The 144179-nt window shown below is 38.8% G+C and overlaps 6 protein-coding genes across 8 annotated transcripts; 4 read left to right on the top strand and 2 right to left on the bottom strand.

Annotated features, from left to right (window-relative positions):
• Positions 1–74999: 74999 nt before the first annotated feature.
• gnl2 (G protein nucleolar 2) lies at positions 75000–100156 on the top strand. Its single transcript, XM_088603145.1, has 16 exons — positions 75000–75204; positions 76029–76113; positions 80392–80486; positions 81267–81406; positions 85448–85632; positions 90510–90576; positions 91384–91542; positions 92598–92711; positions 93596–93724; positions 95332–95436; positions 95705–95863; positions 96543–96650; positions 98327–98766; positions 99090–99166; positions 99787–99863; positions 99972–100156. The coding sequence occupies exons 1-16, from the start codon at positions 75141–75143 to the stop codon at positions 100116–100118; spliced, it is 2151 nt and encodes a 716-aa protein (XP_088459271.1). The 5' UTR covers positions 75000–75140; the 3' UTR covers positions 100119–100156.
• Positions 100157–100623: 467 nt separating this feature from the next.
• Positions 100624–105665, bottom strand: dnali1 (dynein, axonemal, light intermediate chain 1). Its single transcript, XM_088603150.1, has 6 exons — positions 105438–105665; positions 104268–104404; positions 102869–103038; positions 101576–101754; positions 101215–101379; positions 100624–100727 (listed from the first exon to the last, which is right to left on the bottom strand). Exons 1-6 carry the CDS (start codon positions 105516–105518, stop codon positions 100692–100694), a joined length of 768 nt encoding a protein of 255 aa, XP_088459276.1. The 5' UTR covers positions 105519–105665; the 3' UTR covers positions 100624–100691.
• Positions 105666–106470: 805 nt separating this feature from the next.
• Positions 106471–122670, bottom strand: LOC148649924 (caspase-1-like). Of its 2 annotated transcripts, none has more exons than XM_088603148.1 (8): positions 122341–122670; positions 113233–113567; positions 112962–113083; positions 111242–111415; positions 110284–110527; positions 108918–109052; positions 108402–108511; positions 106471–107126 (listed from the first exon to the last, which is right to left on the bottom strand). In XM_088603148.1, exons 2-8 carry the CDS (start codon positions 113363–113365, stop codon positions 107034–107036), a joined length of 1011 nt encoding a protein of 336 aa, XP_088459274.1. In that variant the 5' UTR covers positions 113366–113567; positions 122341–122670; the 3' UTR covers positions 106471–107033. The 2 variants fall into 2 exon arrangements, with proteins under 2 accessions (XP_088459274.1, XP_088459273.1); XM_088603147.1 differs by lacking the exon at positions 122341–122670 and adding an exon at positions 113758–114658.
• Positions 116472–120988, top strand: snip1 (Smad nuclear interacting protein). The gene is made up of 4 exons (XM_088603149.1): positions 116472–116795; positions 117743–117848; positions 118693–119258; positions 120088–120988. Exons 1-4 carry the CDS (start codon positions 116620–116622, stop codon positions 120338–120340), a joined length of 1101 nt encoding a protein of 366 aa, XP_088459275.1. The 5' UTR covers positions 116472–116619; the 3' UTR covers positions 120341–120988.
• A 1521-nt stretch (positions 122671–124191) lies between the features above and the next one.
• On the top strand, positions 124192–131698 carry LOC148649923 (uncharacterized). The gene is made up of 10 exons (XM_088603142.1): positions 124192–124547; positions 125334–125460; positions 125614–125714; positions 126124–126193; positions 126399–126507; positions 126767–126800; positions 127332–128415; positions 128879–130617; positions 130979–131045; positions 131303–131698. The coding sequence occupies exons 1-10, from the start codon at positions 124473–124475 to the stop codon at positions 131419–131421; spliced, it is 3525 nt and encodes a 1174-aa protein (XP_088459268.1). The 5' UTR covers positions 124192–124472; the 3' UTR covers positions 131422–131698.
• Positions 131699–135032: 3334 nt separating this feature from the next.
• Positions 135033–141114, top strand: meaf6 (MYST/Esa1-associated factor 6). 2 transcript variants are annotated; one of them, XM_088603143.1, is made up of 8 exons: positions 135033–135199; positions 136163–136278; positions 136371–136458; positions 136641–136686; positions 136988–137177; positions 138146–138175; positions 140198–140231; positions 140554–141114. In XM_088603143.1, the coding sequence occupies exons 1-8, from the start codon at positions 135110–135112 to the stop codon at positions 140560–140562; spliced, it is 603 nt and encodes a 200-aa protein (XP_088459269.1). In that variant the 5' UTR covers positions 135033–135109; the 3' UTR covers positions 140563–141114. The 2 variants fall into 2 exon arrangements, with proteins under 2 accessions (XP_088459269.1, XP_088459270.1); XM_088603144.1 differs by lacking the exon at positions 138146–138175 and having other exon boundaries at positions 135035–135199.
• Positions 141115–144179: the final 3065 nt, after the last annotated feature.

Genomic DNA, 144179 nt, shown 5'->3' with positions numbered 1-144179 from the left:
AGATCTTGCTTAATTAACTTGTTTCTTTGATCAAACAATTGCAATAAAACATTTGATATGGCATACTTACAGTAAGTGCTCTACATCACAAAGAATGAAATAAGCTGCCAGTGATGCACGGGCAGGCTCCAGGATATCCATTTTCCTCTTTACCAGCAAAGAGGAAGAATAAAGGAAACCAAGGTGGGTAAGAGAGCTGAGTTATTTTAATCTGAGAGGAAGTAAGTACAGGTTAAGTTCAACCCTGCCCTAACTGCTGGTATTGGCAGGATAAACAATGGTTTTGGTAAAAGCTTAGTAGGAAACATGAACTTGTACAGCCACACAGAAGACTCAGCATTGATTGTTCAAATATGGCAGCTCTTGCTGATAACACAACAAAGTCACTGGCACTACGAGGTTGCAGGAAGTCGACTGCATGTCAGGCTGCATGTCACCCTTTTTCTGAGATTGTGAGCCACTGCTCAGAGTATACTGTACAGGTCACTAGCTAATGACATACCCCAGACTGAAGCCCATAATGTCCCTACTACATGGTTCAACCTGTGGTAGGATTTAAACAGTTTGAAGATTTCTGGATAAACAACCCACTATGGAAATTTAACAGGTGCCGGTACGTTTTGACCCTGGCCTTTACACCTTGTTGTCAAAGATGCAATGATCTTATTACAAGCAGTTCAGCTTCTGGACTCACATACTGTGGAGGAGCCTTTAAGAGGACATGTGTGCCAGATGCTGCAGGTGTTTGTGTTTTCAGAGGCTGGCAAGACAGTTCAGAGGATCCCCCAAGAGCTGGGGGAGCTTTTACATATGGGGGAGCTGTAGATCAGGAAGATGGATGTTTGACTTAATGTTAGGACGAATATTCCTAGGGGTGGTCAAACCAGCGGGAGCATGAAAGTTGCTGGCTCAGTCGTGACTCACAGCAATGGCAAACTGTGTCCTAAAACAACCCCTGTGAGAAAAGCCTGTGCAAGAACTCCCTCTTCCGACTTTCCATATCCTGCTTTGCTCACAAAGAAACCGCTTGAAAGGAATCGGAGAATGTGCAAAGTTCTCCAGCAACCTTCTCCAACAATTTAAGATAGTTAGAGGCCTGGCTGGAGTCCAGCGGGACTTTCCTCATCAATGACTTGGAAACAACATTACTTGCGTTCCGCGCTTTTCCTATCAAATTGTGATAGAAAACATTCGTCTGTGTGTTTCTCGGATCATTACTGTTTCTCTTCCCATAAACCTTAATTGGCTCGTGTTTGGCTCTTGCCGGTCCTCCTCTGAATTTTAGAGCTGTTGCAGTCATCTTTGATATATAGCACCGTCTATATCCACACACACACATATATACAGCCTGCCTGCCAATTATTTTTACACTTATTATATTTTTAAATAATGATAAATAATTGATTATTTTGTCCTGTCACCCAAGGGTAAGTATCATGATTGTAGAACAGCATCACTTCATATCCCTCCCTCCAGCCCATCATCAGCCTTGCAGCAGCTCCCTGGTTTTTCCGTAGTGAAAATGAGGGGGAGGGGATTACAACAGCCCCTACACTATATTAGTATAATGTAATTTTCATGCTTTGAGTCCATTCACTTTTGGATTTGTTTTAATCCAGACTTTTATAACCCAGACTGAAAATAGGATACGTTTTGGACATGAAACGCTATTCTGTTTTTTCTCATTCGAAAAATAATCTTAATCAGTCAGTAAGTACCCACTTACTATCCCTAAAACGTGGGGAAAAAACAAATTAATACTGGTGAGATTTTCAAAACCAGTACAAAGCAGCAACCTTAGATTAATGAGAAAGGTTGTTCTTGTTTCAACTTCTGGCTGACAAGTTCATATTTTTCAAATGCAATGTCCAATTTACATTAAAGCAGAGTGCCTGTGACATGTATGTTTAGTGTCTAATTAGATGTTAGTTTTGAAAAACATTTTTGTGCCACTAAATTTCAAAAGGTTAAATATCTCAATTTATTCACACAGAATAAGTAATGTAAGTTTGGAGAGCAACATAGCCAACTGATAAGCATGGTTTGTCAACGAAATTATTAGATTAGAATGAATGGAGTGAAGAGGATTTCTTTTTCTTTTGCACATCATAAACATGACATAACAGATTAATCCATGTCACACTTTGTTGTTTCAAATGGAAATATGAACACTATGAGCACAAGTTATCACTTATATAAGGATCACGACCAGCGGTATCTAACGTACCTGGCTATTGGACATACTTAACAACTTGTTAGGATTGGAGAGGGCTGCTGAAAAAATAATCCAAAATAAACATATTTTTTGCAAGTTAAGCTTTTTTCCTCTGTCTCAACCAGGAACAGATGTCCATGCTGCCTGATGAATTGAAACCATATGAAACAACTTTTGGAGCTGAACTCTAATAAATACACCTTTCATCACATTCCCTCAAAGTGTTTGTTGAACAAAAAAGAAAGAAATGGCCCTTTTGATGTAACCTGTTTTAGCGCATAACTCACTGCTTCATGTAGATAACAAATAAAACAGAATAAAGAAGAAAAGTAATTAGGGGTCAAAGAAATTCATCGATGATGAAACACCATCCTCAAGTAAGAAAGATAACCAAATTTAGAAGTATTGTATCTATGTTCTAAAATTTGAGTTGTAAAACTGAATACACAAAAAAGCTTTTTAGCATTCAGTTTGTTTTTTATTACCCAGGTTCTGTATAATTTTTGTGCCTTGGCGCAAAATGCAATAAACGAGACAAAATGTTCTTTAGCAATCTAGTGCCAAACTAAGGAACAGCATTGCACAATCCGTGCAGATGTTCATTACTAATGAAGGCAGGCTCTTGCCTTTTCTCTTTCAGATTGAATTTAAATTTAATTTAAGGACAAGTTCAAGAGGATACATTGTCCTTTCTTCTTGTGTGTGGTTGGAGGTTTTACTTGAACAGTCAGCTGTAGAAGCTGGCAGAACTCCACCAACCCAGTGTGATAATTATGAGCTGGTTGAGTGAAGTTCTTCCGCTTTCTAGGTGCTGAATGGGGCTTTCCTCCACCAGATTGTCAGAAGATTATTTTTCCCCACATTCACAGTTCCATGAATATCTCAGCTGTGTGTATAGTAGTCAAATCACCCAGAACTGGTTCACCATCCATACTAGACGACATACATGCCATATTGAGACATAATGGAGATGGGTAGCAGCTGTTAGAGGGTTTTATCCAAACCAACTTGTATTTGCACCCTTTTATATAGCAAGGTGTTTTGCCCGAGCATGCAACAGCAGTGTCTCACTTGGAAATTGTTCCACAAGGTCATTAAAAATAATAATAATAATTTGAATAATAATAATAATAATAATAATAATAATAATAATAATAATCTGTCTTAGTTTATTTTCAATTTTAATTTAATCTTTTAGTTTTTCATCAAGCTTTACAAGAATGGACATAACAACATTGGGCAAAAGAAGAAGAAATGTAAACATATACAGTACAGGTAAGTAAGACAAGAAAATTGAAATTGGTGATGGGCGAGAGGTGTGGCATATAAATGTGCTTGTGTTCCCCTCAACCAGAACCAGAAAGAAATCCTGACTGCTGCTTCACACTGCTGTTCACGGTACAGTAATTATCATTCCTGTTTTGTCAGTCATCAGATTAAAAGAAAGCCTAGCCACTGCCATGAAGGGATGTTTGCACCTGAAGTATTGTGCTGGCACTATCTGGAGCATTCTAACACATTGTCTCCCTGTTGTTCAACATACATCTAGTTGAGGGTCATGGGGGAGCCCGAGTCTATCCCGGCAAACAATGAGCTCATGGCAGGATACACCATGGATGGGACACCAGTACATCACAGGTCATAAACCCATAGGGAAATTTAATCAATTTCCCTACGGGATTAATAAAGTATTATTATCTATCTATACACAGATTCAAACACACATACTCATACCAGGGCCAATTTGCCCAGAAACCAATTTACCTACCAGCAGGTTTTTGGACTGTAGGAGAAAAACAGAGCACATGGAGGATGCCAAAGCCAACATGTTTTACTACTATGCCACTTTATTTTCATTGCGACATTATTTTCCTTTTTTTGTTGTTTTTGAACTAATTTCTATATTTTTGGCTGCAAAAAAACTAATATCCATGAAAAAATATTTTTTAATACAGTTTTACATTAAATATTCCAGTAGACATAAACAGTACAGAATGACTGTATTTATTTGGTGAAGAATGACATAAATATGGTCTAAATATATTAATGCAGAGGAAGTGCGAGATTTTGTCATTGAAATAATAATTTTCAGAACCGTAACGAAAATGTTTTTTTAAGAGTAAATGACCTACACTTTGTCTGGATAGTCTGTTGCTAAATGATTGTTTTCAGAGTAGTTCACTTCCAATCTCATTAGACGTGTCATATGAGTGTCCACCAGAAATGTCAAACAAATGAATCCAGGCCTCATGTCCTGACAACCTGAAGTTAGCCTAGAATCACTTTTCTTTGAAACATGTAGTGTAATACTCTATCTGCTTTTGTAACTGGTATACTGCTCTGATAGAAGTATACTTTGTCATGTTAAGTTTCTATGTTTAACTATAAATCGTTCTGAAAAGTTCTTAAAAAAAGGATAAAATCCAAGATTTCTTGTCATTTTCATTTTGTAGCAATGGCCTGTTGATTCTGGATGATTTCAAGAGCAAATGTTCCTCAGTCAGAAACTCGAGGATTATAATTGAGAAAGATCTTTTATTTTTATTTTCCTGTAGCTGATGCCCAAGTGTATGTCTGTTGGTTCAGCTGGATCCTTATTGTGAAGTTCTCTGTGATTCTTGTTTATGGAGAAAGGTGATATGTAAGCTGATGATCCTGAGAATGACTGGTATGTTATTGTTGTGTTTTGTCATGCTTATTTCTGGTCAACTGCATCATATTAAAGCAAGCTATATCAATTTGAATTGACTTATTTAGAACTGAGTTTGTTTATCTATTCACTCATTCATTAGTTCATTCATTCTGGCAAACATTAAACTGTTAAAATCAATTAATCTCCCAGAAGCTATTTGCCACTTTTTTTGTGGAATTCTCCCGAAAGAGACTAGCTTGTTAAGAAAAGAAAATAAAAAAAATGATTTTTGTGGTCAATCAGTAGGAAAAACAATATGTAGTTGCTCACCAGAATTTATGAAGGAATTTACCATGTCTTCAAGTTTATATATAATTCAGATGCCTTTTCGTTAGTTTTGTTTAACTTTTGAATGCCACATTCTCTCTAAGACAAAGAAAGCTTTTCCATTTGCAGTAGCCAATAATGAACTTCCAAAGAAAATGATACTATATTGTAAAAAGAAATGTGAAACACACCATATTGAACAAATAAGTCAATTTTGGAATTTTTTAATTTTTGAAGGAATTTTTAACTCTTAAAATATTTTTCCTGGACTAAATATGGGAATCTGAAGAAAAAAAAGGAGCATACTGTATGTTTGCTTTTAAGCATTTTTGCTCATCATCGATGAAAAATGAATTACCTTTGGCAAAGGCACACACATCAAAGCAGACCTTTGGCAGAATGGCAAAGTGAAAACAGAAATTATTTTGATTACAAAACATTTAATTGCTTAAATGTTTGTTTGATTATTTCTTTTCATCCTTTTGTGAAACTGATTCAGAGAAAAAATCACTAAGTATAAAATGGAAGGGATTACAGTAGGTAAACTAATGACAATATACCAAAGGCACTTCGTTTTAATATACTTGTTCTGACCTTTCACAGTTGAAAAAGCTAGATGTTTGACTGTCTAAAAAAAGACGCAAGGCCCTTTCCAAGCAAATCCACAGCCTAGTCCTGTCTTTTACCAGGGATTTTTAGCTTATTCTGGGGCAGCATTTTTCACTTATGCTGGCATTTCAAAGATATCTATGCAATAAAACACTAGGAAATGGGGCATACATTTTATTCCACAAACAAATAATTGTCCAAGTAAGACCCATATGGACATGCAATTGGCTATGTGTGTTGCAAGCACGCATAGGTTGTGGTGGCAATCTAAAGTGCAAAGCCAAAACAGTAAAAACAGTATCTTAGTGCCCCTTAGCTACCAAATTACTGTGAACTCAGAATACCAAAACTAATATTAACAGCATAGAACTGCCTTTATTAGATAGTTTTGCCTCTGTGTTTAGCTGCTTATAGATGTCAGTTTATGTGTATACTGTCATAGATGACTGTGTGATGCCAAAATCAGTATTTACTTCTATTGGTTATAGACACGCTAATATTTGATGATAGATAGCTGCTATAATTGAACTAGTTTTGAGAGCGATTTCCTAAATCACTCAAGTGTCTCTAACTGGCTTGCCATAGTGAAAGAGTGAGGAATGCAACACTAAGTCAGATGTACCCCTCTAGCTCTGAGGCTTGTCCTTTTCTGCCAGTACACAAGGCACATGTGCTTTGTGCACATACTGTATAAAGCAGTATGATTAATTGTCTCATTAGCTTAGTATACAACAAGCTTCACAATTTCTTTGGTAAAAAATAAAATAAATGTAAAGGCACTTGTTCACACAACACATGCTAAGTCATGTATCAATAAACATGTCTGAAGATGGTTTATTTTCTCATCAATGATCAAAGACATAACAGAAGATCTCTTGAAATACCTAAAGCATCTTTACGTAGTTCTCCCTTTTGAGTGTAATTTAAGGTTAGGAGTACATCTGAGATTACCAAATTTCCCTCCTTAATGATATTCCCTTCAGTCAACAATTTTTGTTTTCTTCTATGGTACATTCCTTTTAAAATATATATATTTAAAGTCAAAATGTTCCTTTGAAAGTACAGTATCACATTTGCAATAATTAAAAGCAGGAGACATCTGGGAAGTTTTAATGTGCTTGTAATTAATCTGTCAGCATATTATAAACACCATGATTCAAAACTCTTTTGACCATTAATAATCATCTCCTCAAAAGAGAGAAAAATGATGGCCTTTTAGAAACCCTCAAAGCATCATGTGTAGTAACCACCATTAATTGCCATGTAAACATTTATAAACTTTTATATCTTTGAATCTTTTTGTTTTCTATCTGTTATACCGAACAGCTTTAGGTGGTCACTTCTGTCAGTCAAACTGCCCAATACTGACATTGAATTGATTGGTTCTTCACATAATACCTTGAAGAATTGTCCAAAGTGTGGTTCAAAACCAACTTTTCTCCTCTGATTCTGTGTCATGAAGGGAAATAAGAAGGAGAGCTATGAGACCATGCATCTACCTTCTAGTCTCAAACACTGTGGCTTCATAAAAAAATTGAATCAGTGTATCGTTTCAATGCAAAAACCACTCCGTTTCCACTGGGAGCGTTAGTTATTGTGTGTACTTGTCAAGATTGAGAGAAGCTGACAGACCAAATAGTTAGTATAGCTTACAGACTAAACCATTGGAGAGCATGCTAAATATTTAAATATTTTCTACACATCTTGAAATTCTGGATTTGAACTAGGTGAGTTATAAGACTGAGGGTAAGCTTAAAGTGAGTTGTGATGTTTATTTTTTTCATTTTCTCTACTTTTTTAAATTAACTTTTTAAACTCCTATTTGTTCACTAGGTTAATGCCTTCACATCTTTTCACTCTAGTACAAAATGCGTTCCTTTTTCTGAACACTTCAGAAAAGTGACCCTGCCTATCCAGGACCCATTCCACTGGATTTTAGTCATAAGACCCAGACTCGTTTTACAGTGAAGCAAAGAGAAAAAAAACAGAGTTCTGTTTTTGTAAGTTCTTTTCCTGACAGTTAGGGAGCAATTAACAGTTAAATCACCTGTCATTATAGATGTAAAGAAATGAAAGACAAATTGGGGATTCAGATTAAAAGTATTGACTATACCTCTTATGCATGTATAACCCAAATTTTATAATTTAAATATGTGAACACTTTGGAAAAAAAATAATTTCAAGGAAACTGAAAAAGTGGACATCCTGTGTATTAACAAGTAATCTGATGTGAAATACACACATGTATAACTTTTAGCTCAACATACTACCCTGTTTTTTGATTTAAGTTATTTTTTCCTTTGTTAGAATACTGTAAGGGCACAGTAGCTTCAGACAAGAAGAAAATCCTTATCTGAACCACATTCCCCAGAAAGCCGTGGGGAATGAACTGCCACTATCAACTGACCAGTTGGGGGAAGACAATTGGTCAGATGATGATTTAAAAACCAGGTAATGGTGGCCTCTAGCTTTTTGTATGTCATCTGCCATCAGGACAGGGGGTTTGTCCTGTGCTGTGTGATTTCACTTGAGAGTGACTGTCTATGGGAATGTGGGACTTTCAGAAGTAGTTTTGGGTCTCACAGAAAAACTTTTTTTTTTAACTTTGGACTTTGCTGGTAAGCAACTTGGCTGCCCAGTTGTCTAGAAAGGGAACAGAAGCCATAGGCAACAAGAATCTGTACAGCCAGAGTGTACAGGGGTTACACTAAATAAAGTTAAGAATGAGGAGCTTAGTTTTATTTCTTGCATTTAAAATATCACTAGTTTTTTTTTTACTTGCGGGTGCATTTATCACAATATATACTTTCTCATGCACCCGAAAAACTTGGTACTTGGTACTTTTTTCTATATTTACCATTTCTCCATTTAAATCTGTATTGATTTGCGTATGAATAAGCCTGTAGGCAGAGATCTGTCTGTAAGTGTAAAGTGTTCTTAGAATGGTGGTGGTGAGGTTCATTTGTCTACAAATGAGATGTTCTGAAATGTTTTTTTTAACTCTTCTGAGGCACTGACTGGCCCTGGGGATGGCCTGTCTCTTGTTTTGTTGAGCATTTAGTTTTAATATTCAACCCTTCTTTGAAATCTCTTGTTTAATTTCTATAGAGTGTATTCCTTAATTCAGTCAAAGCCGCTGTGCAGTAGAAACAAGCTAAACTTGATGACACTAAATAGTAGAATAAACCTGAGAAGAATGTAAAAGTTTTGATTCATAATGTAAACATACAATTGTAGTACCAGTGGGGGATGTAAGAATATACGAGAACAGTTACAAACAAGAGGAAGCCATTAGGCTCATCTAGACCTTTATGTGCAAATGTTTCTTCAGCGTTACATGACATAATTTTACCCTAAAAGTTTTGCTGTACCATTTGGTTGATTTGGTTAGAAATGTATAAGCTAAAGGCAAGGGACATAGCCGCAAACCCTGTATTCACAAAAATATGTTTACATGCAAAGACGTATAAATCTGTGTGGAATATGCTAATGTATGCAAATGTTAAATGTAGAAGTAATAAGGGTAATAAAATGCACATGGAGTTCACCAAATCCTTTTAATTCTATGACATGCCAAACTTGCGTGCACAATGCACTGATGCAAAGCAGGTGGAATGAGCTGATATCCTTCTTCAAAATGTTACCATGCAGCAGGAGTGTTCCAACTCTTCATGGCAGTGCTGTAATCAAAGCAAGGAGGCAGTATATTCTCCAATCAGTTGCTTTTTTGGCTTGACCTCACATACTCCATGTTTTCGTCAGTGGTACCCATTTACAGAGTTAATACGCTGAGATGCCCATTATCTTCACATAAAGAATACATTTTCAAGTATACATACAGTTGTGCAATGGAGATCACTTCCTCTCATTATCGGATGTAATATGGCACCTACTTTTGGGCATGAAATGGAAATCTAATAAGTAAATTGATTCTTAAAATGTAGAGAGCTTTGCAAAAAATATATTGGTGCTTTTAGAAAATAGATTTCAAGGATGTAACTGATGTGCTACAGGCAGAATTTTAGAAAAGTGCATCAACAAAGTACACTGTTTAGGTTACTTTAGGAGACGATGTACCAAAACAATATATGCTGTCTGGGTCATTAAATTAGCCGAAAGTAACTGATAAGCTTTGAAAAACAAATCTAGTGGTGCTTCTTCTTTCGTTTTATGATGTAGTCTGTTTTGTCTTAGGGAAAGGGGAAGTGTTAGAAGGGACAAAGTGCTGAGCTTTCTCTTACAGCACAACATCTTATAAAAACCCTGTACTGCTTGTAACAAATTGAGTCTCTGGTTGCACTTTGCAAAGTGGCAGCAGGGCTCCCAATATTGCAATATTGAAATAAAGACCTTACTCAGGTGAGAACTCTCTCTTGTGGCTTCCTTGATAGTTATATTTCCATGACAGGCATTTCACTTATGATGATTGTGCTGCTTTTGTGGTTTTTGTGTGCTTTAAATACGTTTATTTTAAATGGGGCCCATAAAATCTGCACAGGACAGTACTCTGCCTAATTCACTAAACAGCTAATAGCCTTGGATCTCTCTGCATCAGATTTCACATGTGCACACTGTAACACATCCTTTGGGAAAGAGAACCAATCGTGGTGTGTTAAAATAAATCTTTATGTCAATCACAGGGTGCAGCCTCTATTCGGGCCTGTTGAGATATGCAAATCTCAAGGAAAAGACTCCTTTCATTTGTACTTTAGCACTTTTCAGCTCAAAAGACCCCAAAGGAGGGGTTTCGCATCATCACTCACTGAAGTACTGAATAACCCACCACTTTGGTGACACCTGGCAGCCATTCTTGACCAATAGCCCCTCTACACAGCAGATCAGGTAGAGAAGTGAGAAATTAAGAGATTTCGAAAGTCAAGTCTAAACATGACTGGAGTGGAATTTAGCCATGACACAAGGATTAACACTTCTACTCTAATGAAATGTGCCATGGATTCTTTAAATGACCAAGTAACCAGGACGTGGTTCAATGTCTCATCCAAAGGACAGTCCCTTGTACAGCAAAGTGACACCTCTTGGCTTACTGGACTTCTGGATTGTAATATTCACTTACTGGTCAGCCACAACTACTCCCAAAAGTAACCAGTAATGATCACTGTGCCCTTCATTGGATGATAATTTCACTAAACTTAACTAAGTTTGTTTTTAGTTCATCAACTGTTAGAAACTTAAAAAATAGAACTTTTAGTATCTGAAAATGATTACAAATGGCAGATGAAGTGACTGGGAGCTCAAATTAATTGAGCAGATGCATTTTGGATTTTGACCCTGTCATGGACTGTTAGCTGCATGTCAACAAAGGAATAAGAGCTGTCAGCTTCTATCTAATTAGACCATTTCAAAAGAATTCATTTTTGTAACAGATGTAAGTGCTAGACCAACATAGTATTCAATTAAACTCACATCAAACAATTAGAAAGATCTAAGTTATTTCTTTAAGTCCCCAGGCCCAGGATGAAAAAACAATTAAGGTTGAATTATCTTCCTTACCATGCAGGGAAGCAATGCGGTTATACTGTATACATATAGTAGTAAAAATGTATAGTGATGTTATGTTAAAATTGTACAATGTGTTATGTGTTTATACCTTGGAATATTGTGCATAAGCAATTTATAACAATTATAACAGACTTTTGTCATTTTTTTCTATAGCATCAGTCCCCAAAAGAGTGTTGAGTTAGAAGGAATGACTGTCTTACACGGACTGAAGCACTGAATACAGATGTAGAGTTGAGTCTCTTTAGTCCTCAACAAAGGTGACTATGAGCTGACGTGACTGAAGTAGACTGAAGTGTCATCTCTGAAGACAGGGTCAGCCCAATGGATTTCTTCCATATCAACAGTGAAACACAACCCAGGAGACACGTTGAAACCTACAGGAAGTGCAGACCCTCTGATTAATTACAAACCTAGGGAGCTACAGTAGATGATCCAAATATCCCCTCCTCATTAGTAACATTTCTTAGGTTCTTATATATAATAAGGACAAAAGACCTGGTGACGCATTTGGTTGATAGTTGCTCACTAATCTGTGGGTCTATTCCCACTGGTCGCTTTGACAAATCCCAGGGAATACACTCCAACAATGTGATCAGGCAGTTTGTTCCAGACACTGTCAACCTTTCTGTAAGTAATTGTCCTGTTTTCAGCTCTGAATGCACATCCTCTCAATTTCCATCTGTGTCCTCAGGTCCTGTGTCTTGCAGTTTTCACTGGCAGTTGCTAATCCTGATTTAGGTTTTCCTTCAGTGTAGATCAGATCTCTTTTACAAATCAAGATATTTCCTCCTTTAAAGCTCTGTGTGCAAATGACAATCTTAAAACTCTGAACTAATAAAAAAAACATTTTAATTAACAAAAAATTGTATGCAGCAGAATACAAGTATGTTTCACCTCCTCCTGGTGCACACAGGATAGCGTAGCTGAACTATAGCAAAATAACTCACCCTTGTTTGAGACAACCAACGTTTGCACACAAGGAAAAACAACAAACAGAGCTACAATTTCACCTTCAAATTCATCCCAGCTGTTCCAATTTGCCTGCTTTGTGAAGATGGTGATATTTAATCCACTGTTATTTCTACTATTTTAATAGACTACAAATGGATTCTGACATCCTGAAAATAGATTATCAAACACTTTCCCCTGCAGCTTCTAAATAATGACATCTGTTGGTGCTTGGCTCAGGTCAAGCCTTTAAACTTCTAAAATACCTACTTACTGTCTCCATCAAAGGACTCGCAAAACTCTCAAGGCTCATAAATTAATTGATGGCTATAAAACATTGATTTATTTTGCATTATTACAAGGTGGAGAATAGTGTTCTGTTCCCAGAAGGTCTGGAAATACCAAGACGAAATGTAAGCAAGATGATAGGCTTAGGGAGTATGAGTTATGTCTCTTATGTCCCTAATTCATGAAAGATGGGCCTAACCCTCCGCATGACCTTATCACTGAGATCACGACTGGGATTAACAGACTGGGGCTGAGTTTATCGCTGTCTTTATTATTAAAGTTACATTTACATTTCAAAGTTGTTGCTCAGCTTCTTTGAGCTAAAACCAATTGGACAAAATGAGCAATATTAAAGAAACTCTCCTTGATGATTGAACAAACATATTTCAGTCCAGTCCACATGGTACTTAATGAAGCTCTCGTATTGTAACTACACTGTAGAAAAAGGTGTATACAGTATATAGTAAAATTGTGAACCTTGTATGCCTGAGAGTTAAGCACCCTCCCCTCAGTTTCCTGGATTTCTCCCTTCAAATGTCTTGTCTCCCATCCAGGGAGGTCATTATTATGGACAAGAGAAGGGGTAAGGTTTCTATGGCATCTTAACATAGCAATATTTTTTGTTTCTTGCAGTCTTTATTCCTGGAATTACAATAACACTTGCGAAACTCTGTTATGATATCACGATAGGAACATGTGAACCCTTATGCCTCAAAGTCATACTTCCAGGATTTTTTGTTTTCTTGTTTTCCATATGAAGAAAAACATTCTTTTAAGTTCTTGTTGTATTGAAATTTGCTCCAAATAATCTTGATTATGCTATTTTGTTCTGATTTTTTTTGGGGGGAGTTGTCGTTGCTCACAGAGAGCTGCATTGAGATCATCAGACTGGTCATATGGGCACTAAACAGGATTAGAAAGCCCCTAAGGTGATTCAGATGCATACTGTAGGTTGCGTGAGTACAAACAAATCCTTCTTAAAGGATATTGAGATTAATAAGGCAGTCCTGTCACATACTTGTAGGAATCTGTGAGTACCTGTGAGTTCAGTAGGGTTTTTCTGCGTGTTTCTGGCAGGATTGGTTTGAATGGGCCAGCAACTTCCTTCTGCGCTTTCCTGATATATCAGCTTTAAAGTACAAAATCCTGCCATTTTCAAACTGGTTTAGGTACAGTAGTTTGATTGAAAAACAGCCTGTGTCTAGTTAATTTGACTTCTGCACTGTGCATGATCTGATATACTCTTGTAAAAGACTAATACGTAAGGGACAGGAGTGTTGTGGGAAATCCAGACTGGTTAGAGTAGGTGCTCTGAAGCATTCTGCTGAGGACAGCATGTGTATATTTTGAGTTCATTTTACCTTTCCATTCCTTGACAGTCCTGGTTGCCGCCAACAGGCAGAAGGAAACATAAACCATGTTGTTTTCACAATTTGTCATGCTACAGTATGTCAGTCACTGGCTGCGAAGGCACCTCTTTTGCGCTGCAATTAACTGGAAAGCATCATTACCAATGTTAAGGCACATTCTTTAATTGTTGACATCTGCGATAAAAGGTTGAGGATTTCCAATCACTGAAGTTGTTTTATACCTCGCAATGTGAAGCAATGATGTGGTTTGTTGATGCAAGAATCAAATTCTGTGGCAAAACTCCCTTTCAGTTTATTCCAAAACCTGCCTGCTTTTAAATGTGTTGTACATTAGCAATGTAAATGAGGTACTGATTTATATCTGTTTTGCATGAGATCTTTCCTGAGTATGTTGAAAAAGACTGTATTTTGTGCAGGCTTCAAGCCCTTTAAATGAGAGAATGTAAACCATATTTTAAAAGGACTCAAAACTGTAGATGTCACATGTGGTAAATACTTTGTAAGAGCTCTGATCTTGATTAAGGTCCAACTTAAAGATTTTTGTATTTTGCAAAATTATGCTTAAGCTGTGCTTGTTTGACAAAATTCTGACTGTCCAAAAATGACAGTGAAAGACTTTTAAAGAAAATAATGAAGTAGTTAGCAATTACAACAACTTTCACAGATTCCCCTTCAACATGTTCACAACATACTGCAAAGACACTACTTTGTGTCATGATCGTCATCCCTCCACTTAAGGGGGCTCTTACCCTTTCGTATTTTAGTTGATTACGTGCACCTGCCCCCTGTTTTGCTTGTTATTATTTCAGCCTGCCTCTCCCGCTATTCCTAGCTCAGCATTGGAAGATGGACGCCCGGAAGCCCACCTACCAGCGAGTCCAGATGGGCATAGGCTTTAACACAGCATCCTGAACATTTGAGTCTGGGGCTCGGAGCGCCTGGCCTTGTTATCCTGTTTTTAACTCCCTGTTCCTGTTCTGGATCCCATTCCGGATTTTAACCTTGTCTGTCTTGGATTTGTCTCCCGGTACCTGAACCCTGGACTGCACCCCGGATTTCCCACTTGGACTCTTTGGACTTGTTTGCCTGCGACATGCCCCCTGAGCACCAGATCACCATCGTCACGCCCCCCTGGCTGTCATCCCATCCTGATCCACATCGTGTTTTCCTTGTTGTCCTTCTCCAGTTACTTCCGGATTATACCGTCTGCATAGGGTCCTACGCTTCAGAGGAGCCTGGACTGGCTCCCATTACACTTGAAAAGCAAATTAAGCAACATACTTGTGCAAATAGTGTACACAAAAAAGAAGAGGGAATGTGCATGTTTTCATATCTATTTGTCGATTCTGATTTAATATTGTGTCAATATAAAAAAGTCTGAAGGGCATCTGTTGTCAAAGTTTCAAAAACATCAGCAAAACAATTCAGGCAAAGTTCTTACACTAGCTGCACATGAAAAAAATAGAAGCTATTTCTGTCTTAATTATGTCATTTGCAGTAACAATTCCTTTATGCCACAATATTGTGAATTATGATTATGACTGTGAATAAATGTCAACAAAACTTACTTCTTAACTGTGGATGAAGCCTTATTGTTTGCAATTGTGTACTGTGCTCTCAAACACATCAGACAAGTGATGATCGATGCTACAGAGCTGCAAGCTTTCAAGTTATTTTCAATGCATCAAGTTTTAAGGGAATTTAGAAAAAAACTGTATATACTACTGCTGTTAAAAAAACATTTTGTTGAGATGGACTTAAGAACATATGAACAGTTACAAATGAGAGGAGGCCCGTTTGAACCCATCTCATAAGAAAAATGTCAGAAACATGTACTTGCATCTGTTTACTCTCCTGTAGTGTATGACCCTGCTTTTTCAGTTCAATGTGTATTTTACTACTACACATGTCCAATTTCAAGATAGTGCTCAGTACTGATTGCAACACAGTTATGAACCCCTCTTTGGATCATTCCAGCTCCTCAAATACCGGTGCCTAGTCACATGCAACATGCAACTGCAGACTTAAAACACTGCATATCGGATTTAGATTTAGTTAACCTATTTCAGGTATTCAGTCCTACACCTTGAATAGACTATATTTTTGTATCCAATTCAACGGGTTCTCTTATGCTGTGAAGTACTGCAAAACATGATTTCAGTTTATTCTTGTTTAACCAGCAGATTGATACTAACTGATTCTCCATCTCCTGCCCCCAGATGGTGTTTCAACACATCTCTATTGTATAATACAGATTTTTGTCTGAATTTCAAACAGTAATTCCTTGAATTTATGCTTTCAATAAGGGCTCAGTTAAGGATCCCCCATATATCATGGGATTCACTGAAGGGGCTTGTCAGGAACCCCTCCAATCAATTTGCATCCCATTTCAACAAGAACAAGTTTTTAAAAATTTCAGTCCTGGAAAATCAATTAAAAATACAAGAATGTATCAAACAGTCCAAATTCTCTGACACGAATGCCAAAGAGCTTAATCTAGTTAAGAGTAACTCAATACTCAATCAAAGGATTGAATCCTTAATTAATGCTTAATTAATCCTTAAGTAATTAATGACCAAGTAATCAGGATGGATTATCCCTTACCTAAATGATAGAACATCTTATTTCACAATGACCCAGTCACCATACTGGGGGATTGGATTGGAAATCCTGGTTCAGATGAAAGAGCACCACCTACCAGTCTAGTAATTCCAGTTATACAGTAGAAGCACCCTGGCTATTCGTCCAATTTGGGATAGTTAAAAAAATATGCATGCACATTTTTAAAACTAATACTGTATTTTATTCAAATATTAAATATATTTAATATTGAAACTGAAGACATCCAAGTACAATGTATTTCAGACAAAAAACTGATATATGTTGATAGCACAGTTATTCAGACCTATGAACTTAAAATTTGGCGGAAGCACCTTTTGTAGCAATTACAGCAGTGAGTCTATTTAGGTTAGTCTCTACTGGGTTAAATTACAGAAGTAGAATTTCCTCTAAGATTTGACTGTATGTTGTTCCATTCATTTTCCTTTCAGTCTTGACAAACCTCTTTGTTCCTGCTGATGAGACACACCCCCATAACATGATGTTGCTACCACCATTTGAACACTAATAGAGACAGTTTGTTGTAACAACCTGAACAAGGCAGTGTTTGGATAGTGCAATACACCTTCCTCTTCTGAATGCTTAAAGGCATATCCTGTGTGTTTGAACTTTTTATACCCTTCCTGCAAATTTCAGCAACCTGTTTTGAATGCTTCTATGTCTTTGTGGTTAATTATTTGAAAGCGTTTGAATATTTTTGCAAAGCACTGTAGATGTAGGATATCTATTATCTATTATTAGGTATCTATTGATCCTTTTACGTGTTTTTGTCACGAAGTGTTCTTTCAGGACCCTATGCAGACAACAAGATCCGGGGCGGAGAGAAGAAAACACGGAGAAAAAGGCATGCAAGGGGGATGGAAGGAAAACAGGGGGCGTGTCCATGGTACGCTGGTGTCGGGGGAGGTGTGGCCAAGGCAAACAGTACGAGGGAATCCGAGGCAAATCCGAGGGTGTAGCAACTGTCCAAGACCGGGTAATCCATCCTGACAGTCAAACTGAGTTAAAAGCTGGAGTGGGATCCGGCGGAGGGTCAGGGTAATAAAAAGGGGGTAACAGGACCAGACGCTCCCTAATCCCGGACCCAGATGGTCATGGTCATTGTGAACCCTATGCAGTCGAGTCGCTCCTGGACTCGCGGGTAGGCGGAACCAGAGGCAGGTGTGGGAGATGAGTATCAAACAAGGAAGGGCTGGAGTGTCCTTAAGAGGAGGGGTGAACGATCGTGACAGTTTTCTGTGGCTTTTTGGGGCAAAGGGAAGCTCCACTTTGTATTGTAGTGCCAAATGATTTTCACCCATATTCTCGATGGCATAGATGCCAGAATAAGACACTTTAGTTCACATCTCGCTCTCTGCCTCATGCGGTAACCTGTCAGAATGTTGTGGCCCCATGCTGTAAGACAGAGGAAAGATATTCAGGACAGAATTTGAGTCCTCATCCATAGTTTAAAAACTCCCAATCTAGAACACAAAAAACAAGAAAAAAGATGCTTCTTTCTTTTTAACTAAAAACGGGAATGTATTTTTCAGTGTTAATTAGTTCTTAAACAAATTTTAAAAACACGTGTAGAAGGGAAGAATTCACTGTATCTATTTGGGCATTTCATCCAGATATTCTTAATGCTGGAAAGCTTGTTGCACAGCTCCATTACCCTATACGTAATGACTTCCTATTCTCACTTCTCAGGTCTTTGTTGCACTGTTGGCCCTAAAGTTAACCTGACTTATTCCATGCATCCTTTCTTTGTTAGAAAGTCTCTTATTCCTGATAGAAGTGCAGCAATATGTCTCAGAAGCATAGGGTACCAGGAATGTCTACACTTGGAAGGGTCACCACCCTATCACAGGGCAAAAACGCAAGCACACAGGGATAATGATAATTGACCCAGCCAGTATGTCATTGGAGGTTGGGAGGAAACCCCTGAAAACACAGGAGAAAATACAAACACAAGGTGTCCTGATCCAGACATCAAGAACTACATTAATAGTTCTTTAACTCTGTTTAGTTCAGAGCTAGTTGGCCACAATTAAAAACGTAATGCTTAGAGAACATGTTCGGCTTAAAAAAATGGTATCAAAAACTATGATAGCTGGTGTAAAATATTACTGTTTCAAAAAAATAACACAAAAAATCACAAAGCAAAGAAAAGCATTGCATGTGTCAAACTAACTGGGAGACTTTAAAAGCTTTTTTAATCGAGCATCAACATTTTCTCCTGTTTTTAAAATATCATATTAACTCCAGACAACTTTCCAAAACACTGTTTCAATGGAAGTATTTGCTTTAATTCTTTTTTTTGCGTTCTCTGGCCACGTTTGTGTTACTAAAACTTTGGCAAATTGCTCTTTACAACGTTATGTGTCAGGGGTATCGTAGTTATACCAGTGGGTTACACATAGCTACGGAGCATTCTGTTCACCACTCAGTTCAATTAGAGGTCACTGTTTAGATGGGTCTTGAAAAAGATAGTCTTCACGACATACAGTATCTTGAACGTCTTCCCTTTTTATGATAGGTACACCTAGGCAAAAAAGATACTTGAGTTAAAGAATCCCTGAAACAGTAATGATACTACAAGCTAAGAAGTGAACTAAGAAGTGGTGGATGTTGCACTTTGGTGGTAGTGGAGGGGGGTCCCCAATACCTGTAAAGCACTTTGAGTGGAGTGTCCAGAAAGTGTAAGTAATTATTATTAGGAATTACTATTTAAGAACACCAGCTCAGTATATCAGAGATTCAGCCATTATAACACCTTATCTATGACTCTAGAACTTAAAGGAGGAGTGAAACCCAACAGGTAATGTTACTGTATGTACTGAAGAACAGGAAGTAAATTTAAGGGAAAGGTTTTTTATATTGGAGAATCGTCATTAGTTCCCACCAGAGGGAAACTGGGACATATTATTGGGTATGCAGAAACACTTCTTCCTATTTAGCATTAGGGTTAGAGAGCAGACTGAACTTATGTTGTGTAGAATCCATCTTTCTAAACAGTTGTTTCTCGGTGCATCTGTTTTTGTCAAATTTTTCATGTGTCTTTGAAGGGACTGTGAAAGTATTTCTGATTGGCAGAAGGCATGGATGTATGCTTAATAGTCCTTGTAAATAATTTGAAGATAACAGTTGTGTGTGTTCTGTATTGTGTTTGGCTTTTAATGACTGTAAATAAACTTTTTTTCTCTTTAAGTATCAAGTTTATTACTCTGAAATGAAACAGCCAGAATCAAGGAAACACTAGGTCACACTTGGAATAATTCCTGACCATTTATTATGTTTAACAAACTCTATTATTTGTTTTATTTATTAAAACTGTTAGGATTTATATTTTTTAAGCATTTGCTTCTTTTACGTAATGTCTTCAGAACTCTTATCCTGTACATTAGCACCCAGACCTAAAGCAACTGAAGTCAGAGCAGGATTTTCTGGTTTCAACTATTTGTTGATGGATTACATTTTCAAGGTAAAATTAAAGTATTTTTTATTTCACAGAGGTATAAATATTTTATTTACTTGCTATGCTAATATTCAGGATTTCAAGAAAAAGGGAATCAATATCAGAATACAGTTAGCAAGACACAGGGACATGTAAGAAGAGGATTGATCAACGGGGTAAATGGATGAAAATAGTTGAAAGTGAACAGTTTTCTGATAAAAAAACAGAAGAGACAAACTTTGCTGTGGAGTGCTTATCACGACATGCTCCACAGTTCTGTTTGTGTCCACTAGACAGATACGGTTTCTTTGAGCTCAAATACTTGATCAGACTTTGGTCAGTTCTGCAGATTGCAGAGCCCAAACGATCATACAGCAGACTGTGGATATGCTCACAGGACTAGGTGGTGCAGAAGATGTCAACTTCAGTTACAGACTTTTCCATTTTATGCCAGACAACAAACAATGAAACCACTGACCAATGAAAAAAGTGAATGGTTCACAATTTGAGCTCGTCATAATAAGTGGGACAGTTCACAAAAGGTCTTAGGGAACTAGGTCAAATTGGTCTTTCCATTTGGAAGGAGCTGCTGTACGAATTCTTAACCTGTTAGTCCAAAACTACAGTGGAATTATGAAAGCATTAACTTGGAAATATGGACAGAATCAGACAGAAATACCTAGGCCCAGAGAAATGCATTGAGATCTGAAGCACAATCTATGGAGAGTTTTAAGAATTTCTCCCACTGAAGTTCCAGAATGCTGTAATGACACACTTTTAGTAGAAAGGCTTGTTAATGTAATCATGTAACAGTGCATTAAATTGTAGGTGTGAAAGGAATCCAAAACTACTTTTGCTGGTGTTCTGGAGCGTGTGACAAGACTGGAAACAGTTTTCAGGAAAATATAGAAAGGCCCCTGCAAAGGCAGGGGGAACAATACGATTTTTTTAAAGAAATTAAGAAACACACAAAAATAAAGCCAAAGTAACAGCACAACAGTTGCCCATGTGACACCTGGACTAGTCACCTGAGACATTTCCATTTTCAATGGGGATTGAACAATAGTTTTTTCTCAGACATTATGTCATTCATTGTTAAGCTAAAAATAAATGATAGAATTAATCAGATACTGTTAAGCACCAAATCGAGGCCAAAGAATGTATGCAGAGACCGATTGTGGAAATAAGAGAGAACTAAGAGCACCCTGTGGTTGGCATCATGATAATTGTTTCAATATGTGCAACTACTCCGTCTCAACATTTTTATTTTGTTTGTTCATTGTAATTTGGAGTATCACTGTTACTCTATTGTTTCACTATGTTTTAATTTGAGATAATGTTTCAGTGTGAAAATTATTTCAACATTCTTCCTTTGTAACTACAAGTGTCTTGTTTGTTTAAGAAAAATGCAGTGGATCCACATTAATTTCTATTTACATTGTAATTGCACTGAAACTCTATGTTGTAGGTTTTTTGTATTGTTACTGCAACATTTTTGCAGGTAGCAAAACATAAACTACAAATATAGAATGACAAATACTGAGGCTGAAGTAGCTACTTATGAAAGACTCAGGGGTTTATACTGACATATCATTTCCATCGTTTAGTCAATGTGGTAAAGCAAAATGGGCACAGTGGCGCAGTGGTTAGCATTGCTGCCTGGCAGTGTTAGGGCCCTAGGCTCTGACTCTGCTATGACTCTGTATTGGAAGAAAAAAATGGATAGATGGTAAAACAAGATTAACTTCTCTCAATCTGTAATCTTTCTTATTTTCTTACATTGCAGATACAGTTAGAATATAAACATAAAAACAATAAAAAAAATATCCACCAAATGTATTTTGCTAAAACTTTACTGTTTTGTAATTGTAAATGTTTAAGGAATGTTTTCTTATTTGTTTCTATATTTTAACAACATTAACAACAGTAACATAATAACAACATTTGTATCATTTAACAACAGTAACAGTGAAAAAATGGCAAGTAGTAACTTTCTCACTTTTCATATTGTGATGCCACTGGGGTTGTGATCATTAAACGGGTTGTATCAAAAGTAGGTCTCAAGACAAAACACACCCACAGCCAACATATACAGTATGTGTAATACAGTATACTTTATTTAATAAAGGAAAATAAAATAAATCCTAGCTCATGTGCTGAGGATAATCTCCTAACTAAATGTCGGGGGTAGCTAGTCAGCCCCCAATATGTCAGTAGTATGAAAAAAAATGCATCACTGTTTTTCAAAGAACAAACAAATATATGTATATTTCTTCTAATTCACAATTCCTAGTCTTCATGAAAATAACACCCAGCCTCTATACATCACCTAAAGTCATCACAATGTGAAGCTTTATTGTAATCTTAAATACAGCTACAGTATACATACTCACCTCTACTGTCTCACATATGAAGGATAGGCTTTGGTCTAGTGGGTTCAATTAGTCTCTGAACAGGGTTTGTGAGGCATCAAATAAAAATGAAAAGACACCTGTGCTGTTAATCACCTCTCAGAAACAGATACTAAAGCCTGAATGTATTGTTAAAATGCAAAAATGCAGATGATTTTCACTGTACTTGATGGTTTGGGGCTACCTATTATAGGCGACAAGGTAGTCAAGTATGCGAAGACCATTAACCATACAATCTGCACAGCACATGTGTTGGATACAGGGAGATTTGTCATAGTTTTATTGATTGGGAACCCTCTTGTATTTAAGAGGCTCAAGATGGACAAAACTCAAAGAAATGTGGTTGTTTTATTGTTAAACCAAGGAGTTTTAAATATTAAGTCTTAATAAATAATTTTGGCCATGACCCAGGTAAATATACAAATCTGTGACACTTCTTCTAGCAGGTATGATGATACAGTATATCCTCTTCACAATATGAGCAAGCATACTTACTGTTCAATAATTACTGTATGATCATATGACATTATGTCATAATAATGAAGGCAGAGTAATGCTGTGTGTCAGTCGTTTACAAGTTTTACCAGTAAAACAAAAATATGGTTATCTTTGGGTTACACATCAATGCAAAGCATTCTCTTCTCTTTGTTTAGAGGTCAGTGTTTAGTTAGAGCCTGAAAAAGAAAATGGTGTTTAATGTCCAGAGTAAAGATATCACATACTATAAAAGTGAACGGACAGTCTAGAAGACCTGCTCAGTATATCAGAGGACCAGCCATTATAATACTGTATTTCTGTCTCCATGACTGAAAACCTATAGCCATAAAAACAATTAATCTCTGTCTATAAAGAATTAAAATGGTTGCACACCACTCTGCAAAGCTCTCAAAACTGTGTAACATCACAATAAATCCTTGAAATATACACATCATGATTTTTGTGATTTCCTGCAGCCAAGGCACAGTATGGCACAGTGGTATAGGAAAGTGTGACTGCTTGAATCAGTGAAGCACATGAGATGCATGGTGTAAGCATGGTAAAACCATTGCAAATTCGGGGATGTGTTTCACAGATGTCCCATGGTATCTTTCTTAATGGATTCCTTTAAGTCTTGGATCTTGGATTAAAATATTGTCTTTGGTAAGATGGTCCAACGATGCAAAGAATAAGTTACAAAAGGATAAACTCTAAGTGGAAGAGGTGGATGGAATTCTGAAATTAAGAAGGTGTTACATACTGCCTGCACAAGGGTTGATAGGGGCCCTAGACAGCTTACCCTGGAAAGGGACAGAAGAACAACTTGCACAAGGGTCCTTGTAAATTCATCACTGGTCCTAACTGCCTAAACGTGTTACAACAGATCCCCTACTGCAATTACTGTGAACTAAGTTAAAACAAAAGCTTTCTGGAGCAAGACATGTTGGGGACTCGTTGACGTCATTAACAGATTCAGTTAGAAGCTGATGACTGCAGAAAGCTGTCTTGACAAATGGCTAGACAGAATCCTCAGATCAGTGAAGTTTTAGCAACCAAATGAGCTAGGCAGACCGATTGGCCTTCTCTCATTTGCAACCAGTTATATGTTCATATCTTTATCTACCCCACACAGCTGTAGTCCTTTACTCCCTAACCTGCACCTTATCATGACTCACAATTCCCAGGCCTGTTTCTCTATCCTGACACCCTGGAGCTTTTCCTATCAACGCTTAGACTTACACCCCTGCATATGATTAATTAGTCATAATTTTCTTTACCTCTTAATGTTTATTGTCACTTCAATAACTTATACATGCACCCACAGATCTGTTTATTTTGTCAGTGTGATGAAGAAGCTAGTTGCTGTCCATATTTTGGATACTGTGTTGTAGGTTTGGTGCAGTGTTACGAAGTAAGCCCGCATCACATCTGCTACCAGCAGGAGTGCATTGCTTCCCAAGTAATATTAGCTTTCACTTCATGGATGAAAAAAACCTGTCATTTATATAATGCCTCCAAATCCCTGCCAATAAATCTATGCAACATTAACCTCACACCTCTTTAATACAAGGCATTAAGCAGCACAAGAGACATCTGACATTGCTAAACTGTGTCTAAGCAACACTCAGTCAGTTTATATAGTGTCGGCCTGTATCAGTCCTTTTTCCTCTGAGTTTGAAGAGTTTGTTGCTCACCAAATGTCAGGGAATCGTGAAAGGGCGAGAGGTTTTACAGCACGTGTTGTAAACAACCAAAAGCAGAGTCACATTAAGGTGTCATGTAATTCACATTTACCTTCTGCGGGGGAGAAGGACAAGTAAAAAGATGGTTTTTGAAAGCCTGTGCAAAGTCAGCATGTGCGCTGCAAAGCGCCACATTCCTGAAGTGTAGTGGGGTGGGGGGGGGGTGTAGTTCACACTTCCTATCTGCCTGGTCAATTTAAATATTTGGTGTGTTTAACTGCTTCTTAACTTTTCGCAGTCCTGAGCCTTGCAGCAGATATTTTCCAGATGTGCGCTCAGAGGTGAGCAGGAGAGCATCAGCCACCTCGCCAGCATAACTTGCAGAGACCAGAGAGAATATGGAAACAAAAGGGTTTTTGATAATTCTGTTAATCCTTGAAGAACTAAAGGAGTTTAACGTACTGTATGTACATTATAATAATATTATTTTCTTAAACTCTGCAATTTCTGAGTTTCATGTTGTGATATAGGGTGACATGAGGGCACAGTAATGTACTTAGCATTGCTGCGTCACACCTCTGGGGCACTGGGTTCAGTTCCTGGGGTGGTATCTGTGTGCAGTTTGTATGTTCTCCCCATTCCCATGTGGGTTTTCACTGAGTGTACTGGTTTCTTTAGACAGTCCAAAGACATACTGGTAGGTTAATTGTCTCCTGGGAAAATTGGCTCTGGGAGTGAGCGTGTGTGTTTGTGTCTGTGCGTCTGCCCTGTGATTGACTGGATCACCTTGCACCAGTTGCTGACTGGGACAGGCTCTGGCTCCCTTTCCACCCTGAATTGGATGAAGCAGTTTGAAAATGGTTGGGTGTTATAATATTAGAGAAAGCAAGCTTGCAGATAACACCATAAACATACCCTGCAGGACTACAGCAAATACGAAAAGCAGCAGGAGATTATGTAGCCAAAATCCTTCCACTATCCACCCTGAGACTTTCCCGTGGGACTCTAGAATTAGCTGTTTGCAGGTAGAACGTAATGAAAAGGGATGTATTGTAAAACCTTTTGAGCTAATATTTACATAGTCCGGCTTATTTTCTTCTTAAATAAACTCTCATCTTGTGAGGCAATGGCTAACTATCCTGTGATGTACAAGACAAAATATCTTAGTAGTCTCTAGCAGTGTAGTCTAAATTGGCAATCTGTGCTTCACAGCACATTACATATTTACCATTTTTACATTACAATCTGTGCCTTTAATTAATTGTTTATAACATTAACCAGGACAAAGAGGAGAGAAATAGATGTGGTACATTAGAACATTTTTTTAAGAAGCCAAAGAACTGCTTAGTCTTCCTGGCAAATGGGTGTATTAAAATGACAAAAACCAAGAGCAGTGCTGTTACACAACCAGATTACCAAAGTCCCAGCAGCATGATGCGATGGAAATAACGACAATCAGACAGCATGGAGCTTAAAGAAATCAATCGTGTTTCTGTCAGCACCGTCTGAGTCCATGCCTTTGAAACTGCATTGCTTCTGCTCGAATTAATAATTAAAGCAGTGGCGTTTGGAAACCCAGGAGGTGCCTGCTGTGCCTGAATAAGTTCTTTAAGGAAAGCCCTTTCAAGAATTCCTGGTGCTGGTAAATACAAATGTCAGGTTCCCAGGGAGCAGGTGTTAACCCTTCATCTCCAGCACAGCTGGAGGGGCCTGAGCTCCTCTCACAACATCTCTCCTCATTTTGGAAGAATATGTTTGATCTACATTTTTTTCAATTTTAATTAACCTCTTGCTCTCGATATTTCACATTCCCTTCCTGACCAGATCCTGGGGGCAGAGGAATTATTTTTTTGTCAATAGCCCTAATGGACATTTCATGAGACCGCGCCTTTTCCACTTCTGGCAAATGCTTTTCTGCAGACTACAGACAGCAACATTAAAAACTGAAGACAAAATTCAACAAATCGGTCTGAACTTGTGGATATAAAAAGTTGTTTTTAAAGAAAAGTACAGTATAAGTAGGGAACAGCGTTATTTAATACAGTATGTTGCAAAAATGGATAAATTCTTTAAAAACTGGTTTTAATCATTAAAATGCAAACTTCTTCAACCATTTGAAAATTACCTTAGTGCAGTATTATTTTTCATATGAAAAGATATTAATAAAAAAGTTAATTGAAGAAGAATGCTTTAAATTATATACAGTATAAAATGTATTCATAATTATACCTTTAATATTTCTTAAATATCCATACTGAGAATGCAAAGATTCTCAAAACTTTGATGTACAGTAGCAGCTTTGATTCCAAAATATTTCTAACAGATTTCTGTCACCTTTGTGATACAGATCGCTCACCATTATGTACTTTGTTGTTATATAATCCAGTCTACCTCTTACACTTCTCTCACTACGGGGCCCACAATGATTTGCACGCCAGGACCTGCAGAGAGAGAGATATTGAAAATTCTTCATTGAGCATCTTCAAAATCCAAACAAAATTGCAATCTTTCACCTTTAATACTATTTTCTCTCATGATTCTTGCAGAAAAAACATTCAGAATAGAAGGTAATGGCTGAAGAAAAAGCACATCTTCAGCACTGCTATCTATAGGGTTAGGGTTAGAGTTAGTGAATCACTGATCCCAGGTGTCTATAAATGTCGTTAATGCATTTTAAGTCCAAGTAGAATGAAGAATTTCATAGAAATGTTGAATTTCATTCTCATTTTTAATTTTTTACTTTTTTCACTGATAGTGAGGTTATGTACTGTTATGCTCTGTTACAGAAACACCGTAACAAAATTTTCCTTCGTGTGCATAAATACATTAAAAGTTGATCAATTTGGCCCATTGAAATAGATTATTCAGATTCTTTTCACTCAGATATTGCTATGAATATAAAGTCGACCTAGGTAGACTCTCCCTGTTATACTACTCTCAATACAACGACCTCAATGATTTGCACGCCAGGACCTGCAGAGAGTGAAATCTTGAAAATTCTTCAGTGAGCCTCTGCAAAATCAAAACAAAATGGCAATCTTTCACCTTAATGAATTTATCGAAGAGAATGGCATCGACTGGATAAAATGCATCGGAGTTTCTACAGACGGTGCTAGAGCGATGGCAAGCCGACACAGCGGTGTAGTTGCACGAACTAGAGAGGTTGTTCCAGATATGAAGTGGACACACTGCAACCTCCACCGCAAAGCCTTGGCCATCAAAAAATGCCTGACGATTTAAAATCTGTTTGATTCAGTTTTGAATTGTGTCAAGGCGCGACCAATGAATTAATATCTGCTTTGCTCGACAAAACAGGCTCACCCCTCTCACTGAAATGGTGCTTTTTTATTGTTTATTTTTAATTGTTGTTGTTCCTGTTCCATTCTGTAAAGCGCTTTGAGAAGCCACCTTCAAAGGCATGCGTGTGAGTGTGTGCGCACATGTGTGATCGTGTTGGTCATTGAGATTTTCTGGGGTTTCTATGAGAAGATGGCTTGTAGGTGGTACTTGGATGCTTTGGTTTGATCAGGGGTGGTACTTGGTCCAAAAAGTTTGAGAACCACTGATCTATATAACCTATCCATTGATTTTGTAACTGTTTTATCCAATATAAGGTCTCAGCAAGAGTGGGCTCAAGGTAGGACACACCCTTGATTGGGAGCCAGTTCATCGCATGGCATATAATTTAGATATGAAGCACAATTTCTAGGTCTATACTGTATGCTGTATAGTATATACATTGGTGGTGGTTTATTTTTTAGATCTGTGTAAATTAGTGTAATTATTATTATTATAATTTTTATTATTATTATTATTATTATTATTATTATTATTATTATTATTATTTACTGTATATCTACAGTAAACAATATATATAACAATATATAAGGTGCCAATTTTTACTTCTATTACTAGCCAGCATTTTTTATATTAAATTATAATTAGATTGCCTTTTAAAAGCAAATTGAGTCAGGTCCAGAACAATGCTAGCTGAGTTCCAGACTGTCCTACTTTTCAGAAGCATAATCTGCCCCTTCTTAGTTCAACTAGAGAAGCAAATTCTCACATCTCCTCCTGAGCCGCTGTGTAGCAGGGCTGCAGGTGTGCATATCACCCAGGTACTATATGTAAAGCCCAGTGAGACCCTATGGGAAGGAAAACATTGTCTAAATTCAAAGGAATTACTTACGTACTGTAGACCTCCACTTCTTCACCATGACTCCAACGTGTTTGGGAGCAGAAAATGCTTGAAGTGTTTACATTGATAATATTATTAGATCAATAATCTCAGTTACATAACTGAGAGTTTAGCTGGTACAAAACCCTGAAGGAGTGGAATTCCCAAAGACTAGAATTAGGCCAATCTGAGGCCATTGAATGCTTGATTGGTTCCTGAAATGCAGTGGATTTTCTTTCACTTTTTTCAAACTCCAAATGAAATCCAGTAAATATTCAAAAATTTGAATTGTTTCAAACATCCATGCATAGTTCAACATCTGCACTGAATCTTTAAAGATTTCCATCTTTACCTTTCTACTTTAGAAGTTCCTAATCCCAGCCCTCAGAGCCTAGAACTTAGCGTGATTTCTAGGTCTCTTTAAATCGTCAGCAGCTTATGGTCATGAAGAAGGGGGTGTCATATTAAAACTAAATTGGATCTGTTAAACACTTCTCCCAGGTGAGGAGCTATTTATAAAGAAACACTGCAAGGTTTCTGGACAGTGGGGACCAGAATGTGTTTCCTTACTCTGTGTTTCTATTCAGAAAATAAAAGGCATGTTTTCTCAGGAGTAAAACATTTTAAAATCATGTAGCAATTCCAGAAAGAATTGCTATAAATGGTTAAAACGTAGATCACTTTCTTATATTAGAAAGTACATGAATTGTTGGGATTCTTTCTCTGACTAATAATATATTTAATTCATGTTTGACTCTTTAGACTTTTATGACTTTTCTTTAGAATGTGCAATTATCTTCCCAGCTGATGAATCCCACACTACCCTGAGAGGAGCTCTGCCAGTTATCCACTGCTGCTTCGGAAGGTTCCAGTCACAGTCTGCTAGTGACACTCCAGTCACAGTCCACTAGTGACATGACCTGCACTTGAGCCATTCAGGGGGTCCTTATGTTGTTTAATAATAGAAAATGAATTGAGTCAGAATAAATCATTGGAAGTAGAAATATACATTGATTCTTAGAACCGTCTGTTGCTATATCATACCTATAGGTTTTAATTTTGAAATATATTTTTTATAAGGAACCTTATCAAAAGCTTTCTAGAAATAGAAAATATATTGGCATATGTTTTAGACTAGAAATATCAACCGTCCTTGTAACATGTTTAAATCATTTAGTAAATTAATGAAAAGACACCTTCGTATTCTAAATTCATGTTGATTATCTCTTCAAAATGACACTAGTTTGTAATACTCATCTAGTTTAGCTCTGTTGTGCCCATAACTACATAACAGAAGATGCCTAAGTTCTAGTTTTCTGCTCCTCTTTTTTTTTAAGAAGTTATGTTAAATTTCCAATTCTCAAGTCTACGCATATAGTTTCCATCATTAGGGAGAGATTAAACATTCTAGCTAAGAGCCTATAAATAATTCAGTCAATTAATTTCTTATATGACTGGGAAAGTACCATCAGATCCCAGTATTTTAAGCAACCATAGCCTATTTGAGCCTTTGTGTTAGTTATCCTAACATTTCCCAATGCTGTTGAGGATCCTTTTATATCCTGGAGCATGTTATTGACATTTAGTTTAAAAACATGCTTGAAAAATAGATTTAACAAACTTATTATTCTTTTTCATTTTCTAGGATTGCTCTTGTCAAGGCTATAATCCAAAATACATTTTCAACTTTTTTTAGCCAAACAGGCCCCTAGTAAAGTGCCTTATACCATTTTTATATACACTATATATAAACACCTATCAAGAAAGGCTCGATTGAATTACCAGAGGTCTTTCGTACTGGCTGTTGAAATAACCTAAGTTAAACCAAAGGCGAGTAATTTATGAGGGAAGCCTAGCGAGATGGACTCTGCGGTGCCAGATTTTGCAGATGCAAGATGTGCCGCAAAACACCCTTAATAGGCTTAAACCATTCATCACCAAAGCATGAGGGATCCTAGTTTAATTTACAGGATTTTTATTGCTTTGACGACTGGAACTGAGAGACTGTTGTGGTTGGCTTCAGTAGCTGAAGTTGAAGATGGCACCTGCATAAACTTTGTCATCATAAAGGAGCTGTCTGTTTCAGTGGCGTCCACTCCTTTAAAGCTAGAGAGACAATGTAAGCGAGTCACAGAAAACACATGCCACTTCCTGTGACTCCTTCTTCTACACGTAATACAGTTATCTTATGAAAAAGAATGGTCCTTTGTTTGTGGGCAAATAGCTGCCTGCAAACAGTCAACCTGTTAAATAAAAGTTAGGACTCAAACTGTTTATGATTTACTGTGTAGTGTGGACCTGGAATGAACTTGAAGGTAAGCCTTTGTCTGGCTTGTGAACTTACGATGCTTTGTTCCTGCCAGGAACTCAATCTAAGGTGGTATGTCTGCTGGCACAGTACCCTGCAAAAGGGTTTCTCTCGGTGAGCTGTTGGAAAAGAACACATAAGAGGCGGTAATGCACAGGAATGTTCACAGGCCCTGCAGAGCGGCTCACACTGCTGTCTCCAGTTGTCTGTGCTGATTTCCTCTCCTCTCCTCCTATGCTTGGCCCGTAAGTCATGCAGAACCCCTAAAATTCCAGATAGCCCACTTGGCTTATGAGGGGTTTCCATATAATGATGCAAGGACATTCTGTTTTCTATTTTAATCATAATTTGTCCTTTTTTCTTCCTAATTCATGATAGACTACTATCAAAACAAGTAAGCCAGTTTCTCATCACAATTATGCTGCTGAAACACCCTAATGTGAACAATAACATTGGATAATTGAAAGCAGCAATTATGGCACTGAGGGAAAACATTACAAATTGAACATGAATATGTGTGTACTCAGTGTCTGTAACAGCTGAATCGTACACAGCAGATGAAGCACAGAAGTGGAGGTGGATATAGAATTCACATTTTAGAGACATTCTGCATTTTGGAAGTTGGTAAAGGAACACTCAAAATAAGGTTAATGCTTGCCTGGCAAAATACCAGTGCTGTAGAGCCCTGCGGACATCTTGAATGCTAGCCTCAGAAATGTATTTGTCGTTGACATTCACTGTGGGTTTATGGAGAGAAAGCACTTTTTTCCCTTCGTCTGAAAAAGAAAGGAAAAGATGACAAGGGAGGGCTTTGGCCTCTATGGGGAAAAAAAATAATCCTCTCACAATAGTCTCATAGAGTTTCCTTATCTGCTCTGTGGGCTCTCTGCAGTTCATAACATTCTTGTGGCTTCAGGTTTAATTTCTCTGGGATACAGCAACAGGTTACACCGTTTCCCACTCTCTGCACCCTTCTGCTCTCCTTTGTAATCTTGGTGATTGAACAGCCAGCCTGGTGTTTGCCCTTGAACAATGACATTTGACTGATTTTTCCCTCACTTAATACCTTTGTAATTTAATTTCTGTCTGAAATGCCAGCTTATAACCAGACCAAAGTAACGGTACTCTCCAATGATTTTCACACACTTATAAACTGCAGAACACTTGTTCACGTAGAACATAGACTTTGAAAAATTATAGTTCTAGCTTTGTTCTGTTTTTTGTTTTTTGGCTCACCATTGTCAAGGTGCACCTAGTGATCTCCCTGCTTAAATACAGCAGTTGCTGTGGACTTAACCTTAAACAGCCCGATGTTAGTGTAAAAAATAAGTTTCAGTATAGGTTTCCACAAACTGCTGATTCGCTGCTGTTTTTAAGCACCAACCAAATTACATATTTCCAAAACTTAAAATCCTCGGACCAATTCATTATAATTAGGAGTATAAAGTAAAAAGTGTCTTATCTCACCACCCCACAGTTTAGGAGTGATATATATTGAAATAAGTGCTATTTAATTTCATAATGCTCTGTAAATAAGCAAAACAACAGTAACATTCTGGGCTAGAAAATTGCTATAAAAGAACAGGAGCAGCAGAATTCTCACTGTTTTGTACATGTTAACCAACAAAAACAATAAAATATCAGAAAATCACTTACTATCGTCTGATTCTGTACATCTTAACTACACACAATACATGCTTGTAACAGCAGGCTTTGTTTTTTGGCTTTATTTGACTGAACATATGTTCTTATTTCAAGAATGCACAATCTTTTTTCTAGGAATAATAGCTTTTGGACATTTGGATGCATTCTCCATGGCTTAACTTAAGCGTGCCAAAATCACCCATTTCATAACATTCTGCATTGAAGCCCTCCACATAACTCATTTATTTTGCAGCTCTGCCTTGAGGATCTGAGCTTAAATCATATAGACTTTTGTTCCACTTAATATGTCTGATGACTAATGCTCCTAAGAGACCTCTAGGAGGTATGAATCCTTTACCATTGACATGCACAAAGGATTTATATCATAGCTTCTGTGGACTTATGTGGACATCTCTCTAGCCTTATTCATTATGTCAGACTGACCTTCCAGCTTACTTGGAGCACACAGTGTCAGATGTAGTACTAAGACCTGTACACTTGCATGCTTCATGTAATTTAATCCCAAACCTATACTGTAAATGATTACACAAAGCTTGGCCTTCATTTTTGCTTTTCAATATCGCTGTAAATATTTTCAACATGGCTTTCTTAAAGAGTCATTTCCTTTAGGCTTCACAATATAGTATCAAGTTTCACAGAAAGAATTAGCTTTAATTCTCTATATATTGGCTGCAATGAGTCCTGGAGAAAAGAAGCAGAAATAAACACAGTGACATCTTGTTGACATCTTGCTTATGGATTAGGAAATCATTCTACTCTCCCTTCGTCTTTTTCCAATCTGCAATTTCAGCCCCCAGAGAGCATGATGCACTAAAAAAATCCAGAGATGTATTCAAATATACGCATCCTGCAACAGATCAAAGGAATAGGCAGAGTTTAGCATAGGGTTGTCAAACCCAAACATGTCCACCTCTGTCTGCCAAAGACAAAAAACAGGTTACACATCAAGTGCACCATCACGTCCCACTCTGTTCCTCTCCAGTACCCAAAAACCAGAAATGCTCTTAGAGTACTTTGTCATACAAACATGCAAGAATAAATTCAAGCCCTTTGTGAAAATTTTCAGCAGCTTCATATTTGAACGTTCACTCAGAAAACTGCATTTCCTTTTTTCAGATTATTGATTCAGCAGTTAATTTTCCCCTGACGTACCTGCTAGTTCTTGGTTTTAGATTCCCTACCCCAAGGGTTCAGTATCAGGCAATGGTGGTGATAGTGGCAGAGGAGTGGCACAGGCCTCACCGATTACCACATACAGTACAACACATCACCGGAGACTCAGTCTGCTCCAGCCCTGCCATTGCCAGTGGCTCAGGGACACTTGTACACTGCCCACTGATTTTGTGCGGGTCCTGAACCTCATTACCGTGATTGCACAAGTGACATACGATAGCTCTCAACCTCTAAGGGCCCTTTTAAATTCTTTCCATTTCTTTTTCCATTTTTTTTCCAAGATGGTTACAGACCCCAATTTATTTTTGAAGCAGACATTCATTAATAAATGAATTATTCTGGCAAGCAACGGGCACAAGGGGGGATAAACCCTGACAGGATGCCAGTCCATAAGAGGGCGGACAGACACAGACACACTACACCAGGGCCAACGTTCCCAGAAGCCAATTAACCAGCACTGCAGATTTGGAATGGAAACCAGGGCCCCAGTGCTGTGAGGCATGCCTTTCTCCTGCTACTGTAGCTGTATACGTTTTTCTTCCACAAGAAACCTACCCTTTATGATACTTTGTTGATCACATGGGGTCACTGACCACTCTCAGAAAGCTTCAAACTCAAAGATTAATAAGTTACCCTCCACTTAATTAGGGGCTGCTTATCTGACCAGATAACCCTGTTAACTGTGCAAGCATGTCAGCATATCAATGTGCCTCTCTATCTAACAATTCCAATTACATTGGAGCTGTAGGACAATAAAATCAACAGGATGAATCTCCAAGGTGAACTCAACACCTTACAATCTCATTCAAATATCTGCACTTGGAACATTGCTTCTTAGAATTAAAAAGTAGTACATTTTATAGCGTCACAATCTCTTTGGAAGCACATACAGTACCTTTTTCTGTTATTTGAATAACATAATATGTGATTCAATCAAATGTCAAAGCTGTGAGTTTAAATACAACATTGAGTACGTCAGCTCACATATACTGAAAGAAATGCAAGACATGTTATTTTACTTCAGTAAAATAAGGAATCCTCACGTGGATAGGGGGCTTCTCTATGACAGGAATGCCGACTAACTTCTGGGATGAGAAACGATATTGCAAGTGCATGTTAAACTTTTTGCTGGCTGGTCAATGGAGGGGCAATGGAAGAATAACAGCTTTTCGATAAATCTCATTATTTAACCAGCTGGGCAAAGGAGCAGTGAAACAGCACAATCAGGAAAGGAAAGCAAGAGTTGGGAGACTGTTTATCATCGTCCTGACATCTCTGGTAGGGTCATTAAAGAAGTGTGTGTACTTTTGGAATAAAGATGACAAAAAACACCAGGGTCTCACAGTCACAGCTTCTGCCTGGTTCCTGGATTCGAAGAGCTGCAAAAGTACAACTTCAGAAATCACACTTTAGCATTTTTTCAAGGATCAGCTTTGTGAAAAATGAGTGTGGCAGCAATACAGGTTGCTGAGAAATGACTGTTCAGCTATTCTGAACTCTCCTCTGCATGAGAATGCATACTGTCTCAGGTACTTGCCTGCTGTCAGCTGCTTGGGCTGCAGCCTCCAGCTACAAGGGTCTGAGAGCTGTGGTGTGACTTCTGAACTCAGTGTCTCTGTATTTCTAACACTAAAGACTCAGAGACACCTCTTTTTGCTGTAAAAGACCATTCAATTAATTGCATTTACTCTTGAGCGGATAACAATTAAAACGTTCTAATTGTTGTAAGCACTTAATTAAAGTAGGGGATTTCAGGTTATTTGTATCATTAAGGAACAATAAGTTAAAAGGTTGAAAATATATCATTAAGTTTGCTTATTTTACAAATTTTAGATTTTTGTTGTGCGCAAAATAAAGTATTATAAAAGATTGTCATTTTGATATGAAGCGTTAAGGCTGACTTGCTTGTTTTAAATTGTAAAATTGTTGCAAAAATAACTATGCAATAATAGACATTCATATGTGCTTTTAAGCAAATTGAAAGAGGTAAACACAGCCTCACATAATATGAACATAAACACTGAATTAAGACTAGCAAATTAAATATTTTAAGTAAATAAGAGTAAAAAATGAAAAAATACCCACTCCTTCACTATTTCAGAGTTACATAACATAAATTATGCATTTACATTTTTTAGGATGAACGTATAAATAAGTAAAAAAGATATTTAAAGGACTTAAATTTTAATTATTACTAATAAATAATTTAAATCAGAGATGGTCACTGTGGCAGGCCAAGAAACATTAATACTGTATATAAGTTTCAACTGACCTGCCACTACAGGTCATATGGCCCCGAATCACTTGTATTCATGAGGGGTGAAGTAATTAATTGGCTAATTAATTGGTGCCAATTAGCTAAGGAATGGTATACAAAGAGTTCCACAGGGATAGCTATTGATGGTTTAATTGAAAGGGTTTGTGTGTACTGCACACCCTAATTGGCCTAAATCCTTATTTAATGCTATTTTCTGTCTCATTGTGATTTGTCGAAGTGCTCAGGCCTTACAAGCCACGTGAAGAGAAGAGACTTATATGTCGCTCTCACAAAAAAAGTAAATTCTGAAAGTAAGAAGAATATTTTAAGCATGCTATTAGTCCAATTGGTGTATTGCGTTAACTGTCTTAGAGTTCAAATGGAAGAAATTCTGAAGATATCACCAGGGCTGGGTCATAGATAAATTGTCACTGAAATTGGCATGTATTGGCTGAAATATTGGGGGACTTTCCCTAAATGACTAGTTAAATATCAAGAAGCAAGAGTATGTTCTATATAATTCTAATTGCATGTTAGAAATTAAATAATTGCGTTTACAGTATGTGCACTTTTCATTCTAAAATACGTTTACACACTTCACACTGCAGTAGGGAGGAACCCACTGCATACACCACTGAAACACAGCCCTCCACCCTGGTGAAGACTGGTAGCCATTCTGCACCAGCAGCCCCACTACACAGCAGATCAAGAGGAAGAATGAGAAATTGTTTTGCCCATTAAAATAAAAGGAGCTTCTGAAGGAAGGCTTGAATATAACACCAGGGTTAACACCTCTAATGTTATGAACACCAATCCAGTACTGACTAGCCTTGCTTAGGTTCTAAGATTTGATCAGGTTAGAATGTGTTAACCAGGCTGTGGGACTGATTAGAAATGAAAGAAGGCCTTTATTTGAAGCTGTGATGAGGGCAATGGAGTGAGGGTTTGAAATGCATGTTCAACCAATTCAAACTGCTACATCTCTGTCATGTATTTACCAGTTCTTCTGTTCTGGCAAAACCTATTCAGTTCATCTGAGTCACAGATATCCAGTCCAGCATAACCCCATTTGTCATTTGTCTCAAATTCCAGCTGGGCGTTCAATTACATAACTCATCAAATAGCTATTTATGGGCATGACTGAACTAATTTAGCCATTTTCTGTGGTCTTAACCTATATGTAATTTAATGAGACCTATAAAATCTAGTGTTTTTAGTGTTTAATAGAGTTTGGACAGCTAGAATGGAGTAGATCACATTGCATATTTGTTTTGAAGAAGGCAATGCTATTAAAAGAAATGTTCTTCTATAACCCCAGGATATTTTAGGAAATCCTCATTTATCAAAACAGACTTGATAAAACAAAAGGGAAAAGCAGCCAAGGAGGTATTTTTTTTTCATTGAAAGCTAAGATATGTACTGTTTTCTTGAAACCATTTTTTTGCATTTTTTCCAGCTCTTAATCCATGTGTACTGCGTTTCAGAAGTCTTCCAATTTAAGAAAAGATTAAATGAAAGGTGTGCCAAATAATTTGAAAAGGTGATTTCCAATGCGTGGAAGAACTAAGCCCCTGGCAACGTAAAGGCCATTATCCAAAGCTGGGTTTGTGATTCATTAAGGATGGTTTGGCGTAAATTCTAATGTAATCTGAACCTTCATTTTATTCTTTTAAAGACTGCCCTGGCATTAAGGCCTTGAACAGTCCTGAGAGCACTTTTGGATATGAGTATTAGATTCATCGCAGTTTCCATCTTGGGCTTTACATCATAATTGTCTATTAAGAGTTGTTTATACAGGTATAGGTGTACAATATGAGAAACTAAAAAAGTTTACAAATGATGTTCTGTTGACTAAATTTCCTGACAAATGTGTGCCCCTATCATGTCGTGTCTGAAACCAAAAACCTAGTGTAGAATAAAGAGTTTATGTCAGAGTTTAATAGACCTTAGTCATTAAAGACTTAAATGGGAACAAAAACCAGAAGACTCAAGTGTAGTGCAGGACCCAGGTTTTAAAGCCTTTTGTTTTAACATCCAAACTGCGCTCTAGGGGATGCTGGGTTGTCAGGCCAGAACTTCACAAACATCTTGACACAAAACAAAATGTTGATGACCAGACTATTTGGAACCCTTGGCGGCAAGGCAAGACTTATCACCACTTTCTCTGTTCTTCCAAAGGATGCCAAGATGGTATCTAATGATCTTCCTGGGATTTTGACACACTGCAGAACCCTTAGATTCACCATAAACAGTAAAAATGAACCTCTACCGAGAGCTGTAGACAAAGGGCTCCAAGAGTAGCTCTAATTGAAATACAAGCCAATAAATGCTGTCCTATATCAGGTGCCTGAAATTCCAGACATGGTCTGGGATTGAACCTTATGTTTCTTCAAATAGATTTTGTCTTTAATTCTCTGCTTTTTACAAGCTTTATACTTACTGCTTTAATGTAAAAATGGTACTTCCAAAAATATTTGAGGATTTTTCTAGATATTTTAGATTTTAACTCTATTTCAGCACTAGCTAATGCACATCAGACAAGATTTTTCATGAACAAATTATTTTTAATTTCAAACTTCACCAAACACAAAATAAAAAAAGCAATGCATTGTCCCATCTGCACCAAGAAGGCAGTTTGATCAACTGTAAATTTATATTTACATTACATTTTATATAACCATTATACTGTTTATACATTGCAATTTTTATTGAAAGTATATAGTTTTATCTGTCCATATATAAGAAAAAGGGCTCAGCTGTTGTTAACTGTTTTCTAATTCAAATCATTAGAAGACATTTTTTTCATCATAAGTCATTAGATGTCTAATAAAGGATTATTTTAAAGGTCTACAGTAGCAAAGAACCATGACCCCTTTAAGCACTGTGTTCACGGAAGTTGCTTTTCCTCTGCTCTCTTAAGTGATTCCAGACCTTTGTACAACACAAACACACAAACCTTCCTTGTTCAGTAGAGTGAACATCACAATATTGGGAAATGTTGCCACCTGCTCTGTTTTCTGTTGCTTATGCAGTATATTAGGATAATGTTATTATACAGTATGTGTCTGCAAGTCCTGTTTTTCACATATTGAAGCTAGCAAATTTATTTAAATAATTTTGACCTTTTTTTACAAAGATTTTAATGAGTATTAGGAAACACCAGAAATGTATTGAGGACAGAAAAAATAAAAATGTACAAAGCCCTGTCATATTACAAAAAAAACAGCTCACAGTTGGGGAAAAAATATTTGTGCTTAAGCAGAACACACCATGGAATGGAGAAAAACTCCTCTGTGTCTTATAATTTAACCCGCTGTAAATAGTCACAGAGACGACTAATATTCATACCACAGGTGCAGAAGAACTGCAGACAAATTGAACTGCTATATGTTGTATGGTATTTCTTTTTAATATAGCATCATATAAGGACAATCTAATTTGATTTTAAAACATATTTTTTCTGATGACTACACATATTATTCTGCTTACAATGCAGTAGCACTGCTGTAGTGATGCTTCAAGTTGGGGATGCAAGTGGAGTTGGGGAGTTATTCCTAGAGTTCGCTTATTATCAATCTGCAGTTTTCTACCTCAAATGCCCTGCGTTATATAAACTATAGCACATTTTGAACACAATGTGGCTTCCTGTGTGTAACATGTTGAATGTCCTGTTGGGCTTTGGAAGACATTTCCAGAGTTTCATGCTTTGTTATTAATCAGTGCAATATGGTGTTACTAAGGTTGGTGTGTTGTGTTCCAAATATTCAATGAGCAAATAATAGATAATGTCAGCTGTTAGCTGTGTTAGCTGTGTCAGCATAAGTAGGCTGCAAAGGAACAGGTAAAAGAAAATAAAAGAGACACAACGTTTTGGCTGTGGAACCTTCTTCAGGTGATACACAAGCATACATAAGGACTTTGTGCTAATGGCATTGGTAAGATTCTGTTTTCTTTCTCAGTCTTTTTCTCAGATGAACAATCTCCATTGCTTTATCTGCTGTTCTACTTTGCTGTACTTGAATAAAGACGTTTCCACTCCCCCTTTAAATTGCGTTGTCATGCTTCTATATCATGGCTATGTTGAATTGAATAGAAGAATCCTAAAGCCAAGTATGTTGTTAGAATATGTTGTGAGAAAGTGTTTTTTTTTCTTTAAATGACATTGTTGAGACAAAAAAGAAGTATTCTGTGCTGCTGAAAGTTTGTAGCCCTGACTACTATATCACACTACAATCTCCAGTGGCAACCGCCTTAGTCACACAGATGCCCCCAGTTGACTTAGTGCATGGTTTTCAATCATGTCATTGTCTGACAATTTCAATTTCTCCAATGCCAGCAACAATGAAATCTGAGTATCATCGTTCATATGCAAAACTTCTGTGTGCAATCGTGAATTTGGAGACCAGTTATAAATTCACCATGGGATTGAATGGTCTGTGGTGTGCAAGATAAGGTGTTACAATGCCGCCTACTGGCTGAAACCAACCAGACATTCCTGGTGTTTGATGAGGAGGCTTTGTCTGCAGAAACTACCTCAATAAATGCCTGCATGCTCCGCCTTGCAATATGGCCCAGTGCATCTACTGCAGCTGAGGTTTATCAGACTACCTCCTGGGTGGGAGGAGAAGGATATTAACAAAGCTAAAGCCACCAAGCCCTGCTTTCACTGACAATATCCATAAGCCTGCTGAATATCACTTCACTTTAGCTGACAAAACAGGATATATAGTTCATGTTTGCATGACAAAACTGAAGCCAAGTAAATCTGTTTTAAATTTCCAACAACTCACCAGAGAATGGCACCTCACCATGCTGAATGTGTTGTAAGTGGAGTATGGCACAACATGGAAGCTGACTCTGCTTGTAGCTCAGTTTACCTACTTATCAGCGATGACACATTTCATCAGTTACGGCTCGGCTACCAGCCAAAACTCATTGAGGACAATTTCAGCTGTGACAGTGATCATAAGCTCTACTCAAGGTAGCAGGCAGTGTTTCTGTGAATTTTGAGTACCACAACTAAACACCAAATTCCCAACAGTTGTTGGTCAGGGACAGGTGGTCATCAATGAAGTAAATGCTGGAGTGACTCACCTATTTACATTGCATCCCAAGGTCTATGAGATCTCCAGTGTGTTACACTAATAGATTCCATCACCAATAAAGGTGGTATTATAACAATTTGTGGAGCATCGTTGCTCTGCCAATAAATAGGTGAAGCCTGATGTTTACTCTAAACTCACTGTGTCACCGGAGTTTCCCTCTCCTTTGTCCTATTCTGTCTTGAGTAGGACCTCTTATTCTATGGATCACTCTATTCTTCTGTCAACATTTGCAAACCTAATAACTTCTAGCACTGCTCTCACTTTCTACTTTGCTGATCATGCATACTAGGTCTACTGGTCTGACTCCCCCTTTTCCTTATTTTCTCTCCCTGTGCTATGTTGGCGCACAGCACATTTGTGCTTACACGACTGTGGGGTAGTAAGGTGCCTTGGCAGGTTTTTGCCATTTTCTGTCAGTTCTATGAGATACACTGTAAAAAGCTGACATCTGAGAAAGTACTCCACCTCAGTTCCTCGTTTCCTGTAGCATAAAACCCGGTGTCACTCAACGCTCTGTCCTTATTTTCCCCATTATTTGCTCTCTATACTTGCTCCCTGGGATCTCAACTCTTACCTCTTACCATAGCTTTTAGTATCATTTTTGGGCTCCTGATTTTCTTCTTTTCCACCCTCTGATACTCGGGTTTCTTCTCATGTTTCTTCCTGTCTCACACCCACCTCCTCCCTGATGTTCTCCCACCATCTTAAACTTGGTCTCTCAAACCTCCTTTTTTCTTTCCTCTGCAGCCTTCTCATTTTGATGTTCCCAGCACTTTTCTTCTCAGGTACATTCCTCTTGCTCACTGAGCACTTCCAACAATCATCACGCAGAATCCACCTTTCCTTGCAAAGTCTCCAACACAATTGCTAATTAAAGCCCTGGTACTGTCCTGCCTAAACCATGGCAGCTCCGTCTTGACAAGCCTTCCTGCCAAAGCTATCTGTCCATGCCACATCATCCAGAGTTTCAACACATTTTAATCATTCCACGATCGACTTAAATTCACTAGTATTTCTATACAGTTGAGGAACATTGGAAAAGCCAGTCTCAAACCAACAGGGCTTCTCTTTTTGAACAGTGGCAACATAAAAGTGCAGTGGTATAGTTGAGGTTAAAGGGAAATTTGAGGATAACATTTTGGCTTTCTAACATCAAGAGCTCCATAAAAGGATTCTTATGATGCACACAATCTGTTCCCACCTCATCAAAAGAACAAAACAGATCATATAAAAATGCTTTTTTACAAAGTACATATCCACTTTTTGGATATTAAATAAAAAGTTTGCATAATCACCTGCAAAACATTATTTTAACAAAGATGAATGACCAACTGCTATCATTTGGCCATCAATCTGTTTTTAATAGATACCATTTTATCTCTGTGAATCTCTGCATGGGCTTGTCAGTTTTATAGTGTTACTGATTTATTGCCTTTATTTGATAGACCAAAAACTGACATAGCCAAGATTTCTATTTAAGTGGACACAGGTTACAACGAGATAAAAATAAGTTGTAGCATTCAGATAGCCTACTTAAAATTAACAGCTGTGCTCTAATAAGAAACTGCCACTGAAAAGTGAAAGTTTTACAGTGTGTTAGAATTATACCATTTTCCTAAAGCAGACAAAAACATCTAAGTGAGAGAAAATCTGTTCCTTCTTGAGAACCTTTCAGATTTCCTTGGGTGGAAATGGAGCATCACCGTACAACCATCACAGACTGGTAATATGCTGTACAACTTAAAACATTGGATTGATGATTTCTCTTAAATGAAATACTAACTAAATCACACAAGGAGTGTTTTGGTGCAAATTCTTACTGTATATTAGACCTACATTTAATAACATAATTACCACTTATAAACTACATCATACAAACTGGTAACTAAAACTTGTGCAGTGCATGACATACATCCTTTGTTTAGGTTACAAGGAAGAATGTAGATCTGATCATCTGTGGTTTCTTAGTTACATATATTTGCTGGTCAAAACAACCATCTATCTAGATTTCTCTAGAAATATTGGAATAGAAATGTTAGAAATATTTCAGATATTATCAAAGACAGTTGCAATTATATTGCTATGTAACATCAAAACACTGCCATGCATAGTAACAACTTAGAAAACTAATTTGAAACATTATTCTATGGAATAAAGCATAAAATAAGATGTGCTCGCAGGATAGCAACTGAACATTTTTGTAGTATTTCTGTCTTTCTTAATTTTAACCAGCTCTTTTTGTGTTTAGTCGATTAAAATAATGGAACAGATCTAAATCACTGTCAGTTATCACACAGTAGGTCCTTTCCCTTTCCTTTGTTAATTTAACTCACAGCAGAATGGCTGTGAGAAATAAATGGCTTTTGACTCTGCAGTTCCAAATGGCGCACTTATAACTAATGCACTGTCCATTGTTTTTACAAGAATAAAACATGCAAACGTTGGTTCTGGCCTTGTTCAATAGTATCAATTGCAATAACTATCCAACTGTGGTAACCACTTAGTCCAGTACATGTGCGTAGTAAACTGGGGCATAACCTAACCTCTCCTTCAGAAAACAATATGCATAACTTGTGACAGAACATAGAACAAAAGATCCTTATTGCCCCTAGGGATCTGGAAGACACCTTCCGAAGCAACATCATAGTGACTAATGTACTGTATCTAGTGGAACCTTGAAACAGCGGGGAGTCCCATGCTCACACACAGTGGCTGTCCAGTGAACAGTAGGGCTCACCTCGGAAACACTTGAACCATTGTTATTCTGTCAGTTTCACCTTGCTGTCATCAGGACCATGTCACAGTGCTACTCCCCACACCGACACACCAGAGGTGCTGTTTGGTGCAAAGCAGATTTTGAACACTTGAACACCAAATGTATTTGGGGGTGGGGGCATTTTTTTACTTTTTCTTAATGGAATGATCTTTTTTAGTAGATTCCATTCTCTTTGTTCTCTGCTGTACATGAAAACCAAGAAAATGCCCGAACAAATTAGAGAAAAGTTAAGATATCAGTCTTATAGAACTCTTTGTCTAGGGTAGGATTTCAAACAAAAATACATGGCAAATTCTGGATAACTACAACACAATGTCTGGGATTGTTAGACCAAATCTTGGACCACTGGGACTAGAAAACTAAAAGGCTTTGTTTTATTTGTTGAAACTATCCAGTGACCCGTACGGAAAAATGTTAAATTTTACATTTCTTGTTTAGAAATTAATTTCTGAAATATTCCTAGGTTTTACAATATGGACCACATTGAGACCTACTGCTATATGCTATAATGTTTCTTCAAATAAAACAGATACCCATAATATCCACTGGAAGACCATGCATGAACCATGCTAACTATCTGCAAAAAATATTGCTCTTTTGGCATGACATTACTCTGTAGACAGACATATTTTAGGTCTGTAGGGATTTTAGTTTTATTTCTTTTGAAAGAACAACTCTTACCAGAAAGACAAATACAAGAATCAGCTATTGTATTTGAACTTGAAGGAGGACAAATCAACAGAGGGATAAAACTGTTTTGCATAGTTCTCCTGACCCCACAATGGAACTGCTGAGATTTGTTTGAGCATCGGAGGAGAAATAGATTCGCCAAGCCACAGGTCTGGCCCTTCTTCCTTCTGTAGGAATTCAAATGAGGAATCCAACATTTTCTTATTCTTTCGGAACGATGTGCTTTATGTCGTGTCCCACAGTGGTTTCCAATATTTTCCACCCTTTCTTTTGGAGAAATTCTCTGACAAATGTTCCTCTGTGATTATCTTTCCTATCCATCAAGTAGACACTAAAAGTTTCCATTGCACGTAGAAGTGCAAACACTATGGCTCAGTATCACATAATATCAGGCAGACTTTTGTGCTAAATGAGAAGACCCAGTTGAACTAGCAGCTCTCTAGTCTCACTGACGTTTTACTAACTAACAAGTAATAGGTTTATTCCATGCTGAAAAAAGGAAGAATGAGAACACAACGTTTTGGCCGTGGAGCCTTCTTCAGGTGTGAGAGAGACAGGGCAGAAAGAACTGCAGTTACAACTGACCTGCCACTAGAGGCCACTATAGCCCTCTAATTCCATGTAAATAGATACATCAGGGGTGACTACTTAAGTAGAATTCATTCTCACATGCTTGTAAGTTACAGTAGGTATTTAAAGGGGGTATTCAGTGTTTGGGGTGTATTTAAAGAGTTTTGCTTTTCCTTAAAAGGAAAACAATAATAAAACCTTCTGAATTACATTTCACTGGCCCCTGTGAGATTTTAGATGTGTGACCTTTAGGAAATTATGTAACACTGCAAACAATGCAAACTCATATACACCCATAAAGTAGAAGCTACCACAGGTAGATACATGCAATGAGTATTTCTGGTGTAACACTCCCAACTTTTTATTTTCTCCTTTGAAATGATAGAAATTGACATTCTCAAACAGAGAATTTGAAGAATATGCACGGTGCTATTGATGTTTTCTGTTTCAACTAAAAAGACAAACAAAGCCTCTTGGATTTGGCCATTGTGAATTCTTGTGCATACAGGTCCTTGCAACAAGCAAGTCACACACTTTATTTGAAGACCAAGGAAACATAACCATTGCGATGGACTGGCATCCCATCCAGAGTGTATCCTGCTTTTTGCCTGTTGCTTGCCAGGACAGGCTCCAACTCCCCCGTGACCCTTAATTGGAAGAAATAAGAATTGGATGGATGGATGGATGGATATATAACCAGCAGTGAAGTGTTATGAACAGCATTTTCAGCATTTACTGAACACATCTGACTAAAAGTGCCATATTCAAGGGATCACCCACCCACAGCTTGACACATGGAATTTAAACCTGTAATGCTCTGATCCAGAGACTATAGCCCTAAACATACACTAACTCTGCTACATATGCATGTGTGTAAATAATTAGCTCAGGTTATCAATTAAGAGTTTGGTTAGAATGAAACTATAAGGACCCCTTGGACCTCAGAGACTGTATTTTGAAGAATGCTGTTTAGGTGAACTTTATACCTAGAATAGGTTTAATCTGGAACTTGGGTTAAATGTGCATATTGCCTTCAAAAAGATACATCAAGGTTAGAGGTGACTTATAAAACTATGTGGATGCTGCATCTATGAATAAGACATAATTCTGTTCTTTATGTGACCTAATAAAGTTCATGTTCATAACACATAATGTATATGTAACAGAGGTTGTTTGAAGACATGAGTGATCATCATGGTGATGCATGCTAGGATGTCTCTTCCACCTTTAATTAGAAATGCTTTAAACTCAAGTGAACAAAATGTATAAGACCTCCCAAACTGCTCTCTAGCCTCTCCATTGGCTGTCCTTACAGAGACTGCAGTTTTCATACACAGACAGGACTACCATACAGCCAGGTGTCCCCAGGGCACGATGGAGTAAGGTGGCCTTCTCTTTGCCCCTCTTTGAGGTTGATGTTGTAAAGTCTGTGAGGTAGTGAATGAGACTTTGTGAAAAGGCTGTCTGTTAACTCTCTGTGAGTCTTTAAAATTGCTTGGAACACAAAAGGGAGAACTCTGCTGCCTTCAGTGAAAGAAATACTGTAGATCCCCTGTTCCTGCAGTTCCAAAGAGAGTACGCCTCTTAGTACACTGGGCAAACATACAAGGTGAAATTTCTTCCACAAGGAGGGTACCTTTAAAACAGAGACAGAGGCACTGAAAATTAAAGATGTCCTTCTCTTTAAAGCCCCAGCCAAATATGTACAGTTAAAACGCAAACCGAAATAAAAACTATACATCCCAGTTAACATGGCGGTGCTTGTGATCAGAACTGAAGAAACAGGGCGAAAATTCAGTCATATTACTTTGGGGCTGGGTTTCAAAAGCTTAACCTATCAGCAACAAAGCGAAATTTTCAAGATAGGCTACCTCAAACTGTCAGCTACACACCTCTGTATGTCTCTTAGGCCTCTTTGGCTTTTTAGTTATGGTGGTGGGAAGACCACCTTCCCCCTGGGTGCCTGACTTCATGACCTCTGTTGCTGGTCATGCCAAAACTTGTGGGAAATAGTGGTCACCATCTTACAATGACATAGACATCACAATGTAGAGCAGGGTATCGCAGCCCTGGTCATCAAGTGCCATGTTTGTTTCTGGGTTTCATTCCATTCTGCCCTTATTAACTTGATTGAAACAATTAAGTGGATGAGATATTAAATCAGCTGTGTTTTCCAGGTCTGAACTAAAAAATACATGAAAGATGCTTCAAACACCTGGAGGGTACTGGCAAGCTGTAGAGACACTCCAAGGTCCTAATGTTTCAGGCCATATCCACAGAATGAAAAGGGTAGCTACAGTAATTTCAAATTTGTTTTCCTTTTCCACCTTGAAGGTGGAATCATCTCGTCTTCCCCCATTCCATATAACCCAAGAACATTCTGTGACTACCTGACGGGCAGACCACAGTCTGTGAGACTTCAGAACTGCGTGTCTGAACTGGTAGTGAGTAACACAGGGGCACCTCAAGGGACAGTTCTTTCTCCATTCCTCTTCACCCTCTATACTTCGGACTTTAAGTACAACTCAAAGTCATGCCACCTGCAAAAGTTCTCAGATGACTCTGCAATTGTGGGATGTATCAAGGGTGAGCAGGAGGAGGAGTACAGAGGACTGGTCAGCAGCTTTGTGGAGTGGTGTGGGGTGAACCACTTGGAACTGAATGTTACAAAGACAAAGGAACTGGTGGTAGATTTCAGGAGGAAAAAGGTCAAACCTACTCCTGTCTACATCTATGGGAGTGGCGTGGAGATGGTGGACTCGTACAAGTACCTGGGAGTGCACATCGACGATAGACTGGAATGGTCTAAGAACATCGAGGCCATCTATAAGAACGGACAGAGCCGACTTTACTTCTTGAGGAGGCTCAGGTCCTTCAATGTGTGTAGTAAGATGCTACACATGTTTTATCAGTCGGTGGTAGCGAGTGCCATTTTCTACGCAGTGGTGTGCTGGGGCTCTGGGATTAGAGCAGTAGATTCCAAAAGGCTGAACAAGCTCATCAGGAGAGCGAGCTCTGTCATTGGGTCTGACCTGGACCCCTTGGAGGTAGTGGCTGAGAGGAGAATGATGTCCAAACTGGAGGCCATCATGGACAACTTCTCCCATCCCCTCTATGACAGGCTTGCAGGAATGAAGAGCACGTTCAGCAATAGACTGATTCACCCACGGTGCGACAGGGAGCACTACAGGAGGTCATTCTTGCCGTCTGCCATAAGACTGTACAACGCATCCACCTTGCGTCTTGGCAGAGGCAACAGCGACAGTGACCTGTTTCTGGACTAAACGCATATACACATATACTGCTACATCTGTTCTCTTTCTTTTTCTTTTTCTTTTTCCCGTTTACAACCACTTTTGTGCAATATATGCCAGGGACCTGTGCAATACATTTATATTTATATTTATATCTATGGTTACATCTATATTTATATTCATACGTGTGATACGATTTTCTGTGTACTGTTCTGTTCTAGTTTCCTCTTGTGTGTCCGGACTGTGAGTAACTCTTGTATTGTATTGTATGTATTGTACTATTAGTATATAATTCGTTACACTGTGGCTGTGTTGTGTGTGTTAAGCTGCTGTTGCACTGCAATTTCCCTCACGGGATCAATAAAGTATCTATCTATCTAACATTCATTTAATATCATGATTTTTAAAACAAAGATGGACACAATTTACCCTGCCAAGTCCTGGCAGGGCTATATACTCATATAATTAATTAAACAAAAGGTTTATCTTTCCACTTGACATATGGTACATATGTAAAAATTGCCTGCAGATGTCCTATTAGGGCAGTTTAACTCTCACCCTGAGCTAGAGCACTCCCTCAGAATGGAACACGTTTGAGCCATATGTGAAATTCATGCAGATCTTCCCATTGACTCATTTAGCACTCTGTTAAATACACAAATTATGCTGTACAATCAATTTCAACTCCTTATGAGTGCAAACATCTTTTGTACCCTCCACTTTTGGACAAAGCTAGCAACCATGCCTCTGCCAGTTTTCTGCCAGAAGAGTGTCTTTGCCAGATTTACAGGTACTGGCCTATTCTTCTCAGGTATGTTTTCTATGAGGTACAGACTGCAGGAATAGGGCCTGTCTTTCACATGCTAATATTGTAACCTTCACTTTGGACATTAAATTTGATCGGGGGAAATGTAGGAGGTTTCTCCGTCCTCTTCATTTACCCAATCTCTGTGTCCTGCAGAGCCTGCTGTATTGAAGGCACTAAATTCCCTGGCCCGGCTACTTGAGGCAGTTCAGGACAAAACAATGGGTAAATCTCTTGGCATTCATGGTATCCTTCTTGAATTTTATCTAACTTTTTGGTCCCAACAAGGTCTCCTATAAATTGCATTCATACATCGACCTAATGAATGACCAGGGGCATTTAAAACAGCATCCCACAATCCCTCACTGATAAACTGAACAAAGACAAGGTGTCAGCCTCTGTATAAAGTAAAAAGCTTAGACATCCCATATTAATGTTCAGAACAGTGTATTAATTTGTTTGTCCATGTTCTGTATTAATTAATTTTGCATGTTTGCTTAAAATAATTAGAAGTCTTATCCTGTTTCAAAAACTATCTGTAATACTATATACTTTACATATATTTCTATTAGATTTGTTATGGTACTTTTCTTTTGCGTGATCACTGTGTGATATTGAATAGCCTCTTCATACAAAAGCCATTTAACTAATACTTCAAAACTAGAAAGCTTAACTTGTGATGCACACAACACAAATGTTGCAACATAAAAAACAGTTTTCATTACTTTGATCGTTTAAGCAATTTGTAACAAGTTCCAGATGTGCATGCTATAAAATCTAACGAGGTCTTAAACTTCTTTTTATCTTATAGGGGGACTTGCATAGTCACAGACTGAAAGAATTCGATCTCTTCAGTCCTGAACAGAGGATGTACAGTAAGCATAGGACTGAATGCAAGTATTCCAAAGCCTGGAGGAATCTGACAATTCAATGGAATAGTTGTGGATCAACAGTGATACCAGATCCTTGGTGACAAATGAAAATGCAGTACATTCGTGAAAGGGTGGAAAACATATTTTATAATACATTACAAATAAACACTGGATGAAATTCTCAGTTAAATTAGGTACTAGTAACTAGGGAATATGGGTCAAATGACAACCTACTTTCTTTTGCAAGATTTCTTATGCTCTTATTTCCTCAATCTTTTGCAAGCTCCAGCTCTCAGCTTGGAGACGTGAACTGTGCCTGAGGTGAAACTGAGTTTTGTTCTCTTGCAAAAAAGGTTTATCAAGACAGAGAACAGGATTTACTCTGGTTTGCTTTGAACCTTAACAAACAGACACATTGGAGGGAGAGAAAGGGAAGTCTTATCACCCAGATAATATGCAGTGAGCATGCATCTCACCACCTACCCATGTGTCTATCCAAGCAGGCTAACTCATACAATGAGTGACCTTGTGTCATTATCAGTGAGCTAACAGATAAAGGGGAGATACCACTGCCCATTACGTACTTGACTTGCATCATATCTATGGCTTGAGTTGCCTCTGTAGTCTGTGCTTGCAATCCTTGCGTGTGACTATGGTTGTGGCAATAAGAGATCCTTTCATGACATTGCAATGGCTGGAATTAATTATGGCTTTTAAAATAAGACGTAAGTTCAATATAAAAACAAATAATGCCACTGAGACATCAATCTTGAGCTTTTCCTTTAAAGTATGCACAATGTCTGCAGAGCGTTTAAGTTGGTTGCATACAGAGAACCCAATCACCCCCACATGGAAGAAAAATATCAAGAATACATATATTTTAGATTAATAATGCCATCTCAAAGCTGTAGCTGAGAAGAAACAAAAAACAAACGTGTTTCAGTAGATTTTTCCAGTCATTTTTTAAATGTTGCAATATACATCAAAAATATCCTTTCACAATAGATGTATTTAAGTCTTTTTTGAATGTATAGAGCGTCCCTTTGAGAAGTAATCCTTCTGTCTACAATAACAGACAAATGGGGAATGAAAAGATATATTGGCAGGGTTGTAGCTACGCTCCATATACTTTTATAGCAATCTATCCTGGCAAAGCCACATGAATGTGCTGAATATTAAAATACTTGCATGCTGATCCTTTCTTTTCCCCTGACAAGGAAGCCTAGTTCAAATTTTCCGCTAACTCATAGGACAGGTTGAGACAAGCTGGGATAGAATTTCTTAACACTCTATAATGTGCACTAGTGCAGAACTGTCCATCTATCCAGTTTCTAACCACTTTATCCAATTCAGGGTTGCAGGTGAGCCAGAGCACCTCCCGACAAGCAATGGGCACAAGGCAGGGTGCACACCAGTCCATCACAGGGCACACAGACAGAATCACACGCACTCACACACCAGGGCCAATTTTCCCAGAAGCCTAATTAACATACTTGCCCGTATGTCTTTTGGACTGTGGGAGGAAACCGAAATACCCAGAGAAAACCCACAAAAACGTGGGAAGAGCATACAGACTCCACACAGAGAGCACCCCAGGTCTGGAACTGAACCCAGGGCCCCAGCATAGTGAGGCAGCAATGTTCTGAACCACTGAACCACCACGCCGCCCACTCAGAACTGTGAGCAGCTTAATAACATTGTCTTGCATTCGTGTGGTGATTTCTTTCGCTCCATTCCTGAATGGTCCATTTCAAGGAAGCATGACCTTTGGCAGAGACTTACTGTACCAGCTCAGGGGATTCATAGCTTCCATAGTGCGTAACAAACATTTAGTTCCAAATTTTGTAAGAGAAATGTTGGTAAAAGTCATAAACTATGAGTAATGTGTTGTGCTGTGATGTTTTCTTCTGATTTTTGTTTGGCTTTTAATTTTTATTGAGGGGGTCGAGGGAGCACTTTCTCATTTTAGTTAAACAAGGTAGTCTTCCGGATGCCCAACCATGACACATCAAACAGATGTATGTTTATTGTAAGTAGCAGAAAGTTAACAAATTATAGGCACCTTACAATCATCACTGAGGCATTTCAAAAACACATTGTGTGCAGAGCATTTCCTGACCCAAGAAGCTAAAGGTCCAGATGTTCAGAAATTTTATATATACAGCACATAAATACAGAGGGAGTCACAGAGCAAGAGACAGACAATATTCATTTATAAACTGTGAATCTTCCAGAAGGGATGTTGTCCACTTTTCCCACAACGTTTTGCCTATAGTGAATATTAAACTCTATGCATGCGCTTCTCTGTCAGGCCCTGCAGGATCAAGCTACTAGTTGCTGCTGTGTTTGTGTCTTCTCCTTTTTGTCACACACAAGGTCTCTCCAATATCAAGGGCATTCTTGTGAAAATGGCAGGGCTGTTCTTACATCTACTGGCAACACAGCTCCTATGAAAGAGGTTTAATGTGTTTTGATAATATGCGCAATTGCTGGACTGACAGATCAAAGTATTTCATTGCTTTCTTCTGAGCTGAAGAAACAGTCTGGTGTCAAACCCCCAGGATGTGGATGTTGTCACTTCCAAAGTTAAAATGCGTTGAAAGATATAATGATTTTCAGATGCATTTATACTACACACTAGCGAAAATCTGTTAATGTTAGACCTCTAATTGGGAACTACTGCTGTGCTCCACATAATTGTAACAAAGCTGTTTACCAAAATGGTCCTTATTTGTTACACTCCAGTTATTTTATGCACTCTCTTTTTATAGGAAATGCCTTCCTAAGATGAGTGTGTTAATTTAAGCAGAAAACCATAATTTAATAAGTGAGCCAATGGATTATAAAATTGAGTAGTATCATGCAAACACATCAAAATGGCTGCCTTCTCCTGGATTTCTGTGACATGAAGTCTACATCCGTGTTTCTTTCCTGCCCTCCCATGGTCTCTAGTCCTAGTCTCCAGGTTTTATTGATGTCTTCATTTAGTCTCTTAGCATAATGTGTGTCTTACAAAGCATACCAATTAGGCAATTGAGAGCTCAGCAGGAGTAAAAAGCAGAAACCCATGTGGGTTTTGATCTTTCTCAAAGTTGAAAGGGAAATACTTAAGTAGCCAAAATCATCTGAGACGTTCTAATTTCACTCTTGAAAGAGCAGTTGTGTGTCAAAAAATGCAGAAACTGAGTTTGGTTTTAGATGGGAATAAAAGTCAAAAACATCAGCACAGGACCCCTTTCATAAACATTGATTGTATCACATTTACAAGCCTGTAGCTGGATCTCTGGGTGGCATGATAGCAAGGTGATTAAGCAGCTCCAGAGTCCTGGGTTTGATTCTGTCTGTGCAGAGTTTCCACGTTCCTTCCTGTTTCCTCAGGTGTTCCAGTTTCCTTCCTTTTCCCAGAGACACGCTAGCTAGGTTTGATAAGCTATTTTGGATTCTTTCTTTCTTCCCAATCCTGAAATGGGCTTGCATACCAAACAAGCTACCCTCAGTCTCACTTTGTGCACTGCGATTCTTAAATAGGCTGCCTTAACCTGCACCTGTATACCAAGCTTTCTATGGTTGGGTGGAATTTGATTTTTAATCTCTGGAACAACTGTCGTTAAGTACAGTTTTCATACTTTCACACTACAGAAGTACTAATACAGAAAAAAGCAAGGCACTTCAGAGCAAGCTTTTAATCATTTTCAAAATATTTTTGCTGGGTTTTACAGTTTCACTGGTAACATGTATTTTGCATGTTTTAATTTTTACAAATCTGGTGCACTTTTTCTGTGGTGAAAATCTCCTCTGAGACCCATCCAATTGTTGTTTTGTTGGCCTTTGGACTACCAATAACAGATGGCTCACACAGTTCCAGAGACAACAGTAGTTCTTTTAAAAGAGGTCTTGATCTTTATTTTTCATGCATCCTGGCCTCTTTTATTACTTTTCATTAGAAAAACCAAAAGGCAGACATGGCTAAAAATGGCTTAATACATGACTTGCTTAAAATGTGAAAATTGTTTCTTTGTTTTTTGCTTACACTCGTTGACTAATGATGTCTCATATTGAAGGAAAGAAGAAAAAAATTAACAAAAAGGATAGGCTCAGTAAGATAACTTGATTGCTTCAATTTCAGTTGAATTTTGAATTTTATTTTGTCGCACATACAGTGCTTTTCTGGACATTCCACTCAAAACACTCTACAGTTAATGGGGACCCCCTCCACCACTACCAAAGTGTAGCCCCCACCCGGATGATGAATTTCACACATTAAATATCCCCTAAAGCTCACAAATACCTGTTCCATGCCTTGGAACATTTTGAATGCAATGAAATCGAATGCAATAGGGCATACTGGGGTCCTACTGTACTACTGTATTACTGTCTCATGTTGGCAGATCAGATCAGTGATGATGCCACAAGGAGTGTCACTCAATGAAACATGGTAGTGTTAATGTGAATGGTCACAGGTCCCACTCAGTAAAGAAAAACAGTAAATCAAAAACATCGGGATTTTGCAGGTTTTTACTAGTGGCCTGGTGTCACCGGAGAAGTGTTTTTATGGGAACACATATGCATGACCTGCCTTGAACATTTTTTACATGCGGTCTACACAAGGGATGGCCAGGTCTAGGACCAAAAACCCACGTCTAGAACTGCCCTAATCCTAATTAATCCTTACTGAAGATGAAAGGAATACCTTGCCAAACTCATTACAAACGATGTCACCATGTGCTTCAGGCCTCTGAACGCTCAGCTTCAGCAACAGTGCATTTTCTGTTTATTAAAAAAATCAGCCACACTTTTTGTTTAAATGAACAGTATGTCTCTCTTTGGCCTGGGCGGTGGACTGGGGAAGGCATCTGACTTTGAAAGTATTAGTAGCAACAGGTCAAGGTCGGAGAGGTATGATAACAACTCTATCCTGGTCTTTTCTAGTCTAGAATTATGTTGTGCTTTCACTTGATATGTTATATAACCTGCTGATAAAGGAATCACCCTTGAATATGGTCGATTCCGAGTGTCGTAGTACTTCCCATGTGAAGGTTCCGAACGCCCATCATGCTATGGATATTTTTCAGAACACACACAATATTTTTTCTGTTTATACACAAAATAAATTATGCAAATCCAGGTACTGATAATAGACACCATGTTGTGTTTATTAACAGCTACTTTCAGATCATTTCCAAGAGCAACTTTGCTAATGGCTTAATCTCATTAGTAAACTACTGTGTTTGCTACTATTTCAATATCTTCAACATTGCTCTACTAAATACATTGTCAATGGAAGTCTATTGCACAGTTAAAACTCTTTATTTTAAGATGTTCTTCAGGAATTAACTGCTCCAGCACAGAAACCCAAAATATTCCTTCAAATACTCTAAAGAACTGTAGGGTTGCCTGACTGGCTTCAAAGTTGCTAACTGAATAATTTGGCTAAATAGCCTTCCTTTATAAGAACTGGGCAACTGGGATCTAAGATCTGTCCTACAGTATATCTGATTTCTTAACCATTTCATAAGATTATTTCTGATGAATGAGAGAAAGTTTCACAAAAAGGAGTTTAATTCTAAAAAGAAACATGCGTTCATAACCCAGGTTCCGTCAAGCACTGCAAAATGCCCCAGACAATGAAAGGAAAGCCTTATTCTAACATAACACAGGTTCTTTTTTTCTGAGTTTACCGAAATCTGACAGAAGTCCAAATTCTGACATTACACCTCGCATCTGAGTGTTTTCGCACGAAACCAGGACTACTAAAATCACGGTGTGCAGACCAGATGCACTGACGTGATGCTTGAACCCCTGAAACTCACGACATTTAATAGCTACACAGTCGAGGAACATGTTTACTTTGGACGAACTAAAGACAGATCCACATCTGCCAGCTACACAACACAAGTGCTTGGCACTACAGATCAAACCCTGCACAGGGCGAAGGCAGAGATCTTCGGCACACAAGGGATCATTTTCCATTTCTTCTCAGATTAGTATTTTCCCTCAGTTCAAGAAATCACAAGGCAGATGTTTATGTTATCAGAAGGTAATTATTTTATTGTTATGTCAAACGTGCAGATAGCTCACAGATTTCCTTTTGAAAGACTAGAATTATAAATAAAATTCATAAATGCGTTTCTATGGGTTGCCTGTATAAAGACAAGTCTACAGTTTTTCTGGTTAGTATTCTACAGTATACTACTTGGTTCATTCTAAAGCTCCTCTTTGCAATTATTGTCCCTTTTATTTTTTTATTCAATTATTGTCAGTTTCATACATCATCCCATAACGTTGGATATTTCAACACTTCAGGTTGCTCAATGTGCCCAAGAATAACAAATTCAGTTCTATTTAGTGTGATACATTAATACAAACCTCCAAAAACCTCCAAAAAGTGTCTAATTGCTGATTCTTCTTAAAATGTAGAATCGTATTTAAGCCCCATATATGAAATCTTTTGTCTGAAAAACATGCTAGCCAAACATACTAGCTAAGATGATGTGGTGCTTTTTGGTGAATGGAAGCAAAATTCACAGGCATAGAAGTTTAAACAAAAAATAGCTGTGCATTAAGAAAGAATCTAAGACCCCTGAAATATAGTGTGTTTTCCATTAAACTAGGCCAAAGATAAGCTATGGATTAGTGGTTAAATGTCACAACTTTACATTGTGGTCTGTCACCTTAAGCAACCTTGCTTTTGTATAGAGTAAGGCCTATTGCATTGGGGATGCTTTGTTGGACACTGTTGACGAAGGCTGGGCAGGGAGGCACTGTGGCTACCACCCTTCTTTAAAAAAAACACATCCAAAACACGGGTGGGGTTTTGGGAAGATGAGGATAATTTAAACCACCTAACGTTAAACGTTATTGGGATCTCAAGAGAATTAGGTCTATGGCCCATGATGTAAGCCTTACTGAAGTTTGTGATATTGATGTGACATGAATACAGATAAACAATTGGTCAGTTAGTAGAGGCCTTTATCCAGATCAACTTACAGAGAGCAGTGGAGTGATCGTATTTACAATAGACCCTTGGTTTTGTGTGAAAGGGAAGACACCCGTAGATTCAGCAACTTTTTCAAGAAAGCAAACAATAAGCAAGTGACCAATGTGCTACTGGAATTAGGGGACCCCGTTCTCCAGAACCATGCTTTGCTGGGTTCTTTTAATTGCCATTAGTGTTTGATTAGTTTTGCGAACACAAGCATGTTCTAAAACCAGAGGACAGGTGTGATCTCCAGCCTTTTGCAGTTCTGCTTGTGAGATACTGTATTTAAATGGCATTGGTTCTGAAAGAGGTGCCTTGAAAATAGGATGCATTTCTTTCTGCTCCATTACAAAGCTGTTACTTTGATACACTCTTGGAACCTTCAGAGAAAAGCTGTGTGAGGTTCTGCTGTGTATTAGTTTCTAGCAACCTAAAAAGCAAGATGTTTTGAAAGGACATTTCTCATCTGTGACCATATGTTCTTATAATAGTTTCATGAAGACAGGATCACCTACAACAACAAAATGAATTTAATGTGTCTGTGTCATCTCATTTGCAATGATGCTAGTGTGGGTTTCTGTCAGTTCTACAGGAAAGTGCTTGTATCATTCAATACACACACACATCTTTTAAAACTGAAGCAATTTAAATTTTGCTTCTTATTTTGCTCACAATCACTACCATATGTTTCATTTCAGATATCTATCTTCCCAGATGAAACATAAGAAAAAGTGGAAATGTATTTTGAACTAACTAATGTGGTCTTTAAAGTGTAATAATCAGAGAAAAAATAACCACAGAAAGTTCAGTTTACAACTTGGAATAAATCAACTTTTATTATTATGTTAAGATACTTCAGCACAAGTAAAATGGTATCTACACTAATGTGCATAAAATAAACCACTTTTCATCTTGGTTATGGGAGGAATGTTTTATTGATATAAGTGAAACACTGAGCACAGTTTTGAATGGCAAAGGCCACAGTGGTTAAATCAAACATTTTGGTATAATTTATTGGAGACAAAGAGAGAAAAAATAAAAACTTGTTTTGCTGCTTGTGCAGGAAGTGGTTGGCTCAAATTTACTTTCCATTTTTATTCTTTCATAATTTGTTATTTTAAAAGACAAAGCATGGCAGTAATCTCTTGTTTTTTTCCATTTGTATTGTGCCGCTAGAAATGAGGGGCACCATAGTCAGGCTAATATTGAGTTTATCGTTGAAATGTAAGTACACCTTATATTCCAACTTACTGTCCATCTGTGGAAAGATACTTGTAAAAAAGGCAACATGGATTATTTTATTTTTTCAGCATCGTAAAATAAAAATGTTACTGCCTACAATTAAATGTCATCTGATTGCTTTTTGTGAAATGTTACAAAAAATATTAAAAAGTAACCATTGATGTCTTGATTGCCTAGAATAGGCTGTAATGCCATTGCCCTGTAACAGAAAAAAGTAGAAAGTTGGTAGCAGCCTAAAAAGAGGTGTCAAATTCAGATGCACAACAATAAAAAATCCCTTTCTTGGCATTCATTGGGTGTTGCTATTAACTAATGATCAAATGATTCTCTAACAGTGATTAATCAAATATTGTAGCAAGCAGAAGTGAAGTGGGTAACACTAGTTTAGGAATTAATGCCTATAAATAACCTATTACCATGTCATTAATGTTGTTATTAAGAGATGTGAAACATTGTAACATATCTCTAAGTTTAGGATTAGGTTTAATCATGTAGTTGACACTATGTGTTGTTAGGATTAGGGTTAGTTACTAACATCACAGTAATCTACAGATTGATGTATTACTGTATTACAGTAGTTTATAAACTATAAATTTGGGCTCTGGGGTGAAAATATGATTGGTTGTGTTGTGAAAAAGAGTTTAAGCGAGTTCCCTACCCCAGCTGCACTTTGCTGGTATACATGGGTTTCTATAAGAAGAGAACATAGCCGAGTTTAAAATGCTCGTCTTCCTGCAAGGAAGTAAAGTTTACATATTCATGAAAATACATACTATTTATGACTCTGCTTCATTTGCTTACTTGCCTTTTGTAATTTAAAAATAAACAACTCAAAGATAGATGTTCAACGGAAATGGTTGAGTTATTAATGCTTTAGTTTCCATGATGATTTTAATGTAACACATACCTCAGATGCGCTTTCTAAAAAGGCAGCTAAATGACACAGAGCAGAAGGCTCTGCTAAAATTATACTGTGGAAGTTTACATGCAGAACAGAGGTCTGCAATGCGATGTTAAAATCTGTAAATGCCATCAAATTAATGAGAACACGTTTAAACTCAATTCGAGCTTTTGTCAAAAGATAAACCATTGATAAACAATTGATGTAAATACACATCTTGTACCACTCAAACAACAGTATGAAATCTGAACAAAGAAAGTAAAATAAACAAGAGGATGACTTTAGCACATTAACACAGTTTTAACACCACAAATATGCTTTAATCTCGGATTTCTTTTTTCTTTCTTTTTTTTCTCTATCATAACTTTGTGTTGAAAAGGATGCTCCATTTTCCATCTTTAAATTCTCTTCCATTTATGGAAGGCCAGTTTGCTCCCCTCTCAGCTGGCAATTCACTGCCCACAGGCAAAAGAATTGAAGGAAACATTAGCAGTCCACAGGTTGAGAGATGGTTTCAGAATTATTGTGTGTTCTCAGGCCATATTGTGCTGCCCAGGGCTCAACCACACTAGAAGACAAATCTGAATCTTTACCGACCCATTAGTGACAAGAAACTTCTAGAATTATAACTGTAATATTAAATATTATAAGTAGAATTTTAATTATATTGTTTGCATACTTTATTTTCTTTGTTATTTTCAACCATTTTCGAGCATTTATGTTTTTAAGAAAATGACAGAGACACAGAAACTACTATATATACTGTATATAGCCAGGGTCCAGAGGATGCTAAAACACTGTTGTAGGTAACTGAAAGTCTGTAGAAGAATTATGATGAATTCACAAAGAGGAACAATTGTATTATTTTCAGCATGGGAATCCCCTGTCAGACAGGTAGAAAAGTGTTTAAAGTTCACCTGTTCACCAGGGTTGGGTGAGTGAAAGGTCTTAGTTAACTGCACACTAGAACCTAATGTAATGAGACAGACACCTGTGTTCCAGTCAGTCGGAGCTGTGTCAGTCCTCTGTGTCAAGCAATATACCGTAGCTCTGCTGATTGCACTCTAAGATCACAGTATGAAAAGAGGCGAACTGGTAATGGTGTTTTCATCTTTCCTGGGCTAACTGAAGGCTTCTAGCAATGATCTAGGTATGATGTTGATGTGCCATTCCAGACTGGTGGATATAAAGTAGGGGGAGAATAAAAAAGGAAGTGGTTTTCAGATAAAGAGGTGTTAGTAAAGAAATTGAGGAGTAGAGCCTCTTTCAGAGGTGAAAAATTCAGTTCAAAAGCAATCTGAATCTAAAAATGCACTTCAATGAAGAAAAAAACCTTTTTCTCAGCTGCAAACATTGCCAACCAGAGGCCTTTGTTTAGAAGGGTGATCGTGGTCGCGTGTTTAAGACAGGAGTTATTTACAACAACTTAAACTACAGTAAGGCTTCACAATTAAACTTAATGCAGCAAAAACTGATCACAAGAATACATGAAACATGAAAAAATGAAGTGAACTCATTCGGTGATTGTCCATGGGCAAAACACAATTCTGCAGGATTCTTAGGTTTTCTTTTCTTTTCTTTTTTCTTTTAGGTTTTCTAGGAATCAGAAGAGGGATATGTGTGCAGTCTTTTACCTTAAAGTGAAGTGATCTGTTTCCTTTTGTTTTGTCATTCCTGTTGTATCTGTGATCATCTGGCACACCAGCAATGCAATCCTGACTCAAAGCAGAGCCTTCCCTAATGAAGTGTAATGAAATATTATCCACAACTGCTACACACAATTATTAAAAGAAGTATTTCAATCTGAAGTGACTTAACTGAAATGTAATATTTTATACAGCGCCTGTTATGGTATTTTCCCCAGTCTGTTAGCCAATACCTTTCAGCCTGTGTGCCCTTGCATCTGGTATTTGTCTAGCAATAGTGTGGCGCTCAAATGTTTTCAATGGAAAGAAAATGTTTATAATTCCTGCCACAATGTATTAAAGCTTAACTGCATAACAGCAAAGGAGTAATTGTCTAATTGCATTGTTTATCATGAATAATGTAGCTCTTGTGGGTACTGTGGTTTTACCCTTTGCTTTAATTTTCAACCGCTGAGGCCTACTGCTCTTGCTGGAACTGAGGCTTTTTATCTGTCTTCGTTTAAAAAAGCTTCAAAGTGGATTTTTTTCCCCTTCCATGAGAAAAGGGACCGGAGACAAAATTCCTCTCTTCAAATTAACAAACCCTGCTTTAATCTGATCGTATAAAAGTACTTTACTGTCGAGGACAGTGTCGTTGAAGAACAGTGGGCAGCCATTGGACCGCTGTAGCACATTTGAAGATGTACTGTGGCACCTCAGTTACCAGAACCAGACCCCTCACTGGACTTGCCATATTGTCTTTTCACAGGTTTTGTTATTATTATAATTAACATATATTATATAAATTATATATGTACATGTTTTGTAATACAATATTATATATTATATTATATGTTTATAATATAATCATGATTAATAATGATCTATTTCAATTTCTTTTCTATTTAAATTTAATTAGTTATTGTAGTTAATAATTCTTTACACTTACTGTATATAGCGCTTTTCTGCACACTCCACTCAAAGTGCCTTACAGGGAATGGTGACTCCACCACCACCAATGGGCAGCCCCACCTGGATGATGCAACGGCAGCCAGAATCCACCAGTACTCTCACCACACACCAGCTCTCAGTGGGGATTAGGACAGTGTCATGAAGCCAATTCAGTGATGGGGATTATTGGGAGGCCAAGATGGGTAAACGCCAGGGGGATATTTGGCCAATACACTATGATGACCATAGATGACCAGGTCTGTGCTTTTTTTGCAATACAGTGTCCCTGTCACTATACTGGGACATTAGCACCCACACAGACCACATGGTGAGTGCTCCCTACTGGTCCCACTAACACCTCTTTCAATGGCAACCTTAGATTTCCCAGGAGGTCTCCCATCCAGGTACTGAACAGGCTCATACTTGCTGAGCTTCAGTGGGTTGCCAGTTGTGAGTTGCAGGGAGATATAACTGGTTGCTAAATGTTTGAATTGTAGGATGTAAGCACGTCCATACCAGAGGGTTGTACTGTATATTGTGAAGAGGTGGTAGGTATAACCAGATTTGACACACTTTGGTGGTCAAATATCTGTAGCTGTACAGATTTAACACACTTTTCCTTTACTTTTTCCTTCCAGAAGTACAGACTTTTGCTGTTGTTAAATTAGTCATTTTAATATTGTTTAATTTTTATTTACAATGTTTTGGTACATACCTAAACCTATAACATCAGAAAGAGGCAGACTGTCAATTATTGGCAGACATACCGCCAAATTAGGAATTTTTGCTTAAGTAATCCTCTGTCACTCTCGTTTGTATTCCCCAAACAAGATTTTCTTCCAGTCTTCCAACGTCATCTTTGCTTTCGAGGTTTTTCAACAGTTCCCAAGATGATGCTGAAATAAATCACATTGCAACAATGTGACAATGAATACAATTTAGAGCCAATAAACACCTGAAATCCTCTTAGTGATCGCCCATCTGTCCAGAGAATGCTCTGAGTATTTTGAGTGTTTCCTAACGTACAAATAACTTGTACTTGTATGTCTGACAAACATACACAAACTGCTGTGACACCATCACTTCCATCACTGCTAGATTACGACTGCTCCCAGCTCTCTCAGTCACTAATGCACACAGTGTGTCTATGGTACCAACTTACACTTTTGAGTGCATGTGGAAATACTGTATGAGACCTATGTCCTCTTTGGCTTTACTGGTGTGATGGTGAGCGAGTGTGTGTGAGTGTGAGAGTGAGTGTGAGTGTGAGTATGAGTATGAGTATGAGTGAGTGTGAGTGTGTGTGAGAGTGTGTAGCTGAACCACTGAATGCTACAAGGTGCCCAGCAAGCTTGAGACACAACTACTTTTGCTGGGAGGCATCTAACTGCAGCTCCAAAAATCAACTTTGTATTGTAAGCTTCACTTTGTATTTATCTGCAGAAATTGTTCTCATGGGAAGGAGTGTCTCTAGGTTGCAAACCAGCTCGCTATGCCTCAGAGGGGTCGCTATGCCTGAGACATCCCTGGACGACTGAGCCCAGACTGCGCTGCCAGTCATAGTTAGCGACAGGACCCAGACTCAGACCCGTGACCACAGAACTCAACATATAGTTTAGGTCAGAACACAAAGCTATCAAGCTCTTGTATAAAACTACTTCATTCATAGATTTACACTTAGAATTAATTAATTTCAAATGCTCCCCAATTCAACAAACAGCCCCAGTCGTCTTCACTGGCCCGTGTACTGTATGTCTAAACCAATCAGGAGCTTGCTCCCGGCCTGTGTCTGTCTGGACTAAGCAAGAGCTTGCTCCTCAAGAATTTTCTTCTCGTGTTTACTATTAAAAGTGTCTTATTAGCAGAAAACATAAAGGGGTATTTAGTTAAGAGCTTTGGATTTAGGCCGATGTGTTGTAAATGCCAGGGCTGCTTTTTAGTCCCGGTGCGTCACTGTTGACTGTTTAGCTTTGCTCTGTTACACCACCTTGTGGACATTTAACAGGTATCAGGCCTGGTCCCTGTCAATACCACTGCCCACCCACCAGGAGGCTCTGCAGTCTTTGCAGGTTAAGACCTAAGCAGCCATCGGGAGCAGGAGAGAACAACCAAGGAACTGAAAATATTTTGAAAAACCCAAAAGAAGGCCAGGTCCTCCTAAGACACAAAAAGTCCAATCTGCATCCAACAGGCTTTTGTACAAGCATGTCTAGCAGAGTACATCTCAAAGGAGATGAAACAGAGTTGAGTGAAAGATGATGTGCTGAATGCAAATGCTTTGAATTTCAAATATAAAAAAATCTATCATTCTGATGTACAGTATTTTACATATTATACGTAATATATGTTTTTAAATTCTGTGTTTAGCAGTAGTTTGAATGTGAAACAGTACCCAGCAGCCATATCACCCTGCAACTCACAACTGGCAACCCACTGAAGCTAAGCAGGTGTGAGCCTGGTCAGTACCTGGATGGGAGACCTCCTGGGAAAAACTAAGGTTGCTGCTGGAAGAGGTGTTAGCGGGGCCGGCAGGGGGCGCTCACCCTGCGGCTCATGTGGGTCCTAATGCCCCAGTGTAGTGACGGGGACACTATACTGTAAACAGGCGCCGTCCTTCGGATGAGACGTAAAACCGAGGTCCTGACTCTCTGTGGTCATTAAAAATCCCAGGGTGTTTCTCGAAAAGAGTAGGGGTGTAACCCCGGCATCCTGGCCAAATTTTCCCATCGGCTGTTATCAATCATGGCCTCCTAACAATCCCCCTCTGTGAATTGGCTACATTACTCTGCTCTCCTCCCCACTGATAGCTGATGTGTGGTGAGCGTTCTGGCGCACTATGGCTGCCGTCGCATCATCCAGGTGGATGCTGCACATTGGTGGTGGTGGAGGGGAGTCCCCATTACCTGTAAAGCGCTTTGAGTGGAGTGTCCAGAAAAAGCGCTATATAAGTGTAAGCAATTATTATTATTATTATTATTATTACCCACTAGGGTTTATCTTTTCATGCTTAGAATAAACCCCTTGGCATTAATTCTAAAAGAAAATGACAATTGCCTGATACACTGTATATGGCTTAAATAATTGATCCAGGGTCTCTGTCTAATTTGCTATGCTTTTACCATTTGTTTTGAACCAGCTCCTTTAAATTAAAAAGATTCTTGCTAAACAAAGAACGTTCATTTATTAAAACGTCTATTGGGTATTAAATGTCATCATCTCTTCGTGGAACAAGGGGAAGACAAATCACTAAAGAATTTGCTAAGTGCAAATGACTAATGTAAATCACCACACAATGCACAGCCCTGTGTTAAAGAATCCCTTTTAAAGAGTGCAGCAGTGTGTCCGTGAGGCGCACTCATCTCCGTGCTGAGGGATCAGCATTACAATTTGTTTTCAACAGCAGAAAAACAAACAAAGCGATGAGAATTTTGGCTGGTAATGACTTGACTCAGCTAATGAATCCGTTGATACAATAACATCCTCAGACAACCTCATTGCGATTGATGGACGAACTGTAGTTCTGTAAATAGATGGCGTGAGCTGCCCCTGCCAGAATCAAAAGTAAAACAAATAAATAACTCTTTCAGTTATCACAACCTCCTGAAGTCATCAGAGGAGAGCTTACTATCCTGCTGTTTTACAAACAACCCACATTTTGTGAGCTGGGAGTCCTTTTATGTGTGCTCTATATTGTCTTTATGCATTTCAGATGACACAGAGACCTTATTTTATATTTTAAATTACTTCTAAATCTGTTTCCCAGTGCAAAATGTGATATAACTCTGCTTACTAGCTAGGGTGGGATAATCTTAAGACTGTTAAAGCTGGGTTCTAGGTTTGATTCTAGGCTGGGATGCATTCTGTGTGATGTTTGTATGCTCTCTCTGAGTTTGTGGTAAACAAGTAAATCACAAGTTAGCACCTCCTCCTTTCATCAGAGGAGAGCTCATAATTCTGCTGTTTTACAAACAAACCACATTTTGTGAGCTGTTCTTTTATGTGTGTTTTATATTGTCTAACTCTGGACTCTAAAGTTACGCTCCAGAAGTAAATATCTTTCTGAAAATGGATGGTTGATTAGACCTTCCATGACACACATCTTATGCTGTATTTGAACTAGGACTTTTGTACCATACATCATATATACAGTATGATGTCATGTACACAAAGCAACTGCCTCCACAACATCCACCTGTTTGGACTCTACCTTTGAAACGTGGAACTTATCACTGGACATTTTTCAATTGTGTTGCTTTTGTTTGTAAATGTAGGCTGTACTGCTTGTTTTGTGCATTTTTACATTGGTAGCATTTTACAGGTCATTTGTAGTTTTGAACGAAAGATGCTGTAGATAAAGACATCAGGAAATATAGCAAGTTTATGATACTGAAACTAAAGTTTTCTATGAGAATTAAAAAAAACATCCTCCAAACCCTTCAATGCATGACAGCTCCACAAGAAAAAGATTATGTAACTACTACAATTACTGTACATACTGTTCATATCTTAATAATGATCTTTGCCACACTTAAAATCATCCATGTTTCGATATATGTTTGCTTTAATTGTGCTCTCTGGTTCAGATTTCATTGCTGATTTTAAAAACGTCCACTAGGTTGTCAAAGCCTTTAAAACTTCTGAATATCTGATAATATCTTGTAGCTGTAAGTATCTTGTAGTCTTCTCCATTCTTTTTAAGGCTGGGCTGGTTCAGCCTTTTAGTTTGTCAGAGTAGAATGTCCCCTTCAGAGCATTCAAAGGCTTTTTTGTGGCATTCAAAGACAGAGCAGCAGTATCTTTTTTTGTATCTTGGCACCAAAAATTGCATACAATATTCCAAATTAACATACCTGTGTACAGCACAAATTCTAACATGAGTTCTATTGAATTATAAGCTGCTAACACTATATCCTATCATGCTCTTCGCCTTTTCTATTACTTCCCCACAGTGTTTGGAAGATTGTAAACAATGTCTCCATAAGCGCCTAAGTAGTTCTCTGAAGTGATCTCTTCAAGATCAAGTGTTTCCCATTTTATGTTTGTGGTTTATGTTCTTGGTACCAGCAAGCATCATCCAGCTCCTGTCTATATTCTTTGTCATCTCCCAGGTACTTGCCCAGTCCTGAAATTGGTCTTAGTATTTTCGTCCTGCAGATATGTACTTGAATGACATTTCTAGGTATCATGTGCAAAACGGATTAGTTTACAGGCTATACCAGTACTGTAACTATATGCATCAAAATTACCCATATAAATTAGGAAGACCAATAGAGACCACAGATACACTCACCTTATACTGAGCATTAAATCCATTTATGTTTCCTGTCCATTAGCTAATTCTTTATCCTGCTACACATTTTGCATTTAATGACTATTGCAATTTGAGAATTAATCTTTTGTGAGGAATTTTATTAAAAGACTCAATAAAAACTTGAAAAACACGCATTACTGTGTGTTAATACAAGTACCCCAGACTAGGGAGACTGCTGACTGCTGGAAGACTTTTATAAATGACCTATGAATATAACCTCTTGATTTGTTAAATACAATTGATGGAATATAATCAGGCTATTCTAAGATAAAACTATTTAATACAACTTGCACATGAGCAGCCTGAGACATTTTGTCTCATGGTTAGCACCTAAATGAAACACTCCTTAAGTACATCAGCCATTTCACTGTCATTATTGAGATGTTTCTAATTTTTTCTTAGTCTTTAGTTTTTTTGTTCTCTTTACTTTGACACTTGTACTTCACCCTTTATTTTTGTACTATTGTAAAACTGAAAAAAAAATTATTTCAGTACTGTATGTTAGTCTCCATTTCAAATTCCTTTCTATATCTTTCAGCCTTTTTAATATCCAGGTTCCTGCTCTTGTATTGCATCATGCTGCTTTTCTTTAACTGTATTTAAAGTGTTTTTAATCCTTATATCAGATCCTGGAGGTTGTATTTACGCTGATTTTCATTCCAGCTCAGCTTATAACAAACTAAACTGGCTGGTTACTGACTTAACCACACACATTTGTTAGTTCCTCCCTGCTGCTCAGACACTGCTGCTTTAAAAAGACTTTAACAACCTGCAGACACATCAGCCTCCCTGGCCTTAGAATGGACATTCCCTGCCTTATATTCTTCTTAACTGATTGATTAAAGATCTGGGCAACTGCTTTCCTGACTTTAATTTACTTACCAGTTGGATGAATCACACAGAATGTCTTTAAGCTGTTGCCATCTATTTTGCACTGAATCCATATCTACTGTAACTAATCCCATTCTACCTCTCTTAACTTCTGCCTCATTCCTTGATAAACTGCTTGCCTGAAATTGCAAATCTTTCATTTGGACTCCCCCTGTACAGGTTCAAATTATAATTCAAAACTAAACCATTTTATGGACACAGTTCTGTAATGATTCTTTCACCTCTGTTCACCTCAGTCTATCTGGATTGTTTGAGAAAACCAAACTACACATTGCTTAGGACAAGTGTTTCCTCTAGAAAGTGCTCTGATGGACTTTCTTTTCCTGACAATCCTATTGGTGCCCCATTCTGTGTAGGGATGGCTAAAATCTCAAAAGGAGAACCACTTCTTTCTTCACACATACATCATTGATTTCATTAAAGACAACATTCTAATTTTTATTTGAATTTGGTCATCTGTACTCCTAACACAATGTCCTGTGAATTATTTTTTATAAATTCTTATATGGGTGTTTTTGGGTTTAGGCTGAATTTGAAAGAGGAAATGATTGAGGACACAAAAGGAACTAGTTAAGACAAAAATATACCAGTTTATTAAAGGATAAACAGAAAGTGGCATAGTAACACAAAACATTGAATAAAATTAAATTCCAACAGTTCCTTCAGGATTTCAATTTGCCACCAGGGAGTGCACTCTGTCCCAGAATTCCTGCAAATCCCCATTTTTACAGTAGAAGCCTGAGCCAGTTTTCTGAAGAGCTTTGGACGTCCTGTCTGCTTGGTCCCACACAGAAGGGAATGGCTCTTTCCTCATTAAAGTCCTTAGGACGTACTTTAGTTTCAAAGCTAATTACACAGTAAATGACTTGTTGAAAGCCCTAGAATTAAACACTTACAGTATTAAGTACAAGCATTAAGTTACTTCACAGTTACATAACTTAATACAGAAAATTGATCACATAAAAACACAGAACACAAACTTCCCGTCACTTTCATCGATATTAGTGGGATTTCTCAGCTCTGACTTTGGAGGGTTGTTTGAAAGTCGACCACGAACCACTGTCAGTATCAGTGTTAGGCACTGCAACTTGAAAAAAGCTACAATAGTAGGGCCCATAAAATCTGAACTGAATAAGAACAATTTACATTAAACATTATTTGAGTTACGCTCTTCTGCTCCCTCGTTGCTGACTAAGAAAGCAGACTTGAAACTAAACCACCATTTGGCTTCATTTACTTTGTATTCTTTATACTCTCCATTTTTTTGGGGGGGGGGCTTTTTTTGCTGATATAACTAAAGCTGTACAAAATGGCAAAAATAAATCACAAGCTGAAAAATAATGCATGTGGGTTTTTTTAAGTCTAAACAAGATTTTGGCGTGAGAAAGAATTGAAATCAATTTTGAAAAAAAAATGTAACTACAGACAATGTTTAATCTGAAACCTCTTATTTTTGTGGGGTGATGCCGATGTTGTCGGCTCCAATCGGGCAGAATGAAAAAGAATAGAAAGCATTCCTCATTCCACCCTTTCCTCTGTTCCTGCATCTGAGCTATTAGCCTGCAGACAGACCAGCAGTGGCCGCCTCATTAGCTGAATGTAAGCCCTCTGTTGAGCATTACGCTCAACTGCTTGGTAAAATTTAAGTGCTACAAACTGTTACTGGTCAAAATATTTGGAACCCACACCAAATGTCGCACTGGGCCTCTGTAAACGACTTGAGCGGAGTGTTTCACACGGCTTCGAAATACTTGCAGCCCAATCACTTCCCATTCCTCATGTATACCTGCCTTCACCCGAGGTTGTGATGAGGGAAATGGGAAATGTGATTTCAACTGTACGTTGCATCATCTTCGCCAGTTTTCTGCAAGTTCTGACCAGAGAAGGTGACGGTTTCCTGTCTCATTGTCCGCAAGCCAACAACCACTGAAGGAGTGATTGATATGTCCCTTACCGAGTTGAGAAGACAAGCAACATGCTGATTTTCATTATAAGAAGGTAATGAGACACGAGAAACATATCCATGTTTATAAATATCTGAATTTCTTGGGCTTGAATGAAAGAGATGGCAAAGAGATTTGTCTGAAGTATTCAAAATCTTTAGAGGTGTTGACAATGTCAAGCTAAACCACTGCTTAGAGATCAACAATAACACAAATGTAACTGTAAAACGGCATGCTTTTTAGCAGGACTGTTGTACTGCTGTTTGCTTTGCAAGGCAATGGAAGTGAACTGCTGCTCTGTAACCTACATGGCCAAGTCAGGAGATTGTTGCTCTTACGGCAACTATCAGTGATAATGGTCATTTGACCTGAATGGACTAGGTAGATCACATGTTTCAGAAGGGTTAGAGAGAGAGAAAAAGACTCACAGGGCGTCTAAGAGCCCATAACTTTGATGCCTTATTCCTCACAGGTCCCTTCCAATGGTAAACCCAGGTGTGTCTCCAAAGAAGTACAGTAGTTCAGTACGCTAGAGCATATATTTCTGAGCCCCAGGACTAGAGATTATGCAGGTGCCTAATGAAAAGCCGTCCGACTTTCTGGCTTGTCTGAAGATACTTATCCAAAAATGTCAAACAAGGTTTGGAAGTCACAACCTTAGAAAAAAGCTTGCCTAACTACAAAAACGAGCTCTGTAGGCTGACATTCAGTTACTGAACATTAGGTTGAAAGAAAAAACTTGAAATCTACCTGGTTCTCTGACCTGGTAGGAGTGATCTAAGATGAAGATGAAGAGGGCAGGCAGAACATTTAGAACTTTCACTCCAGTTCCAATTCTATTACTTTTAACTTGAGATCCAACCTTTTATGAGGAATCTTATCACAGACTTTTTTTTCTTGTCTAAATATAGCATGTCGTATGGATTAGTTTTATCTTCTATACTTGTTGCTTCTTTGTAGAACTCTAACAATTTTAAAATAACTTTTCCTTTCCCAAGTCCATGATGGCTACATATTAAAATGTTGTTATTTCTAAATATTCTTCAGCTCTAAGTATAATTTTAATTTTAATTTACATAAAACAGAAGTAGGACTCATTAGTCAGGAATTTGGTGGTTCACTTCTGTCACCGTTTTTATGAACTGATGTTACATCTGTCTTTCTCCAGTCTGTGGGGACACATTAGCTCCCACAGAGCTGAAATATCATATCTGTGGGTATATGAATAATATCCCTCACTTCCTTGAGTACAACTGAGGCAACAACACCAAGCTCCAGCAATTTATTGGCTTTTAGGTTCCATAGCTTCTATAGAACCGCAGTGGCAGTTATGTTAAAATTACGCAAAGCTGATGATCCTGTAACATGTGGCATGGTATGACGTCTATTGTAAAAACCTATGGGGAATATTCATTCATTGTGTTTGCTATATCTTTATTGTCTTCTGTTATTAATCCCATTCATTCATAAAACCCAGAGCTTTACTGTTGTAGTGCTGGAAAACCTTTGATTTTTTTAACCTGCAGTGCAATATCATTTTCTGTACCCCCCCTTTACAATTCTTATATCTTTCTTCAGCTGCTCCCAGAGCTCAAAATATTATTTTTTCTGTCTTAGAATCTTAAGTCCGTTTACATGGTATGGTCTTAAAATCTCCATTCCACCTTTAAGGCAATATTTTTCTAGACTTCTCATTTTTTAAGGCTTACTTCATGAAGTCTTTATCATGATCGAGTATAACCATTCTTCATCTGTCAGGTGTGTATCTATCTGTCTGAGTCTATTCCCACTTCACCGCCTACTAGCTCTGCCTCTTTTCTTTATAGTATACGTTTTTAAAATTATGAACCCCAATTTACTACTCACATTTTAAATTGTCTCAATCATATCCAGTTTGTTTTAAAAGACTGGGTCACGATCTTTCAAAGTAGGTGCTTTTACAAACTGGATTAAGAAGAAATCTGTAACTAAAAAAAGATCTATTTCAGTTGTATTCCCCATCACAATATTTCAATTTATGTATAAAAATCTCCCAGTAATATAAAATCACTATTGCTCCCCACTTTCCTGATTGCAATACATAGAGCCCTACTAGTTCCCAAGTCTGCATTAAAGGGCACATACAGCTATTATTAAGTCCTTAGAAGCATTTATTCACATAAATGTTAAACTGCGTGTGCCCTCTAGCTTCAGTTCTGAACTTTGCAATTAATTTTTGATATAGTCCCACACCACCATTTCTTCTGTCCTGCCTGTCCATCCAAAAAATAAAATTGCTTCCATTAACTTTATATTCTAAGATCTAAGATTAACATAAATTCCTTTCTTAATGGAACCCACAGAGCAGCTTCTTCACAAGTATTCCCATGACTTCAGACTCCCACGGCACTCTATGCAAAGGAATACCTCCTGTTTTGTCCAGAACGGTCCTACACTTAATATCCCTGAAAGTGCAGCATATTAAAATCGTCAGAAATACCGACCATCAGGAATTTGCTTATTGCAACCTTCAGCAGAGTAAGCAGACTGAAAATAGACCTTTCAGGTTGGCTTTACCTGCGTTGACATGTTGCAGTATTTTTGTTGGATTTTTCTTTTGATTTCATATGCAATGTAAACCTGCAGGAGCAACAGGCATTCCCATAAAGGTGAAGTCCACAGTATAAGGTCTTGGTGCTCTGCATGTCAAATTCTGGCCTAGCTTCACGGCAAGTGTCTTTCAGCCTTTCTAAAACCAGATTGTGCTCCAGAATGAATCTACTGTATTGCTCTGTCAATTTGGATGTATATTTTAAGGGGTGGTCTGAGGTGCGTGTGCTTAGCTGCATGGAATAAAAACAGGATAACATGCATACCTACTGTACCACAGAGCAGCCAGTTAGGGCATTTTGTACTTAATCAGCAACATCTTTTGTCCTTTTTCTGTAGCCAACTGGCTTTGCAGTATTGGGGAACAAAAGATCCTTTCCAACTATTTCTCAGACTGCTTGATTACTACCGAAGTGTCTTTTGTTCGCCATCGAGAGACCTTTTTCTCTCGGGTTCCATAGCTGATGGATCCTTTATCTAGAACTTCTAGCCAACCTTTCTGTTGTTATTAAGAAGGGTTTCTCTCACTCACTCATTGTGACTGCCAAGTAGCTCCAAGGCTTTCTACCCCAGATTGTCAGGCTTTAAGAATTAGGTCCTTGGACTCACTTTTTACATGAAAATTAGCATGTTAACATAAAATCCACTTGAACTCTGCTGCACTCTCTGTTAGACATATTCCACCGAGAGATAGGTTCCATTTGAATGCAAAGGGTTGTCTTTTGTGCAAATCTGTAACACAAAATCTTTGTAATTCCTTCTCAAACTCATACAAAAGGGATAAAGCTTATTTTTTAAATCCAACTCTTCCTGTTTTTCATTGGCTTTCTGTTACCCCTGATTACATTAGATACGCATTCCAAATAGTTTCTATGCATGTTGCCAGTGCACCCATTAGCTGTACAAACAGAGGCATCATGCAATCCCAGCTTGTGCAAGAGCTCTGGCAATTTTAATTAAAATGGGCACAACCCCCAGTCAGATTAAATAATGCTTTATTTTTGCAACATGTCTCCTTGTGACATCTTTGCTTTATTTATGTATTAACGGGTTATACAATTTCGTCACTCTTGAACACTGCATGAGTGGACTAATAAAATGTTCTTAAAGAAGAAGTCAAATTGACAGGAATGGGGAAAGTACCTTAATGGAGGTGAATGCTGAGTAGGCTTGTGCCATCTTGGCTCAATACTTCATGGCCCTCAGACTGCATTGCTGTACAGGAAGAACTATTTGAACTTACAGGTCAGTTTTTTATTCAGTTCTTCACAACTGGTTGTGCTGCTATACAGTGGTTCCCTCTTCTGGCCAAATCAGAAACAGACCAGGTTGAGTTTCTCAGTCCAGGATATTCTAATCTACTGTTTATTAATTCACATCACGATCTTATCAGTCAATTTTGATTACTGGGGACAAAATGTATATGTCATAACCACTACCCGACAACCTACAATTGAGTATCTTCACATAAACAAATATGCATATGGTCTATTATTTCTGCTGTTGAAAAGAGGTAACAATCATTAACTTATTTAATTATGCTCAGTTACTTTCTATGTTCAACCCAGTCATCATTTTTACAAAACACTGTTTAATATACACTCTATCACCAATAAAATGCCACACAAATGATAAAAAGGAAGCATTTTAAGGGATAATAAATATCTAAATGACTAGCCCATTTTCCCAGAGCCATAGACAAGAATATCTTAAAGGATCTGAAACTGATAAAACGATAGGGACTAAGCACTGCTCTTTGATCCAAGCAGATTGTGCTCAGCAAAGGTGAAAAAAGGGCAAATAGTTATTTATGCCTTTTTGCAGACAGAGGATAGATCACTGTGAAAACTGAAATAAAAAATTAAACACTTATCAAGCACTGCTATTAGGCCTGTCTTTAATTTGTAACATAAGAACATTACTTTCTGTGCAGTTTAAAATACCTATATTATATTTCAGGTGGGTAGCTGCGTCAGCATGCGTAGGCTGCAAAGGAACAAGTAATAGGTTTATTCCATGCTGAAAAAAAAGAAGAAAGAGAACACAACGTTCCGGTGTCGAAGGTGTCGAAGAAGGCTCCACGGCCGAAACGTTGTGTTCTCTTTCTTCTTTTTTTCAGCATGGAATAAACCTATTACTTGTTCCTATATTATATTTCTATTTTTTTAAAGTAATGTATAAACATAAGGATGTGCTCCGTAAAATAAAGTACTGATAATATCGCGTACAACACACGAGAAAGTCTGCTACGCATTAGAATCTCGAATTAATGATAAATTTTATACATTTATAGATATAGATGTAACCCTCATTACCTAAAAAACATTACAACCCTGCATTGACACATCCGCTCCACCTTAAGATGCATGGATTGGTCGCTGTTTGATGACGCTTTTCCTGCTCGACTATCGCAGCTCTTCACACGTGGAAGGGCACGGGAGTGAAAGCTTAAACCTTTTAAAAAATAAAACCTTTTTTTCGTTGTTGAAAACGGTAGAGTTTTTCTACAACTAATCGGAACCATGGTGAAGCCACGGTACAAGGGCAGAAGCACCATCAACCCCTCTGCATCCAGCAGTAATCCAGGTAAGAGTTAACCTATATCCGCTGTGTTGATTTCTGATTTTGTTGACGAAGAATAAAATCCAAACACCTTCTTTTAAATAAGTAAATAAAACCGCAGCATTATGTATAACTTACGTAATTAATCTAATCTTCTAGAGGCTTTAGAAGCTAGAAACACAAAATGGGGCTTAATAATTGTAGATCACAGTTGTTTATGGTGATACCTGGTTAACCTGTTGCTTGTATATCGCACTCGACGTTTTATTCAGTTGGATTGAAAACAAGTGCGATAGACTTCTTTCATGTGTTTGTTTTTACTTTATAAATGGTGTGCACTTTAACCAATTAACGTGACACTTCTAAGACATACTTTTGACTTTGCAGTCAAAAACTAGGATAAGTTATACGAATATTATAAGTTGCTAAAATAACTCGGGGGAAGTGATAGGATTCCTGGTGGCTCAATATTTAATAGGTTTCGGGTGTCATTAAGTGCAAGAACATGGACACGCATTTCAAGATTGAAATAATATTTCAGTAAACATCTAGTTGCATGATGTTAAAACGCTAGTTAATAAATTAGTTTTTTGTTTTCTTGGTACCTTTTAGATGGATACAAAAACGTAACAAGTGAAAGAGGAAAAACTTACATCCATTCATAATTTCATGTTTCCGTGTCAAACTGTTTTTTTTAGTGTGATGGCTGTCACACTAAATACCTGAAATATGGACTAAGATAAAGTTTTGGTATTCTCAGTGATGTTTTTGCTAATTTATTAATTTGCAGATCGATTAGAGAATTATGAAGAAAGTAATTTTGTCTTGTTTCTCCTTTTTATAAAAAGATCGACCCAAGGGTGCTGGTGGAAACAATATGAGGGACCGGGCCACCATCAAACGTCTGAATATGTACAGGCAGAAGGAACGGCGGTGAGTATGTAATCTGGCTGTGCTCTCGCTGCCAGCGGGGAGAAATGGAGACAAAAATACACTTCATACTGCACTGTGACAGATACTCTGGGATTAGACAAACATCCTTTTCCAAATGTACAAATCTAATCTCATTATTCCCCCACCTGCCAGAATCACAAGAACTCCCAATCCTACTGGGAGAAGGGGAGGGGGGAGGAACTCAGTTGAACTGGGTATGTGACCTCCTGTCACAGCCTGAGGAACAGTGAGCCTGTCTCTCAGTAATGCTCCATATGTTTGTATGTAAATGTATTATGATGTGGTAAATGCCTGTTGATTTTATGTTAATTGTATTTATATTGCTTTGGTACCACTGACTTATTCATTGGTCATGCTAATAAAGCACCTTGAATTGAATTGAAATGTAATCAACAGAAAGGAAGAAGAGTTACAAACGAGACAAGGCCCTGTGGTTGATCATAGTGAGCTGATCCAAAGATATGGTCTTGGCTGTATATTGAAGGATACTGACACCCTGGTTTCTACTACATGCCCGGTTGTTGTGTTAATTGATAAACACACGTCCCTGCCGATTCTGCTTGGTTTGTGTTTCTTTGTTGATTCTGAAGAAGTCTGCTAGGTGGCCTGTCAGCGCCCTTGAGAATTTTGAATACTCGAATGAGATCCTTGCACAACTGAAAAAGTGGAATGATTTTAGTTTGTCAAGCCTGAATGTTTAGGAGCATACCTGGTTGCTTATCTCTGAGTTGATTCTACAGCAGCAATTTTTTTTCGTAACAAGGTGACCAAAATCAGTCTTGCTAGTTCGTTGTAAAATCTTAATAGAACAACTCTTTATGATTAAAAACCTAAAATTCTAGCTTACCTTTTTTATTTTATTGGTTTGTCCCATTATTTATAAGAGGCACATTGTCAGCATAAACACCTCTTTTTCCTACACTCATTTCTTGAAGGTTAGTGTTTCTGTCTTATAAATATACAGTTTTTCTTTCTATTCGCATGTAATCCTCCACATCCTGCTGTTTGCACAATCTTGTATTTTTCTTTGTCTGAGTTTTATTTTTCATGCACGGCTTTTAGACACCCTGTTAATCTCTGATGCTTTGAAATCATCCACAAGCTTTAATAGTTAAGAACATCATTTTTATCTTGACCCAAGGATCCAGACATCTTTTGAAAGAAACCAGGGGATTGACTTTAATAGCATGGCCTGATTACTTGCTCCATACTCCCACAACCCTTTACACAAAGATGTGCATCCTGTTCTTGGTTTTAAATGCACTTCCATGTAGTTTACTAGCTATACCAGAATCTAAATCATTGTTATATATTAGGAAAAGTTCTGTGATCCCTGTGACAGTGTAGTGATCGTATTTGTCAATATCTACACTCTGTTTCCTATCCATTAACTTGCTTTGCTGTCCATGAAGTTGTTTTGTTTTTCATTTCTGTAACCTCAGATGTATATTATTTCTAATGCAGGTCAGTCTCCATGTCATGCTGACCTTAATGTCACTCAAATCTGATCACAGGTCTCTAATGGGTCGTGCACCTCTGTGTTCCTCCCTCTTGTCTTGAGTGTCTGAAAACACTAGACCACTGTCGGCGTTCCCTCTAAAAGTTGCTTTCAAAAACTGCGGAAGATAGCAGCTGTTTAGCTTTGACTGTAATTTTGGTTACAGCTGTTGGCATCTCTGGGGATTTTCCCCAGTTTTTGTGAGAAAAATTAAAACCTTCCATGATATCCATGTTTTATGCTTTCCTGGTTTCATTACAACAATAAGACTAGGCATAAGAAATATCTGATTATGGTTTGTAGTATACATGCATCCTAACTCTGTGTTTTTGAAAGATTATTATTGAATATGTTTGACCTACATGGATTATTTGATTAAATAATCAAATTTTCTACATTTGCTACACCCATTCTACCTTTTGTCTTTTCTGCCTCTCCAGAACTCCACTAATGTTATATTCAATTCCACTCTGTTAACTCTTTTTCTGTGATTCTAGTCACATCATAATCACACTCGCAGTACCAATGCAACGGCTCATCTCTAGCTTTTCATAGCATTTACTGTGCCGTCAAAAATATTCTCCACCTGCAAAGTTTCCACATTGTGTTGCTGTCTAAACTTAGTCATGTTCCTTTCAAAGTAGTGTATTTAGAATACATGGGACTTTGTCTTTAGATTCTGCATAACAAACTCGAGACTGATAAAGCTGAATCATAATATATGTGATAATAGTTCATTATAAATGATGATTATTCATGATAAAGTTGGAAAGAAATTCTGATGACTCAGATTTCCATAAGTATTCTCTCCCTATATCTGCGAATTTAGATTGGAAGAAAAGAAAAAGGACAATGCGGTAGAGAGGTCATCCTTCCATGCTGAGCAGCTGGGCAAGGGATACTGGTCAGGGGTGCCACTGTGAACCTATCAATGACTTTAAAAGATTTTCAGACTTCTGTGTCTGAGAAGTTAGTTATTGATATTGTTGCTGTATGAACACTGACTTTCTTGTCCCTGCATAAAGCACAGACATACAAAACATGTAGATGATAGTAGAAATTAGCCAACATTTTTTTGGTCATCATAGGAGGTGGAAAATTGAATTTTTTGGTCTGAATGCAAAGCATTACTGGTGCAAGCCCATCACATCACCCACTTATCACCATTCCAGCTGTCAAGCATGGTGGTGGTGGCATCACGTTATGGGAATGTGATATATCTCCAGGAACAGAGAAGATTGTCAGGTTTGGGAGGTGAATGGATGGTGCAAAGTATAGGCAAAGCCTAGAGGAAAACCTGCTTGGGTGAGCTAAGAATCTAAAATGCAGAACATCTAAAAAGACTTAACACTTAATGTTGGCAAGGTGCTTTCACAAAGTACTGACATAAAAGGTTGAACGCTTATACGATCAGTAGATTTCAGTGTATATATTTTGCTGATGTTCAGTGTCCTTCATCTATAATGGTGTTCAAATGTGAACATTGCAGTTATGAATAAAAGTTCATTTAAAAATGGTGTATACTTTATTTGTATTTTTATCAAAAGACAGTTGGTTGGAGATGAAAAAAATTGCAAGGCAGTGTAGATATGGGCAGTTCTTTAGCTGGTCCTTTGTTTTGTGTTTCCATTGGGTTCTCAATTCTCTCCTTTGCAGTTTTTCTTTGGATTCTCACCCCTTCTGTTCCAGTTTCAGTATTATTGAATTTGTCTGCAAATCCTGGCCTACTGGTGTCTGTCTCTTGCAGCTGTAACCCATCCTATCATTAAATAATAATTTATCATCGCTTGTTGCAAGAACTTTAATGTTTTCTTAGTATTTCAAACTCTGGATTGTAATCTGATCAAATAAAAACTTCAAGGAGGTAATACTTGAATTGCAAGGATGCTATAAATCACAAGGATTTATTGTTCACATGCTAAATGAACACGCAGGAGTTCAAGTTCCCACGCATGGCTTTCTTAGGTACATCTTTCCAATGAAAGTTTTTAAAGTATTTGGTTTAAGTATAGTTTTATATCCATGTTTGCAGGTTTTAGCTCTTGCTGATTTTTTTGTTATTTATATTTGTTTTTTTGTGCAGGATTTGTCTAATAATTCAATAACTTAAACAAAATTTGAAACACTCTCAAGTTCTTTTCTAAGAGTCCCTGCGTATGGGTAAACGGCCTCCTTTTAATGCCTTTCCCTAGTTTGAGTACAATTAAGATCATAAACCTGCTATTATAAAAACTGGACACATAGCTGCTCATTAACAGATCTGTGATATTGCTTTCAAAGTGGAAGAGTGATTTTGTAGGCTGCTAGCCTGGGAATTATGCTCCTCTGTGTTTCTGGGGCCCATCTGTTTGAATCACCTCACCCCTCCTGTACTCCTACACATGTGAGTGATCGTTTTCAAGACGCATCAGGAAGATAAATGATGCTAAATACTTGTAAATTTGCATGAAACGGCATTGTCAGTGTTGTCTTAACAGGAGAAAAACTGAACAGTCCTAGACGCTAACCGCCACATTCACTGCCACCCATACCAGGAGGTTTTAAAGTACAAGCTCTTGTAAATGTCCTACAGCAGAGGCTGGAAATGTAAAGCTTTTTCTCTTGTCTTGTGTACATTTGCACCAAATCATTTTATGGCAGTGTTGCCAAATAATTAAACCCGTCAGATTGCTTTGTATTAGGATTGTCTTAATGTCATTTGCATGAAAAGACGACAGTTTGTCAAAACAGTCTTCCTTGTGTTTGTGTTTATTGTGTAGTAACAACCGGGGCAAAGTCATCAAACCTCTGCAGTACCAGTCTTCAGTGGCTTCTGGGACAGTAGCCAGAGTGGAGCCGAACATAAAGTGGTTTGGTGAGTGAACAATCAAGATGTTATAGAAATACAGCATGATAGTTCTGTGTTGTATTTCAGTCCCATAACTGGATTTAGATCACATTTGCACTGAAACGCATAACAAAAGAAAAAAATTATTCAGTTATTGCTGGCCAGTCAAGTAAAGCTGCCTTTTCAGTCATAAAAGACATTTTCAGTCATAAAACTGAATGGGGGAAAAAAAATCGAACAAAAAAATGTGTGTAGTGTTTTTCACAGTAAGGAAATTGGTTATACACGTATCATTTGTTAAGGCCATATAATCAGTATTCACAGTGCAGAAAGCTAGAAACGTTGTTCCAGGTGTCAGGCACTTACTGTAAGAGGCATATATTTATCTTAATATGGTCTCTTTACCAAGTTAACGCTTTTTCTTCACAGTACTGTTGAGCTCAGTAATAGCAGAGCTGGGTTAGAGCAATAGATTTATTGGATTTTCTAGACTTGGCTTAATGAAAGCTTGATTCTGTGCAGTAGATTTTCCAGGGGCCAGCAACAGCAGCTGAGCTTGGACTTGGGTAACTCACATGGTGCACTGGAACCGTGTGAGCCTTATGGGTAATGGTAGTGCTGCAAGGAAACTGAGAATCCTCTATGCATGTACTTGCAAAAGGTTCTTCAATTTAGTGATGCAGCTGAAAACGAAATAAATGTGAATGGATGCCATGATTTTTTTGGTTTTTCAAATCTCCTGTTATGAACCTGATTCAGTGTAAACTCAAAACGGAATCTCTTGTGTCTGTTCCCTGCGGTGTGCAGCGAACACCAGGGTTATCAAGCAGTCCTCACTGCAGACGTTCCAGGAGGAAATGGAGCAGGTGCAGAAGGACCCCTACAGGGTGGTCATGAAGAAGAGCAAGCTTCCCATGTCTCTCCTGCATGACCGAGTCAAATCCCACGTAAGTCCTGTAGTAAACACACATCGTTGGCTCCCCCCCACAACCCCCCCCCCCGTTTCCTTTATTTTGAACTGCAATTGGAGAGAAGCTGTAACAGAAGTGGGTCAGGGGTAATTTGTCTGGGTTTGCTTTCAGCCGTAGCTGTTGACAGATACAGTTTACATTCATACACTGCTTCTTCAAGGTTGGTTTGCATCAGTGCAAAACACTTCTGTTCTCTTGAACCTGTTGATTTGCTGTGGCACTTTGGTCTTGTTGTTTTAAACTGTTCCATATGTGTGCAGTGCATTGCAAGGCTTCTCTTTGGACTGAATGACCCCTTTTTCTCTTTTCTTTTTTTTTTCCATGTGCCTCATCAGGATTTTAATCTTTACCAGAAAGAGCTAAAGGCCTCCAGACTAGCTTTATCAATGCCTATTTTATGTTTTAAATATGTCTTCAAGCTCGGAGATGTCTAGCCCTCCTCTACGGCAGCATTTCATCTACATTTTTAGATCTGTAGTGTCGATTTGAAATATGAAGTGTGTGTACTTTTTGGGGATCTAAATCATTCTTACCTTGTTTTTAAGCTTGGAAAAATAAGGTGATCTGGGACAAGACAATCTGTTTGAAGCGATGCAAGATGTCTAGCTCCATATACAGTTGGAGACACAAACACTGGCACTATGTATATTAGTTTAGTTGATTGATGGGTACATCCTAACTTCTGCTGGCTGGGTTACACTGTACGTTCTGGAAACGGGATCTGTCACTGATTAATAGGTATTGTAGTTTAACAGGCATCATTTTTTAAACTTAATTGGAGAATAACATGCTTCAGATTAGGGGTGCCAGTATTTTTGTGCATTTGTATCTAATATCTTTCTGTGACAGATAACTGAAAAATGCATTAGAAGAAAAGCTTAGCCTTTGTATACAAATGTATTCAGACTCAATACCCACACATGATATTCATTTCTAGTACCAGACTGCAGCAATTATGTTATTGAGTCATTTGCTATCATTTGTATTTTATAAAGACCTTTTTATATATATTTATAACAGTGCCAGCTGTCTTCTACATCTCAAGGTGTGGAAGAATTAAAGTACAGAAAATAATGTTCGTTTGCTAAAACTCCTCTAGAAGTGTTCTTAAAGTTAACAGTATTGTTTTTCTTCGTCATATCTACTTGATCTGATGTTTGTCTCTCAAATGTGGTGGCAGCCAGATGTCTGCCCTCCCCTAAGAAAGTTGGGGTGGGTGTTTGTATAGCCTGAAAAATTAACTTCTCATCAAGTGTTTTCCCTAAAGAAATGTTTAATGTTTCTTGACATAAAATATGTTGCTGTGTGGATTGGCATATTTTTCTGTGGTTCGTAGCAGTTTTTTCAAGGTAATTTATTTATTAACGATTATGTTTTTGTTTTACACCTCATGTGTTTGAATCATATTTAATTGACTTACTTTTAATTCCCATAGCATGCAGGGAAGATGCACTCTACATGTACATTCGTCCAGCAGGCCTGCCAGTCAGATCCATTTCTCGTCCATGAGAAATGTGTTACATCTGATCACAGGAGAATTGGGGTGGACTGGAGAAGCGATACAGCTTTCCATGATGATACCACAAGCTGCACAAGGTGCCCAGGTTTTTGGGAACCACTTTCTGCACTGTAAAGTGGGACAAACTTACAGTGTTTAGTGTACTTTATTTGTAAAGTGGGACAACTTTACTTGTATATGTGATATAAACTTACCAGATTCAAGAAGTGGACCAAAAAATGGTGTTCCCTATTTACAAAGGTGTTTCCAAGTATATTGAATGCAAGGGTTTCCACACTGGTGTGGCTCATTGTTAATTAAACAACATCCCAGCATACTTAGAGGCGCATATAAAGGCCTGGGCAGGCCTGGTTGCCTATAATTATGGCTTGCATGGCTGCAAGACAAGAAAAAAGGCAGGAACTTAAGTGACCGAAACAGCTCAACTTGGTGATGTCAGCACGCAACTCTGAGTGAAAGACCTCAACAACAAGGGGCAACAGTGAGTGGAAGTGCATCCTACAGGATTGCAATATCCATACTTTAATATGACATGCAAGGCAAAACAGCTGCAGCTCAATTAACTGAAAATTCCAACCTGGGGCACGAGCAGCTAGTTTCATCCAAAACATCCACTGAGAACTCGGCAGTCAGGTTAATGTTATCCATATGTCACGGCGGTCTCAGTCACTGAATCCAATCGGGCATTTATGGGATATTCTGGAATGCTCACCTTCAGAAACCAGGCGTGGAAGAATGGTGCCACATGTCCTAACTTGGATGCTCTCCTGCACCTGAAAATTGATGAGAGACATATTTAGAGAATATTCACAGAAATTCGTAGAAATTCACAGGCGATGACATTATGGGAATTTCTACGGCTTATTGATGAGGCAAGAATACACAAGTCATGTTTCCAGTTAAGTGTTCTTGAAAACAGGAATTTTAAGTTGGAACTGCGTCCTTTTCTGACGGTACCTCCTCAGATGATTGGTTTGCGTGGCAGAGAGAGGTGCAGGTGTGTGATTGCTGAAAGCTGTATCCCCATTGTTGCTTCCAATAATGCACCTATGCACTACCTAATATGGTAAGCCTCAGACCACTGTGGTCATGTATTAATTTAACCTCCATGGATGCACTTGATACGTGCATAGAGATGAGCCCCACACTCAGGACAGTGCAGGTGAAATTTCAAGTAAGGTAGCCCCCTCCAATTGCCTGAGGTGCAGAGATCACTGCTGTCACGTGCAGCCCTCCCAGTGTGACTCATTCACGTGTGTAGGAGCTCCTGAGATTCACTGCTGTGGTGCAGCTGTGAGCTCCTGAGGTTTTAGTGCTTTTTTTCTGTTTACAGTTTTGCAAATGCCAAATAAACAGCTTTTGGCCACAAATGCAATCCAAATGCATTCACTTAGAAATTGCAACAGCCTTTACTGTGGTTTAAAAAAATGAAAGTCAGAGTGAAAATAAGTTTTCACCCATTAGTTACCATTACTGACTGGTAATGGCATTGAGGGCTTTATTTTCACATGGGCTCAGTAATGCCCTCACTGGTCCAGCACATCTTACAGGGTGCTGAACATTTGGATTCAGTTCCTACTATTTTGTCTTTCCTCTGGAATGTGTTTCATGTGCATTTAATAAAACAATATAACTAAATTAGGGGAAAATGTGATTTGGGGAAAAGCATATTTTGCTGAAAACAAGTCCAGTTTTTGGTCATGAAAGCAAAACTGTTCCCAGACCTTGGCTGATGCACCTGTGACTCCAAAATGGAAAGTGTTATTGCATTTGACAAGATCTGCAAGTTGCTTGGTTTTTACGCATGCTGTAATGTGTGTCTGATTTGTAGATATAAGGTCATTTTAACCAGCTTTTTCAAATTTGGAAATGCTGTAATTAACATTTAAAGGCAGTTTTATACCACAAAAAGGTTACATTTGATGATCTGATATTATAGGAACTGTCCTTTCTTTATTTTCCAGCTTTTCGGTTTCTAGAACAGGCTGTTCCAAGTCTTAACATGTAAAATATTATTTAAAACATAATTTTCAAAACATATTATCCATTTTTGAACAGAGAGCTGAAGCGCATGTTATATAATGTTCATATTTTCTCTGCATATAAGAATTATTTTTTATTGGATTGGTTTACCAACCATTTATACAACTGCCATAAAATGTTTATTGTGTGAGTTGCAGTGCTTGTTTATAGGTTGATTTTTGAAACAGTTTTTATTTGATAAATGGGTTTTTGTATAAATCGAGATATTAGATTAAACTGGCAAGTTAAATTGTGGTTTACTGTTGCTTTTCCAGTAGATACAGTACCTCTATTGCAAGTTGACGCATATTCGGATTCTGAACAGCATCTACCTGAAGGAAATCCTCAATAATCCTTAATAACTTTTTTTGTTCTATAAAGATAAAATCAGTCCTTGATGAAAGAGAAGGCTTGTGCTGAATAAATGGTAGTGTTCTGTAGAATTGAGATTATGGTTTTTGTCTTGAAACCCACAGAATTCAAAAGTGCACATTCTGGACACCGAGACATACGAGACAACGTTTGGCCCTAAAGCCCAGAGGAAGAGGCCCAGCCTGTCTGTGGTGGATATGAAGGACCTGGTGGAGAAGGCAGAGGCCTCAGCCGAGAGCTACGATAAGGAGAAGGACAGGGATCTCGTCATGGAGACCTCTGGAGTCAGGTTAGAGTGCAGCCTTTCGATCGATGTAGCCTTTGTGAACTGTGGTCCGTTGAGGTCAAGTTAAAGTTTTCTTTGTAAGAATTGTGGTTTTGTATTTTGAATAGCAGTGCAAGTCAAAGCACAAATCAAACTGTGTGAAAGAATTTCAGAGTACATTGTGATTGTAGACTTACCAGCTCTGGTCATACAACTGTGAAAACTGCATTGTGTGGTGCATTTAAATTGAATCCACTTACCAGTGAAGCCAGGAAGGGCATGTGTTCAAGGACAATGACAATGTGTACCAGAACACTCCATATTGGATAAATAAGATCACCATTTGTGTCTGACGTTTTCCCCAAAATCTCATTTTTCTGTGTACTAAATTTAATTGCTTTTTGCTAAAATATTGTGATGTTTAGTAATTGCTTGCATTTTTGTACTTTTCCATCCTTAAGGATCACCCACCACTGAATTGTAACATACACTACATAGAAAATAAGGTGGAGATGGAAAAATTACTTCCTTAAAGAGGAACTGCAGTCGCAATTTCTCAGACCAGTTATTCAATCTCAGTAACAAAATAATTTAATTGGTGGTATCAAAAAAACTTAGTTTCCAAATTAAGCACAATATCCTAAACTTGATGAAAGTATTGTATGGTCGCCATGTTGCCATGGGGAATAGTAGGAGTTTGCACAAATTGCGATGTGAAGCAGCCCTTCCTGCTCACTAGTCTCTGTAATGACTAATGTAATGCAATGTGCAAGCAAATACGTCCAGGTTGTGCAGCAGACATTTCACCACAGAAATGTTTCAAAGCGATCTGCATGTACAGTTAATGAGTAAGTTGTTTTTGTCGACAAAACCCTCTCAAAGTCGAGAGACGTTTTTCTATTGGATCAAAAGAAATGTATTCGCAAGCCTGCTTGTTTACATTGTAAGGGGGCAGCTTCACCTCACTGAGTATTTTGTCTCCGAATCACAGACAATGACAGCAGTATGATGATGTGCATACCTGGCAATTTAGTCTATTTTGTGATGTGAGCTGGAGGCTTTACAAGTTGCTGTGTACCTTTTACTTTCATTGTAGTTTGAAATGCACTTGGCAGTGCTGATTCTTTCTGACTCTAATATATAAAAGTAGTGTTGCAGTTCCCCTTTAATTGTTTTAAGGAGCAAATTTCATGGATACCCAATTGTGCAAGTCCAGAGTGGAATTTATATAGGACACTGGGATTAACATGCCTTCTCCTCTGTATCTTTAGCATGCAAAGGGTGAGTTACACCCCTTCTTCAGTTAATCTGAGCTCCTTCTATCAGGATTTAAACTACTCAAACTTAAGTGCAGTAGAACTAGAACTAAATTATCCTTTATTCCCACAGATATGCACCTACTCAATCTTGACAACAGAATGTATATTTTACTTTATTTATTCATTATGCATGTGTCTTTTGTGTCTATCTCAATGATGACCCAATTTATTTATTTTTCAAGATAGTGAAAATTACTTAAAACTCATTTATTTTTTCTCATCTTATGCTTGTATGCTTCATATTTGTTCATGGTTTCAGTTTGTAAGTGATGTGTTATATGTATTGTGTTCCATCTGGGGCAATATGGGAAGTAAGAAATGATAACACCTTCTATAGTACAGCATCCCCTCCTGCAAAACTGGATTGAAAATTGAGATGCAGTAAGTCAAGAGCCACCCACTGCTCCACTCACCACTTACTGGTCTCCCAGCCCAATACTGACCAATCCAGCCATGTTTAACGCAGTTAAAGTCAACCAACTTCATAAGAAGATTAAACATTTAGCCATGGACAGTTTTGATTTCAAACATGTTTTGACCTTTATTTCTGTGATTTTCCTCTTGATTTGAACTTGACTGTTTTGCCCAAAATTGGAGTCTTATCTTCCATTCCTTCAAGTTTATAGATGTTTTTTTTCACTGACTAATTGACATAATATTCATAACTAAAGACAGTTGTTGCTTCAGTTAAGTAACTGAGAGCTACACTGGATTTCTCTAATAAAAGAAGTATTCTAAACATGGCAATGGGCCACCACGTGCACTGCCAGTAAGACTTTTTGTCTTAGAGACAACCAACATTTGGGATTCTGCAGGAGAGACGTGGTACCATTCTTCTGACAAGAAGGTCACTTAGCTCATACCTGGTTGATGGAAGGTAGAAAACGTCTTGGGCATTATTCTAGAATATCCCAGAAATGCTGCAATGATTGGATTCAGATCTGGTGACCAAGAGGCCATGACATATGGCTAACATCAGTGTCATGCTTCTTAAATTGCTGGGCAACCACACGTGCTCTGTGGATAGGGGCTTTATCATCCTGGAAGACACCCTCCTGGCATGAAAGAAATGGTGCTGCTTGGGGTTAGGTTAATCACTCAGTGCTGTTGAGGAGGAATTAGCATTGGCCTTGACTTTAAAGGGAATGAGAACATCCAAACCTTGCCAGATGAATGTGCCCCACAACATTACGCGATCACCAGAACCCTTTTCTTTTGGAATCGGCTATTTAGAGGTTTAGGTTTGCCTTCATCCGTTTGTCAAACACATGGTGTAAAATGCCCATATCACAATTTTTTCCATGTGCATTGCTATGCATGGGACAGTTTGTGCACCGTTACCCAGCTATGGTATCCACTCTGTGGAATTCATGGTGGACATTTTTGAGGAAATTGGCCTCTCCCACTCCTGGTTGATATCTGCAGTCAGTTGATATGCAGTTGCTCACCGTTTTTCTTTACATGTCAAATGATTGCACAGATATCGCAATCCCAGAGGATGGACTTCCTCCCTCCGTTGCACTTTCCCCTGATGAGGTCTTTCCCTAAATTTCATGCCGACATGATCTTAGACCCAGTTGTTGGTGAAGCATCAGCATGGCGAGTTGTTTTGGTCATTGAAGTTCCTGCGAAATGCTCCTCAACAAGCACCCCTCTTCAAAGTCCCTGAGGACTCTTGCAGCCCAGCAAGCTGTACTTAAAGGAATCAGGCCTTTATATGTGACAATAACCGTGTTAGTATATTTGCTCAATTATTTCACATTCAAATTCACTGCTGAGTCTGAAAAAGTCAGTAAACCCTGTCTGTGCCCCTTAGGATTTTATACACTTGGATAAAATGTTCTTTCAGACTCCTTTGTTGTGGACTGAGGAGATTTAATTCTTTTAACCTGTCTGCAAATGTGAATACCCTACGGCCAGGAATCATTATGGTTGCTCTTTTTAAGACTATAATCTAATTTTTTCTGGTATGGCTACCAAAATCAAAAGCAGTATGCTAAACTTTAAACCTTGAGCATAACTCCCTTTGATTTAAACATACATTTTGCCTTTTTACTGCTTCCCTGTAATGTCTTCTGAGAACAATTGCACTTATCTGGGTTATTTCATTTGCCAAGTGTCTGTCCGATTCATGATTTTGTCTTCTCTATGAAATCCCCCTCCTGCTATTTCCCCCATTTTTTTTTGATCTGGGAAGTAACTCATATCAGAATCTAAATTGTTTTTATAGATCAGGAAGAGCAGCCTAAAACAGATCCGTGCAACCTACTACTTCATACATCTGTCTAAGGCTTTCCTCTTTAATATGACACGTTCATTCCTTTTTGTTTTGTTCTTGATATACCTGTCCAAATTGCCTTGGGTCCCTGGGACTTTTAATTTCATAATCAACCTCTAATGAGACACCTTAGCAATAGATTTATGGTCATGTAAATGTAGAGTATCTTGCCATAAGCTTTAGAGGTGTCAGCTGCCCTGGTTGCTTGTTAACCCAGATCTTCTTTCTTAATTCACAGTGGATGTCTCTTGAGATTCCATTGTATTGCAAGTATTTTTTACAAAGTGTTTCCATAGGTCTTGACCACAGAGGTAAAACAGGTTGGTCTATAGTTTTTGGGCTCTGTTTTTTCCCCCTTTACTTGATTTGATGTTGCATTGCCTAAGTGTTGAAAAATTAAATGGGAGGGGTCTGCAAATAAAGTATCTAATTTCCTTAAGTACAATGGTGCAAGTACCATTAGGCCCTGGAAATCCATTAGTTTCAAGGCGATCTGCCCCCTCAGCTTCTATTTTGCAAAACATTAGTTCTCTAGCTGCTGCTAGACCGTGGTACATGTTCTTGATGTCTTCCATTGTGAAGACCTGTGTGAAGTTATTTAGCATGTTTGTGATTTATTTTTCATCTCCAAATATTAATCCTAATATCTTATAAAGACTTGGGCTTTTACAGTTCACCTGCTGTTCATTAGTTTCAAGGTGATTTGAACCCTCAGCTTCAATTATGCAAAAAAAATGTTCTTTTCTGCCTCTGTCTTGCTGATTCTTATCTTTTTTTCCAGCTATGCCTGTCATTCAGTGTTTTTCTACTGAATCTGGGGGATTTTAGTTTTTTTTGTTCTGTAGAGCACTCTCATGCTTATGTTTTTTATTGTTGCTTTAAATAATTTGATCGTATTCCTAGATCTGGGCTTATTTTTTACCTTTCTTGTTACATAAAGGGGCGACAAAATCTTAACATGAGAGCAGTTATCAGCATTGAAGACATAAACGTGGTGGAGTGAAAGAAATATTAGAGAGATCCTGCAGAGTCTCGGATTGGAAAACAGTAAATTCACAGTTCATGTATCAGTGAGTGATTAATATTCTGCCCACTAACCTTCTTCGTCCTCTACGACGAAAGAGTGCTGGACCCGCAGCACCTGAAACTGCACTGCTGTGTTTAGGTGACCCTGCCCTCTGACTGCCCATGACGGGATCACCTCCCTTCTTTAAATTGACCGTTGCCATTTGCAGGCTTCAGTTGTAAAACAGTTGTGAGTAGCCAAGAATAAGTACAGTATGCATTTGATTTTTTTTCATCAGGGACGAGGCTCGAGAAGAAATCTTCAAAAAGGGGCAGTCAAAAAGGATCTGGGGCGAACTCTACAAGGTGCGTAATACAGTTTGTTTTTTTTTTAGTTTATGTACCTAATGATCCATATCTCTTTACTTCATTTTGGCTGTGTGGAGCATCTTAGACATGGAGTGATGGGATTAAGCTGGTGGTGTTTCAAATAAGTACTATTGATTAGCCTTCATGCAAAACCGTCAAGTTAATAGCTCTTTTAGGAATATCAGTGAGGGACGTCTGAAGGGTATTTTGTGCATATGTTTGTGAGTTGCTAAAGCACTGAAGGTGCTGGCTGCTCCTGCAGTCTTGTTGAAAGGTGTCAGAAGCAGCAGTAAGACATTATAGGAGGCGTTCTCTACTCTGGTGAAAGAAGCCCTGTTTCTTCATTCCTGTAAAAAGAAGCCCTGTTTCTTCATCTAAGCTCTCAGTTAGTTGAGAATGTTTTGTAAGTTTAAGGTGAAAGCAGTCTTCAGTATGGCAGAAAGATTAATTTATCTAATCTAACTGAGGTTGGTGTTATTTGTCATAGAGGTGAATAGTATCTGTATTTGAAGGTGTATTTGAGGACTATAGCCCTTCAGGGAGTTGCCTATCGCTGGTTTAAAATGTTGACTTGTGGAGTGAAAACTGTAAGACAATGCTTGAAAAAAAACTGTTCTAATCTTCAACTATATCCAAATTATGTTGGCTTTCTATATACTGTAGCTGTTTGGTGCCCAGAAGAGCAAGAGAATTGTTATGACTTCTAATACAGTGAAGTTCTTCTAAAAACAATGCAGATGTATTAAACAGGTTTCGTATGTTCTGCACTTTGGTTTATACATTGATTTTTCCTTTTCCCCTAAGGTCATAGATTCATCTGATGTCATTATTCAAGTGTTGGATGCCAGAGATCCCATGGGAACTCGTTCACAAAACATCGAGTCCTATATGAAGAAGGAGAAACCCTGGAAGCACCTCATATTTGTGCTGAACAAATGTGATCTCATTCCCACCTGGGTTACGGTAAGGGCCTGTGTGGTGGGTGGAGTTCTTAATAAGCTCTTTATAACAGCTTATAAACTCAGTAAGGTCTTTAGAATGTGACTGAATTCACTTTCCCATTCTGGGGAACAAAACTTTTAAAAGTACGTTTGCTTGTGGACTTCATGTCTCTCAGTGCCTTAACAGGGTATTGAGGACATTTTTGGGTCCGCTGTTTATAGTTTCATTGAGGTGTCATCAAGTGGCAGAGAAAGGGAAGAAGGTTTCAGCAGCTAGTGAAACGTGGCAGAGTACTGGGCAATTCACCTTGCATGTCTTGTCTCCAGAGACACTGATGGATACCTGCCAGAACCTTTCTTTGATGTATTTAGATTTTCACATGAGAGCTGTAAGTTTTTTCGGACTTGTGTGCCACCAGTAATGGAAAGTAGTTTTAAGTGTAGTTTTTGCCGTTTCATCTGGGAATTAAATGCCTTTTGCTCCAGGGGCGATTCAAGTATTGTGAATTTGTGAACCATCCACCAAATACGCTTCACAGGTGGGGAAGAGTTTCATTCCACACAGTCCCCTAAAGCTTCCATTCCCTCCTGCTACTGGGTTACAGGGCTGTGGGTTCACTGCACTTCTGCTGCGACCTCAGTCACATCCTTGCACCTCAGACCCCCAGTGACATCCCTACTGTTCCGATACCTATAACATACGATGTATCCCCGCTGGAAGGCAGCTCCTTGGTGAACTGCACTGCAGCCCTGGCTGTGTGTAATTGTGGTGTCAGGTTGCAGAATGTCTCCAGGAGCTGCCTGCCTCCTCAGAACAGTGGTCATGACATGCAGGAGACCTGAAGGTCAGACCTTCAGGTGAACAGCCACCATCAGTCTCCTGCAAAGGTACCCAACCTTATGAAGCAGCATTTCCCAGCTCGCAAGTGTGTTTGAAGGATCATTCTCAAATTCATTTTACTAATACATCTTGATTTCTATGATGTACTGTACTTGAAATTTTGAATGTATTTCATCCTTCTGCGTGTCTGTATTTAGTCTGCAAACTTGGCTCATTTATATTTTTCTTTCACACAGAAACGGTGGGTTGCTATCTTGTCACAGGAGTATCCCACTCTAGCCTTCCATGCCAGTCTCACAAACTCCTTTGGAAAAGGCTCGCTGATTCAGCTCTTAAGGCAGTTTGGAAAGGTAATTTTAACTCATTTTTGGCAATGAGCGAATTCAAACTTGCTTGAGTGAAACCTTCAGTCATTTTAATAGCGTAAACCTCATTAGCCATGTGCGAATTGAAATAAATACTGTCTCTAATGTGAATTTAATAACATTTACATAATTACCATCTAATAATGAGAGTTGGGAGCTGCAAAAGAACAAGAGGTTTACTTCTCTACAAAAAAAGTAAAATATTTTTGCTGTGAGGCCTCTTCAGTAGTGTGGGGGGAATGGGGAAGACATGAATCTCCTGCTGAAATTACACTGACCTTCATGTCTGGGTCCTTTAACAGGGATTTGACGACTCCTACACAAGAGACACATTGGAGGTCAAAATGATCCTTAAACCTCATGCCTTCCTCCAGCTCTCAGTGATTGACTAATCTCTCCATTGCAGTACAGATTACAGTCTTCTGCACACCCCTGGAATTCATTACCTTCGCTCCCACCTCTTTAAGCCAGCTTTAAACTCCCCCTGCCCACTCTCTGGATTTTTCCCCTCCTCCCTACCTCCATGAGTTTCCCTCCATATATGTAAATAGAATATATATTCAATATATATGACTTGAAATTGCACATAAGTGATTCTATTATCTTTTTTCATAGCCTCGTGGATAAGTAGTCAAAATATTTTAGCAGCTAAAATTCCCTTCAAGAATATTGTGCCACGTCAGGAAAGTGTGAGTGAATCCAAGCCAGACCATGACCCCAAAGGAGGGTTTAGTCTCTCGGTCTTTTGATTTAGAGTGCCGATAAGGATAGTTTTTTGGAGTGTCCGCTTCGTTTCTAATGAGAACCATACTTGTTTCCTGTTTTCACGCAGACCAATGTGAACCCCTGTGTAAATTGCTCTCTTACAGTTGCACACTGATAAAAAGCAGATCAGCGTGGGATTCATCGGTTACCCAAACGTGGGCAAGAGCTCGGTGATAAACACTCTGCGGTCCAAGAAGGTGTGCAACGTGGCTCCCATCGCCGGTGAGACCAAGGTAGGTAGCAGGCAGACCTCCCCCACCCCCTCCCCTTCTCACCACAACGGTTTCCCCCAACAACGGTCAAGGAAGCGCCTCGCAGTGATGAATCGGCGTCCGTTTCCAGCTGAAAAACAATTGTCCGCGCTGCAAATCAAAATCCTGGAGCTGTTTGTGCTGGGTTTTCAACGCCAAGGCAACCAGCAAATAAATTGCTACACAGAATCTTCTTTATCTTCTCCTTTTAAAGGCATTTTCCCAGGTTTTACTTGACCGCATTTTGGCATCTGCAAGCATTTTCAAGGCCACAAAACTAGAAGTCGTATTATTTTTTTGATGTATTGAAGAAAAAAGATAGGTTTGCATTGAGGAAAGTCCTTAAAATGTCGTGGAAGGTTAACTGAATTAAAACTTCACTGGTTTTAAATTAAAAGTGTCCTGTTATTGGAAGGAAGCTGTACTTACCATTATTTCCTGTATACCTCCAAAGCTAAAGGAGTCTGTGCCTGATCAGTATCAGGTTTTGAGACATGCAGGGATGAACTCCCAAATGAAAACCAATACACAGGCTTATGTATGTTAAATGTTTATATAGTTTATATAATGTTTAGAAATCTTTGTTGCTGATAGTGGTGGGTACGGATCAGTGTGCAAAATGCATGAGCCCTTTATTCATAGGTGTATCTGGAATGTGCAGCGATCTTCAGTCCTTACACTGTCAGTGAGCATTTTAAGTGCCATTTAATTTCAAGTCTCATAAAATAACACTGCAAGTCTATCATTGATGAAGATTAAGGTATTGACACTGTTCACTGTCCATAAGAATGCTTTAGAAATCTATATGACTTACAGAGTGTGCCTTTACAGATTTCAGAAAAGCATGCTCCTATTGAGTCAGTTCCTTGTTTCTGATACTTATTTCTTAGTGGGTGGATAGAAGGAAATGACACTGCCACTGGATCAGATACTGATTTAAGCTGTGTGCAGATACTCCTTAATTTGCCCATACCTATCCACTCTTTTGTAGTTTTTGTTCCCACTAAATTAGATGAAATACCCTTTACATCATTGATTTAATGAGGAAAATTGAAAAATTGAAAATTGGTTTATGGACAGTACTCGCCTCACACCTCTGAAATCTCTTTCTCCAGAAGCAGTGTTCTTGCAGGGTCCTGAGCAGAAGGCTTGGTGCTTCACAAGGTGCACTGTTGCACACGGTTGTGTTTCTGCCTTAATTGCTGTAACGTTTGTGTTATGTTATCAATCCTATATAAAAGGCAGAGTGTGATGAAAAATTAAATGTTAAAATATACATTTTCAAGGAAATTCATTATCCACTGTGAGGAGAAATAAGCTGCTGTTTATGGGGAAACAGATACGTTTTGGCTCTGCAGAAGCTTGATTCATTTCATATGTTAGGGGAAACCTCTACAAGGTTTCCATCCAGCTCTGGCTAGTTGATTACATCTGAGGTTGAAGCCTATTAAACCTCACATGAATCCAGCTAGCGTGCATGTGAAGTCTTGTGATTTCAGCAGCTGAAGTGACACCTTGGCCACAGTTTCAAAAAAAAAAAGTTGATTAATCTGTGATGTTATGTGATGTATGGGGTGATATTCCCACAGGTATGGCAGTACATCACCCTGATGCGGCGCATTTTCCTGATTGACTGCCCTGGAGTTGTGTACCCATCTGGTGACACAGAGACAGATATCGTCTTAAAAGGAGTTGTAAGTTGTTCCATTTCTTTTCTTTGTCTCACTTGCTTTGCCTCAGCAATTTTGTAATTTGGGGGAAATTTTTGTCTCATGTTGTTGCGGCATGACATCAAGCTGCCTGCTTGTGCATCAACTTCAAGTTTTCAGAACTCTTTTTCAAAGAGTATGGCAAATTTTGTCATTATTTCCAGCAGACTAAAAAGTTGTTTCGACAGAGTATTACCACACCTGTCCTTGATCCTGAGGGGGTGTTTCAGTTTGTCTTCTACAACACGTTCAGGTTCAAGTAGAGAAGATCAAGAACCCAGAAGAGCACATTGCCGCAGTGCTTGAAAGGGCCAAGACGGAATACATCCAGAAGACGTACCGGATTGACACCTGGGAGTCGGCAGAAGATTTCTTGGAAAAACTGGCATTCAGATCTGGAAAACTCCTGAAGGTCAGTACTTTCTTCCAGAGTATGAGAAGGATTCAGTCACAAAAACAGTGATGAAATGGAAAACATTAAGCAATGTACTTTCTCTGCAACCATTTTACTACTTCATAGTTTATATTCTTCTATTTGTGTGCCTGAGGTACAATTAGGGTAAAAGCATTTATGATGAATGACTGGACCACACGTAGCTCAGAAATATACAAATTAATTTGTGTCTTGAAGTAAAGTTTTAGTTTGCTCTGTTGGCTAGTCGCCTGGTATAACTGACCGAGTCCTATAAATCAGAGGTGCCTAATTCTGGTCCTTAACTGCTGCAGTCTAGCAGCCATTACAGTCGAAGTCTTTAAGATTTGTGAAGCAGTGTTAAATCAACCCAGTGAAGCCCTGCATCAGTTTAACCCTTTTCTCAGGGCTTAGGCCTCTGGTGCTTCAAGGAGTTAACAGCCCTGTGGCAGTTCAGACCCCTAACTTGCAAGGAAATTAGAGCACATATTTTCGCACTTGATGCAATCATGTTAGCCCAAGCGTACAGATCTACAATTTATTCATTGGCATTGACCCTTTTTTTCCATTTATATGTAGTTAAACATGTTCTAGGGAATTAGCTACCTGAAAATACAAGCTAAAAGTGCAGTGCATATGGCGGCCCGTGTAAATATTTTCTTGTTTTGTTCTCATGAAGGGCGGAGAACCAGACATGCAAACAGTGTCTAAAATGGTCCTGAATGACTGGCAGAGGGGGCGCATTCCGTACTTCGTGAAGCCTCCAATTGGAGAATCGGAGGGGGAGGTGAGAGTGGCTCTTTCTACTTGTTCATTAAAAATTGGTATTTTTATTATCTTTCATCTTGACTTATGTAAAGATTTAAACAAGAATGTTTTTTTTAATCTGGATATGATGTAAAAAAAAACCTTGAGTTCCAAGACAAATGTACGTCCAAAACTGCTTATAATCTTTTCTTTTAATCCTGATAGTTTGATTCAGTTCTTAAATCACTGTTAATAACATGAATTCTTGCCAAATATATAAATACAATAAATCAGATAAAAGATTGTAGAAAAAGAGTTCTAAATAGTATTTGGTTTTTTTATTGAAAACTCTATGCTATGAACTAATTATGCCCTCTGCAGGTAAAAAAAAATTATACAGGCAGTTATTATCTTACATAGGGGTTACATTCCTGAATGTACTGCGTAACCCAAATTCTACATGAGTTGCCTTTTCATATAATTATAGTGCAGTATACATAAAGGATTCAGTCTAAAACCTATGGTAAACCTACCCATTAGAGAAACAATTCAGTGTGATGCATGTGATATCACAATATTATCCATTAGATCAGTTTTACTGTACATAAAACGTATAGGACTGCATGGTGGTGTAGTGGTAAGCTTTGCTGCCTTGAAGCACTGGGGTCTTGGGTTCAGTTCTGAATCTGGTTTGCTCTCTTTATGGGGATTGTGTGTTCTCCCAGTGTTCACGTGGGTTTCCTCCAGGTGCTCCAGTTTCCTCCCACAGTCCTAAGACATACACTGGTCGGTTAATTGGCTTCTGGGAAAACTGGTTCTGGCGTGACTGTTTCTGTGCCTTTTGCCTGCAGTGGACTAGTGTCCTGTCCAGGGTGTACCCTGTCTTGCACCTTTTGCTTGCCGAGATAAACTTTGGCTTCCCTCGCAACCATGAATTGGGTGAAGCAGTTAGAAAATGGATGGATGGCTAAAATATATACAATTAATTGTTGCGTTTTGTGCGTGGTTGGTACTGTGCTCAGCATTGTAGGTGTAACTTTTATTCCGAGTGTTTCCCCTGTAGCACTTTTGGGACTTTTGAGAGGGAATAACGTTGTAAAAGGGTGTTTTACATTTCTTCCTCTTGTCGGTTAGTTATACAGAATACTCAGTTCAAGTAAAAACAAAAAAGTAAACTTTATAAGGTGAGTTAGGCATTTTTATAGGAATAACCCCACTTGAAACACGTTGTATGTAACGACCCTAACATCTACGATAAAGAACATTACAGCCATGACGTGATCTGATGCCTTTGTATGTAAAATTACAGTCCATACAGTATTAAAAAAAATCTTTAAAAAAGGAAAATTATGAACCAATTGCAGAATTTATTTAATATATAATCGTACATACCTTGTACTATTGCTGATGAGAGGCAATGCTTAGAGGCGTGTCTTTGTCTTTGATCTGCGAGCCACAAAATTAGGTTTTTCATTTTCTCAATAACATTTGCTCCCTGCTTAGTTATAATAGCTGATTTCAGGAAGGCAGATTCTTTAGCATGCCTCCCAGCCTGCTCTTTCATTCACAGTAATATTCAGTGTGGTTAATGCCACAGTCTGCCTGGATTAACACTTTTGTAATATACACCTTTTAAATAAGCATCATTTATTACTTCCTTTGTGACTCCGTGCTTTAGAAAGTCCTACAGTGTGGTGTGCTTGCTTGTCCTTGCAGCCTCAGGGTAATCCAGGCTGTGTAGAAGAACCTGCCAGAAATCAGGAAATCACCCTGACAGAGCAGGCACCTGGAACAGAGGGCAGTGAAGCAGATCCCGCAGAAACAAAGAAGCACAACCAAATCCAGAGGATCATGTCAAACATGCGGCAGAACTTTGGGAAAATAAACGTTGCCCCCGAGTTCACGGAGGAAGATCTTGTGCCAGTGGAAGTGTCGGACATTTCTGACCTGTCGGAGCCAGAACATGAGAGCTCTGAGGAGGAGGATGACAAGAGAGGAGAAGAACAACAGGGAGAAGAGGTGCCAGTCGACCCCTCGGCACCAAACAGAACCGAGGGCAAGGGGTCTAAAGAAGTGATCCGTGCCTTGGATGAGAAAATTGCCAAGTACAAGAAGTTTCTGGAACAAGCTAAATCCAAGAGATTTTCAGCTATAAGGTGCGTTTACCCAACTTTTCATGTGTATGTGTTTTTTTTGGAACTAAGATCGGAGCAAGAAAGTAGGGAGCGTGTTAAAAAAAATGGGGGATTTATAGCAGGGTTCTATGATCTCTGCACCTGGAGCTTTAAGAATGGCCACATGGCAAGCTTTTCATTTCAGATTTATGCTTGAACTCATTGCCCGACTGTTTTCTACGCAGGAATTGAGTTTTTTTGGAGAAAGACGCAGGATACTATTTGTACATTATGATAAGGCAGCTGGGTGCATTTGTAATTATTACAGTGCTCAAATGTTAAATGTCGTGACTTCTCTTCTTTAGGATACCCAAAGGACTCTCGGAAAAAGTATTCACAAAAACAGAACAGAAAACAAAGCCAGCTGATTCTCACGCAAAAGGTGAATATTTTTTCTTTCATTTCATGACCAGTGTACTGAGCAGTACAGATGAATGTGTTCCAAGGTAAAGGAGATGACCCATGAAAAATGCATTAAAAGTAAAAGTTTAGATGAATGTAAATATGTGGTCTAGAGTCCCTTCCATTGGTAGGCAGGCTAAACCTTTACCTAAACTTTCCTCCCAGAACAGTGCTATGAAGGTAGCTGTGTTAGGGGCACAGTTTTCTGCCCAAGATATGTAAAAGTTTTTTCTTTTCAGTGTACCTATCCTCAAAAATAAAAGAATAATAATAATAAAGCACATTGATGTTTACTCTTCAGGATTGCACAGAGGTTTTATTAGTTTTTAATAGGCCTGTTTCCTAGTCAAGCTGCTGCAAACAAGTGAAAAAAACACCCAATTCTGACTAATTAATGAATCTGCTTTTCCCAGTGCGAGAATTAAAAACACCTAGTATCTTGTTCCATATTGTCATGGAAACCCTGCTGACACATAATTTGGGGGTTGGACTAGCTCCCCCATTTCACTTGTAACTGCGTGCAGGGTCCTGATGTTACAGATGTGTAAATGTAAAGCATAGCTCAACTCTCTATGAACTTACAAATCCCCATTGTTTCAGTTCTCACAAAAGCAGGAACGAAGAGGAAAGCAGAAGATGATGATGATGAGCCTCAGAAAAAACTGACTTCAAAGGAGGTGTGTATGGTTTACTGCTTGTTGGGTGGGTGTAATGAAAGTTTTAAAGTAGTCTATTATTTCTGTTGTTTTGCTTAATTTGACTGAATCTTAACATTTTCTCTGCAGAAGAGAAGACATGAACGAGCTCAGAAGTCTAAGAAAGTTGGAGTGCGATACTACGAAACACACAATGTCAAAAATAAGAACAAGAACAAAAAGAAATCCAGTGGTTTAGAGGGGAAAAAGACAAAGACATTGAAGCATAGATCTTGAGGCGCACAATGTATCGAATAAAATTTAATTATTTTAAACCAGTCTTAATTTTTGGCCTTTTTAGATAATTGAAGTGAAGGTTTGTATCTCTGTGATGCTATACTTTTGAGGTGGCCGTAAGGTATATTGAATGCATTTGAAAACTTGAAGAAATACATTTTTGAGACATTAGAAAAGCTTGGATTAAATCAAAATTTCAATTTATCTGCCAGCCACAGAACTATAAACCCAGAACATGATGGTGGATTTCTGTTTGCTAGAGGCTACTGCCATGAGTTCTGTTGTGTGATAGGTGGCTTGAAGTTCTGATTTAACTGAGGATTCATTTGCTTCCACTGGAGGTTAGTCAGTGTCCATATTCCTGTGTACAATTGTGTGATTCAGACAAAACATTATTGATAACATTGTGCAAAAACAATAAGATTTGAAACACAAGTGCCACCAGCCGTTAAAAGCTGTTTGAATTGTTAAATTGTATCTGTAAGATACTCAAGAGAATAAGAAGAATGTTTCAAAGTTTAATAAAAACTTTGTGCTGTTAGAAATCATGCATGTGTTACAAAAGCGTTCCATTTACTTTTTCGGGGCAATGATACCTTCCAGTTGTGCCTGCAAAACAAAGAAAGTACCTGAGTGTTAAACACGGGCTCATAACATGTAGGTAAAAAACATTTTTGCATTGCTGGAGATTTATTTTAAGAAGGAGGCCATGTATACCCATGATTATTGTTAGCCTGCAAGCACAGTATACAGGAATTCTGTTGTTCTGTTCAATCAAGTGTAAAGGGTTGTGTATCATGAGTGTACTCTTAAAATTGAAAGGTACACATTATTAAAGGAGTTAACAATATGGAAACCAGTACAAGTTACAGTCTGATGAGCTGATTTAGCTTCCTAACACTTCTTTCACTGACAATGCAGGTAAACCCAATTAGTAAAATTTCTTGATGTGACTGCTAATACAGCTTTCACATTTCAAGCTGTATACTTGTTTTAAAAAGTTACAGAAGTAATGCACAGCTTTGTCTTCTGTCACTTGTTGGCCACTGCTGGTCTTGTCACTGTGTTACAGGTGTCTTGTTACACTCGGATGTACCTTGAGCTGCTGGTTAGTTCTTTTGAGAAACTGGATTTCTTCCGTGTGTTTCTTCTCCTCCACCTGCCTCCTCTCGGCTTCCCGCTTCTCGATGGCTTCACATTTGGCTTTCTGCTCATTCAGTTGCCTCTCTAAGATCTTCTTCTCATTTTCCAAGTCGGAAATCTAGGGAGATAGTTGTGAAAACAATCAAAATTGCTATTGATCCTTTTCAAGTTTCAACTGGAGAGAGTAAAAATGCAGTGCAACATTTTATATCTTCTGTTCGAACAAACATAATTACATTCGGAAACAAACCAAATTGTTTTCTTATATACTTTTTCTAGAAATCTCAGTTTGAAATTGAAGTTAGTAAAAGCACCTTTTTCTCCATGTCGGATTTGCCTTGCTCAGCCTGAAGAGCCTTCCTCATCCCAAATGCCACACTGCTCTCATAGAGGGTCTGATAGGCAGCGATAGTCATCCGGATCTCATCCCGGACTCGCAGCAGAAGCAACCCGCGCTCGGCACAGTTGATGGTGACCTGCCTGATGAGTTCATCTGGGAAAATGGAACATAATCTGAAGCTTAATCCTGAAAAGATGCAGACTTACTTTTTTTTTTACATACAAGAAGAGGCTGTTGAGTTTATGGGGGAGAAGCAACTCTTACTTTCTGAAATGCTTATACTTCCATTTTAAAAGTATAAGGAATAAAATGCAAGAACCCAGTGTTTGACAGAATAAATGAAGCATGTCTGGGTAAGAAGGAAGGGGTGGTGTGATGGGACTGCATTTTGAAAATAAGCAGCAAGATGAAATGAAGCAAGTAGATGCAGACAGTTTAGAACCTATACAAAATAACAAAAGGTGAATGCGATAGAACAGCTAATGTAGACATGGGTACAAGTAACTTGCTGTAAGATGTGAGTCAAAGTCAAAAGAAGAATGGTTAAACTGTACTACATAAACAATGATAAAGCATTCACATCTAAAAAATTTAAGTCTATAGTCTAGATTGTTTATTGGAGAAATTAAGAAAAAGTCTGAAGGAAGAACACAATGCTTGAAAGCACCCAGGATTAAAAGAAGAATATATCAAGCTACAGACACAGCTGAAAAGGACAAGATGGCTGGGGGCTACACCTTTAGTTATTGTTGGCACTGCAATGATAAAGGTTTTAATAGTTCACATGATAATAGATTAATAAGATAAAGGAGGCTAAATAAATATTATGTTAACAGTTGTTTTTTTTCAGATAAGTTGTTGCAGAATGTACTCAAGCAGTATTAGGCAATTTCAGCATAGCTGATGTTGATGCCGAGGCTCAAAGGGGATAGGGTGGCTGAAATCTCTGGGACCTGATGGCTTCTTCCCACTTGTGTTTATGGAAATGCGGGATATTACTGGTACATTCTTAAATAGGGTATTTCAGCCATCGCTAAGGGGGTTATAGCTGGAGACAAGTGAATTGCAAATAATTACAACAATTTTTATAATGGAGGAAAAAAAAACTGAACCAGCTGTTAGAGGACTCCTTCTATAAGTGGTGGAAAGAGATTCTAGATTCAAAAGCTGGGCCAGATGGTTTTTCAGCCATCCTATTGAAAAATCTAAGGAGTATGAGATATGCAGGTGGAGGATCGTTTTATTGTCTTTTTCCTCCCACACATACCGAAGCACTGTGTGTACAGCTCCCTGCGCACCGGGCAAATCCCAGTTTCACGGGCCTGTCTCTGCTGCAGCTTCAGGTCCAGCTGCTCCTGGAGGTGGACGACATCCATTCGAGTGCAGGGTGTGCTGGACACTTGCTGCACCCACAGCTGATTGTTCTCCATCCATTCCCTGCAATGACAAAGCGAGTCACAATATCTGATGTGAGTATCATGTTGAACGCAATATTAATAATCAAGGCAGTGATAAATTCAAAACCATGTGGGCAGTTGCTTGTTATTTGTCACAGCTCTTACAACACTTGTCCAACAGCGCTCACTGAGTGTGTGCAATGAGCATATTATAGCGAGAACTTTTCCCAGAGTTTTTTTATTAGCTTTCAAATTCTCAGTGTGAATGGATTCGTCTTTTGATGTACTGGGTTTTACTTTTGTTTGGGCTGTTTAGTTAAGCCACTTCTGAATTGTGTTTTGGGAGTCCGCTATCTACAGTAAATCCGACGTCTGGCAATATACATTACAAGCTATGCACTGCTTCACACTTTCAGTTTGTTTTTACTTTAATATTTACCTTAACCTCATCCGCTGTGTTTGAGCTTAAATATCAAACCACAAAATGGATCTGCTTATTAATAGTCACTATTCTTTGAGACACTATTCTTTGTACCTGATTCTTAGCGAGTCAAACAGCTACTCCACAGGCTAGGGCTGAACTCTTGTGTGGAAATGTAAACTACCCAATTAAGTCTACTCAGCACGATTTTGAAAGGTGGGAGGAAACCAGTGTACCCTGAGAGCAGGAGCTGCCCTAACCACCTTGCCAGCCATAAAGACCTTCAAGAAGACTTAAGAAAGATGTACAGTATTATCTAGAATAAAGGGAGTGGAAAGTAAAAAGCCACAACCTTCAGACTTCCAGCATTAATGGTAATAGTTCTATGATTTAATTTCACAGTGCAAGAAGGTGGCATATCTGTCCGCACTGTGCCTCACAAATATTGGTCCTTGGTGCAATTCCAGACTGAATTTCTAAGCTCATGTTCCTCAGTTTTTTTCCAGGTGCTCTGATTACCTCCCACTTTCCAAAGACATGATTAGGTGAAATAGTGTCTGTAAACTTTCTGTGTGTCTTGCCATGGACTGGTGTCCCATCCAGGTGTAGTCCCATGCCTTGACCATTACCTGGGAAAAAAGCATCTTTCTGATCATTTTTAATCTGGTTTTCAGTGATAGCAGGAAGTATATGACATTGTTTTCAGTATTTTAGAATGTATACTTCATTGCTAATATACTGTACATCTTAAAAGGTGAGATATTCTTTCTTGTGCTTCATTTCCATTCCCATGTTAAACTCTAACCAAACACAACAGAAATAAAATCTCTACTTATAAGGTGATTTACCTAGGAGGTAGGATAGCGTTGAGAATTTCTTCAGTCTGCTGTTTGTTAGCATCCACTGAAGGTGCTTTGGGTTTGGGGGGAGGTGGTACTGGTCCAGTCAAAACCGGCTGCTGGGGGCTGACCTTTAAGGGACGAGCCTACAAGAGGAAAAAAAATATTCCCATACACTGACACAGTTCTTCTCACAATCTTTTTGTTGTTGTTGTTGTTGTTGTGCACAGTAGGAATTTCTTAAATTCTGTAAACTGCAAGGATAGAAAAACAAATACTTGTTATAAAGCATTCGTGAAGTTAGCAGAAGCCACAACTCAAGGCCAAAACAGACGTGTTTTTTCCCTCCTCCCAGTTTCAAATACAGACTTCTCTCCTAGCCAAGTTTAACATCTTGGTTTTTGAATTGGTGTTTTTCTATCCACCTTCTCCAGTAGTTTGATTTATGACCTTTTATATATCATATGCTGTTGTTTTAAATAACAAAAGTTTGCATTAGCTATATAGTAGAGTAGCTTTCTGCTCACGAAACAACAAAAAATGACCTGTCTGTCCTAAACATCTCTTGGACACCATCCCAACTCTAACTCCAGGGCTTTGAGTCAGTACTACTGGCATTAGATAAAAGTTACCAACATCTGACAGATGTGCGCATTTGCTTTGATTTCAATTTACATAACAATTTATTTTTCGGGTCTTGAGGTTTTATTTATGATTTTTGTGGGGGCTTACACATGCCAAACTGCATCTGGACTTGGGAACTGTGCCACATGAACTGTCACCACCTTAGAATTTTACCACCATAAAACGAATTATAATCAAATGAAATATATAGACCAATTCTATAATCCCAGGTATTTTGACTAATTAAAAACGCTTGCATACATAATTATAAAATGTTTCTCGTTTGGAACTTTTTAAACTAAAGGCCTATATTCGTCTGTCAAGAAAGAATAGTAGATGTTTCCCATCCCCATGATAAATTCAAGTTTTCTTATTGCATTGATATTAACATATTTTGTACATTATTAAAATACCGTCATTTTATAATCTGACTATGTCTGATATATATATATATGAACATATATGGCGGCGCAGAAATATCCACACTATTTTAATGCATTATGTTTACAGGCAACAAGTTAAAGTACTGTACTTGCATTTTCCTGAAGTGTTTACCTTGGGTGATTTCTTCTCTGTATTTCTGCTCACCAGCACTGGATTATCGTATTTTAACAGAGAATCAGCAGGCGGAATCATGTTGCCGAGTTAGAGTAAATATTTTTATTATTTCCAATATAGCAGTAAGGCCACAAGGCAACATATACAACAGCCCGCGAACTTTCAGTTGTTGCAAACAACACTGAGAGGAAGCACTGTTTACAGTTGCCGTAGCAACCTACCCGGCCGTGTCAGGTGTACGGTGGCCCCGACGTTGAGACGAAGACACGTCCGACTTCAGCGGAGCAATTGTAGCGACACACCGTGGAGATGTGAAGAAATTAAACATTTCGGTCAAATACACAAATTCAAAACAAATTAATAATAATATCCTTTCTTACGTCGTGCGTTTGCAGCCTTGTGGGCAATGCAACAATTATAAAGAGTTAGTAAAAGAGTCTATAAAGATAAGGTTACACGGAACCTCTTTGTCATATCACCCTGCACTCACAATGGGCAACCCACTGAAGCTAAGCAGGTGTGAGCCTTGTCGGTACCAGTATGGGGTTCTCACTCCATGGCCTCTGTGTGTACTAATGCCCCAGTATAGTGACAGGGACACTACACTGTAAAAAGGGCGCCGTCCTTCGGATGAGGCGTAAAACCAAGGTCCAGATTCTCCATGGTCATTAAAAATCCCAGGGCGTTTCTCGTAAGAGAAGCGGTGTTACCCCGGCATCCTGGCCAAATTTTCCATTGGCCTTTACTAATCATGGCCTCCTAATAATCCTCATCTATGAACAGGCTTCATCACTCTGCTGTCCTCCCCAAGAATATCACTCAGGTAGGTGGGGGCTACATTGGTTGTGGAGCGAAATCCCCATTAGCTGTAAAGCGCTTTAGAAGTGTAAGGATTTGTTGTTTTTTCTAAAACCCAAAATTATTTTCTTTATTTCACAAGCATTATCCCCCCATCGCTCTGCGCAGCTCAGAACACAAATTATTTAATCTTAATGTATGCTTTACAACTCTTCCAGGGCTCAGATCCAGATCAGTGTTTAAAATGCATTTCATTTTAATTCAAAGTTCAAAACATTTCAGTTGAAAGAGCTTTCTGAGAATACAGAGTAAAACTCAAGTGAAACAATCAAAAAGAAAATACAAGACATACTTATGACAATGAGTCAAAACACTAAACCAATGCAGTTACATTCCTTACAAAATATTAATACGTTATAAATACTGAAAAATAAACATGTGCAGGTAAATTATTTTAAATATTTGACCATTCGTTGAGTTCTAGTAGAGCAGTAGAATAGTTTATTTCCATACGTACACTGATCCCTCGGCACATACACAGTGCAACAGACAACACCACAGTGTTGACAACAGGAACAATGAATATGTTGTAATGTGTTCTTTAAGGAAGTAAGGATTTAACTGTCTCTTAAACTACAATTATTGTTGTTAATAAAGGCTATCTTTTTAAAATAATTGTTGTTATTGCATATTTGTTGTTTGACTATTTTCACAAAAGACAGCTTTCTTTATCACAGGTGTCTTGTAACATGGGCTCAGATCTCAGAGCCGAAGGAGATTTACTCTCAGGCAGTCTCAGTGTCCGGGAAAAAGGTAGAAGTTTCTGAGCAACGTTGTTCTTTCCTTGCAGGGCAGTTGTTGAGGAAAGTTGTGAAAAGAACGCTGGACCTGTAAGAGACCATTTTTAAGATCTGTTTCAGCCAAGGTGTTGTGGAGAAATTCTACAATGTTTTAGTCCTGTAAATGTAGACAAATAGCAAAAACCCACCCGGAAACATTTAGGAAACAGGTACATTTCCAGTTGCCCAATGCTACAGTAGCAATAACACTGAAGGCACGAGCATCTATAGAAATGCTATTGCATTTCAGCTATATTGAATACATGCTGCCTACATCACATTGCTTACTTTGTGAACTTCTGTTCTAACCACTGCCTTTACAAACTCTTGAAATATGAAAATAACTGGTTAATGAACTGTTTCTATATTTTGATATTATCTTGTAAATCTTCTATTTAGATATAAATAAAAATAGTAATAGTAATAATTACTATTAAGTCTCCTGGAAGATAATTTTCAATCATCAGGCCTACTTCATTTCTACGCGGGTTAAAAAAGGTTTGTAGAACTTCCAGTAATAAACCATTTTAAGTTAACCTCACAACACCACCTTTCTCTTCCAATTTTTTTACTTTCTGTATTGCAGTTCAATATAATGTACTTGTTTATCGTTCTTGTACATTAAGAGCACTACAGCAGAGGGCTTTACCAGCTTGAGTGGAAAATTGTTCTGACACCACTAGTGGTCTCCTCTATAGCAGGCTTCTAAGAACCTCATGAAGCTACCCTCTGGTGGCAGTCGATCAAATTGACAAGGAAAGTCATAATCCAAGCATTCTCTCTACTCTTACTCTTTGAAATGTAACTTTCTGGAATAGGTAGGTAAGCAATTAAGGTTCTCAGAATTTCATTTGAACTGTTTTAATTTTCTTCATATTTAGCAATGATTTCTTTAATCATTATTTTCATTGATACTACAGATTAAATAATTGGAGCAGATTATCCCTACTGTATATACCCACATTCAGGCAACAGTAACAAATATTCTCTTTGCAACCCACCCCAGTTTCAAGATGTTAGAAAACTGTGAAATAGCAGTGAAACAGCTCCATTGATGGTAGCAGAGGCAAAAGGGGATGAAAGCTCAATATAAGCATTAAGAAAGATCAATATGACCCAAAATTAGAATATATTCTTCTTACTGGGAAGTAGTTTTTACATAAATTTTATGAATACTCCTATGCATGTTCATGATAAACTTGAACAAATCAGGTCTTCTGTAGTTTGATACATATGTGAAAGGTCTAGGCTATGTATCCACATAATATTTTACAAGATTTAAGATACTTCAGGTACAGGATATGGTGAAATAGCCATTACTGACCTTCTTAAAGAGATCCTCAATGTGGAAATTCCAAGCATGATTTCTGAATGTTTCCACCAACCTTTGTATGAACATTGTTCCATTTTTACGGTGTCTATATGCTCTTGTTCCTATTATAAGAAGAAGGAGAAGACTTCTAAAACTGACAGTTTGACAATAATACTTGCCGAACTATTTTTAAAACTAAACCCATTATAACCTGCCCAAATTAGGCTCTTCTAGGTTTTTAATCTTCCTGGTAAAAATGAATTCTACAGATGACACAGCTTATATTGCTGACTGCTTTTGTAGATATGACCTTATAGAATCATGAAAGCAGTTGGCAGTATCAAAATCATAACCTTCAGATTTTACCTTGAAGAGTACAGGTTGAGATTAGAAAGTCACAATTGCAGAAAAGAAATACATGTATAACTCTATTGAAATACTGACACAGAAACAGCCACTGATGTACATATATCCGCAATGGTATGCTCATGCTAATAATGTCTTTTAAAAAAAGAAAGAAAAATTGACCTGGTGTGGTTGAGCAGAAAAAGACGAGGTCACTCTCCTTGTGAATTTTGTTTAAAGGACTGTCTGAGTCATATTTTGTCAAACACTCTTCATCGTCTCCTTTGTTAGCGGGGATCATGACAAAGCCCTTGTGGTCTGCAAATAAAAGGAAGATTGTTTTGTCTCATTAAAAAAAGAATGATTTATCACTGCTTGTAATAATTCTTAATATTAGAAATTAAAGCCATAAGTGTAAATTACTCTCCAATTCACTGAAAGGCTAAAACACTTGCTGCTTCTTGCCAGATAGCATTAACTATTCATTTGGTCTGTTTTAGAGTGCTGTAGCTGAAGGATGCAGAGTTTCTAACATTAATGATTAATGCTGTTAATGCTGTGTGGAAACAGAGATAGGGCCACAGATGATGAGGGTTGGAGAATGCTGTTGGGTTACACTGCTCTATTCATGTTCTGGTTTCAAGAAATATTGCAAATTAAAAAGTTATCAAAAAGAAAGCTTGTATTTTGTTATGAAGGGGAATAAATGTGGTCTGAGCTATTATCCTTCTTGAAAATTGAAAATTCATTTTCGAAAGAAAAGAAACATAAATAAAAGCAATATTAGACCATCACATCCTGCATTACAGGCTAGAGTATTAGGAACCCTCAACACACTTCTTACTAGACATTTGTAAGCAGGAAAGAAGGACTGAGCAGGAAGTGGCAAGTACTCCACAAAGTTCTAAAATCCATTTATCCATTTTCTATTCTGCTTTATCCAATACTGGGTTGCAGGGGAGCTGGAGCATATCCCAGAAAGCAATGGGTGTAAGGCAGGATACACCAAGTCCGGTCCACCGCAGGGTACACACACTAACACCACAGCCTACTTTCCCAAAAGCCACTTAACCCACCTGTATGTCTTTGGACAGTGGGAGGTAACCACAGCACCAGGAAAAACCTGGTGGTAACACTGGGAGGACATACACCTCCACACAGATAGCACCCCACATCCGGAATGAAGCTTGGGGCCCCAAGTGCTGCATAGCTGCAAAGCTAACTACTGCACCACCATGCCACTCAGGTCTGATACTTTTGCAGAATATCCAATACCATTATTCCAGCAGGATCACCTTCAGCTGACAAGGAGAAGAGGGTAATGGTGTTTGGGAGATGAGCTATATGTTTCACAAGGTTTACTGGTGTTCACTAGGGTGAGATCTGGGGATTTTTTTTTTTGCCAAGGAAGGTGATGGAAGTCTGTCTCCTGCTCCTTAATTTCATCCACATGTTGCTTTCCATTCAGACAATCGATGCATTTGACTAGAGGTTCCAAATACTGTGGTTCATGATTTGTGGTTCCAAATGATGTAGTTCGAGGACCTACCTCCTCGGCAAGCCTGTATAATAATGATCTTGGGCTTTCCCACCAGATTCAGGCTGTGGTCATTGCTGAAGATCCTGCCTATTGCCTTTGTTGTCAGGATGGTTTCGCTCCTGCTGTGCTGTGGATTGTAATCAACCCCACAGATCCCTTCCTCTGTACCATGGGACATGATCACAACGAAGGTGCTGTCAGACATCTTGTGTTCTTCTCGCTTGGAAAATGATCTTAGACACATCTCCATCTCCTGTTTTTTGGTCAACAGAAAATGGGGATTTTTCCAAAGAGCAGACAGAATTCCAGAATAGAATAGATCTGTTAACATGTTACCCTTCCCAGGAATAATACCTCAGCTTTTTAATTAAAGTTGAGCGGACATAATGGTACATTACAGAGACTGGCTACACTTTAAAATGAACAGTCGCATTGGGGTTTTGCATATCAATCCAAAAACACATAATAATAATAATTCCTTACATTTATATAGCGCTTTTCTGGACTCAAAGCACTATATAATATATATATATAAAATCCCAATCTGTTCCTTACTTTCCAGTCTCTAAACTATTAGGTACATCTAACAGTGCACATACTCTTGACTAAGTAAGATTAGTCAATAGCACATTATGCCTTTGCTCATAATCAAGGAAAGTAAAATGTATAGAATGCAACATGGTGTCACACAGCCTCCACAGCCAAAGCTTTGTGGGTACATGATGCTTGTGTTTTTTTTTATTTTTAGCATGGAATGAACCTCTGCTTGCTCATTTTTCCTCTCACAGACTGAGAAAAGCTGCCCATTCTAACCTCTTCAGAAGACTACAAGCATGGCTACCAGATGTTGTTTCAGATAGTCATTGAGCATTTTAATGTGTTCATCATGTCTGAATCTTTGCATGCCTAATACATAACCCTACTGTAAGGAGTAAGGTTTACACACCTATGATGTTTTGTGACTCACCTCAGCAGTCTTGTTTTCCACTACTTCCACTCTGTAATCCAAAGCCTCCAGCAGTGTCTTCATTTGTTTTGTATCAACTTCACTTCCATCACGGCTATCCACAAACCTGAACTTCATGTTGTTGATTATAATAGCCAGACGGGTTCGGTTGTTCTTCTCTCCGATGCAGTAGATCTGCAACGTTAATATTTGACACAACTGTGCAATTGGTGCATGTGAGATAGTGGTAGGTGCATACAAGATGGAGACTCTTGTGTGAACTACATTCCCCACAAACATTCCCTGACCAGTTTGTGCAAGGCAAGTGATAGCCATTAGACAGATGCAGAAGACAGAGCAGATCCTCTGTTATTCAAGCTGAACCCAAGGAAGGGAGAAAGGAAGGAACTGACTGACTAGCTGGCTGGGTGACTGACTAACTGGCTGGGTGACTGGCTGGCTGACAGACTGTTTTTTATCTCTTGCCCTGTCAAAGAGCAATCTCTCTTTACTTTATCATTGCTGTGTGTGTTTGTTCTTCCTTGCACTGCCTATAACACCCTGCTCCAGGGCGTGTCACAGTGCAGATGAAAGGTTACAAATGAGAGCTTATCATTCAGCCCATCAGTTGAAGCCCTTTTCCAGTCTGAATTTCCATTTATGGCCTCTGGTCCTTGTTACGTTGGTCATGGAGAGTCATGTTGGTCAACACCTCCCAGGATTTCAATACTTACAAAAACAAAATCCTATGTCATCTTTTCAGAACTAAAGAGATTCCTTTGCCTTCACCAGTCTGTGAAGGACATTGTTTTGAGGCCAGAAATGGCACAACACTTTACATTAAATTATTAATGTAGAGTAGCAATATCCTTTTAATGTTGTGAAATGGTGAAAATCGTATACTTTCAATATTGTAAATCAGACCCTCCCGATACATAACTAGAACTTTTATTGAAAAACAAACTGTCCTTGGTATACTCTAACATTTTGTTGGCTTTCTTAAGAGATAAGATCACTTTATTAGCCATATACAATTTCTTGCAGAAGAAATTTATCTTTTCACATACCCCAGCTTGCTCTCCATGAGACATACACAAAGGGAAAGAAGCTGGGGGTCAGAGCACAGGGTCAGCCATTGTAAAGCACCCCTGGAGCAGTTGGGGTTAGGGGTCTTGCTCAGGGGCCCAACAGAGTAGGATTCCCCTGCCAGCCATGGGATTTGAATCAGCAACCTTCCAGCCACAGGCACAGATCCTTAGCCACAGAGCCACCACTCCTTTGCATTGTCTAGATGAGGACATTAGCAAGGTCTCCTAAACATCTAAGATTATTAATGGTTTGCTTCTTCAAGATTGATACCTATCAGTTTGTATTTGAATTGTATCTTCATATCACATAAGAAGAAATGGCCTGTATTGCCGTTGTATGGGAGCATGTTCCATATGGTCCTGTGTGTAAATGTACCAAATGCAATTGCTCTATTATATTTGGTACAGAAACTGCTGCAGTTTTTGTGGTGTGTATCAGAATAGTGCAGCTAAACCATCTACACTAGTTTTGATTAATGGGGTATCAGGTGGTTTTGCAAGACTAAATTAACACTGTTAATCATACAGGATTTTACTGATTCCTAAAAAAGAATCTTTCAAAGGGCTCCTTGAGGAATCCCACAGATCTAACTTCCCCCAGGGCTCTACTCACAGGAAAAAGAGAGGATTTGGGATTTGACTTGCAGGCCTACCTCCCCTCTCTGACTGTCCTGAATGTGTCTCCTTGTTTCCAGAGGACAGGGCTTAACAAAAAGGTTTGGCTTGTCCACAGGGTCCCTGGCTCCTTCTGTTGTCCTGTTTTCATCCAGAGGTTCTAAAGAGACAAAAGATGGACAGCTCGTGTGACTTGTGTGGGACACCCTCTGTGTGGAAAAGCAATGCCCAAAAATATTTTTCAAAAGAATTATCATTTGCTCTCATTGGCACTTTCATTAGAGAGAAAGGAATCAAACCATTACTTACCCTTTTGTTCTAAACAAACAGCCATTATCCATCTATAGTGTCTGCGGTATGCCTTTCCATACAGTTCTGCTAGAAGCTGAAGGAAAGTAAGGGATTTTTTCTTATGAATGATTACTGCCACCAGTTCAGCCATCTGGTGTTTGACTGGATATTTTCTCAACCAGTGGCCTTCAGCTGGAGTAATCAGGCCTTTAGAATATGTTAGGCTTAAAACATTTTCAGGGTCCTTAGAAAGTAGATCCACAAGTTCAGATTTTTTCTTGGCAATCCATTCAGAAGCCAGACTCTCAGGTCCTGCCAATATAAGCCACTCTTTCTCCCTTGGTCCTCGGATACTGTATAAACAAATACAGACAAGTCAGACATAAAATTATAGCGACAAACAAGACATACATACAGATGCGCCCCATCCCTGACTAGGATCCACTCCAGCAAGCAACAGACTGACTTTGTTTCACACCCTAGCAGGAGTTCTGCATTAATCTGCGATTTATGGATTTAAAACAGTTATTTTCTTTAACTTACAGTTTCCTTCTCCAGTGGACATCAGGTGCTCGCTCCATCTTCTCCATAATACACGGAGACTGGCTGTAGCCCTTTCAATCTAAATGCAGCAGTGGGAGTAAGAGTTTAAGTCCTCCCAACCCGTTTTCTTAATTTCCTTGTGTGACGCCATCAGTAATGAAAACGGGTGTCTCTTCCAGTAAGAGAAGCATCAAGATGATTTTTTTTCCGGAAGCACCTTTTGGAAATCCCACTTTATACATAGCTAAATGACTGAACTTTGGTTTTGCCTTTCAGTTAAGAGATAAGATAAGATGACTTTATTAGTCATATCCAATTTCTTGCATTAAGAATAGCTCTCCATGAGACACACAGAGAGGGAGAGAGAAGCTTGGGGGTTAGAGTGCAGGGCAGCCATTTATACAGCACCCCTGGTGCAATTGGGGTTAAAGGGCCTTGCTCAGGAGTAGGATTCCTCTGTCAGCTGTGGGATTTGAGCCACAACCTTCTAGCCACAGGCACCAACCCTTAGCCACAGTGCCACTACTCCACCCACTAGTTAATGGTTAACTAACAAGTAAATGAAACAGCTGAGAATGGTCTTATCAACTCTAGCTTTCCAGAAAGAGCAGTAAAACTCAAATTGCAGTAGGCTGGAGGATTGTTAATCCTCTGTTCACACAGAAACCTCCATTACTGTTTGTATATTTTTTTAAAGCTGCTAGAAATTTGTGAAAATAATCCAGTATATTTATATGGTATTCCACTCACATTCAGAAGCCTTAATAATCCAGACATGCATATGCAGAGCCAATTCATATCCTTGCACAGTTTTCACATTGTGTTGCTTTAAAGTTTGCAGTCATGACACCTTGGAGTAGTAATTAATACCTGTTACATACGCAACCTACTTCACACATTCAAAAAATATATATATAATTTACTTGGCTAAAAATGGAAAAGTGTTAATTACATAAGCATTCAAGACCTATGTTGTGGAAAAGCTAAATTAATTTAGGTGAACAAAAGTACCTTAATGAGTCTTACAATACGTTGAGTGGCCTCTGTATGACATAATATTGGATCTCTTGATTTAAGAATAAAACCGATTCTCTATATGAGGGTCCTTAGTCAGGTAGTGAATATCATGACTAAGTAGCTTTCAAACTAAAAAGGATCAAATCAATTAAAAACACAGATCAGGAGAAGGGTATTAAACATTCAAAGTCTACTCCAATCATCAAGAAATATATCACCCACACTGTTGTGTTCTCAGACCCTACCTCCAAAGTGAGCATCAGACAAGGAGGAAACTGGTGAGAGATGCCACTTTAAGGCTAATAACAACTTTTAAGAGTTTGATGGCTGAGATGGAAGAAAATGGGCAGTCAATAATTTGTGTCACATACTAAATCTATTTGTCAGGTTGTAAGAAAGCCAGTACAAAAAATAAGTCAATCCAAAGCCTGCATAGAGTCTGCAACAAAGCACTGCAGTGATCCTGCAACCATGTGGCAAAAGGTGTTGTGATCAGTTCAGATCACATTGGAACTTTTTGGTGCAAACGCCAGCAGTACATTTGGTACTGTCCCAACACAGCACATTTCCCAGTCAACTCTCTGAAGTAAGGTATGGTGGCGATGCTTCTCCTCAGCACAAACTGGAACGTTTGCTAGGACTGGAGGAAAATGGACAGTAAAGTCCACAATCAACTGGTGAGATCTTGAACAAATGGCCGAGAAGAAACCATTTTTTTCATCTGTGTCATAAACACCATATAAAAAGGAATACTTTGGCTCTTAGCAGTGGACGTCTAATTCATATACTATTGAAAGTAGCAGATGGGGCTGAAGACACAAACCTTAATGGTAACAAAAAAAAGAGCCAAATGGAAGCTTTAAAACATGTACCTGGATATAGGTTTTTAAAACAATGTCAGAAATGCTACATCATTCGGAACATGAGAGAACTGAAGACCAGGTTAATCAAATATGAAAATAAAATGATTTCAGTTGTTAAATATTACAAATGCTCAGATTCACTATAAAAATACAGGTAAACTAACCATAACCAGCCTTCAAATGTAACTAATCATACGGGCAATATGTTCTGTACTGTAAAAATGTTCTAAATATTTAAAATTTAGAATAAGTGTGCCTTGTAAACATTGAATATTTCTAGCATAAGCACTAAATGTTAAATATATTGTTATATTCATAAAATAATATAAAGATACATTCATTACAAATAACCGACGTTGAGACGTATATTCTCAGGCTTTATGTGGTATATAAGAGAAAATATTAAAATAATTAAGTTTTAACACTCAATTTACAATGTTTAGTTCACCTCCTGGTGTTCCGGGATTTGCGCCAGATCGCAACCTTACAAAACTAGCTTGTCGAAGAACACACGAATACATTAATTTACAGTTAATACGTGACATTATAAATATTATGTGTGGGTTTAAAAAAATCTGGAAAAGCAGAAGCGTAGGCAGGCTGAGACGTATGCCTGGGTCCTTGACGTTATTTACGCAACACAGTTTGTTTTTTTTAAAAGCACATTTATTTTAATAAAATATATTTTGAGTATATTATGGAATTTTTATTGTAAGGAATGCCAGTACATCATAAAGTCTCACTTAAACTGATTTATATAGTGAAAAGTTTATCCCATAGTATCGAGTTAAGCGGAACGATATAGCTCGAAAGGCTTGAAAGATCCGGATCCCATATACGATATGCCCGGAACCGGAATAAGCCCGATACAAGTTCTGTGGTAGACGGAGTTTGCGTTTGTGTAAGGAATTACATCTGAAAAATATCTGCGATGAGAGTGTTTTAAATTCTCCTAAACGATATTAGACAAATCGTTTGAGAAATGGACAAGGAGAGAAGACACAGAAAGCTGGAGTCCCCTCCTTCACTGAAGGAAACAAAGACGAAAATTAAACAGGAGAGGCTGAGCCCCGTCAGGCCTAAAAGACCTCGCCGCTCGAGTTCGGCGTCAGATCGCAGCAGCGCAAGCCCACCCCCGCACAGGAGAAGAGCCAGCAGGTAGGGAGGGTACAAGAAACGAAAGCTGGGAAAAAAAATAATAGGTTTTTATGTATTTACAAAGACTAGGCGTTTTATACCGTATCTCACTAAAGGAGCCGTCTTTTGGTAGTGCATTATATACAGCGTTATAGGAGCTGCTGTGATTGAAGGCCTAGCTCTTTCGATTAAGTTAAATACTGGGTACGCCGCACGTTAACTCTGTTATAGTCCAAATGTAGTTATCCGTTAGGAAGAAAATAATTTTGCGGCTGAGATCATTCCAGTGAAATCAACATCAACAAAGAGGTCAGGACAAACAGAATTTCAGTCAATATAAATAACTTTGTATTATTTAATAGGGGGAATTGCAAAAGGGGTCAACCCTTTCCTGTGTTTGAACATTACACATCGCGGTACAGAGGCGTTATTAGGTGCGAGTAGTGTAAATCACATCGGTGGGGGTGTCACCTCCACTCTATGATGCTGTATATAGTTAACGTTTAGGCTGGCCTGATTTACTTTGATGATTTTGCTACCTAGGTTCATTATTTTACTCCAGCCGGTAACAATTTGAAGTGCTGATGTTACCAAACCGACCGATAAGACGTTTTCAGGAAAAGATTTATAGAAAAGTGTAAACCTGCCTCTGTCCACCCCCTCGTACAGTGCAGCACTAGAAATGTTGCATCAAGCCTCCCTGAGTGATGCTCTGCTGTGGTTGTGTTTGGGATGTGACCTCAGGCATTGCAGAACGCCGTGCTTCATTATCCTAAGTGGGTGGCTGGGGATGTGTTGAGTAGATTGTGCAGACAGGCAGGTCCTGCGGCAAGGTAATGCAAAGTTTTGGGGTTGAAGACTTAGCTATTAAGGTTTCTTACCGTCTTCAGTGTATAAAGTGTTACTTTAGTGACTTGAGCAAGGAAGAATATTTTTGTTGTAGATTTATGTGTAAACTATGTTGATAGGTCACCGCCCAGAGGAAGAGACAAGTCCCCAGTGAGACGGGGCAGCAGGTCTCCTAGGAAGAGAAGGAGCACAAGTCCTCCCTGTAATGATGTAAGAATAAAGCAGGTAATTCACATCGTGGCTCCTTTCTGTTTTCCCAAAGTCCGTTTTGTTCTTATGAGGCTGTGGTGTTGAGTGGTGACTCTGGGGTTGTGGGGTGTGTCCAGACGAGCCGTCGAGAATGGCTTCAGCACCTGTGTGGAGGTGGAAAGGGTGACATCAGCACCACAATACAAGTGTTTAGGATGGTGCCAGAGACCTGGCGCTGTAGGTGTCAAAGGGTTTAACTGGAAGTAGGATTGCGTGCACACATTGTTAGCCAGGTCTCTCAGTTAATTCTGATTCTGGGTGCAGAGAGAGAGAGTAGGAGGCATGGTATAAGTGCAGTATTTTATATTTTATAGAAGTGTTTTAGTGGATGCAAAAAGTCACAGCACTGGTAAGGGAAGGTTTGAAATGTGCTTTGCATCGAAAAAGGCCATTTCTGGCGAACACACACAAAGTGCATCTTTCTGTAACACTCTGCATTGAAATATTCTCAAAGAGTTTTCATAGTCTGAGTACAACCCCAGTGTCTTTCTGATATTACTGTGGATGAGTGTTGAGGAGGGATCACTGCATATGCATTAGAATCTACGCAGAGATTTCTAAATGGGGCACAATGGCTATTTTTGACTATATATATCGCATACAACAGGAGCAAATTTCTAATGAACCCCAGATCAGATTCTGTAGTGTTGCACCAGTGAGGTGTGTCTGAAGGGTTTTACATTCAAGCACTGCTCTGAAGTCCAATGAAAGTTATTCCTCTCCTGGAACAGGAATAGAAACGTATGCCTTTTTTTGGAATAGGCCTTTTTCTTGGGCTCTGAGATTAACGTGAGATCACCCGGATTGTGGTTGTTGTCAGGAGCGAGATGACCGCCGTGGGAAGGAGGAGCGGAGGCACAGAGATCGCTCAGAGGCGTCTGACGACATGCGGGGCAGAGATGCGGGAAGGGTCCGACACAGAGACAGGGTGCCTGAGCGGGACAGGAGGATGGGGGAGCGGGGCCGGGACAGAGACGCCCAGGTTTTCCAGCAGCAGCAGGCCGAAAGAGAGCACCACGAAGAAAGGAGGAGGGAGAATCGGCAGAGAGACGAAGATCGCATGGACTCGGAGGACGCGGGCTTCGGCCAAGAGGAAAATAACGATGACAACCCCGTCCAGAAGGAGCAGCCCAATTTCGAACTGTCCGGAGCCTTGGTGGAAGATACCAATACGTTCCGGGGGGTGGTGATTAAATACAACGAGCCCCCCGAGGCTCGAATTCCAAAGAGAAGGTGGCGGCTCTACCCTTTCAAAAATGACGAGCCCCTGCCAGTCATGTACATTCATCGCCAGAGTGCCTATCTCTTAGGCAGACAAAGAAAGATCGCAGACATTCCCATCGATCACCCTTCTTGTTCGAAGCAGCATGCAGTGTTCCAGTACAGGTGAGCTCCTTTTTCATTGCAATCTCTGTGGGGGTTAGTTTGCCCTTTTGCCTGCTCTAGTTACAGAATTAAAAAAATAAGAGAATCCAGGTATCTTTAAGTTCTAAAAATCAGAGTATTATCTGTCTCCACATATGGTCACTCCAAGTTTAAATGTTAGCTTGCTGAGTTTAGATTACTGTTACACAATATGTAAAATCAATAGGTTAAGTTTTTGTTTCTGATTGACATGTGGTTCTTAGTAGACTAAGTAGACTTTAGCAAATGTAACTGCAGTTGCTCAAAATGGGTGTCCTGCATTATGTTGTAAAAAAATCAAGGAACATAAAGGTGAGGTTGAAAGGAGGTGATGGTATAGCAGCCTCTTTGTTTTTTTTAAGGTTTGAAGATGAACTGGACTACTAATATCAGTCATCCTACTGGGCCAATAGTAGTCAACCTTGCTGTCCCACCCCATTGCAAGTCTTATCTCCAGCTATTCCATAGTGATCAAAGTAGTCTTCAATCCTTATCTGGCTGAAACTATTTTCCAAAGTGACATGCATTTGCACCTATTGATACAGATCTGCATTTTACTGTAGCAACCTGAGTGAAGTGTCTTGTTCAAGAGTACTGCTGGACAACCCTCTGGTAAGGAATTAAGAGCCATCAGTACTGCTCTTCACTGCTGTAAAGAGGGAAAACAAGAGGTGCTAATTTAGGCTTAATTCCCTCTTTAATTTATTGCAAGTCCCAAAATGACATGAAAGGGACATGCCAAGGATGACTGCTCCTGTGCTGTCTGAATCTAATCAATATTAAGTATGTATATTGGTTTTATATTTAACAGACTTGTGGAATTTACCCGTTCTGATGGCACAACAGGCAGAAGAGTCAAACCCTACATTATCGACCTGGGATCGGGAAATGGTACCTATCTGAACAATCAGCGCATCGAACCCCAGCGCTACTACGAACTGAAGGAAAAGGATGTGCTGAAATTCGGATTTAGCAGTAGGGAGTATGTCCTGTTACATGAATCTTCTGACACGACAGAAGTGGAGGAGAAACAGGACGAAGACGATGAGGGACTTGATGAATGAGTTTAGTGCAGAAAAAGATAAGGACAAAGTCTTTCATTTGTTGTACCAAGAGGGCGTAAAACGTCTGAATCTCAGGTTGTTTATAATAGTGCTTTAGTATTTCACACCTGACCAACATATGCCTGCCGCTTCATTCAAATCAAAAGAGCATTATGCCAGTAATTGTGCAAAGAGTAACATATTTTTCTAAACAGAACACTTGAATCTGTATCAATGGGAAGAGGCTCATTTCTTCAGTGGTAACGGAAACACGCTGGAGATATTGAATGTCTCTCTGCTTTCATGTGTACCTGAGGAGACCTGACAAGTAGTGAAAGAGAAGGATAACTTATGTTAAAGAAAATCTCAAGGCTTTGTGTATAAGGTTTGATATCTGGAATCCTGCGAGTTTAATCTGGTATTCATTTTTTAAATGTCTATCAGCTGCAAGTGTTTTATTTTGAGAGTGTACATTACATGATATAGAAAGAGTGGGGGGGGGGGAAGGCAGGAAGATCTGTAACAGGAATTTGATGCTGCCTGTATTTGACATATTTGGTTTTCTGTAATTGAGGGGAAATGTTTTATACCATTGAAAAGACCTTCAGTGTAACAGTTATATTTTAGTTTTTTAAAATGTTTTGTAATGTAAATAAATCCATTAGAAAACCTCTGATGTGTTTTTTCAACAGCATTTTGTCCATTTAAACAGAAAAATGCCAGATTCCTTTCAGGGTGTGCAGTATGAATTGTACAAACTGCAGAGGTTAAATAGTATTAACAAGTTTTAAAGTAAAAATATAGATGCTGGAATTAACCTTACACAATGGAGGACCTGAACACTGGTTGGGGAAAGGCCAGGCTAGTCTGCTCGGCTAATCCTGTTAATACCACAACCCTCGCCAGGAGTAAACAATTAAAAATAGATGGATGGGAGCCTGCACTGATCTGCGCGCCCCTAGTTTTCTCAGTCACTCAGTGCACCTCTAACCCCATCCTTTGCAATATTTTAAGGACCTGGGCACAGTTTAGGAAGGCTTGATTTCCAGTCATTTTCTGCAATTTCACCAATTAGAATGAATCATGCTTTTCTGCCTTGTTTTTAGACTACCTTCCACAGTTTTAGACTGTGGAAAAAATAGGGATATCTTTACTGAGTCACGTTCAGCTTTCTTTTTTTCCCCAGATATCCCTATTTTCTTTAGGTATTTACAGTGTAGGCACTTTGTAAGGAGTTTGATCTTTCAGTTCCCCTCTCTCTCTACCCCCTGATCTCCCATTTGATATTCTACTGGACATTGACCCTTCTGAGAAGGTTTCGGGCTCTAAAACGGAGAATGTAAGGTGTTCCATCTTTTATTAGAGCTGCCTGGGAAGACGATCTTGATGTCAGTTGTTCAGATCGAGGCTGGACATCTGCACTCTGTAAGTTACACGTCTCCTGCATTAGTGCACATCGCTTATTAATACAATTTAAAATCGTGCACCGACTCCATTTGTCTAAAACCAATAGAATAGAATCTAATTCTGTAAAAGAATCTAAAGGTAAAAGAATCAAAACAGCAAGTGGTTTATAGGTATTTGGTCACTTCTGTTTGTCTTTTTGTGAATGTGATATGGCTTTTTTAAACAGAAAAGCAATTTTAACAAAAATAAGCATACAGTGGTCCCTTTTGATAACTTTTCGGTGGGTTTTTGATCGTACATGATTCATGCAGCCATTTCCTGAAAGATACTGATGCAGTCTTTAACAACAGGGCTGGGTACCTTGTTCCACGCTCTTATAACCTTTTGGGTAAGGAAGTGTCTTGGGCATTTAAAACCGAGACCTTCTTCACAAGTTGTACTTGTGCCCTCTTAGTTCAAAAGACTTCCGCAGAGTTGACTTTGCCAATGGTACTGTATAGTGTTATAGAGAATGCAAGGGAACCAACACTAAAGCACCTGTTTGTCTACCATTTTCTTAATAAACAGCATCTTCCAACAATCCAGTGGGATTGCTTGAAAGTGTTCTTTCTAACCTTGATCTTCAGTGTGTGTCAGTGCTGCTGCTCTTTTCTCTCTCTTCATGTTCTCAGCAGGTCTCTTGCCTCGTCTTCTTCAGTCCTGTACTGATCCAGAGCTCACCCTTCTGGTCACTCATGAGCCCTGGGTGTTTCCTCTGGCTGGTGTCGGGGTGATGGGAGCCATGCGGGTGTGGGCAGGAGCCCAGACGCGTGCCTGGAGGGGCTGCTCTGCTGTCACCCGCTGTGTCCAGGACAACTTCACAGCCTACTGGCTTCCTGGGCCTGGTGCAGCACTGCCTGCTCCTCTCCTGAACCTCATGCAGGATGAGCCTACATGACAGACGTCCAGACACTTAGGAAGCTGCGAAGGTGAAGAGCCTTTCCTGTCAAACAGTAAGACCACAACAATTAGAAATCCCCACGCAGCTACATAGACATCGGCACTGGATCCCTTAGCTCTTGGTTCTCAGATCATTTTAGCCCAGTCTTGTAGTCTCCACACTGTTTCCTTCTCCCAGCCAAGAGCTGAGCAATCTTGTAGGACTTGGCTGACTCTATTAATTGACTTCTTTATCATCAGACCATGGAAGACGATTGTAAAGCATTTGCCAGAAAAAAAAATTGTGTTGTGCAAGAAAACAACTGAGAGCTGTTATAATAATAATAATTATAATAATTGCTTACATTTATATAGCACTTTTCTGGACACTCCACTCAAAGCGCTTTACAGGCAATGGGGACTCCCCTCCACCAATGTGCAGCCCCACCTGGATGATGCGCCGGCAGCCATAGTGTGCCAGAACGCTCACCACACATCAGCAATCAGTGGGGAGGAGAGCAGAGTAATTAAGCCAATTTATAGAGGGGGATTATTATGAGGCCATGATTGATAAAGGCCAATGGGAAATTTGGCCAGGACGCCGGGGTACACCCTTACTCTTTTCGAGAAACACCCTGGGATTTTTAATGACCACAGAGAGTCAGGACCTCGGTTTTACATCTCATCCGAAGGACGGCGCCTGTTTACAGTATAGTGTCCCCGTCACTACACTGGGGCATTAGGACCCACATGAGCCGCAGGGTGAGCGCCCCCTGCTGGCCCCACTAACACCTCTTCCAGCAGCAACCTTAGTTTTTCCCAGGAGGTCTCCCATCCAGGTACTGACCAGGCTCACACCTGCCTAGCTTCAGTGGGTTGCCAGTTGTGAGTTGCAGGGTGATATGGCTGCTGTTGTTAAGCTATAAGGAACACTACAAACTTTTTCAGAACCTTTTTCAATTTCTTAATTTTTATCTGTCTTCAACAATGAGCCTTCCTATTTTTTATTTTCTATAAAACTGCAGTGTGAGGAGATGGGTGGTGTAGCCTTCATTTGACTTTGTTCCACGTAAATGACATTTGTTTCCATCAAGAGTATCATCCTATTCTTATACTGTAGTTGTTCTCCTTGTGTTTCTGAATTCCTGCTTTATTCCCTTTCTTAAAGTGATTTAAATTAATCTCTGATCATTTCAAAGTTTTCACTCCTACCATGTGAATTCTTATATGGGAAATCTCATTCACTTTGCATTCAGAGGTGGCTCATGTTTATTTTAAAGGATGCATTTAGTTGAAAGAATGGGTATATTGGAATTTGTAGCATTTATCATGTTAGTACAGTACTGTTTTATGGATGGATATTTAGAAACTATGTTGGCTTTCTAAAGTCGTTACACAATATTATATTTTGTTATACAAGAATTTTTGCAAATATTCTTGCTGAAGCCAAAGCTATTTATTTGCTTTCATTAACTTGATGACTGTCACAAATTAAAACTTAAAATGTGAAACTTTGTTGAAATAACTTTCTTATTGGTTGTATCAGAAAGATAAAGTATATATACATGGCCTATACCTCGAGTGTGATGAGTGAAAAGGACATAGCTTTAATGTACAGTATGTATTCCTCGTTAGTGGTGATGACGTAATCACAACAACTGGCATGCCGTATTTGACGTCACAAAGGTTGCCATAGAACAGAAGGAACGTGTTTTTTTAAAATTACACTGCACCTGCAGCTAGCTTGGGTTAATTCCTCGCTTTTGCTCTGTGTAATTTATTATAATTCAATTAATATAAACAATTAACACACTTTATTCTGAGAAACATGGGAAGAAGACGTCGTAGGAAAGCCCGCGGTAGAGCTCCTGCACCTGTTAAAACCGATCACATGGTTTCTGAGGTAATGCTCTCGAGGCTATGGTCGGGGCGCCGCCTCCTTCATATTACTTCAATTAAAGTAGCTTTTTACATCAAAGATTGACATTGTTTTATAGATGATGTACATATCTAGCCAGGCATGTATGAACCTGATAATCGCTGGTGAGCAGTTTTAAAACGTTAACGTTTTTCTTTGCAATTCTGTTAAGCGGAGTTAATACCAGTTACGTTCAAATAATCTTAAAAGGTTAAGATGGAAAGCAAAATACTTTTAAACTGGTTAAAGTCGTTTACTTTATATTGACGAAGTTATTACGTTCAATTACGTTTTACTTATGTATTCTTGCAACGCTTTTAATTATTTTATCTAACACTCGGTTAATTTAATAATCAATCCTAGTCAATCCTTTAAGATACTGTTTTTTAAAATCATATATTTAATACAGTCCAAGCCTACTGGACAAAAGGGGATAGCCTGGTTTGGTGCTCTTATGTCAACTGTTCTTTTTTCTGTTTAAAAAGTAATGTCACGACGGTCAGTCTTCAGCTGGAAGTGAAATGTGAATTTTTACTCAAAATCCGGCTTTTAACGAACGACTCGATCAAGTTAGTGAACGCATGCTGGGCCAGCAGACAATTTAAAGATATACATGTATTTATTATATTTTAACCGTATGTGTTTTTTTGTTTTTGCTATCTTCATTAACACATCACAGACATCGAGGACGGTGGGAAGTGTAATAAAGTTTGAAATAAACCCTCGCGTGGCGTGTTCTCATTCAGGCTGTCTCTCCTCTTCCCCTAACAGCAGGCACTTCAGGAGACAGTGGCCCCCGAGCTCAAGGCTCACCTGCAAGCTGGCGATGAACCAGCAGATCATGGGAGCGTTTCCAAGACCGGACAGGTCAGAGAAATACCCCCAGGCGCTGACCAGGGTAAGCAATAACATGCCATCTCTCCACAAGCATTTGTTCACATTTTACTTATATTGTCAATAACAGCATTCATTCTTGATACAGTTGTTCACAGTCGCAGTCACTCTCTTAGTATTTCTATGATTGCAGTTAATGAAAGGTTTTTTTTTACAGCTGATAGCAGCCCTGATGTCAGTGTTCTCAGTCCACGTGAGGAGAACATCTCTTCAGTCTGCATACCCAGATCTCACCTGATGCTGAGCAACTTTTTATTTGTAAGTAAGACAGGGTGAAAACACAGACATTTTAAGAACCTCAACTATTAAGGACTGTTGTGGGATCCAGGATTTGATTGTGTTTTATTGGAAAAGTGAGCATTCACAAAAGCATAATCAGTATCTTTCTTTTAGTCGTTTCCTTAAGTCAAAACTTGGAATAACCTATTCAACAATGTCCTTGGCTTCTAAAGTTCTGTCACTGAAACTGATGACTGTACTTCCAACCAACTTTGAACAGCTCTTCTGTCAGACTGATAGAATTGGGCCTTGTGGTTTTGTTATATTCAAACAATAACTGTGAACACGCAAGTGAATTTCTGAAATGTTGTTCATAGAAGCAGATGCAAACAGTGATTTATTTGCTAGCTGTTTACAGTATCTTTCTAATTTATTTGTGTAATTGCAGAGGATTTTGGAAATTGAAAATGACATGGAGACAGAGAAAGAGGCCTCAGATGTTTTTGGCAATGAAACAAGTAAGACCAGCAGAGGCAAAGAAGGGTTCAGGGCAAACGCACACTGTTCTACATCAATAAAGAAAATCTGTAATCATACAAATCTTTTAAAATAATCAGAATTCACAAGTGCTTTTAGACCAGGCTGGGATATGTTTGCCTTACTAACTGCCCTGTATTAACAGACAGAGTGAACTGAAGCAATGGATATTTCTCCTCTCTTCAGGAACAGATTCTGGCCATCTCATGTTCTTGGGAAAGATGAGCCACAGTTCATCTAAAGTAGAAAGTTCAGGAATCGTCACGAAGTTCAGGAATCAGCAGCGCTCTGCTTTGTGAGTCTTTCTTCTCCAATTTTGTATGTCATTTCAGTGGGCAGATATACGGTCACGTCATGTGTTTCAGATTTTCTGAAGCAGAGGTGGGATCCTGAGTATTACCATATCCCACCATGCAGTAAAACATCAGTAAAAATATTATTTATACTTCCTTGTAATTCATCTTTATTTTTAAATGTGCAGGACTCTCTGAAGAGTTTGTCAGATTTTAAAGTAATTTTGCACTGATCAAAATCCATTGCTTATGTTTTTACAGAGAAAGGAAGATAGTAAAGGACATAAGAGGAATAGTGAGTACATATGAGTATAAATTCTTTGGGGCAAAACAATCATAATGATGAGTAGTGTGCTTTAGATACTGCATAACTATCAGTATGATAAATACACCCAATATACTGAGGTTGTCTACTTAGTGTGGAGGATATGACATGAGAATTTGCTGTACTGAGCACTAGTGACTGTGCTCTACAGGCAGCTTTTTGGCCAATGCCGCCATCTAGTGAAACAAGTACACAACAGCACCTGGTACCTCCTTTCTGGGGGTAACTTGAGAGATTTTTTAAAGATATCTCATAAAACTAAGGGAGACTGGTCACCTCTGGTATCCCATACTGATAGCTGCTTCAGTAACTTTAACTTGACTCAGAGACTAACAGACCTGATTCAACTGTTTTTCAGATTTAAGAATGTATACAATTCTACTGTAACAATGTATTAAAGTTGTTTTGCGTATCCTAATAATAAAAAATTGGGGACCCATTTGGTGTATTTCTGTTCAATTAAGGACTTGTTTGTCTTGTATTTGTCTTTTTTTTAAATAGGTTACAAATGAGGGGCAGAACCTCATTTTGCAAATGATAACAACAAGAATGGAGAGAGTGAGCCACAGGCCGATCCATGCCATTCCACAGCTTGGAGAGGAACAGTGCTCCCAGAAAGTGCTGTATATGGAGGCGTCCCCATGCAGCTCCAAAGTCTTGTTTAGCCCCTTGCTGAGCAACTTGTTTCCCTGCAGTGAGTTCACTCACTTCGATGCCTTGGGGCAGGCCAGGAAGAAGACACCTCTATGCCTGGATCCAGTCTCTAATTCCATAATAAACCCCATGTGTCAAGACTCGTGTGAGAGAAAGGACAGGGAGGTAGCACTGCACCCATCCCACCAAGTCCAGCGCTATCTCACACACTGCAATTCAGTTTTGGAGCTGGATGAGCCCCTTTCCCATTCAATCACATCAGTCCTGCCTGCGAAATCTGAGGTGAGGGCTCAGAAAGTCAGAATGAACAAGAAACCAGTCAAAGCTCTCACCTTAGAGAATCTGGTGATCAAGCCTCAGTTCAGGTGCGTAGACATGGCTGTCCAAAAAATGGCTGTAGAGGAATTTTCCCTTGAAGGCCATGGGACTGGAAGAGAGATTCAGAAATGCTTCTCATCATCGCAAGCATCATCAAAGTCAGCACAGACTTCAGGAGTGCATTCTTCAATGATTGTAAGGGCAGTGACCACTGGCGTTGCCAATGAAAGGGACAGGACCTTTGCCAACAATCCAATAAATACTCCATGCTCTTCCAGAATAACCTTGATCACACTCAGCAGATCTCCTCAGATCTTCACCCTGAAGATTGAGAATTTGGATGGGAAGCCGACAGCGCAATTCCCTAACCACTCACGATACATCACTTTCAAGGTGAACAAGGGATGGAATTGCACTCCTCATAGCACGAGCGAAAGCAGATTGCTATATCTGAAATCCCTGCCTGATGAAGAGAACAGCCTGCTGGGGACAAAAAAACATCCATCCCCCAGTTCACTGGTGTACAATGACAGCCTGATGATGAAATCCTTCATAGGATCTCAGATGACTGTTATCACCTCTACAACTAAAGTGTTGTACATTGATCATCAAGGTGAGTATTGAGTTGCCTGCACATTCAATATTCTTGTCAGAGTATATGAATATTGGGTATTTCTTTTCTTGCTTAATTGGACCAACTTGTATTATTTATTTAATAGACTGTATGTTAATTAAAAGCAGGCCATTATTGTGGGGTTATTCATGGTAAAGTTACCCTGCTCATTGGTATAGTAGTAGTGTCCCATGTGGAAATAGCCACTATAATCACTATAACACACTATTACGCTCTTGAAAAGTAGGCTTGTTTGTCTGTTTTTTACAGGATAGATGAATTGCATGATGGGAAAACATATCAGCTGTGGTTTTATGTTAGACACTTCAGCCTATTTTTTTTTCCACTTTAGCGCCATTAAGTTAAAGCAATCTTAGGAGATGTAAAGCTTCCGAATTTGAGTTCTTGTTCTCACTCCAAATTGAACATCTTTTTGTGAACACAAACCATTTCTCTCTTACAGACCTCAGGCAGGCAGGCGTGCCCTCTATAGAAGGGGTGTCAGCCAAAGAGGACGCCTGTGCAATAGGGGTTCAGTATGCAGAGAGTCCCCAAACCGTATGTGTCCAGGATGAGGACTTCTCCGGAACCAGAATGTCTTGTGAAGTGGTCGACAGCAAACAGACATGCAGAGACCCCACTGAAACAGGAATGAGAGTTGCTGATAAAGAGAGCTCTTTTGAGATGGTGGTGAGACCCAAACTATTTTTGAAGGACTTGGGAGAATCAGCTAAGGGCCAGTCCAGATCGGGCAAAACAATTCCAAATCATTTCCAAAATATATGTGTCCCACTTCTTCAGCAGCAACTGAAGTCTAACAATAGCAGGGAAAATTCTTCATCCTCCTGTTCCCCCACACATGAAGTGGTTAAATTCAGTGGCCAAAGCTGTGCAGCGGCACCATCAGTGGCCTCTTCAGAGTGCCTCGCTGTGTGTTCTGAAACAGTGAAAGAAATTATCTCCACACTGCTCTTGGAGATAGTCCCAAATTTGTGTAGAGGAGGAAGCCCATGGTATGTGTGTGAACATACACACCTGATCCACTCTCTGTTCAATTATGTGGTGAAGCGGCTGTCTGCTGTCCCAGGGGTGACGGTCTGCGAGAAGAGAGAAGAAAGCAATGTCTGCTGTCAATCCGGGACCATCAGTGAGATTGTACACAGTGTTCTAAGACAACTGGAGAAGGATTATGATTCCATGTACATTATCCAGTTTGCAGTAGCTGCCAAGAATGAGGTGGTTCTCAACAGCGCTGCACTGCTTGTGGTTAAAGAGATTTTACAACTAATACAAAATAAGTCTGTGATTGCCCACCAGAAGTCTTCTACCAATATGAGCACAAAACACCCTACTGATCCTCCTTCCATATCCCTGCCCTTAGGTTTAGTAGAGGAAGTAGTATCGTGCCTTTTGCTGAAAATAGATCCTGAGTTTTCAAATTCACTGGATCCCTCTTCCAAGCCAGATGGGCTGCCAAGGTTTCAGTTTAGCCAGATGGCCTTGCATATGATTTACCAAACTTTGGCTGCACAGATGAATGCCCCTGGGGTGTCTGTAGTCCAAGAGGAGGGACACAACACCACCTTTCCACCACCTGACAAGATTAAAAATGCTGTGAGCTGCATTTACAGAGAACTTGTCCAGAGAATGGGCTCAAAGTTTGACCTTCAGTTAGCAGTGGCTTCCCAAAGCCCAGCTGTGTTCAAAATGATGATAGCACATGTGACCCGCGAAGTCTTAAAAATGCTGGTTTCAGGGAGCGAATTATCCAGTCCGTGTATCCTTTCCTCGGGGCCTGCTGGCACTTTTGACCTGGCCCCAAAGGAATCTGAGATGAGCTGTGACAGAGGCACAGAAGAAGTACCTTCTGAAAAAAGCTGCTGCACAGCTGTGAAGGAGGCTGTAGAAATACATGAAAGCTGTCTGCAACCTAGCAGCTGTAGTGAACTTTCTAAATCAGACACCTTTTCCTCCACAAACCTGAAGAGTCATTCTGGCCAGAAAGCCTCCTGTCAAGTGGGTTCTGCAGCTGTCGATGTTGCCCTGGATTCAGTAGCCTTTCACAGTGCAGCTCCAGGCTCGGTCCCAGCTCTAAAGGAGAACAGCACAGGCTATGCCATGGCTGCTGAACCACTGTCGTTGCGGGAGAGAGCAAGAGATGAAAAGAGAAAGCCTGGAAAAATGAAGGAGGAGGCCAAAAAGGTAAGCACAGGGATGAGCAGTGCAGATGTCAAACGCGTGGAGTAATTGTTTTTCTTTGCCCTTGTGCACAAGCCATCCTTCGGATACAATAGGCTGTTCCTCAGAAAGTTTTTGATGATCTGAACTTTAAAAAGGACTATAACATTTTGTTGGCAGCATGTGGAGAAGCTGCAGACACAGTATAAAAAAGTTTTTTAAGTTTTTACATTTCTCTACTTAACTACCCAAATTGCACACCCCAGTAACTGATGCATAGCCCCGTAGTATTGAGGACTTTTGGGTAGGAACTTAATACAAAGAGCTTTTCCTGGAATTGCTTGTGCTGGAATAATCTAACCTCATGTTCTTTGTCTATACACAGGCCAGCCAGAAATCTCTGAGCCTTGATAAAGGAACACAATATAGTGAGGCTGAGGGACACCAAGCAGGTGAGTCCCCCAGAAATGATAGCATGTTCCACCTGGTCATTTACAGATAAATGGAGATTGCTCATCATTCCATGGAATGTTCTCTTTTTGTTTAAAAATTGATGTCGTTATTGTGGAACTTATCAACACCATAACAACTGAATGAGTGAACTGACGTTTTTAAAGTGCATTAATGATTTTTTTTTCAGCATAAACACTCAAGCTTTCTATTGAGCAAAATGTTAATATGGAAGAAATGTTCTGCTCTCTCTTTTCAGATTCTCCGTCTCCTGCAGTGGAAACTAAAAAGTCCAAGAAGAAACGTAAAAACATCTTTAAATTATTCTCACAGGCAATGAGGAAACTGGTTTGTGTGAAGCCAGTGTTGGATGATTGATCTTCTCAAGAAGTTGTATTTTAATATATACAATATTTTAGCATTTTTAGGAAAACAAATCCATTTTTAAAATTTAAAGTCACGGAATGAAAGAATGGGTGTGAGGCAGCAGGAGTCAATAGCCCAACGTCATCAGCATGACCAGAGTGTCATTAAGGACAATCTTTCAACCAGATGTTTGAAGCAGCTTACAATGATCCGTACATGGTGTATACTGTGTTGGGTAGGCAGTAATATATATTGTAATTGTTAGTAATAAAAAGGGATTTATGAAGTATGACTGTCTTGTCTGGTTTGTTGGTGCAGTCTTGGTTCTGGGAGATATATATCTATCCTTTTGCAAGAGAAAAGGGTCCTAACATCCTTTAAAATTGTTAGAAGGCGTAGTTGGCTATAAAAGCAATCAAGGTTTCTGCATTGAAGGTTCACCATGTGTGACACTAAAGCATGCCTTTGTATTGCGGTAGGAAACTCACGTGAACACAGAGAGAACATGTAAAAGCCAGGCAGATAGCAGCCCAGGTGTGGGACAATTTGAAACATAAAGAGAATGGTTCTCTCACCACTGATGGCAGTTATATTAATGAGCAATTTTAACACAGGATTACTTACCTGTTATGTCGACATGCAGTGTTGGTTCATGTGACACTGTCGTGGTAATATGGGGATACCGGGGTCTGGCACAAAGGGGGTCTTGATGGCTCACTCCCTCCCGGGTTCTCTGCACGACAAGACAGAAGTGCTCGTGGGTGAGAGAGAGAGGTCTTAGCCTGCGTTTGGGCACATGAAAGGTGGGACATGTACCTGGACATACATGCAGACAGACCACCAGGCACTTACAGCACTGCTCTCCACATCAGGCACTGGCCACTCTAAGCCACAGCCTCTCTTCAGGATCTTCAGCAGACCTCAGGACAGGACCCAGTGCTTTCCCAGCTCCACACTTCCATATACTCGGAGTGGCCCTCCAAGGTCTCCACTGACCTGAGCCCCTTCCATCATGTTAAAGATGAACTCTCCTGCTGGAATGAGTCATGTGTCATTCGGGGCACCTGTGCTGTTATTCCTGCCTGCCTTTAGGTGCGAGTGTTGCAGATGGCACACGAGGGCCACTTGGGAATAGTCAAAGTCAAACAGCAGTGTCTGGATCTGGTTTCATGGCCAGGAAATGACAGAGACATCGAAACACTTGTCAGGTACTGTGAAGCCTTCCTCCTTGGACAGTAGGAAGTAGGAAAACAGAGAGCCCCGCACCACATCCTCTCCAGCCCCCAGACTGGCCATCCGAGCCCTGGGATCTTCTCCTGCTGGACATCTGTGGGGAGCTGCATGGTTTCTTTCCCCATCACAGTTTCTTCATTATAATAATAATAATAATTGCTTACACTTATATAGCGCTTTTCTGGACACTCCACTCAAAGCGCTTTACAGGTAATGGGGTCTCCCCTCCACCACCACCAATGTGCAGCATCCACCTGGATGATGCGACGGCAGCCATAGTGCGCCAGAACGCTCACCACACATCAGCTATTAGTGGGGAGGAGAGCAGAGAGTAATGAAGCCAATTCATAGATGGGGATTATTAGGAGGCCATGATTGGTTAAGGCCAATGGGAAATTTGGCCAGGACGCCGGGGTTACACCCCTACTCTTTTCGAGAAACGCCCTGGGATTTTTAACAACCACAGAGAGTCAGGACCTCGGTTTTACGTCTCATCCGAACGACGGCACCTGTTTACAGTATAGTGTCCCCATCACTATACTGGGGCATTAGGACCCACGTGGACCACAGGGTGAGCGCCCCCTGCTGGCCCCACTAACACCTCTTCCAGCAGCAACCTTAGTTTTTCCCAGGAGGTCTCCCATCCAGGTACTGACCAGGCTCACACCTGCTTAGCTTCAGTGGGTTGCCAGTTGTGAGTTGCAGGGTGATATGGCTGCTGGCTTTATGGTTTCTAATTTGCTGGCTTTATGGTTTCTAATTTGCTCTTGAAATGACTGGAAGTGGCCTCCACTAGATCGGTCACCACTCAGGCAGTCATTGACTTCCTGGATTCCCTCTCTGCCCACTGGGGCTTTCCAACCAACATCACCACCGACAATGGGTCGCCGTTTGTGTCCACTGAGTTTGGCTGACCAGGACATACGACACACTCGTAAGGGCCTTATACAACCCAACGGCAATCAGTGGGGTGAACGACTGAATCAGACAGTCAAAAATGGCATCAGGGCCCATCTGACAGAGGCCTGCTCCTTCCCAACTGTGTTCCTCCGCACCCTGCTGCACTATTGGACTACAGCCACAGAACTGGCCATTATACAATATAAGAAGCCAAAAGTCTCTGAAAAAAAAGTGCTTATATGAGCAACTTTTCACTGTCTAAGACGTGTGGGAATGCTAACCCTAACCCTAGCTGGGGTTTCAACAAAGCAATCCTGCAATTTGTTCTTAAAGCCCTTCAGTCATCAGATTTGAATATGTTCCCCAAACCAAAAAATATGAGTCTTAACCAAACCAAACCATTGAAAAAGGCCCTTGGAGACTTGTATTGTTCAATAATGTGTCTTCTTTAGGTACATTTTCAATCCGTGGAATATTGCTGTACGGATGGTTTTGATACAAGCATGTGTTTCAGGTCAGTTTAGGGGTTGGTTTACAAGAGCTATTAAGTGTTGACCCAATTTTTACATCTACTGTAAACAGAAAATTCAAGGTACAGTACTTAACCCTCACGAATATTTTGATCTTACTGTTTTATCTTTTATGTGTATTCCTATCTTACTTCCCAAACTTTTTTTTTACGATTCTCAAATAACAAGTTTCGTAATATATGCCAAAACTACCTAAAAAGCAAAAATTTAATAAATAATGCATTTGCCGTCAGAAAATCTTGGTATCTTTACACTTAAAACATGAATTCCAGCATGATAAAGGTATTTTTACTGGGTGGTTAGTCTTTGCCTGAGCAATGTAGCATTATAGGAATAAGTAAAAAAAGAGTATAAATGCACTCACAGGTGAAAGTTTCTGCTCTTCCCAAGTGTGAAACTTACTTGTGACATTGAGTCTTAAATACAACATTGAGAACTATTGAGACTTGACTTCTGATTGTATATGTATTTATTTCTTAGCAGTCATCCAGATTGAGATACTACATATGAGATTTACATTAGGTAAGGAGAAGGAACAATCATAAATGTAAATAAAAGAATAAATGTAAATGAATTTTAGATTATTTTTAAACTGCAATAACAATCTATGAATAGTTTCAGACAAAATGAAATACTGTATACAGAGTATACAAAGCAGTCATGAAAAGAACCTGACGTGAATAAAGACCATAAAGGAAATCACGCTTTCAGCTGAGAATTAAGAACAATGCGATTAGGATCAAAATGAATAAAGGGAAAGATGAAAAAACATTTTAGTCATTTTATTTTGTTAACTGTTTGTAATGATAATATTCTACCGTTCAGTGATAGTTTTTAATGTAAATATCTGCGGGTGCAGGAATAATGAATGGTTTTCTCTTCATCGACGGTGTGACCATCAGCCAGATCTGACGTAGAAACTCACGTGTTCGCAGGTGGAACGCCCCCTTGTGGTTAATTCGTCACAGCACAGGTAGTGTCGGGCGTTGTGCTGCCGTTACGCGCTTTGTTTCTCCTATCCGCTCTGAAAATCCAACATGGCGATGCACACCAAAGTAACTCCTCCGCAGATTCCAGATACACGCAGGGAGCTGTCGGAGCTGGTGAAGAGGAAACAGGAGCTCGCGGTAAATCCTTTTTTACATTACCGTCTTTTAAACTGTTTTTCGAGTCGCCATTGATCTGGGTAAATGTGTAATTTTGCTAGAGTGTTCTAAGCAAAACGTCATGTTTACAGGCGTATGTTGCTGCACTTGTATTGCGTTCGTTTGAGGAACGTACGTAACCGACCTTAGTGAATAGCAGCTCCGTCTTGTGCCAAAGAAGTGCCGGGTGTAGAGGCCGTGCACTCCGGTTAGCAGACTTAGGAAAATCCGTTTATTGTCAGGCTTAGCGGCCTTTTCTACACCGCTAATGTTAGCTCCAGGCGTGAAGGAAGGGGACTCAAGTCTCGGTTCTGCTTTGGATGTAGGCTTGTTTAAGAAATTATTAACGGCTTTCAGCAGATTAAACGATGACTTCAAGCATTCAATTTGGGAATTTAGTTGTTACGATACATAGTAAGGTGATGTTAGCATCGGATATAGCAGCTTTGCTTGGTGTGTGTGGTAATGAGGTCGGCATCATTTGATATCGCATCATCCTGACAACTTTAAGTATAACACGGCATTTACCTCAATGTAAAGTAGTTACCTTGGTGCATAAATGAAATGGCACTTCATAGCGACTAATGCATCATGTCACAGACGAATGAACGACGAGGAATCTTGTTACATGAGAAATTCCAGATCTTTTTTGAATTATGCAACGTTGCATGGCTCTCTAGTCGCGTTGTCAAACCCGATACCTTGGATTCTTTCAATAAACGACAGGATGAGGTCGGATCAACAGCCTGCTAACAGTCGAACACGCTAGACGAGAGAGAAAACCCTTCTCCCGAGGAATGTTATCTTCTGCTTACACCCAACCCCAAATATAACGACATTGCGTGGATTTCAGTAGCCCTTAGCTTATATTGCCCCGCTGGAGGGTTGCTGTTGAATTGTAAGACGCACATTAGCTGGCGCTCATTTCCCGCCCCGATCCTGCAGGAGACGCTGGCGAACCTGGAGAGACAAATCTATGCGTTTGAAGGCAGCTACCTGGAAGACACTCAAATGTATGGCAACATCATAAGAGGATGGGATCGGTACCTAACCAACCAGAAGTAAGATCGGTTCAAGTCTTTCTTCCGATAGCGATTTTGTGCTAAGCTTGGCTTTGCGTCACTTTTTTAATACCTTTTAACCTCTGTTGCAGAAATTCCAACAGCAAAAATGACAGAAGGAACAGAAAGTTCAAAGAAGCAGAGCGGCTCTTTAGCAAATCATCTGTCACATCCGTCGCAGTGAGTTAAACGCTTGTATTTCATATGAAGTTAGCAAACTCGTCAGGTTTCTTTAAACGTAGATGGAACATACTTCATATATTGACGAGATGTTAAGCCTCTTGTGAAATAAAGTGATGGAATTTGTTTGAGTTCTTAACATTTCATGCTTTTAACGTTTGTTGTCCCTGTTTCTTTTCCAGGCGGTTAGTGCTCTAGGAGGAATACAGGACCAACTTATAGAAAAAAGTAGGCATTTTATTTCTGTCCTTGTGCTCTTCACAGTCATCATTCCTACCTGTAAACACGACTCGGTAGACATCAAGGATATTTGTCATTTTCATTAACACAAAATGCACAGCTACAAGTTAGATAAGTCTAGATCGTTCCTATTTGATTTCTGTCAGACCAGCCAGCAGTAATTCTGTGAAGCTCTTTTCCGGGTTCCAGAGGAATTTGTCTTGCCCTGTAAATGTCATGGGAGCCCCTGTGGTGTGGTGATGAGCATTGCTGCTTCACAGTAAGGATTTCCTTAATTTTCTCCCATCAGGGGAGCCAGGCAGTGGAACGGAGAGTGACAATTCCCCGGATTTCCAGAACCAGGAGAACGAGCCCAGCCAGGAGGACACGGAGGATATGGATGGGCCCTTGCAGGGGATGAAGCCCCAGAAGGCTGCCTCGTCCTCTTCTGGCAGTCACCATGGCAACCACAAGAAGAGGAAAAACAAAAACCGGCACAGGTATCCACTTGTGATGTGTTAAAACTTTTGTTTCACTTAAGCTACAGTTAATGTGATCATTGTAATGGAGCTTTTGCACAGTGTGACCGGTTTCGCAAAGGTCATGCAGGGAGAGTGTGGAGAAAGAGCTAAAACTTTCTGTCAGAATTATTTAATTGTTTAGAAAGCGCAGACTTTAACTTTGTCGCAGACATTTGGCAATAATTTGAGCATATTTATTTTTTACGTTTGAAAACTTAGTATTCAGTGTGTTCTGTGAATGCTTCAAAACCAAAATTGCAAAGTCTTTTTTTCATGTAAATTTTATATGTCCTTAAAATTATTTGCAGCAAGACATGACCTTCACCCCTACTGTAAGCTGTCAGAGGATTAGTTGAATGTTGAATTACTTGCTGAAATAATTTGACGTCTAAGTACTGGCAAAGGTTCTGAACAAAAACGCACATGGGTCAAAGTATTAGGAACCCCCAAACAATGCCATCCACCAGGCATTCAACTCTGCTGTGTGAACCCTGCTAACATTAAAATCTGCTTGAACAAGACATGGCATGTGTCATCTTGTCCGGTATCCCATTCTTCACCTGCTTTGCCTTCAGCCAGGATTGTCAGACTGAAGTGTGGGATTATAATGCACCAGCCCTTTTTACATCTGGGCATTGCCCTGGCCAGTGGGTATAGCCATGCATGTCCTGAGACCAAGTGCATACTCCTTTAACTAGGGGTTCATAATATTTTGGCCAGTGAATATGATAAATACATAGATGTACATTGTTGTTACAGTATACAGTTGAGGAGATGATTTAACAAATAAATTAACGACTTACTAGTGATCCTTAACTTAAATACCTTTTGTTTCTCTTATCCGAAACTCTAGAAATGAATCTTGCGGAAGCGTTACCAGGTCAACCAAACAATTAATAGTGTATTAATTGTATACTGCTTTTTCCCTTCTTAATGCTGCCTTTCAGCCCGTCTGGCATGTTTGATTATGACTTTGAGTAAGTTCGAATTTTAATCTCCTTGTGCTGTGGTTCTTGTGTAGTGTAGTTTTTGTCTTTGTGAAGCCATCCCACTGTTCAAGTTATTGTGCATACATTACTGTAGACAGCATACCCTTTTTCTTAAACATTGTGAAGGGAGAATTTATTTTAGTCCGCTTCTGAAAGAAAAATAGTTGAAAGCCAGCAGTATATAAATGCTTTGTGTGATGCAGCTTTTCATGGAGTGCTGACACTTGCACACTTCTGAAAAAAATTCAGCTAACTGCTAATGAAAGTCTACTTGAACTATTACAGAACTTTACTAGAACCAGCTCCTTAATTAGTAATCAGCAGGATTCATTCAGCAATTAATATTTTGGTTGTTTAGAATTCCTGTTGTGGAGATGATTGATGGGCCCTTTGTTTTGAGTAGCCCTCTACTAAGGAAAGGTGAGAAAGTTATAATTGCCAATTGTATACTGAGCATCAAAAGAAACTTTTTCCTTCTGTATTTTTAGAAAAATAAAGTATCCATACTTTAGATAGAGATGTTTTGGTGATTGTTTTAACAATGACCTTGATAAACAGGTAGTTTACAATTCTGTAAGTATAATACATTTTCCCGTTAGTGAGAGTTGATGACAGAGGCGATTAATTGATTTAAGCCTGGCAAGTCTGGTGAAAATCACTACCTTTGTTTCACTGATTTGTGTGGACCTGGACAGTCACTCCATCAGCATGTGGTTATTTGCCTTTTTGGATGATCACAGCAAACAGCTTCTAACCTCTTAAGACATTTAGAGCCAAATGCTACCTATCAATGATATGTCACCGTGAGGAGACCACAGGTCGAAACACATTGTCAAAGGCGATGGTGATGCCTTAGTGTGATGATCCAGACAAGAGTGTTGTTACAGAGTTATACCGGTAGTGACAGATTGCAGCCTGACTGCATGGCACTACATTGATCAGGTTCTGGGACCTCACACATCCTCATGCTGCTAGTGTAATAATGACTTTCTTGTGAACTAAGAATTGCACTCTTATACAGGGTACCCTGCTAAGGTCAGACTTGAACTCCATTGAACGTTTATGTGGTGAGCAGAAATGTGTGGAATCTAGGGCTCAGAAACCAGTGAAAAGATGCATGTTCGTCCAGGTTCTGCTAGAGGAATGGAACTACTGAGAGTGTAATGCAAGAGAAGAGAATGCATCTGAATGGTAGGAAGCACGAGTCACAGATATGTAACTTGTGCTGCTTCCAACAGTGGTCAAAGATGCCTCTAACTGGTGATATTCACAGTACATCGTCTTGCAGTATCATTTGATTACAAAAGTTAACCCACTTAATGAATTTACCTGTGCTAGGTCTGTTTAGTGCATATGCTACAAAAAAGATCGTGAATTTGTAGAAATTACTAGTTTCTTTTGTTGCTCAATATATTGTTGAAAAGATCATTTCCATTAAAGGGGGTAGGGAGTGCAATATCATAAATATAAATCACCAAGCACAACATTTTCTCTTAGCATTCAGATATTGTGGCATTTGCTTTGTGTTCTGGAGCTCAATTTTCAAGATTTACTATAAAATTCTGAGATCAGGAAAGGGCCATCCCATGGGGTATACCTCTCATGCATTCATGCACCATATGGTGAATTTTCCAGTGAATGCTTCCTACAGATCTCAACGTAGTGTTTACATTTTAGTGGGTATGCTCTGAGTAACAAACGCCTTGAGGTGTGAAATTGTTCTGCAGCAAACATGGAAAAATAATTTTGAAAATTAGCTTTGATTGTTTTTCTGCTGACTGCTGAGTTTCCATAATGTGCAGTGTTTAAGAAACAGGCTTCATCCCAGCTGTCTTGAATCAGGCCATTTCTTCACACACTTTATACCTGTCCATCCCAAACGCATGGTTTTCATTGTTAGCCTTGTTGATATGGGTAAAAGGTGAGCTAGGTGCTCATTTTTTTGTGCTGACCAGCCATACTCTGCTTTATTTCATAGATTAAAATATTTAAAACTTCTTTTCGTTCTAGAATTGATCTGAAGATGAATAAGAAACCGAGAGCTGTAAGTTATCAGTTTTCCTCTTGCTTTATCTTCAGTTTGAAGAATTAAAACCTATGTAGTGTGAAAACTTAGCTGCAATTAGTCTTGTTTCACAGTAGTTCAAAACTTCATGAAACTAATCCAAGTAAAATTAAAAATATTCAGCTAAAAGCGATCTTTCTTTCCTTGCAGGATAAGATGCATCACATTTTGTAGTTATGTTTAAAAAAGCATCCAGGTTGAATTCTCATTACACTTGTGAGCTGTTAGTACATTTACCAGCTGATCTTTGGCAATTGGAAAGCTATCCAGCTTATTCTTTATTTCTCTTGCTCTTTGACAGGACTATTGAAGGGTTCCAGACCAGTCGCATGTTATAGTGGACGTACAGCGAAGGCATACCGTGTCTTGGATTCACAGGCATTGTCAGAAGCTATAGTGTGAAAAATGTTCACAAAGTAATGGAGCAAATGTTTCCACTACCTTCTCCTAGCTACTGTTTCCAATGATAAATTCCTGTTTTTTTTACAGTACAAGTGCATTGTGTAAATGGCCCTTGTATTTTTTTATTGATAATGCAGGAGGAAGGATTGTGAGGTACATAGTTAGTTCTGTATGTGCCAAAGCTTAAGCACAGACTTGGGTCCCAAAGTAACTGCATTGTGGGAAGACGCATAAAGCATGTAGAATGGGAGAGTTTTTGTTTCAAAATTGTTCCCACATCATGAACACCTAGTTTTCATCAAAATTATTTGGCTGCTGCAGTTTAGACCTGCAATTTTAATTTTATTTTTTTTGTTGTGTAATTGTTCCTTAATCTACATGCAATGTTATTTTTTCTTTGGAGTTTTTTTGTACAATTAAGAGTTTAACATTTGTAAGAAAAATAAAAATATGAAATGTCGTAAGCTTTCAGTTTTATTACAAAACGAGTGTGTTTGAAGAACCCTGTAGCATTTATCTCCTTAAGGAGGTGTTTAGGTCATTTTGCTTGTTGTGTAGTTTAGTATATAGAATCTAGCATTTCTTCTATATCTGGGTGTATTTTATCCAGAACCTAAAAAGTAACAGAAGATTAAAACTGCAAAACTGAATTTGTTCTGAAAATGTCACATGAATTCTGGTCTGTATGTAAAACACTGGAACAATTGATTCTCTGACACTAGCTAGATAATACAGAATCCAACAAGTTTTACTTTTGCACTTCAATACCAAAGGTGATCAGTTGCAGAATCAGGATACACCAAACTTCAGTACATAAGAATAAAGACAAGGCAAGCTTATTGTGGAGAACAAGAAAATCCGATCAACAGAAGTTTCGTCAAATTGGAGGAAGTAGTTATCGTGCTCTATAACTATGCTTGAATCGGGTCTGCTCACAGTTTTTTGTCTTTGGGCCTGAAGCGGTTCAGTTCCTCTAACTGGTCTGTTATGAAATTGGCTTTAAAGTCAAGGATTTACCTTGTACGTTTTGAACCAATTTGAGCACCTTAATTTCCACGCCTTCTGTTTGCTTTTAAACGGTTAACAAGCCACAGGCTTGTAATAGTGATTTACTATGTTAAATTCATCAGCGCAACTAGAAAAAAAAACATGTTTTACTTGCAGTCTTCATGTGAACCACTAGAGAGAGCTAAAGGATGTTATAATATAGGACTTCTACCCTAAATGATTAGTAGTCTTAACGCAGAGTAATGTTATCTTTTTAGAATGCGATTAGTTTTACATTTACTTATTGTTACATTGTTGAGAAGTTTTGCACAAAACAATCACACTTTATTATTTGCAGCAGTTAGTGTGGTTGTCGAAAGAAAACTTAAAAATACATAATCTTTCCATCTCTTTTGTATCTGTTTAATGGAATTCAGGGTCGCTGTGGAGCCAGAGCCTATTTCAGTAAATATTTCTAAAAGTTTCTTTATAAATGTGCTGGAATTGCTTTCCATGCTTTCAGTAAAGCTGAAAGATTTCTTAGTATGAGAGTATAATACAATAATTGGAATGATAATATGAAATAAGTGACAGTTGGCAGTTTTTTGTTTGGAATTACAGTACATGGAGATTTCCTGCTTGCTCAGGAGGATCTTGATACAGGCTGGCTGCTGAAGTACATTTTTAAACCTGTTAAAGTGTAACTGTTAAGAACAGCTGTTTTCACTAGGATCTTTGACAAGTTAATGGATAATTAATTAACCTTCCACTTCACACCTAAAAGTAAGCAGAATCAGGGTCTGGCAGTCTTGCAATTTCGAAGCCTGGTGACATGTGAGTCACCGTCTGCCTGTGTGACTCGTTTATGTTCCCTGTAGGCGAAACATAAAGTTTCTGTTGATTCACTGTTTCAGTGAAAGACGCATACTTCACAGACAAACCTGTAAGCCAGGGGAATTGAGTTCTGAGTGCCGGGTCAGCTAGGCAAAATTACTTCACTTGCTGTAGTCCAGAAAACCCAGTTTAATAAATCAATACCTGGCCAAGAAGATTTTCTATATTTTAGAAAAGAAACATTAGCTCAATGAATAACATTTTTTGTAATCCAGACGATCAGTGATCAAGTGATGTCTTCTGTGTGCTTCCAAAAAAAAACAAGCACTTGCCTTTTTAGCTTGTCTCCTACAGAGCAGCACACCCTGGGTGCCTTTTATCATTGTTACTGAATAGTATCACAGTAGCTCAAAATGGAGTTGTATGTTTGCATGTGTCCCCACTTTCTCTTGGGTTTTCTTTGGGTGCTCCAGTTTCCTCCCACAGCTTGAAGACACACGGGTAGATTGAATCGGCTTCTGAGAAAATTGGCTCTGGTGTGAGTCCGCCCACATCTGTGTTTGCGTCGGCTTAACCTGCGATGGACTGGTGTCCCATTCAGGGTCTATCCTGCCTTGTACCCGTTGGCTGCCAGGATAGGCCCCTTGGCCCAGTATTGGTTAAAGTGTTTAGAAAATGGATGGATGTTTCACAGTGCTCCTTTCATAAGATGTTTGTCATGATCAGCTGTTTTCTGTAGTTCTAGCTTCAAGTGGTACTTCTGTACAATATCAAAGCCTTACTTGGTCGGGATGGGGTTTGATATTAAAAGGGGCTAACATCTGCTTCAGAGTAAACACTGTTTTGCACAAAAGCTTGAAGCAATCTAGATTATCCTTTAGACGTTTTTTTCTTCTTACTTAACAGAAGTTGTTTAAAGTACTTAATGAATAAAAACAACTTTTCACAGTGCGGATGTTCTCAGATTATCAGAATAGTTATTTTTCACAAATTTAACATGACTCCGACTCATTAGTCGATACACACTGGAGGATTAGGGTCACATCTGAGGAAATGGATGAAGTGCTTGGAGATAAGAAAGGCCATCAATGATTTTTAGATAGGAGAGAGAAAAAAATCCTAGACCTCTTCTGAATTATGCTTGCTTTCTGGTGTATATTTATGGAGTGAGCAAGTAATACTTTTCAGAACAATTGATTTTGAGTATTGGGGAAAATGCTGTTTTTAAACAGAAAGCTATGCAGGACCAGATTTTGTGAAAGAACACATGTAAACTGTTAGCTTAATTTTCTCTTCGTTCCTGGTTCTGATGCACTAAACCCAAAAACTGTGGTCTGTAAGTAATTTGAATACATTGCTTTTGGCACAAAATTATTTGTAATTGTTCTCAGACATATGCTTTACATTTAATGTTTTGAGGTTTTTGCTGTGAACTATTTTTAATGAAACTCAAATACGATTACCAGCAGCTGACTGATAACAGATATACTGTATCCCGTTTATTACCATAAATATTTGAGCTCATACAGATGATACAGAACTGTTACAGAAGAAGATGTAACTGTCATTTTACATGGCAGGGTATGTTTTATGATGTTTTATAAACTAAATTAGCTATTCATAGTGTGTGCATTATAGTTGATAAATGTGCTATGAATAAGTCCTGCTGTTATACAAGTGGTTTTGTTATTTTGGAAACTAAGT

Source organism: Lepisosteus platostomus, chromosome 13 (assembly GCF_059453375.1).
Source record: "Lepisosteus platostomus isolate fLepPlt1 chromosome 13, fLepPlt1.hap1, whole genome shotgun sequence".
NCBI classification, from domain to species: domain Eukaryota; kingdom Metazoa; phylum Chordata; class Actinopteri; order Semionotiformes; family Lepisosteidae; genus Lepisosteus; species Lepisosteus platostomus.
Note: the sequence above shows the minus strand (reverse complement) of the source record. Positions and strands in the feature narration are given on the sequence as shown.

What these genes read in the sequence shown, in the direction of transcription:
- LOC148649924 (XM_088603147.1), bottom strand. Translation starts at nt 113,804, where the DNA reads ATGGAGAAGATGGAGCGAGCACCTGATGTCCACTGGAGAAGGAAACT. An exon ending in GTCCACTGGAGAAGGAAACT is followed by an intron (nt 113,568 to 113,757) that starts GTAAGTTAAAGA and finishes TTGTTTATACAG; the next exon opens with TATCCGAGGACCAAGGGAGA. An exon ending in AGGACAGTCAGAGAGGGGAG is followed by an intron (nt 111,416 to 112,961) that starts GTAGGCCTGCAA and finishes TTAACGTTGCAG; the next exon opens with ATCTACTGCATCGGAGAGAA.
- gnl2 (XM_088603145.1), top strand. Translation starts at nt 75,141, where the DNA reads ATGGTGAAGCCACGGTACAAGGGCAGAAGCACCATCAACCCCTCTGCA. An exon ending in ATATCGTCTTAAAAGGAGTT is followed by an intron (nt 95,437 to 95,704) that starts GTAAGTTGTTCC and finishes CAACACGTTCAG; the next exon opens with GTTCAAGTAGAGAAGATCAA. An exon ending in TTGGAGAATCGGAGGGGGAG is followed by an intron (nt 96,651 to 98,326) that starts GTGAGAGTGGCT and finishes TTGTCCTTGCAG; the next exon opens with CCTCAGGGTAATCCAGGCTG.
- dnali1 (XM_088603150.1), bottom strand. Translation starts at nt 105,518, where the DNA reads ATGATTCCGCCTGCTGATTCTCTGTTAAAATACGATAATCCAGTGCTG. An exon ending in GCTGTACACACAGTGCTTCG is followed by an intron (nt 101,755 to 102,868) that starts GTATGTGTGGGA and finishes CCATTTTCCCAG; the next exon opens with ATGAACTCATCAGGCAGGTC. An exon ending in GAACTAACCAGCAGCTCAAG is followed by an intron (nt 100,728 to 101,214) that starts GTACATCCGAGT and finishes TTTGTTTTGCAG; the next exon opens with GCACAACTGGAAGGTATCAT.
- snip1 (XM_088603149.1), top strand. Translation starts at nt 116,620, where the DNA reads ATGGACAAGGAGAGAAGACACAGAAAGCTGGAGTCCCCTCCTTCACTG. An exon ending in CACAGGAGAAGAGCCAGCAG is followed by an intron (nt 116,796 to 117,742) that starts GTAGGGAGGGTA and finishes CTATGTTGATAG; the next exon opens with GTCACCGCCCAGAGGAAGAG. An exon ending in CATGCAGTGTTCCAGTACAG is followed by an intron (nt 119,259 to 120,087) that starts GTGAGCTCCTTT and finishes TATATTTAACAG; the next exon opens with ACTTGTGGAATTTACCCGTT.
- LOC148649923 (XM_088603142.1), top strand. Translation starts at nt 124,473, where the DNA reads ATGGGAAGAAGACGTCGTAGGAAAGCCCGCGGTAGAGCTCCTGCACCT. An exon ending in TGTTTTTGGCAATGAAACAA is followed by an intron (nt 126,194 to 126,398) that starts GTAAGACCAGCA and finishes TCCTCTCTTCAG; the next exon opens with GAACAGATTCTGGCCATCTC. An exon ending in TGAAGGAGGAGGCCAAAAAG is followed by an intron (nt 130,618 to 130,978) that starts GTAAGCACAGGG and finishes GTCTATACACAG; the next exon opens with GCCAGCCAGAAATCTCTGAG.
- meaf6 (XM_088603143.1), top strand. Translation starts at nt 135,110, where the DNA reads ATGGCGATGCACACCAAAGTAACTCCTCCGCAGATTCCAGATACACGC. An exon ending in CGGTACCTAACCAACCAGAA is followed by an intron (nt 136,279 to 136,370) that starts GTAAGATCGGTT and finishes CCTCTGTTGCAG; the next exon opens with AAATTCCAACAGCAAAAATG. An exon ending in AAAAACAAAAACCGGCACAG is followed by an intron (nt 137,178 to 138,145) that starts GTATCCACTTGT and finishes GCTGCCTTTCAG; the next exon opens with CCCGTCTGGCATGTTTGATT.